Here is a 144,179-nt window from a genome sequence, read left to right as displayed (position 1 = left end):
ATAGATATTTATACGAAATATATATTTTGATATTCCTGTAATAAATTTCTATAACCAAATGATAAACTGTATTTATTGTAGTTAACACCCTTTGCCTGCCTTACCTGTGCTACGTTCTTTTTTTCTTTTCAGCTGGTGATTTCTCTAAGCAGCTCAGAACTGCTGTCAGAATTGTTGAAACCTGACAGAATTTTTTTCTTCTTTTCTTCCCAAACACCTCCAGAGATGGGGAATTCTCCTCCTCTGCTGTATTCTGCTTTGAAGTACCTGTCTTTAATTACCCCATTTTGTGTTAGTTTAGATGTAAAGGTCCAATTTCTCTTATCTATCAAAGATGAGAAAAGCAGGGGAATTGAGGCTGTTATTATAAGAAAAACTGGCATTAACATAATAGACAGATTTCTTGAAGATGTTAGTCCTAAACAGTTGAAAGAAAGATGTTAGTCTATAAAAGAAAGTTACAAAACCAACCATTTTTTAAAGTCTTCATTTTAATCTCAAAAGATTCATAACAGTAAATCTATTAAAGTTACATATTTTTTGCTAATGGCTACTTGTCTGGGATTAGTCTCTAAAACTGTTGTTTTTCAACACTTGAACCTGCAAAGAAGACAAAAACCAATCGGCTTTAGTAGGCTTTATATTACATCCTTAGATGTAAATAGTTCAACATAATTTTATTTTATTGCTTGTTAGCACTCTCATGTTTTCGTGTCTTATGGTCGCTCAATGAGTGGTTCTTTTAAAAACCTTTCTCTTTATGTCACTATTTTCCATAAAGTAATATTAGACATGTAGAGATCCCTGATTGCCTTTTTCAAAATGCATGTCATGTACTTGGGGCATTTATTTGATATTGAATGGAACACAGCAGCACTACCTAGAAATCAAGGAGAAGAACTGAAAGACACCAATTTCTTCTGATGCTATAAGTAGCTTTTAGACAGATTACTCAAAGAGGAAGAAAAAAATTACCAAACTGAAACCCTCAGCACATGCCCATGCACAAATTAGGCAAAATTTGCTGTGACAGTTTCAGTATTGCCAAATGTTATTCAGGATTGCAGACTTATGTTTTATATTTTCCTTCACACACAGCATTTTTAATATTATGGGTCAGAATTTCACCATTCAGTGGCATCTTTTTGTCAGCAGTGATTCAGTAGACAAACAAGGCTTGATAAGCCGCCAGCGAGGGATCTCACATTTACACAAAATCACAATTGAAACCATCACTCTGAGACAGATTAAAACCTGTGAGGCTAAGCATAAGAAAAAGGATGCTGAAAACCTCCAGAATTTGTTTATTACAGTATGAATGGAAGTTTCAGGAGACTAGTCAGAGAGGATTACTCTAGAAAAGAAAATGTTTGTCTTGGAGACTTTTTTTATTGACCTGTGATATGCTTTTGGTTTGAAAGACATGTTAAACAAAGAGAGCTCCAGTCTTTCAAAACTCTCACAGCTCTATAAATAACTCCACATAAAATGTACAGTATGTATAAACAGCATGACAAAGATTTTCTGACAGTATTTTCTCTACAGTAAAAGTAAAGTCAAAACATCCCATTGATGGCAGCTATTTTGAAGAATTCCTAAGAATACGAGTGCTTATGAGCTGGCAAACTCTCCATGAGCGAGAGTGAGTATAAACAATGAACTTTTATGAGGTTGTAGCCATTCCATCACGATCCAAATGCAGCTTGGATGGACGGTAGCCAAGAAGTGGCTGCTCAGCATTTAGTAAAGCGTCAGCTAAGGGAACCGCAGAAAGAATCAGACTGTTCCAGCAGTAAAACTATCTGCCAGCAACATTTTTGAGAGTTCACCATCTGGGTCCTGCAGCCATCAATCAGACTCAATGTGTCACCCCAGCTGTCCTTCAAGGCTACTCGTAGTCAAGGTAGGGCAGTTGTGAGAAAATAAAACACAAAAATTGAGAGAGCACAGCTGTTGAAAGCACGAGTAAGTCAGCAGGCAAATCAAATCCCAAGTATTAAATGGCACATGATTGCTTCTCTAAATCTAAAGACTGACCACCTCCATGTCTGAAATTACCTGTTTTCTGTACTACACACTGATATTTTATTTGACTGTTCTGTTTTAGTGGATTTGGTGTTGTTTCATAAATACATCCATAAGTCTCTTTTACTTTTGTGGGAAATCGATCCACAAACCCAGGTCTGTAAGTTTATTTTCTATAGGTTAACATGTAAAGGCTTTATTCATTGGCTTTTACTGTGACCTCTACTTGTTAATATTAGATACTATTATTTGGCGTTTTGACTGGAGACAAATTCTGAAAAACTCTGCCATTGTGAATCTCCCACCTGACTGAGAATTAGGGCCTTTAAAATATGTGTGCATAGTTGGAAAGATTCCCTTGAAAGTGGAAATTAGTTAAGTAGCAGCTTGTACAAGAACTGAAACTGGAAAGTAGAGATGTAGGAATTTCAGAAGAAACCTAGAAAGGGTAGAAGCAGTTATTAAATTAGTAATTCAGTATCCATGAGCAAATAAAAAATAGGGGGAAGGCAAAACCATTGAGAGAAGAAGCTGATGGTTGAAAAAGCAAATCTGATATTCCAAATAGATTCAAGTGCACACTGTCAGGAATAAAAGCCAGAGATATAAGCAGGGCTGTGAAAATTTAGGGAGAAAATAAGTTTTTAATTTATTAAACTTGAGAAACAAAATAAAAATTTCAGTGATCAAAGTGCGAAGTCGAACAGACAAGGAAATAAATAGATTTCTACTGAATTTTTAAAATGGAATTATAGGGAAATAAAGTGGGGGTTCTGTCCAAACATGGTTGATTGCTTTTTTTATCTATGTTACATTGCAAAATACCTCCAATATTTCTTTCACACTTTAACGATGTTTCAAATGCCTGGCTACTGAAGGCAGTTTTGTTTGTTTATTTTTTTCAATAGTTGCCTTCACTTTATGAATGATTTTAATAAAAAATATATGCACTAGCATACAAGGTTTGTTCTAGTATACAATTTAGATGCAATCTTCTCCATATAATGTCTTTACTTAATGCCCATCTATAAAAGTCTAGGCCTGAAGCAGGTAAAGAATGTTCTGTAGAAATAAAAAAAAATTATTATGAGCACTAGCTTTTCTATTTTTATTTTTTAGTGTTTAGAAAGATTTATTGTATTATAGTTATTCAATATTTAATTTCTACAAAGCTGAGTTGCAGATGGTAAGACTGTGCATATGTGCATAATAGTAACAAATTCTCTATTTCAGATTTTTCAAACAAATGTTTCTGTTTCAGAATTTTAAAGTAAGTGAATAAAAATCACATAATCACTGACTCATTTGTCTTGCAAGGGACCACATGGTATCACCTACTCTAACTACTACACAAGACTGTGCCATTTTTGTGCTGTTCTACATGTTCCAAAACAAACTCAGGGATGCTCAGATGTTTCAGAAGATCTAAACTAAGGTGGAGAATGAGAAATGTCAAAAGAGAAATGCAGAAGAGGAGGATGAAAAAGAGCCCAGTGACCCATTGTTGCAGGTAGATGCCTCCTAACCTGCCATAGCATTTCCATTGCAAACTTTCACAAAACCTTCAGAGGCCTGGGCACACTGAGGACATCAGCTTATATCTTGTGCCAAATGAGATTCTTATAGGTGGAGTTTCCTAGCATTCATCTGAGTTTTCAAGGGACACCTAACAAGAACATAGGAAGTTATGATTTTAAAAATGTTTTTGGTAGTATACAGTAAAACAACTAAAGTGCGTATGGCTTTAAAAAAATCACCAGACCAAATTACATTAAAACTTGTCAGAAAAAGGATGTACTGCAAAACCCCACGTGACATTTCAAGTGAATTTGCTATTTTCATGAAGCTATGATTCAATCTATCATCACTGTTAACTGGTGTCTCACCTAGGTGCTTACTGAAGTGCAGAGGGATTCAATATCATTTAAAAGATTGTTTAGAACAGCAATAACTTTCGCACACACATCATTTAGCATCAGCCAAGAGATTTTGTAATGTCCTTCCTACATCTTTGTAGTTTTTAGAATAAAAATGGAAAATGCTTTTAGCAAAACAAGCAATAAAAAACCTCCCTTGCTAGAAGCAAATAAACAGAAAAGGACACATACCTACTACTGCTTTTCAAACAAGTAGCATAGCTTTTGCCCACTAGAAAGCTTGCATGACTTGTGTTTTGATATCACAAATATTGACATCCTGATCAAAGTAATTGGACTGTATTCTGCCCGGTTGTGGTTGTTATCAGAGAGCAAAGCCTACTTTTCATTGATTCCTGCTGATTTCATGCCAATATGAAGGCATGACAGAAATAATGACAATGCAGCGTATTTTTATTTTGAAAAGAACAATCTGTCCACTCTTGTTCCCTCTGGGCTGAAATAGCAACCAGCACATCCAAATAGAGGGGAGAAGATGGCACCAAATGAGTTTACGTGTTAAATGGCATTTTATTTTGTCAGATTCCTCCATAAGTCATTAACTATTGTATTCTCTCTCACAGCTAATAGCCTGGTCCCTGCAAAGAAATTACTTACCTATTCTGTGCAGGAAAATGAAGGCTGAGTTACACATATATTCAAAAATTGCATGAAATATTTATTTTCCATATTTTATATAAAACATAGAGAGCACTGTGGGTGATTGTACTACACATGAACACAGAAGTTAGAAGAATTATTGTAGCTAAATCCCAAATCAGACCTAATTCTTTTAAATACTGCTCTTCCTTTTAATTCTTTAAAATACTTCTCTTTCCTTTTAATTTAATTAAATGCAAGCTTTATCACTCCCCTAGGAGTCAAAATAATTAAAGAAAGACCCATATTTGTCAGTGAATCTCAGAAATGTTCTAATGCGTGAATAAGAATAATTTGTAATTAATATGCTAATTTCTTGTATGCAAATGGCCTGTTGTTCAAGTGGTTTAAAAAGTGCTTGAAAAACAGTTTGTTTGCCTTTCCTCTTAAGCAGACTAAACATTCCCACTTGCAGTCTTATTTACATTATTAATTTGCTTAGCAAATATTTTTTTAATAGCTAGTGCCAATAGAAGGAGTGGAAGCCTTGTTTGGAGAGCTCTTGTGAAGAGTGCTATTTTCTCCAGTTCAAGCAGATGAGCAGGCTGAAATGTGAGGTTTTCAGGCACATAATAGACCCTTGGCTTATCAAAGCCTCTTATCTGATTGGAAAAAAAAATCAAAGGTAAACTTCACAGCTCATGGAATTAAAAGACAAATGAGATGTCATAATTATCAAAGTGGCTAATTTAGAAAATTAAGCCATTCACATAGGTGACATAATTGCTTGTCACAATCACTCTTTTTCTCATTAGCCCTCTCTTCAGTACCTACCATACAGTAGAACATTCTTTAGTCTTGGAAAATATTGCCTATACTGTAATCCTTTAATAGCATAGCCCCTTAAATTATTGCAAAAATATACTTAATAGCTTCATTGATGTGATATATTTGTGTGATTCTCTGTTTGATTGTGTATCACATTGTAAAATCTGGTATTTTGAATTTTGAGTATTTTATTGGGTTTTCTTTCTACCTTCTCTAGAAATTATACAATTTAAAAATAATCATGTAATTATGATGGAGGACTTAATATGCCAAAATATCATATGCAAATTCTTTTTACAGGATTACATTTCCATCTCATAAAGCAGCTTTAACCTGTAAGTATTATAAGGTATTTAACTGTTGTGTCTAGAAGATTAAATTGTCCTCCTAAATTGTGGCTCTATAGGAAAAATACTTTATTCTCTATTGAGTAATGCATCTTTCTAACATTTTATGTTGCTTTCAGTCAGTTTAAAATAATTCCCAAAATCATATTCTTCATAAAAACATAATTTTCAGAAAATAGGTGCACTTTCCTGACAATCATATTGTTTATGAGTCAGCAAGTACAGAAATTATTAATGACAATTTCTAAGAAAGGAAATGAGTCTGGTTTGCTATGCGAGTTTCAAGGCATGACATTGTAAATGGGCAAGGTTAAACATTTTGGATTAAAAACATGACTGTGAGATTGATTAGGGTCCTACAGTCTTGTAAAGTTGGTAGAACATAGCTGACATGACTTATAGTTTGCTGAATTCAGAGAGATTACATTGATGTCATTCATTTGAAGAGATGGTTCATCCCGGATGCATACAGTGAAGCTGTCATCTGTGCATTTCACAAATATTCATGTGACTAACATGTTTTGATTAGACTAACACTGAACCACACCATTGAATGGGTCATGTATCTGAAGCACTGTGACAATGTCAAAATGTGCGTTAAAAAACACAGAACAAAAACTGGAAATAAAATAAAGCAAAAAAACCCAACGTAATCTTGTAAAGTTTTCTGTGTACCACTTCTCTGAATATTTGGCATACTTGACATATGGAGTACTGAAGCTCATATCTTATACCAAGCAATTAGGCTTGTGACTATAATAAAAGAAAGTTAATATATCATTAGCTCAATTATAAACAGTATTGACTTTGGTCTGTATGAACAGACTCCTATACAGTTTGCATGAATGTGCTTATTTAGAAATAAGGTCCATCCTGCCCTTTATTCTCCACCCATGGCTGCACAGGATTGCAACCCAGTATTCCCAGAAGAGAATTTGCTTCAGCTGACAGTTCCTCAAAAGTGAATGGAAAGCAAGAGGTTCTATTTCCAAAAAAAAATTACTTTCTTCAATGGACTGCAGCAGTCTTCAGAACATCCCCTTGTTTTAGAAAATTATATCAGGACGGATTATTCTGGGTTTATTTGGCCTGACAACACTCCAGTTATGCTTCCTTGGCTCATTGCAGGGTTAGTCACTCCATTTAAGCCCTCCTGCCCAGAAGGCATAGGAGGTGTTCCAGTCCCATTTCTTCCACAAAAAATTGTTCACATCAATCCTTTTTCCCAATCTTCTCTATAGTTTCCTACCTTCTCACTAGGATTGTTTTTTCCTGAGTCCTTCAGTTTGTTCACAACAAAGAAGGCAAGCATTCTAAACCAACATTTTAAACACATTCCCACTGTTCATATGCAAAGAGAGCTATTTACAGGTCCATACAAAAGTAGCAAAAAACACTTGCGCATAAAAGCATTTGGTTTCATTTCCTCTCCACTATAGAAGTGCTCTGACTTTCCCGCCCTTTTTTTGTCCTGAATCCTTTTGATCCCCACGGTATCATCTCCTCCCTAACTTCAGGTTCTCTTTTCATGCCCAGGGCACTCCTTCCTTAGTTTAGACCCCTTGGCCTGGAGAGCCAAGAGACCACTCTCACTTTAAACAGCTCTATTTAAAGTCCTTTTTCTTCTGTTTTCCTGCTTTACGCTGTTGCTCTCATTGATGCCTAGAGAGGCTACATGGAATAGAGGCTAGACAGTGTTAAAGGAATAAAGCAGGTATTTATCAAAAAGGCCTTCAAAGGATACACCTTGGGCAGCACAAGAGCCCAGCTGTGGCTACACCCAAGATGGACATGGGTCATGAATTTTCACACTTTTATAGCTTTTGGTCCATTTACATATTTGGGTTAATTATCCACTTACAGCTTCAGGTTATGAAGTCCCATCCTCTCAGATTGCTTTCCTCAAAAAAATGTTGTTTACACTTTTTGGGCCTGAAGCTGCAATGATGTCCTTGGTTCTTGGGCTGGAAAAGGACTTGTCTAACTAAACTCTGAAGATAATTTGCCAACACTTTATATGAAGTTCAGAGTTATGTACTAACACTGTTAGTACAGAATCTGGAAAATATGAAAGCAAAAACTTAAGGCATCACATCCAGCTGACAGACTAGCTCTGCTCTCAATCCCAAGGCCAGGTATGACATGTTAAATCTCATATCAGTTAATATCCACAGCTATCTCTGAACCATGACTTACTCAGTCTTTTGTCATGTTTGTTGTTTTCCAAGGCACTTATCCCACACTAACAACTTTTTCTCTTGTCCTCTGTCTGCCTCTAGTTAACATATGTGAGAGGCGACACAGATCCTGTCAGAAATTCTTAACATTCATGGTTATAGTTACATGAAACGTTCATAAAGATGGAACTTGTAAGTTATGCATAAATTTCCTCACTGTCTCAGGGCAGAATAAATATTAAGTATCTACTGTTTTTCTAGAAGACATTTTATTACAGTAAATATTTTCCATATTAATATTTCCATAAGTATCTGTCTGGTTTGAGGGAGAAGGAAAAGAGGTTGAAGATGTTCTATAATTCTTCCATCACCTGTCATGAGGAGGGTCAGGTTCTGATCTCATTTATTGCATTGGAAACTCCTGAGACAATTTTTTGAAGCAGTTCAGCCTCTACTGATTTAACAGGTTGTGGACACTGGTCAGCTATTTTAGGTTTGAAGATATCAACACTGACCTTCAGAAGTGTCACTTCATTCAATGGACAGGCACCAAATGGTGATGTGACAGACACAAGTGGCAGTCAGCCACTATAGGAAGCAAAAAACATCTAAACATTTTTCTTTGACATAGCTTTCAGTACTGGGAACAACCTTCCTTATTCAGCTTAAAAAGCAAAGCTGACTTGAAACATCTGCAAATGTCTTACAAAGCAATCAGGCCTAAATAATCAGTAACAGCACCCTTTGTGATTTGGTGACTTGTTTTGATTCCATTCCCACAATAATTTTGAATCAAAAAATTTCATTTAGATGACACTGAGGTTATGACTTCAGTAGAAGATTGATATGCACCTTCATAAGAGTGCATGTAAACTGAAGATTAAACAAGTAAATTGTTATATCTGTCTTTTTAGGGTAACAACATAAATGTATTTTACAGGGAATGCAGAACTACCACCTAAGAAAACAAAGACTAATTTAAAACAACTGCAAATGGTGATTGATGATCATTATGCTAATACTAGTAAGTATTGTTCCCAAATATACATTGCTGTCTCTCAGAGGCCATGTTTAATGCTGAATAGCCTCCAGTTTATTAACAAGTTAATTCAGAAACTAATATTGAGATTTCAAGAACTAGACTACCTCCATATGTACCTGTCAGATAGTTTACATGGTGATAATATCAAAACAAAAGAATAAGCTGTCTCATGCTGGCTGGTGAGGAAAAAAAATATTAATCTTAGGTGTCTCTGATTTGGCTAACTCATGCTTGCAGTTCTATATTCCATGCCGAATCATTCATGTTCAATATTTCTTGAAATGCTTTTGAAATAGAACTGCCAACAACCAAAAGCAAACCTTTGCCCCTTTTCCTTTGTTCACCAAACTTCCCTATCAAAATATTTAGGGTGTTTGAAAGTTATGCCATGCACCTGACTCAGTAGCTGGCCTTTCAGGGCTCTCTCTGCTACCTTCTCCCTTCTCATAACAAGTATTTTTAAATCACTGAGCTAAGTCTACTAACATTTATTGTAGCATATATCTGAACTAACTTTACAATGCTCTGCACTGGTTTGATGTCTTTGACTTACTGAAATTATTGAACACAAGCATAGCAACAGTATTTGGAGGGAATGATTACTTAGCCCACAGCAGTAAATTTCATAAAAAAATATGACAAAAGCACATTCCATGAAATTTTTGCATGCAATCACCTAGGAAAATCACAAAATAGGAATGAAAGATGGATTTACGTGAGTAATAGGAGAAAGGTGGAAAATAGAGGGTCCGTGTAATCCATTTGATGATATTGAAGGTTTGTGCATACTCATTAGTGTTGTGATTACAATGACTGAAATGGTCCTAAGGCTAGACAGAATTTGGAGGTAATTCATATTTCTCAAGGGACTGGAGTTTCAGATAAGGGTGAGGAGCTCAAATGTCACATATTTCCCAGTGAAGGTTCACCCAATAGGTCAGAGTGATGAATAGACCTTATCTCTAAGTGAATCAAAGTAAACAAGGGACAGATTTTAGTACAGACTGTGCAATAGCACAAGGAGTAATGATTTTAAACAAAGAGTATAAATTTAAATTAGATTAGAAGAATTTATTTTATGATGAGGGTGGTAGAACACTGGAACAGATTGCCCAGACTAGAGGTGGATGCCACATCCCTGAAAACATTCACTGTCAGCTTGGATGGGGCTCTGAGCAACCTGATCTAGTTGAAGATGTCCCTGCTCATTGCAGGAGTGCTGGATTAGATGATCCTTGGAGGACCTTTCCAACTCAAACTGTTCTCGGGTTCTGTGATAATCAAACTGCACAGAAGGAGAAGCTGGATAACCACATAGCTCCTAAAAAGTTGTAGGTGCATAAGGCAACTGGAAGAAACAAAGGCAAGGAGGGCTGCTATATATTTGACTCCTCTGCTGTTTTTCAGCTTTTTACTGGCTACCACTAAATTGTTCAGGATATTTTGACTTTTCTTACTAGGTAAGTTTCCTTTGCCTATAATTTTTATACCCTATTTGTTCATTATAGGTAAAGTACAACACTCGTGGTGTCTCTACCATTAAAGTGATTCAGAGTAGTAACAATCAAATTTCCCACAGGCTGCTGATCTAGATCTTCTGTCTTTTGATATTCTATTCTCTGTTGGCAAAATGTCTCAAACATCTCAGCAGTCAGCAAGAATCTGGAAGCAGGTGTCGATTTTCACCTCTTCTAGTGTCAGAAATTATCGTCTAGATGGCATGTTGTCTGCAGAGCTGAAGTTAAATCAAACTGAGAGTTGGCATTTTTCTCTTCCACTAGACCTGCAGCGAGACAAGGTCAGTTGGAGGAATACTTACACCACACGTGCTGATTCTGGGTGAAGAAGCTTGGCTTCACAGGCAGAACTGCTTAAAGACCCAAAAAGGGAAAAGTAGCTATAGTTCACAGTCCTGTGCTTAAGGCAGGGAGGGAGGGAGGCTCACTGAATGCTGAGTGAGACAGACATGAAAAGTACCTCTGGAGACACAGAAGCAGCTAAAAAGCTAACTAAAAGTACAGTGCCTCATCTTCATAATTTCCCAGAGTCCAGAAGAGGGCACTGGACAAACTTCTTGATGAATAGGACCGCTTTTGGAACAGTGCAGAAATGTGTCCTTGGCACTGCATAAATGAGACAGACATGTCTTCTGTGTAAATACTGTTCTCCAGTCTTTATTTTGACATTTACTCCAGTTTAATCAACTAGGTTTTAAAGCACATTTGCTTTGATTAAAACTGGGATTGGCCTTGCAATAAAGATAGTCTCTCTAGTGGCTCATTTTGGAAATCCCCTGAACAGTGATCAGATATATTTATGATGCCCTTTAGCTGCATGTTTGACATAAAAAGAGGGGGAGGGGGAAAAAAAGGAAAAGCTGCTGACTCTTTAAAGGTTTCTGAGGTTGTTATTGCTGGCCTGCAGCCACACATTACATGGTGGATCAAAGACACCAACACTGTAAGGGTTCATCAGTACAACACAAGCACTACTTAAACATATTGCTCAAAATATTCCTTTTTGTTTCTTTAAAAGGTCACATTCTGAAAACAGTTCATGTTATTACTTAAATGAAATATTCTCTGACACATTGCATTTTTTTTGCGCTAGGGAAAAAAAAGCCAGCTTTGATCGCATCCTAACCATTAGCTAATAAAATAGTTACATACCTAATGTTTTATTAAATGCCTGTTGTAGTTGCACAAAAGTATTTTTTTATTCCCTTGTTCATTTTCAATGTTACGGTGTGGAAAGCTGGAAACCAGAAAGAGTTAAATCATAGTCTATGCTGAGTCCTTATTTAGAAGGAAAAGGTAGTTGTTTTGATGTAGGTCTCTTAGCAACTAGAAATTTAGCTCTTTGTTTATTATAGAACACTTCAATTTTGAAGGAAAAAATTTACATTTCTCATTTAGTTGCTCTCCTTGTCTTGTCCATCTGCCTTGATGTAGTCTAAAACAAAATTTTAAAAAGTTGCTTCCAAATATGAGTTCCAATATTCTCGAATGACAAGAAAATCTCAATACTTACTATTCAGAGAGGGTTATTTAAGGGAACACCGCCTCCCATGTCTAGCATTTTCAAAAAGATCACAAAACCCAAAAAGCATAACTTTTGTTGCTAAATAAATTTTACAGTTTTGTTGTGGCTTAGTTTTAGTATAAGATACTATTTTTAAAGGATGATTGATAAAAATAACAAAAGCAAAGCATCTTAGTGCACAGAAATATACAGTTAAGACAGTAAACAAATTATTTTCTTCTGAGCCTTCAAACAGGTTAGAGTATTAGCATATTAAACAATTGATGGAATTTTGTCAGAAATGGAATCCTGTGTCAGAGGTAAACTATCATCTTGATGCTGTAAAGACTGTCTGTGCTTGAATGCAATGTTTTGATAGAAAATTAATATTTAATTTTGTAGGAAAAAACCCACGTATCAATTGAACAGTAAACCCCAGAATCTAAGTTATACTTCCATTTATTTGAGATGACCTAACAATTTTTCCAGCAGCAGAAAGAAAAGTATAATTTTGTGTGAATGAAGATAGTTTATGAAACAAACCACAAAATATGGGCCAAAATTTCACAGTCTTCATCAGTGTTTTCTGAGGATCCAGATAGGACCAGGGGTCTTAACAGAAGAGGGGGACAGGTGTTATACTCTGGAAATAACTGGTCCCAAATACACTCAAATGGTGGGGACACCGAGGAAAGGAAGGTCATGTGCAGGCATTCATTACCTTGTCTGCAATACAAGTTGTCATTTGTACAGAGAAGGGCGTCTGGATACCTGCTTCATGGGCTTTAAGCAACAAAACTTATCTGTTCAATCTATTCAATTTGTGCCTGGGGCCAAAGAAAAGCATTCTGCTGCAGCCTTACCAAGAGGATAGCTTAGTCAGAAGTGAGGGCCATGGCTTGAATTTATATTCTACCTTTTTCTAGGCTGACAAAACAGAAGGAATACTCCAGCTGACCATATGGCAATTTTTTGAATTAGACAAGTCAAATATTTATGCACAATATAACTTGGGTGTTTGCATTTTAATACTGAAAAAAATTATATTCTAGGCTTAATAAACTTATGATAAAAATAAAAATATGTAACTCCCCCTGGTCATATTTATGGTGTCTGCAGGCTTGATCAAGTAAACATTTACCTGTGTGACCACAGTTAGGCCCAGTGGTTCATTAATTTCATACCCTTGGAGACAAAAAAATGGCACATGTAGAGTTTTAGGAATGGGGTGTCTTGTTGATGTTCATACTGACCTGCTGCTGTTCAGAAATATTAGGGCACAAACATGGTTAGTGGGCTGGAGCACCTTTCTTATGAGGAAAGGCTGAGACAGCTGGGGTTGTATAGCATGAGAAGAGCTCCAAGGAGATTTACAGCACCTTCCAGTGCCTTAAGTGAGCTTATAGAAAAAGGAGGAAGAATGACTTTGCATATGGGCAGATAGTGACAGGACAAGAGGCAATGGTTTTAAACTGGAAAAAGGTAAGTTTAGATTAGCTGCAAGGAAGAAATTCAGAGGGTGCTGAAGTACTAGGAATGTTGCATAGAGAGGTGTATTCCCATCCCTGGAATTATTCAAGGTTAGGTCAAATGGGGCTCTGAGCAACCCAATCAAGTACAAGATATGTTCTTGTCTATGGTAGGGGAGGCAGTACTACATGATTTTTGGATGGCCTTCCAACCCAAAATATTCTATGATTCTAAGCATAGGCCAATAAGAAGAATAATACGTGGACATATTACTGGAGTTTTTATTGTTACAGTATCTGCTCTTTTTTATTACAAGATATTCTGACTATATTGTTGGATTTTTGTATTAATGAACAGATTTAAGTGGTTTAAGACTTTATTGGGATTAGAAAAGGAACACTTAGTTGTAATAGCACTCCTGAAATTTTCATATTATCTTTCTAGAAAACTTATTTCATAAGATTAAAGCAAAATTGAAATAGGTTGAAGTATTTGAAGAATTACATGATATTACAGAAATCAATAGATGCCATAATGAAAGTGCACACTGCATTCCTCTCAACACACATTTTCAGAATGAGCTTGTGAAGATGCATTTCTTCCATTTTGGCATTCATTCAGTCATTTGCATGAAAAATCAAGGCCTTCTAGAGTTTCCATCTTCCTTAAATTTTATTTTTTTGTGTATATATCAAAGATATTGGCTCTGGGTTATACTCCTGAAAGAAGAAACATCTAATGGTAGCTTATTTTCCTAATGATATACCTTAATGAGATCAGGACAATATGAGTTGAGTTTGAACAGTACAGGAAAGGCTGAAATTCCTAATAAAAAGTGAAAATCAAAACAGGATTTTTCTTATGTCATGATATTTTCTGCTCCAGTTGAAAGATTGCTTGTGGAATGTGGCAATATTCAGGCAATGTCTCCAAGTTTGAAAAGTCAGGCTGTCAACACACAGGTGTAGTTGTGTTCACAGCCATTGATTTCCTTTGCAACGGAATCCTAACACTTCATATTTCATAAGGATTAGTCTACCCCAAGGCAAGAAAGCAAAATCTGGCTTTCCCAATTGTTGTGGTTTAGGAATGGTACTCTGCAAATTCATGATCCCACTGAGACTCTCCAAACCACACTGCTGCTCTCTTGATCTCCCATTTTCCCTTCCCTTCCCCCTGCAGTGGGCTGGGGGGGAGAATTGAAGACACAGAAGGTAAAGATCACAGGTTGAAATAAGAATAATTTACTGGAAACAGCAATGAGCTAAGAGAACAAACAGTAGCAGCCACAATATTAATAAGAATGTATACAAAAGAGAGAGGCATTCACATGCACCTAGGTTTCTGTTACTGAAACGTGATTTGAGGCATCTTAGCATACAGAAAACAGTCTAGGAAACCTCACTCCAAATAGTACTGTGTTGGACTACACTTAGAATTAACTAACTGGAAATTTGAAAACCCAAAGCACTCTTACAATGCTAAATTTCATGTAATGATTCTTCCTGATCACCAAGCATCAATTGATTTCAGTGGATTCCTAGGACAAAAGGGGTTCTCAGAGTTCTAATACTTCACCTAAATAATGGAAATTTAGCGAATACTATAAAAACAGGAGTTTCAGGTTGACTTTTGGATGCAGCATCAGTATGCTCTTTTGTTTCCTCAGGAGAAGAGCTGTAAAATACAGCTGTCATATTTGTAAAGCTCCTTTCTTCCTGATAATAGACTAAATTACTAGGGCTATGTGGCTGAAACCTGGGGCATCCCTGCACCTTCCTATGTCTTTGTTGGTTAATTTTACAAGGAAACACATTCAGTGTCTGATTAACTGGTCGTTTATCATTGATGAGTGTGAAACTCATTCTTCTAGTAGTGCATTGCCTCCCCTATTTCATGTGTAATAATAATATCCTAAATCCTGACACAACTGAAGTAAAGACAATTTGTATATGTCCATGCAAGTAGAGATACACACGCTAAAGACAAGCTTGTTATGTGGTAGAACTAGCAATGAGTTATGGCTCCTAAGAAACAGAATGTCATGTTTCTTTCTCCAAAGAATGGGACTGGCACAGACCTTTGTACTACAGGAACCTATTTCTCATGAAATGAAAATGGATAATTTACAGCATTCCTAATCACACAGAAAATGCCTTGTGTGAAATGCCCCGTATGTGTTAAGAGATTATAGATTTGATAGTGTCAATCTATGAACAGGCACAAATAATATAGTGACTCGGTTCAAGGGCTTTACACAGAGAGAGAAAATAATAAAAAAAAAAAGCACAAGTGCTGTAAGATAAAACCTTGCTATATGCCCGATTTGGAGTGAATAGGGTTTTACATGACAGAAGCTTAAAAAGGTTTTCATTTAGAAATTCATGAGAGGTTTCAAGAAAAGACTAAAATATAATTTAGTATTAATGTACTAAATTGAAGTTGGAATTTAAGTAAAATTATGGGATTATGTTATTTCCATTTTGATTTGCCTTACTAAATGGCAGACTTCCTCTTACAGGGATGAAAGACTTCCCAGCATTTGGTTCTGAGTAAAGATTTAATATTCAGCATAAAGACTGAGAGACTTTCTGACTATTTCTAGTTCAACATCCACACTTCACTCATTTCAACTGGGATTTTTTTTTTTTTTTGCCTGATTTGAGGTTCACTCAAATTGTAACCTCTGTGAAAACAGGAATGGGAAATATTTCATTCAGGCTAAAATAGATGTGGACATAAGCTCACACAAGACACAAGATCTCCCAAAGAAACCATGCCAGTTCTAAGCCAAACATTGTTCTGACATTATGATAAATTCTGAAGTTATTTTGTTGTACCCAGAATTTCCAAGTTAATAAGAAATATTTTTTTTCAAACCACCCACAGTGGCTTTATACAGCCCTATTCACTGTGGGTAGGTCTCATAGCACAAACAAAAATGGGTAGATTCAGAGACCATTTATGCTTTGAAAATCTCAATCAGTGCATTTGATTCATTTCATGAAGCCTTTTGTTTTACTGCCCTCCACCTCAGAAAACAGCTGTGAAGCCAGTCAGCTGTGAATGGGTTAGCTATTAGCAAAAGCCTTCTAAAGGTAAGCATTAATATTGTACATAGTAATATTGGTACAAACATCGAGTAGAAAAGGAAGGAGAGGGGAAATAAATTAACTGACATCAAGATCAACTGGTTTTGATCTTGATGAGTTTATGAAATGAATTACAATTCTTCATTTGCAAGATTGTTTAAGATCAATCTTTCTGGACATAATTACCATGTGATTAATATGAATAAACTAACTAGAAAAACAGACATGATAATTTCCTTTCATTCTATTACATGGATGATCATTGTTTCAATGTCAAACAAAATTAAGCTTTGGCCTTAAAAAACTACATAGCAATCTTGGGATTCATTTAGGATGATAATTTTATGGGATTTGTTTGGCTGATGGTTCATTTTAAATACTGTCATGTGCATCTTTAATATCTTCTGAAAACCTTGATGACAAATATCAACACTAGGCCGTGCTTTAATACTGTCAGATTTTTAATTTCAGAAAGTGTAAACATTGCCAAGTTTTGAAGGTCTGAACCAAGGATACTGACATAATTTTCAAAGGCATTCGTAATACCTCAGCACCTCCCTTTAACATAAAACCCAGAGGTCTGACACAAGCAAACCTCTCTATGATCCACTTCATGCATAACATTTCTGTCCCACATCCTTCCTGATTATTTCTGAATCCACACACTGAGTGGTGTTTTGCATATGAGGTTCAGGTGATGTATTTTATTGCTGATACTGTTTCACCTGTATTTAGTTCCAGTGACATGGAAAACACTGCAGCCAATTGTCCTTATTACAGTCCCTGTGTATTTCTCCCCAGTGCACTTGCACAGGGGAAAGATGTGAGCATGGAGTGTACTTAACTGCCAGGCTGAATGGCTCTGTAATGTAGCTTCAGCATGGCATAAATTAAGCTGTCATTTTTTTGGCAGCAAGTGCAGAGAGGCGATTTTCCTGTACTGTAACATTTGAAACAACAATTTTCTGGCTCCAGTAGTAACTGACAGTTCTGTGTGATACATGCTCAACATTTGTGCTTCAGGGGCTGCAGCTGGAAAAAACCTTTGGGGTAAGGTATTGTCTTTATTAGCAAATCGAGCTTGCTGTCACAGAACACTAATATTTCCTAACTCTTTTCAACAACCCTGTCACACCCTAAAAAAATGTACCAAAATTTACTAGATTACATCAAGGTATTTAACTGTGTTGCTTATGTGCAAAACACTATTTTTGATAATTACTTCAGACCTATTTTCATTAGGAAGATTGCTTACCCAGAAGGAGCTGGCCACTGGCATTTCACTGGCAACCTGTACCAAGATGATGGCTTGAAGGACAGCCAGGTTTGGAAATTATCTTGAAATGCTTGGCCAGATTCAGGCTGGTGAAGAAGGAGGATGCTGACAGTACCGGGGGAGGAGGGAAGCAGCCCTTTTCCAGCTCACCACTAACACAGACTCTGAGCATGCCCTGCCACAAGCAGTGGGGGAAGACTCCTTTAGCTGGCAAGATGTAAGGGTATGTAGAGCTATTTCACAGAGGTGAAAGAGACCAGGAAATTAAGAACTCACCTGCATTAGTGAAAAGATGCCTTATTGAGGGTGTGAATTTTGCAGTGCTGTTTCAGAAGTGTGGTCAATTGTGACATAATTTTTTAAAGGTTCCAGAGAAACTTTCTGCTTTTCTGGTACAATGGTGAAATCAAGTGAATTACAGTAGATTTGCAGTTGTATAAGTTGAGGTAGGAATCAGCTTAGTATAGCATATGTCACATATTGCTAAAAAATTGTTGCAGTGCTCCTTAAACATTCTGATATTTTGACAGCTGTGTATTCCTTCACTACTTGGAAACTGAATTATGTCTGTGGCTGCTGGCAGGGGTCCTGGCAGCCCCTGGGAGCAGACTTCACCACATCCTGCTAGTCACTCATTGTTGTCCATTTCAAATCTTTTACCCATGAAACTCACACTTTTAAGTAATTTCTTCAATATCTAAGTTCATGCTGGTGTTGATTTTGAGATCTGTCTCTTTAAAGCACTATTGAGTCTAGAGATAAAAACTGCATAAAAATCCACATGCTTTCTTTGTCCTTCCTGTTCTCACTTTGTTTCCACACTTCAGTGATTTTCCCAAAACTATGAGATTTTAATGGCCAGTTCCCACAGGAATAAACAGCATTTTAGTGATGCTTTGGAAAGGATAGGCTTCAGCACCTCTATGCACAGAAGTATTTGATCATGGCCTGTTCGGGTCAAAAGAGGAGGAAAAAGGAGAAAATATTTTTTTATATTTTTTAAACAATCAGTGAGCTCAATTTATGGGATTGTTGTGTCAAGAAAGAGAAATTACCTCCACTGATTTTTAAGTGAAATTTAATACAGTGCTGCCTCGTCATGATTGCTGTGGTTCACTTTTGTGTTTGTGTGGTTTAAGGTGTAGTAATATGAATTGGCACCTGACTTATCGTATATGCATTTAGTTTTATTGACATAATTAGGAGTTATGTCAATAAAACTGAATCACAGACCCAAATTTTAGAAGTTTAAAACTCATCCATAGAAATAATTTTGGTTAAGGCATTGCAGTCACGTTGGTTTAAAAATCCTATGTTTTCCTTTGTTCCCCAAAACCCAAATTTTGCTTTATCATATGCATTCTATATCCAGTAAATTATGTGAGTGGTACAAAATTAAGCAGGGAGCACCTCTGCTTTTTGAAGCCTGGAGAAGGCTCGTGTTGCTTAAACTTACAAAAGTCTTAGTGAATTAAGGCAGTATGATGCACCCACCAGCATTCCATTTTTCATGTATGGAAAGTACTGTTTTTCAGGAGACAGTCTGATTTGGGATCTATGGGTCTCTAAATTCTGATAAATTCTGATTCTGTCTATGAATGGTTGTGTATTCTTTACCTCAAATTATGAAAAATATATTTTTCCATCAGGTGTAAGTACCATAATACTTCCAAATTTGAGGTTCTGGAATGAGCTGCACAAATAACAATAGTGGGATTCAAAAATTAACTGGGTTTTAGGTTGATCAAATAGTCTTGAACTGGAATAATTTAATGAACAAGAGGTGCTTTTCTCTAAATGTACCAAGGGAATAGACAAGTATGTACATTCTACACATACACATAACTCTCTTCCAAAAGAAAAGTATGGATGATGCCCACAGAAATAACATTAACGTGGGAACTTAGACTCCAGCAATATAAGCTTTACATTCTAATGCATTCATTGTAGCTTTACTTAAAGTTATTGCACTAATTCATATTTGTTCTTGCCTCTGAAATATGAACAAAATCTATTTGCCCAATCTAGAATATCAGATTATGCTGCAGCTGCTTTTATGGGAAGTTTTAATATATAAATCTGATTACTGAACAACCTTTGTTCCTATAGCTCTGATTCTCTAGAATAATATTTCCAAAATTCCTGTTGTGCATTCATGTTATTATTCCATTTTCTTTTAACTGGTGTCTCTAACCTGGGAGACAAAGTGTGCTGGTTTAAGCTGAATAGCCAAGTATCTGCTATTTTCCCCCATATGATCAGCACTGCTGGGCTCTAGTATTACCATGCTTTGTCAATGTTAATGTAACAGCAAATGACGAAGATGCCCTTTGGCAGGAAACATTGCTAGCCCTTAATAATAAACAATTTTTGCACCTCAAATGGCTTCTATACATAAACAAGTTTAGTCAATCCCTGAAGAGAACCTGTACCTTCTCATTACAGGGCAGCAGTAGTGAGAAAGCAATTCACCAAGCTGTAGGGTTTGCAATCACCCATATTTTCTGCTATGAGTAAATAACCCCAATTGATTTAATCATAAAAGAATAACAGGAAAACTACATTGATTTCCAAATCCCTAATGTGAACATCAGAATATATTGACTAAGTAGCATGTAAAAAGGTTTTATCCATTTGTATGAACTGAAGAAATATCAATATTTGATCATTACTCTAACAAAAAATTACGACAATTTGCAGTCATCGCAAAATGGACTGAAGTTGCATTATGCAGTGCTGTTGTTCTGTCCACAGGGTGAAAGTGATAATGCTTCATTGTATTCATAAGCCAAGAAGAGATAAATCCTTATTTCAGGCAAATGCACCTCCTATTTATTGTTATAGGCTACTTACATAAACCTATAGAACAGGTAAATAATATAGAATTGTTTTCATTAAAAAACCAGCTAGCAATATAAGATGTTAGTCCTATAACAGTGCTCACCACAACAAATGATCAGTGCTACTCAAACCAACCTATGTCAAAATAGCAAAATAAGAATATAAATGTTTTAAAAAAATACAATGCTTTCTTTGTGGAGATGCCAAAAATATTCTGGCTCAAATAATAACCTTAAAGTGATCGTAATTTGCAGTGAAAAACTAAGGACCAAAATTTGTTTAAAAGTTCTAATAAAGTGATACTACCTTGACAAAGCTAACCAGTCCACTTATTTTTTTCTGTTGGCTTTTTTTGGTTTTGGTTTTACATTTAGGGTGGACGTCAGGGTTATAGTGCTCTTTAGTGCAGGTGGTCACCCGAAGTGAAAGCAGAAAGAGCTCTGTGGCCAGCCAGTTCTTTGCAAACAACTGCTAGAGAAGTTCCTAAACAACTGCTAAAGTTCCTATATCCTAAACTGCGCAGACAGTGATATCCTATCCCATTGTAATTTTCTTTATGCTGTCAAAGACAAGTTTCACATGGACTGAAAATCCTACAATTAAGCACCTTTTTTTTCCTGGAAGTTCTAGTCACAGTGAGCTGGTGGAGGATCTCTTTGCTGGAAATTTGCTTTGTATCTACAGGAATCTGGTGATACTTGTTTGAATGTGCCACTAAAGATTTCTCTCTTGGCGGAAGTGGGGGTTGAAGTCTCACACATGGGCACCATGCAGAAGAACCTCCCTGAGAGGCAGAGCCAGTGTCCTCCAGCAGCAAGCACTGTACACAGGCACAGAGCATGCTTGGGACCAGTGGCCAAAGCAAACATCATTGCCAGTAAAACTATGAGAAGTCACAAGATCCTAGATTCAAAGTGCTTCTGGCAAATCAAACTCCTTCCCTCCATGCACTTCACCAGTTAGTAGTGTAGGCATTCCTACATCCCGTCCTCATGGTCAGTTGCAGCCTCACCAGGGAATTTTGAAGATCACTTAAGAGCCCAAGAAGGTTCAAGAAGATTCAGGTGTAGCTAGAACAAGCAAAAAGCACATTTGAGGACACAAAATAGCAGAATTTACATCCATTAGGAATGTGTTCTTCTACTACCAGAATAAGCAGCTTGCTCAGCAAGACAAAATCTGCTGAAATTAGACAAATTTCAGGAGCAGATTGACAAAACAGCTAATCTAAGATGAAAACCCCTTGGAAGGAGCTTGTGAAATAGGAAAAAAACAAATGGGGAAAATAGTCATTCAACCTATTTGGCACATCAAAAAAAAAACAGGAGAGGTAAGAACAAAAACTGAGAAACGAAACGAGCAAAGTCCTGTGAAGTGGCTGAATATGTGCAAGAGTTAAACACCTGGAAAATCGCAGACTTAGAATTTAGATTTGAAGCCCTTAAAGTTATGGGAAAGATTATAATTATATTAATTGACTTCGAATTAATTTTAAAAACCTCTGTTCAAGAGAAAAAGCATTTCAGCATTAATTAGGAACTTCAGGAGTGAACATGTTTGGTACCTTTTACCTGGACCATTGAAAGAACCTGTCATATCCTCAGTTATTTTTAAAGCAGTTGAGAGGCATTGTTTTTCACAGTGATGTGCAAAATATCAGAACTTTATAAACTTTTTCAAGTATAAGGCTATAGGTCTATTTAGGAATAGGAAAAGGTTTTTATTATGCCTCTGTTAGGAGAAAAAAATTAACATTACTTCAGTCAGCAGTATTCAGTTTTATGAAGTTTTGTTTGTGATGTGACTGCACGTGCTATGGGCTAGGAAAAGGTCAACTGATTACACTTTAATTTTGAGCAACTTTTAGTTCAGTAGACACTTGAGCTGCAAAGTCAAGAAATCTCTGTTATTCTGTGTAGGTAAGAAAAAATCTTGTTTTGGTGCTGTTTAATAATCTAAATGTAGTTAATCTAGACCAATACATAATTATTATATTAATATTTGATGGCAAAATAGTAGCTTGAAAGAAACACTGTATATGCTAACCTGTCATCTTTAGATATCGTAACTAAATAGAGTATATAATTGATGGTTGATATGTATTGAAAGTTAAATAATAACAGCCTTAATAATTCTTTGTCATTTGGCTATACAGATTTTAGCAAGCCAAAGTCTTTGCTGTTTTACTAATTGCTTGAGAGGAAGCATTCATGCCATATCCAGTTGTGGTTTTTCATCCCTGAAATTCACCTCAGTTTGGAGCAGAGTCTTATGATGGGCAAGTCATGACAATTCTCCATTGCTCACTTGAGAAGTAACAGCTTTCTGTGCTTCTTTCTCTGTGACTTCAAATATAGCTTTGTTTACTATGGGTTCAGATGGTTACATGCTCAATTGCATGTAGAAAGCAAAGATTACAGAATTTAATTCCTACAGACAGTATAAATTTCAGGTCTCATTTAAATATTTTTTCTTAAAAGGATAATAAACCCAGATTTCTGAAAGGTATGGAATAAAGAAAACTTTTTAATCTCCAGTTGGGAAACTAAAAACCTGTATATTGGAGATTGCGGTGGTGTGTTTTTCTTTCATTTGATATTTGTTTAATATCTGTTTCCCCCCCCCCCCATCTCCAAGTGGTCAATCCTCCCTTTCCCTGCCCCTTTCCCTAGAACCTTCCCTGTCATTCATTCTAGCCCCCTCCTCAGCTTCCAGATGTTAGTTCTGCCCTAAACTCCTCCCCTGCTATTCCCTCATTGGTTACTGTTCCTACACCCCTCCTCCTGAGTTCTGTATAAAACCTTTGCCCCCCCGCCCGCCGGGGTCTTGGGGCTCATGGAATAAAACCATCTCGTTCCCCCCCAAGTCCCGTGTCACCTTCGTCTGTCCCTGCGCCACGAACTGAGACTGCAGAGCTTGCAGGGGAAAGCGGCCGCCCGTTCTCTTCCCTCACCGCCCAGCACGGCACGGCTCGGAGTGCCGCGGCGAGGAGCGCATGCCGCGCCACAACATATGGTAGCGAGAGGATGGTTCCCTCCTTCGTCTTTAAAAAAAAACGGGCAGATTCGTGGGGGCGCCTGCCTCACAGAAGAAGAAGGAGGGAAGAGGAACATCTACGGCCGTAAAAGCTCTGCCTGATGCTAAGAGGAGCTGAGCGCCGAGCGAAAAACTGACGCTCCGGGACCCTCTTTGTTCTCGCCATCTTCCCGCCCTGGAGCAGCCGCGCTGCACGGGCAGCCGGGCTGCAGAGCTTTTTGGTGGGCAGACTTACCCGAGGACACAGAGGGCGGTTTTGGCAGCGGCTCGGGGGAGCCTGAAGAAGGGCTGACCGAGAAGAGGTTCGTTCCTCGGTCAGCATCTGCAGCGAGACCACCGGAGGCTGATAGTGGCCGAAACCAAGGCTTCGGGGACGAGTCTTGGTTTAACGGGAACACCCAGGCTTCCGGAAGGGCCAAAACCGGGAAGGAACATCCCCAGTTTTTAGCGCGACTTTTCCATCGAGTCGAGGAGAAGATTCAAGCCATCTCCGTCCGAGCCTGCAAGGTAAGGTGGGCTACACGGGGTGGGGGTCGCCCCGACGGGCGGCTGGGTCTGCCACCTTTTTTTTTCTTGCGTTTTGACCCCCGTCTGCGCCCAGACTGGGGCTGTAGCCGTGCATGTCCCTGGCAAGCGGGTGGGTTTTCTTTTTCTGGGGGAAGCTAGCACTGAGTGCTATCCTTCGCCTAGTCTTCTGTGGGGACCTAGATTAGATCGCTTTTTCTTCTCCTCGAAAAAGTTGTCTTCTCTATCCTCCCCTCCCCATTCTGGGCTGGACGGAGGGGGTAGAAAAGACACCAGTAGGGATCAGCTAAGAAGACGACACGTTAGCTATAAGAGCGTTGTTAAAAGGGGCCCTTTACACCCACGCATTGCGCCGACATCCAGCTGCGTCGGGCGACCCCCCCCCCCCTCCTATAAATTTCCCCTTTTTGCTTCTGTGAAGCTCCCTATATCCCCATCCCCTCGGACTTTCCTAAAACCCTTTCCTATCCTCCCTTGGGGATTGCTGTGGCCGAGCCGCCCCAAGTGCCCTGCCGGACACTGCTCAGGCCAAGTGCAGTGTATCTGGCACCCCTCCCAAGATGGCGCTGGCCACGCCGCTCGGGACCCATTTCCCGCCTTGACCCTTCTTTTCCGCCCCTGGCTTCCCGCCAGTCCCATTTCTCTCCCAATAGCCCTGCACCGTCCCTGCACGAGGCTAGTCCCTATTGTGGGGAGGCGGGGTTGGATATTCCCCCATCCTTCTTCGGGCTCGTCCTCCGGGGGGAGGGTCGGGAGGGATCTTCTCCCGAGGAAATGGAGCCGAAACCCGGGACTGGGGATCCGTCATTTTGTCTTCCCCCTGAAATGGCGGCGCCCCGGTCCACCCCTTACCAATACCCCCTGTTAATCATGGCAATCACTAATTAAGTGATTGTCTGATTCCCCTATCCTATTCCTTAATGTACCCTACCCAATATTCCTTTTTATTTAACTACAAATTCCTCTTTTTGCTTTTGATTATTTTTGAATAATCTGTTTGTTGAGTTATATTTTATAGAAAGAAATACCATCCCAGTTAATTAATACTCAAGATATTATGCCCACCTCTCAAACGAACATTCAAATTGAACAAACCACATCACTATCCGCTGACTCTGCTTTGCCGTTATCCGCTGACTCTGCTTTAAAAATTTAAGAAGCTGAACATCGCAAGCGCCGCGACGAAGCAAATTCTAAATCGGATGAAGTCACAAATCCTACTGTGCTTTGTACCCTTAATTTAGACTTTGATTTAGGACAATTTTATATATTCCAGATAAAGTTTTTATATGTTTCATATGTTATAATCACAATTAGTTTATCATTTTTTAATGTCTTTCAATTTATGTTTTTTTTTTAATAATATGTAATGTTACAATTTGATTTTATATTAAGTTGTTTTGTTGTAATTATAATTAATTCAGTCTTTTCTGATATTTTTTAACTTAAAGGCTGTGTTTAACCATTATTGCTACAAGAATCACTCAGCTACTATATCGCTTCAGGCTTGCTGCATTGCTGCGAAATTTAAAAATTTATTAGTTATATTTAGTTGATTTTTTATTATATTTAATTCCAATAATTCCATTTAATTATTTTATTTAAATTAGATAATCATTCTAATTAAATTTTAAAATTTAATTTCTGTCAATTATTTCAATTCTATTTCAATTATTTCAATTATTTACATTATTTTAAATTGTTACCCAGAGCAGCAAAACAGCAAGTTTTGTGCAGTCTTATGTCTAATTTAAGATATTACTACTCTTCCTGCCCTATAAATGCAATAATGTGTCTTTCATGTCCTTTAAGTAATTTACAATGTTATCACATGATTTTATATTATTTACATGTTTTATTAATTTGCTTAAACCACAAAATTCTCCTTCTTTTTGTAAAGGAAAAGAGGGAGATGCGGTGGTGTGTTTTTCTTTCATTTGATATTTGTTTAATATCTGTTTCCCCCCCCCCCCATCTCCAAGTGGTCAATCCTCCCTTTCCCTGCCCCTTTCCCTAGAACCTTCCCTGTCATTCATTCTAGCCCCCTCCTCAGCTTCCAGATGTTAGTTCTGCCCTAAACTCCTCCCCTGCTATTCCCTCATTGGTTACTGTTCCTACACCCGTCCTCCTGAGTTCTGTATAAAACCTTTGCCCCGCCGCCCGCCGGGGTCTTGGGGCTCATGGAATAAAACCATCTCGTTCCCCCCCAAGTCCCGTGTCGCCTTCGTCTGTCCCCGCGCGCCACGAACTGAAACTGCAGAGCTTGCGGGGGAAAGCGGCCGCCCGTTCTCTTCCCTCACCGCCCAGCACGGCACCGCTCGGAGTGCCGCGGCGAGGAGCACATGCCGCGCCACAACAGGAGATACTTTCTGAGTTATCTGTAGTGAATCAAGTGGCAGAGATGCAGAATTCAGAGTGAAAAAGACCTGTTGACCAATTATTTCTTGTCTTGAAAGTAGGCCTCCCCAAAAGAGCAACAAAGTGCTTTATCCCCAGCTGGGATCCACACTGGGATGAGGCAAAAAAATTACAGATTAAGTTGGTACAGTTAACAGCTGTGTCGTATTTTTGAGGACCACAGTAGCTATAGCATGACCCTAATGTGATTGTGCTGTTGAACTATTTGGAGATGATTGTGCAGTTCCTTACTCTCCATATTTCCTAATGTACTTCTGCCTGGAAATACATTAGCTTCTCTGCATGCATCACTGCAGTAAGAACAGCAGCCCAGCTGAAATCACTTAGGGTGATTTCAGAGTGATTCACAGCAGATGGTTTTCACAGCCAGCCTAAGGACTGAACATTGGGCCCATAAGAACAAATCATGGATGGTTCCATGGTCAATGCCATAGTGAGAAAGAATGCCATTTCAGATGCACAGTGACAAAAAACATATGAAGTCACACTGTAGATCAGTCATCCACTGAAGGGGCAAATATTCTCCATTGAAGCAGAAATATTTTTTTCTTTTCAAATCCTTTGCAAAGAAACCCAGTAATAAGCAAACAAAAAAAAAAAAATTCTGATGTCATCTCTGATCTCCACCACTGGACCTCCACTGATTTAATACTAGAGTCTTCCTTGAAAAAAAAGAAGCATTGAGATAGAATTTATCATTGCCCTTTTTTAACTGGTCCATCATATCAACTGATATGTATCAACTGGTATATTATCACATATGAACTTCTGGAAGTTGTGTCTTTGTAGCTCAGTTTCTAATCTAATGAATACTAGGTAACAGGTACTCTGTAATTCTTTGAGATTTGTATATTAAAAATCCTTGGCAATGAAGTTTGATTGATCCGTTACCAAATCCAAATTAAAATTCTTGGGAAAAAGTCCCTACTTAGGTACATTTAGGTGTTACAAAGCTATTATACTTTTTGTTAAATAAGAGTAATAAGGCATGCTAAAAGACCCTTACACTAATTTTGGTACATTTAGATGTTACAAAGCTATTATACTTTTTGTTAAATAAGAGTAATAAAGCATGCTAAAAGACTCTTACACTAATTTCCATGTTTGCTACACTGTTTTAATACTGTCATAAGCCTGTTATAGCTTTAGCAGAAATACAATCTGCTGCAGCATATTTTATTTCCAGTGTTAAAATAGAAAAGGCAAAACAGAAAGAACAGGATAAGTCTTCGGTTTTCTTCTCATCAGGTATTCTGAAATATCTGATCATTAATGCATTTCACATTTTCTTTTTTTTTTTTCAGAAACTCTTTTGGCAGCTGGGACACCTCACATTTATTCTTGGACTCTGGGTATGGGAGCTAGAGCAGCAGACTGCTGACAGGACTCATTGCTGTGTCTGAGCCAGTCTTTCCCACATCCTGATGTTTGCCTTTTTCCAAATGAGAATTTGCTTTTTAATTAACAGGCAAACAAACAAAGAAGGAGTTTGTTTTTTTCTACAGGAGAGGGAGCACCTGTTTGTCAGCATCCTAGGACATCTGGTGCAAGGTGGAGAAGAAAGAATTTAAGATGGAATTGAGTTTGCTTGCAGATGCTGATCTCATGGGGAGACCCTCGGCAGAGCCTGTGGTCTGGCCTGGGGGAGCCTTTGCCTTACAGGCTTTGGGCAGCATTTCCCACAGTGATGTGGAAGCTCTGCAGGGCAGGACACTTTCCTTCTGCCCTGCTACAGAGCAGCATCTTCCCTGCTGAAGTGACCCCAGCAGGCTCTGTGTCAGCACCATCCACAGCAGCTATTTGCAATGCAGTTTGAGAGCAGCAGAACTTCTTGGAAGACTGTCAGTGGACATAATTCTGCAGGTGGTTACTGATCCACATGAGACCTGTGGCACTGAAGCAACGTGAGCCCCCCATCCAGGAACTGCAATATGCAAAAATGAACAAAACAGTGTAGTTAAACTACCTCTCCCATCAGCTGATTACAAAAATCCTCTAGGGATGTGCCAATAGCAGAAATCTTCCCAGGATAATTACACTGCCTTATACCGTGCCAGCAGAAAATTGTGATTTCCATCCAATTCAGAATTTCAGTATTCTGGCCTGTCAGCAAAAAATTCACTCTAGGACCTCCACCTTCACATTAGGATTTTTCCTCTGAAGCATTTAGGTGTGGCTCAAGGTCTCTTTTGGAAGGGGCCGTTTATGTGGAGTAAAATACCAGTTTACCTGAACACCCCATACTTTAATTACATTTGAACATGACTCACTACGCACAAGTATGAAACAGTTAAACTGACTAATAGTTATCCTGAGTATTTATTCCTCAGTGCAATCTTTTGCTTCTGTTGCCTCTCTGAGAACATTATATTGCCCAGAAAACTGAGGTGTAATTTTCACCAAATCTGTTTAACAGCACGCAGGTGATAAATGGGCCATGTGTTCTAGAGGAGCACATCAGCTATGAGGCAGCACATCACCAATCTGATGCAGTGACAAAATACTCACTAAGAATGCACCAGTTCAGACTGGAAAGGACTATACAGGGTTTTTTTCAGCTCTGACCCCCTCTTACCTCCATCACAGCCATGTCAGCAGAGGTGATGTCAATGTAACCTCAGAGGTTTAAAATTTTAAGCACAGTGTCACACTAACATTTATAATGTTACATATTAAGTGCTAAAGCTAAAGCGCTTACATTGCCATAAAAAACCTCTCAGTCTAGAATAAATACTCCCAAGTGTCAAATAAACTAAACCAGTACAAAATATCTTGCCTCTAGCATAACTGCATTTGTTATAAAACTTCCAAACAAATTGTTTATGTTGGCACAATTTCCCACACCTTATTTTTCTTGAATTCATGACTTTGAGGGCAAGATGGTCTTTATAAAACTGCAATGCACTGAAAAAAAAAGCAAGTTCAAGACAGCAGAGTGGAGACAAATAAACAAAAAATGTGCATGTTTCTTCCATAAGCGGTAGCAGTCTGAAGAATCAATCTTTAGCAGACTTATTATTAGCTAGTACACTGTTGAATAGCATCCCCTTATGCAAGCCATTTCAATGACACTTTAAGTGAAAAACCTAAAAAAGAGTGAAGAACCCTCATTTTACAAGGCTTCTAAGGGCAGATTTTCACTTTACTAGTCATAATCATATGTAACTGTAAATTCAAGAAAATTCATACAAATTATCTTCCTTTGGGAAAAAAAAGTGCTGGTCTGAGTAAATGCATTTCAAAATGTTTTCCCTCACTTTTCTTCTAGCCTGCATTCTATCCTGATATAGGCAATACAACATAAAATCTTGTCTAGTAGTGTTATTTATTTTAAAATAACTCAGATCAAACAGTATCTCTTTAATTTGAGAGACAAGTGACAGGATCCCTTGTTGTTTACTTGATGTGTGCTGCTTTTCCTCCTACCTGCTGTTTTCACTGGTTGTAAAAATTCATTCACAGCAGGGAAGCTATTGGCCTTACCTGTCTTTAATTTATGCAGCATTTCAAATTGTGCCATCATTGCAGGTGTGGTCAGGCTTTGTTGAGGCTTCTTTAAAAAAAAAAAATTTAAAATTCTGAGCTACCTGCTTGAGTCTGCCAAGAGCCCATTTGTATGCATGCAGCTAATGTGCTAGAAATAAAAGGCACAACCTGTCAAATAAACTCCTGCACCTGTATGAAGCAGTTAAATTGTTCCATCTACCATTATTCTCAGAGATCAAAGGGCCCTCACTGTGAGGGGCTCTGAAGAAATAAAGAAAATGATAGACCTACTTGTCCTTGAGCTAAAAAAGAAGGGGTGGGGGAAAGAAAGAAAAGTGGACCAGTTCAACTACCTGAAGGAGCTTTTGTTTGGCATGGGCACAACATGAACGCATTCTTTCACATTAAGACCCAAGAGGAAGAAATTCATTCACCCTTATTATAGTGACGTAGCTCTGGCATTGATGTGTTTTTAACCTTGAATAATTGTTGTCTCTAAAGCTCCAAACAAGTTTTATCCTGTCCACAGGTCAGTTTTGTTACAAAGGCCAATTAGTGGTGCTACCTTAGCCTGCAGCAAAAAGCCAAGTAATGGTGGGGCATGCCCCATCCAGAGGTGATGAATAGCCTGTAGAGCTATAATTTGAGAAGGGGAGGGGGGGCTTTGAAGCATTTACCTTACATGGAACTCCATTGTCACTGCAGGCTGTTTGATCTTTAAATAATTTACTTAATGATCTCACCATGGGAGCAATTGGCAGAGCAAGATTAGGTTGTAAGGGCCTAATGGACATGGGAAAACTTAAAATTACTAGAAGAGAGGTATGTACAGAATAGATTTTTTTTTTTCTGTGTGGATTCATGATTTATAAGGGGGGTAAGCTATAAATTATAGTATTTGCTTGATGTGTTCTGGCAGAGGAAACAAGAAGAAATTCTGTGTTTGGTGAATGTTTCAGGGAGTTTTAATCCTTATTCTTTTAATCTTTGTGGTTTTATTTTGCTTCTCCTTAAAAAAAAAGGCAACCCAGGGAAATTATTGTTTTATAATAGGTTAATAGGTCAGCAATAAAAACCTTTGGCCACTGTGAATAGGCTGTTGTTAAAAGGTCATGGTTAGCATAATATTTCATTTTTGATAAATAAAGGGTTGGAAAGTCTGGGTCCAGAGCTTGTGAATGGGAAAAGTGTAGCATGACCCCTTTTACACAGTAAATATTGTAAAATATGAATTATTAACTCACTTTGTGATCACACTTGGAAAGTTTGCACCATTTTGTGGATACAGGATTTGGGATCTTCTACAGTATCCTGAAAATAAACCACTAGTCACCAAGGCCCACTTTAATTATGTGAATTACAGATAACAATTGTTGCATTCCTGTGATATTCCACCCATTTACACATGGAATGCTAAAAATATGAAAGGAAAGTGAATTAGTCCTGCGGAAGAATTGTGGAAATTTTTATATAGATTGCTGTTTAATCATTTAAAATCTGCCTTTGTAGATGGATTGCTTTATGTGAAACTAAAAATAGCCTTATAAAGTGTTTGAGACATACTTGCCTATTATATGCAATTTCTAAGCCTCTCTATTTCAGGTAATCAAGAGCAAGCATTTAAAATGTCTGTATAAATGCAACAAAAATATCTATACAAATGCAAATAAAAAGGGCAACATTCTTATCTTAATGGTACATATTAGAATCTTCTTGAATACTTCTTACAAGATGAGCAGCTCCTGACCCTGAGTCAGGAAGCAAATGACAGTGTCTCTCATTGGCTTGGATTTATGTGTGACCTTATTACTAAAGCTGATTCCACATCCTTTGAGAAATTTTGAATCTTCATTTCTTCAAAGTTCCTTCACTTTCAAGTGTTTTTTCTCTCTCTTTTTTTTAAACCTCTCCCCTTCCAAGCCATACACTGAAAATATAGAGGATTATGGCTCAGTAAATTTCACCGGAGTACATGGAAAAAAGGTAACCTGTGAGGAGGGTTGAAAATAGAAAAACTCATCACCTTGAAGTTTTACAAAAATATTTCAAAGAAGCAACATTGTCTGCAATAAGTTCTGCAATGAAAGAGTTATTTTGGGACAGAGTTAGAGTGTTTAAAGCTGTTGTCTGATGCAATTCACTGAGTGCCTTCATTGAAGATCTATGCTCTGCTCTTAGCAGTGTTTGATTAAAATTGGGATCTTTGTGGCTGTAACTCTGGAACCATGTTATTGAAAAATGTTAAGGCCTCAAGGTGTCAGATGCCAATGACAACTGTGAAAGTCCCTGTCCATCTGCTTCTAAAATGAGAGCTTTGACCTTATGGACTTTTTGTAGGTTGTCTTGTAGGTTGATCCTTCCTTTTTGTTCAATTTTGGATGAAGCAGATGAAGAACAATCTGACAAAGATTTTGATGCTGTTGAGAACACCTTGATGACAGTAAAAGTACAGGAACTAGAAGAGGTCCTGAAACAGGTCTGTCAGTATAGTCCTGCCCCCAGATTTGACACATTCCAGGCAGGTTTGGAAGAAAAGAAACATCTGAATTGGTGCAGTACTACAGATTACTTAAAAAAGAAGGAATTACAACACTGGTTGAAATGTAGTGTAGAATGTTGACTTCACTCATTAACATTTGAAAACAATTATTATTTAGGTTTGAAAGGTTTATTTTTTTTTTTTCATTGCAGACACAGTTTTTAATATAAACGTGTCAGATTTACAGTCTCCTCTTCTATTTAATTCATTGCCTATTTGATAAATGATACATCCCAGCCTAGGGCCAAAACATCAGGGGAGATTTAGTTTGAATATCAGAAAAATATTCTTCACCCAGAGGGTGGCTGAGCACTGGAACAGGCTCCCCAGGGAAGTGGTCACAGCACCAACCTGACAGAATCCAAGTAGTGCTTGGACAACACTGTCAGGTACCTGGTGTGATTCTGGGGATGTCCTGTGCAGGGACAGGAGCTGAACTTGGTGATCCTTTTGGGTTCCTTTCAATTCAGGTTATGCTATAATTCCATTAAAAATAAAGCAATAATTTAAAAGTATTTTAAAGTAATATTTCATGGTTAGTATTAGGGAGTTGTTCTAAAGCTGGAACTATGTGTTTAGCAAGTACAAGAATGTATTTTTAGACTTTTTATATACATTTCTAACATATTTTAATTATGTATGGTGTTATGTCCTACTCTCCCTTGTACACTACCAAACTTTTTCCTGTCAAATGGACTAAATAAATATGAAATAATTGTGAATTTTTTTGAGCAGTAATGGGTATGTGCCCTGAGTTGAAATCAGTTGTGAGGGAGAAAAAAGGATCTATAGCTTAAAAAAAGGTAATGAGGTAATGGACTGAGAAACAATATTCCTGCCTCATAAGACGGCATGAGAATGTTAATAATAGTTTGTATTGGCTGAAAGTGATTAAGATATTACCATTTAGTGCTTTAGGCATAAATATAAAGTCATGAATACAAACCCAATATGTTCTTGCATTACCAGAAATAAAAGCAGAAAGGATAAAAAGGAGAGAGTACATGGATAACATGCCCAAAGCACAGCCAAACACTGAGCAAGAATGGGTAAGGACAGTAGAGAAGGATGGAGGCCAACTGCTGTGTTTGTAAGAGGGAGAAGGCTACACACAGCAAAGCAAATACCCAGCTCTCAAAGCTGGCACAGTTCACCTGCAGATTTATACCCTGGAAACAGCTGGAGCGAACAGAAATCTGCTCCTAACAGACTCTTCTTTTTGTTGCCTGACTAATAAAACATAGCAGTTGCTTGAGAAGAACAGGTTCCTTCCAGCAGAGTGCACCACAGAATTGTCCATAGAGTATCCCAGCTTGGGGAAGATATCCAAAAGCAAGATACATCAGACAACACCTACATCTGAAGTTCTCTGTGCTTCACTGGCAACATGACTGATTTCTGATGGTAAGTCTCTCCCTGAAATCTTCCCTGGAAAAGGCAGAAAAGGCAAGTAAGCATGGCTTAAACAGCACCTCTGATGTCTCTTGTCTCTGTTAGTCTGGCATCTTTCCATCTGGTTATTTCAGTTACTTTATGACATTAATGGAGGGGGGAAAAAACGAGTAAAAGGATGAGAATCTAAAATATTCTTTTCAAAAATATGCTTTTTAGCTATTCATTCACTGACATACCAAGAATTTCCAATTAATATGTGCAGAGACAGAATTTTGGTTTTTTTCCTCCAAGAAGAAATATTGAATGTACTGATATTATATATCTACATATATAAAATATATATACACATCCTGGAATGTACCAATGAAAGACTGAAGGATTACAATATAAGGGAGCTCTGGGTAAACACAAATACTTGTTGATACAAGACTGGGACACAAACTTGGACATGCATAAACTGATAAATTCTCTTTGAAGCAAGTGGAGTTTTGCAAACTTCTGTAGCTGCCAAGCTTTGTATAGCAGCAGGTGACATTTTTTTCAGTTGAGCTAATTAAATGTTTGCCCATGTGCAAAAAATATATTCATGACAACTTTAAATAGTTGTGTGGTTTTAGTAATAATGAGAACTATCACCAGGCATCCTTCATGACAGATATCCTCTGGGTTTGGAAAAAAGGCAGTCTGGTAAGTTTAAAAAACACTAACAAACCATGACAGCACACCTGAGGTGGAAGATTTCCTCCAGGGGCAAAAAGGGTAGATCAGACTCAATAGATCAGCCAACATTTGGCCTCTTCACTGAATCTGCCAATTAGTGCAGAGCATTATGGCATGTTTGTGTTGTGGCAGCTAGAGAAAGAGACCTGCCAAACTCATTCTATACAGAACCCCAAACATCCATTAGATGCAAGATGCTTTTCATCCTGATGAGTTGGCTTCAGTTCAAACTAATGGCCAACTGATGAGAAAGTTCATTAACTCTGAAGCATTCAGTCCCTCAGGAGGTGTAAACTAAAAAGTGGGGTCCTACAGATATGCACAACATAACAAAAATTGTGTTAAAATATTGAAATTACAAAGTCAAACACTTTAATGGTCGGGAATAGGAGAATTAAATTCACTCCTCAAATTTTCATGTTGTCTGCTTTTGCACGTGCATTAATGCAGTCTTTAATTACAGTCTGTCATTTCTATTTTTTCCCATGTGTATTGGAAGTCCACAAATCTTCAGTAACAACCTCTTCCATTGAATGTGATAAATGAATGAGATGTTGCTTTCAAGACCCATGTTCTTTCATTGCTGCATATCTGGCTTATGATATCAGTCCAATAGACACTGTATGAAAGCTGAAGATGTGGAGATAACAGTGTGGCTCCACTAAAGCTAACATTTACTGAAGGCATTCACACAGAGAAAAAGACCATTATGTTTTTCTCTTTCCCTCCACATCTTCTAGCTGTATATTTTCAGATACTGAGAAGTTAAGTCCACTAGCTTTTCAACTGTATTTCTCCAGAGCTGTATGTTCACTTACTTTGTATAATAGCAGAGCTGTATGTTCACTTACTTTGTATAATAGCTATTAGATGGGTTCAATAAAGTATAGGGAAACCAGAATCCTAAAAACAACCATGTCTTTTAGAAAACCTTTTCTTTAACTGCTATGTGTCTTAAGGTATTGCTAGTCAAGAGTCTAAAACTCATGGATATTACTGTCTTGCACATGGAGTCTAGTGGAGATTAAAAGATCTCTGAAGTTACTTCCATAGCCAACAGAACTAAAGCACTAATGGTGGGAACTTGTGGAAATTAATTTATTGGGAGACACAGAGGTACAGAAATAAACATTTGACTATTATAGAAAAAAAGAATGATCAACAATTTGTCATTGTTATTTACATTTTTTCTTCACCTTAGAAGTGCATTTGTGTGATCAAAGTTGTGCATATATAGGGATGTGCAGGAGTAAAATGTAGAGCAAGATGGCACTACATAAAGATAACATAACCCATGGAAACTCATGGCAGCTGAAAGAGCAACATGCTGTTTCTTCTTAAACTGTCAGAAGTAACATGGCACACATGGAATTACCCATCCATAGTTGCTATGTGTAATGTAGCAACAAGATCGTGAATAAACCAGTCTTTACACACAGCAGACTGTGATTCTGTGCCTAACCTCACTTGCCTTATCAGGGGTTTGAAGATTTGAATAAAGCATCACAGAGCTAGGAAAATCTCTTTGGCCAACACATGCTACCCAGCCTTAATGAACTGATCCTTTAGTGATAAATAAATCCTTCCTACTTGGATGTGGATGTAGGTGTCAAGTGCTGCTTATCCATAATACAAAGGCACAGGCAACACAGCAGACAGCATCCCTACATTCAACCCACAGGAAAAGACAGAACAAAAGGGGATGGAGATGAAAAAAAGAGGAGCAGATGATCAATACTTGGCCATAACAGGCCACCCTGTAACTCCTATGCCAGGTTAAGCTCATCCCACCAGATCACTCCTCTGTCTGACGCAATGCAAACTGTGTATGCATTTCTAAACTCCTAAATGTAACTGAAATACAGATTTGACTGCTCACTTCATAAACCTTTTCTGCCAGGCAAATCTGTCATTCCTTGATCATTCAGTTCTCTTCATCTCTATTTTCATATGTATATATTTTTTGCCTTATCAGTGAACCATATTTTCCTGTTATTTTACTGAACTGAAAAGTCATCAGACACAAGACACCTTTGCCTGTAAGCTTCAAGGGATGTTTGTAAAGTTTAAAAAAGAAAGCTAAAATTTATTAGAAATCAAAGACAAATGCCTTTTTCTGTTGCAAAAGTTTAGCAAAACATAAGGATTTACCCAGAGTGAAATAAAGTGGTTTTAAATTCAGGCTTATTTATTTTTTCCAACTGTCTACCAGCTAGTTAGTAATTTCTGGAGTTAGGTTCCCAAAATCTTTTTTTTTTTTTAATATTTAAAAATAAATTCTAAATATATTCTTGCTAGGTTACATCTATAAGACAAATATTCAGTGATACATGTGCTTGTGGATGGACACTATTAGGCATAACAGGGTCCTGACTTGTAGAAAATATGTTGACGATGATGATGATGTTCTGTTTTATTCTTTTCATTCTCGTCCAGTTTGTCCATTTGAGTATAATTTTGTGGAGCTTAGTGCTTTTTTATATTTTCCTGTCTTTTTCTTGTCTCTAGAAACTCCATATAATTTTTTTCCTTTTTTCTTGTTCAGTGTAAGAGAAAGCATCTAAAGTGTGACCAGTTTTGCACCACATTCATTGAATGTTTAAACTGAATTTTTATCCTGACCTAAGAAGTATCACAGTATGGGATGTACCCTCTTGTGGGCAAAGAGAATTTTACAGTCATCCCTGTCTTGTGCAGACTCCAACTTGGCTTCATTTGGGCTGGCTTCATGATAACAGCATCACATCTATATTCAGGGCTTAAGACAGCATTTTCAAATTGTGGTTTCTAAAACAGCTTCAACTGAGCAACACTGAAGGAATACATACAAGACCATAAGAGCCATAATGCACCTCAGTGCAAGAGCTTATGGATCTACCAGGTTACTGGCCAAAAGCTTTTAGAGAGCTCTTTTATGGGGTAGTGAGTATATTATATATGTAACTGTATAGTATAGTAGGGGGTGTTTTGTTGGGCATTAGCCAGAGACATGAAGATGCTGAGGGATCTTCATCTTCCTTGATAGTCCTTTCTTCCAACTGCAATGCCCAGCTTAGACTCTAGCTCCACATCCCATCATTGCACAGAGCTTCAACCTCCCTGTGTAGAGCCCCCACCCCTTTCATGGAGCCCTAATCCCACCAGGTAATACTGAGCAGGAAGGTGCTTTTTGTCCTGTGATCCAGCACTGCAAGATGCTCCCCTGTCCCTCAGTGGGTGGGAGGTGATGCAGTTCCCAGGTGGGTCTATGGGATCTCTGCCATCACCTGGACAGGGAGAGTCCTTCTGTACCATACCTGTTAATACAGATGTCTGCCTTGAACTACAGAATCTTCACTTATTGTGCATTATGCTCCAATATATACTTACTGTAAGATATATTGTATTATAAGTAATTTGCATTTTTAATTCTTCTGTGTTACAAAAAAGAGGTAATTGGAACATAGGTAGTTAAATTTTCAAAATTCTAATAATCTGCTTCCCTAGATTAAATAATGCAATTCATGCTATTTCCATAAATCTTCTTTAATTTATGCTGCAACTGCTTATAATTTTATTTTTAAGCTGCTAAATTTCACAATCTTAAATGAGTCATCTCTCCTTCATTGAAGGCACCTTTTAAAATATGAAAATATTTAGATTCATTTCACAATATCTGTACTAAATCTAAGAAAAATAGATATGGACCATTAATCAAGTTTGATTAAACATAGCTATATATTTTTTCTTTAATTTAAATTTATGCTAACACTATCTTGATTGAACTGAAACATCCGAGTAAATAAAAAAGACTCCAGTCTAAGATTCTGAATGAATTTGAGATAAGCAAAAATATGATCTGTATTATTAGCTCCTTTCTTATAAATGTTTTCAGCTGACCTAGCTAAAATCTCACAGAAACCCAAAATCATGGAGTAGATGAGGCTGGAAGGCCTCCGGGGATTGTCTAGTCCAGTCCCCTACTCAGAGTAGGGTCAGCCAAAGAACATTATCCAGGATCTTGACCAGTTGGGTTTTGGATATCACATTTGAAGGATGAAAAATGCACAACTTGTCTGGGAAACCTCTTTCAGGGTTCAACCATACTAGCAGTGAAAAATTTTTGTCTTGTTGTTAAATGTAATACTAATTAGTTTTACTTGCAAACAATGGAAATAGGATCTGAACATCAATTTTAGAAAGTGTTGACAATACCCAAATATTAATGTGTTAGGAAATACATGCACTTAAATAATGCAGACTTTTCCAAAATTATGAAGTAAGATAAAATTTAAGTAAGTAAGAAAAGTACTTAAGTAAGTAAGATAAGTTAAAAACCATACAATGGGGATCTCTAGATTGAGCTCTTAATATCAGATCCTTTATCCTGCATAAATACCTATTTCTCATTTGTAACAGAGAAAATGTTAATTTGCCTCACAGGAGATCTGAGATAAATTCAATGTTTCTTGTGATGCATTCAAATATTGCAGTGAGGAGTACAACAAAAAGAGAAAAACAAGAGAGTATTAAGAGTTTGGTATTCAGAACAAGGAATACAATCATAAAGGCACATGCTGAATAGAGATAAAATTTAATGCTGAATAGAGAGGAAATATAATGCTGAATAGTGCTTTGTTGTGAGCATTGTCCATCTCGAGTCTTGAAAGAGGCAGAAATTTGGTGACAGATACACTATATGATCATATAAATAATGATTTGTGTTTTTAGCAGAAATATTAAAATTATCCAAAAAAAGGATTCCATGGGAACTGCCTAACTTCAAATGTTTAAGTTGATGGTTTTAACATATAGACAATTATTTATTCTGTGTACATTAGTGCATTTAGGTGTAACATAATTCTCAAAAAGACTACCATTAATAAAAAAACCCATAACAGGATCCTGTTAATAAACCCTAATCTCTCTATGTGTCTGTGATTTTTAGGAAATGTTAGGTTTGGAGGCGTTTTATTTTCTGCTCTACATTGTGAATCTGATGTCATTTAAATACATCAGAGTCCTATTGTTCTGTCATTTATGCCCTGTGCACTTCTGCTTTTAGCATGATTAAATAAAAGAGATGCATACCAAAGCTTTCTCATTTGAATAATGCAACATCAATATTTTACATCTTGGGCTGCATTTCAATTTTTTCCTCAGCAAGGTGAACACTTGAAAAGGAAGACACCATTGCTTGCAAAAGTGTAAATTAAGTTACATTCTCCTCGTTTCCAAAAGAGATTTGTGTCTCAAAAAATACTCATTATTGAGTAGCTGTCATTCTGTTGTAAACCAGTTCTCCAACTGATGAGCTTTTATTCTCCAGTAGCACAAGGAAAGCAATAATGTATCTACATAGCAATTCCATTCTTAACATTTCCAGTATGTTTTTTCAATGGTCAGATTCTTCTTCCACCTGCAGTAAGTAGAAGCAACATTTACACACCTGAGTGGACCTGGTGCACTGCACAACATAGGGAGTGGAGGAGTTCAGATCCATCTTGTGCAAATCACAGATATTCATGTTAGGGTTGGATTCAGCTGTGGAGATTATCAGTTTTGGTTCTTCAGCCTACAGGAGTTAACACTTTGGATCTTCAATTACAGCAACATTTGGGTACCTTCTTTTGGGATTGGCTCCTCTGTATGAAGTGTTTTATTGCAAAGATACATCCTACAGTCATTTCACTAAGTGAAATGCCCTGCTCTTTAGCAGGAGATATCTTCTTCTGAGATGCACACAGCCCCACTTTGCACTGTTACAAGCTTTTGGAGGAGCTGCTTCCATGAATTTGTCTGGCTTTCCCCAGAGAAAACACCTCCAGCTGTGTCTGTAGCTGCAACTTCACCATTCCCATGAGGTGCATGCTTCCATAACACCTTCTCTGCCCCCAGACATAGTGTTGAGAGCTGCATGTTTTTGTTTTGCATTGCAATTAATCCATTGTTATATTCAAACTCATGGGTTTGTGGATATTTACCAAAAAGCCAAAAGGGAGAACAGACATGCTGAGATATACTTCCCAAATACTGGGCCAATCTCAAGCATGCAATGAGACGCAATTGGTTTCCTTTTGAGAAATTCCATTAATTCCCATCACATACATAATTTTATGCATGCATAACAGTACCTGACAAGACAAGCCCTATAATATAACAACATTCTACCACTGTTTTGCCTCAAAAGCCTGCAAACCCACAGATTAAGGTGCTCACACATTAGGTGATTTCTCACATTTTTGCAGTTTGACTTGAAAATAAGTATTTGCTTTGTTAAGTTTCCCCTCCATCAGCATAACATTTTTACATGACAATTTTATGGCTCTTTTCCACAATAATGAATTAATGCTTGTTCTACATGTTCATTTCTTAAAATTACTTTAGCACTTTTTGGAGAAAGTTCATCGTGTTTTCTAATACTGTCTGAAAAGTACAGGCTATGACAGGCCACCTGAGTGATAAGTTGGTGCTTGTTTGTCCAAGCTGAAAAATAATAAAACAAAGGTGAAAAATTCCAATATATTTTATAGGGACAAAAACTGGATATGATCTAACTTTGTAATAAGCAATTTAGTACATTTCATTAATAACATGGTATTTGCAATGACTCATTCTTACCTTTGTCATAAAGCAGCTAAAATGTTGGAACTCGCCAGGCTCATTATGCAGTATCTAATATTTCATACTTAGAATCCAATCTTTAATATTTAATTTTGGGTTTGTTATTCAGGCACATTTGTTCTTTGTGCTGGAGATGATAAAACTGATTTCTGATATATATATATATATAAAACAATTCTCATTTACTTCAGCAGAGTTTGCTTTTACAAGTATCCTTGGGCATAATCTAGTGAAAGTTACAAAGAATCCAAAAGAAAAATAAATCACATTACACACTTTTTACACATGCATTTCAGTTTATCTCAGGACCATTCAGCTGTGTTGTAGGGTTATAGAATACATATGATGACTTCTTAGGTTCATGGAATATTATCAAGACCCATGAAATTCCTTTTCATTGTCCAGGGTCAGAGTTTTTTTATTTTCTCCCTCTCACCTTTTTCTTACTGTTGAGCAGTTAACAGTAAAACAAAAACAAATACTTAATATATATGTAACTATAACTTGTCAAATATGGCTGTATCTTACTGCCTAGCTGTCACAAGGCATTATGTATATATACTAGAGACTGTACTTCATTTTTGTTAGTTCTATTGTCAATCTTTCACATTACACAGCCAGAAATCCTTGAAGTTAAATGTCCGGTCTTTTGAAACACAGAATAAAAGATGTTTAAATACTTTGCCTTTTATTGAAGTGTTTTAACACCTCTCATATTACTCAGAGAAATTGCTTGGGAATGAGGTTAATGCTCTACAAAACCTGCTTTTTAAAACCCTATAAGACAGGTCAAAGACCAGGAAATGCTCTCACTATAATTCTCATTTTCAGCTGAATTGGCCATGGCAACTGCACTAAGAATGCAAGTTTGAATTTCATTATGTTCCAGAAACCTGTAACTTTGCATTAGAATGATTCATGCAATAACAGAAGGGAATTGCGAGCATTTTTGATGCAGCATACATTAATTTATAATTTAATAAATTAGTATTTTAAGTTAAGTAGCTACTTTCAAGTACAACAAAAAAAAATGTTCATTTGATAGCTACTAAATGCATCCCTTTGCATTTTGCCTGTAAAATTCTCTGTGTTTGGTGACAGGTTAAATATCTATTATACAATATACACAGGGAGCCAACGTGTGTCTTTGTAATACCACAGCAGCCATAGCAATTTTAGCAGCTTTCTTATTATTTTAAGTCATTCCCATTGTCTTCTAAAGAACAAAAATAGAAGCTGAAAACTTAAAGCAACCCAACTCAATAAGCTGTCATTATAAACAAAATATTGTATTGTTGTTAAACAAGTGACCATGTCCCCCAACATGATAATGACTTGTTCCTTAATTATGTCTTTGGAGATCCAACATTAAGTCATTTCTCAACCAAAACTTCCATTAATTGCAATGGAAGTTTCCTGGAATGATGTTACAGCATTGGCCTTTTAGGTATTTCCTTTTGTTTAACCATAACAATTCTCTAAATAAGCAAGTAATTTTTTATTATGAGAACTTTTGATAATACACTTGATTTTTTGAGAAATGACAAGGGTACACACCTTTAGTTAACATTGTTGCCGTACAAGCAGCTTAAGGAACTCACTGCAAAGTAGTAAGGCAATGCTCAGGAGTGGGACGATAAGAATAACAAGATACCTTACAATTTTGGGAAGCAAAATTACGTAGTTCTGCAATGCTTGAGATGCTGATCCTTCTAAAGCACATCCGTAGTATTGCTAGTATTATGAGTGGATCCATTTGCACAGATACTTCAAGCAAAATTGTGGTTTAACATTCCTCACAACTTTCTGAGTACACTGCAGGGAGTTTCAAAGGCTGAGATTTTATCCTGAGAAAGCTGAGAAATCATTGCCACACAGCTGCTCCTCTGCCTGCAAGCTTGGAATAGCCTTCCATTTTATCCAGCTCAGTGTGATGTTCAGAAGACTTCCTCCTGCTGGAAAACACCCAGGTTTTTGATGCTGGTCTGCAGCAACCTATTATCTCAGCCAGACAAATGACAGTGAGAGAAACAGAAAGAACAAAATATCACCTGGAAATTCTGCAAACAAGTTATATGTTTACTAAGGTTAACTGGGATTTGTAGCAGTTGTATTGTGCAACCACTAGAAAGCAGCTTGGGTTGGATCTGCAGTGGTCACATGAGATGTAGAGATATGTCAAACCATGATCTCCATCCCATATGCCCAGGAGAGATTTTAGTCTCCAGCCACATCACCACCAGTCACAAGTTTTGCTGAGAACATATATCCTATTAAAACTTGTCCCCTCAAGTATTCTGTTCCCAGATTAATGTTATAGCAACTGTTTCCATGGCCAAGCTGGTCGCAAATGTGATTTCCCTGTCAAAGTTGGCCTCTATCAGGGACACACCAGGTAAAAGTGGCAAATTTGTCTGGGTCTAACACCCCTGGCCAAATGCTCTCTGTTAGGTACCCACTGTTCCCTCTAAGAGATGTGGGGTCAGAACAATTCCTGATGCTAAGTAGCAAAAATGGCCCATTTAAACAGGACATGTGCAGCTTGTTCTGGTGAGAGCCAGTGAGATGTATAGGCAAAAGGCAGATCAGACATGCAGTATCCTTAATCTCCTATGTATAAATAGCACACACTACCTGATGATAATAAAGAGCCAACCTTGCTGCTTCTTTTGGAAGTTGTTAAAATAGACTGGAGTACATGATTGGAGCCACTGAAGTGCCTCCAGAAGCAGACAGAGGTAAAGATAAGTATGGATTGTGGCAGAAATATTTTCTTTCAGGGAGCCTAGTTTCTACAATTTATGGCTGCTTAGCAGAAATTATATCTAGGGAATCAAGTGGTCTGAAACCAACCTTCTCTCTCCCCAAGGGGCATTTTATGCAGTCCAAGAGGTGTTTCCTTGGGAGAGATGATTTCATGCTAAATACTCTTCAGAAGAGACTCACATCACTGGAATAGGCTTCTGCTGTGACAAAGCACTTTCTCTCTTGTGTTCAAGGTACACTGGCAGCAGCATTTATTTGTTAACTTCTGAGGCCATTAGCCTAATGGCCAACCCAGGGAAAAAGTTATTTGTATAAAGAATAGTGTCTGTTATGGAGAATTAGCCAAACTTTCTATGTGGTCTGGTAATGCTGAAAATGAGTTAGTGCTTCAGAGATTTTAAATGGTATTTTTATTAGGATAAATTAAGGGTATATATATCAATATTATTTAAAATTGTATTAACACAGCATACCAATTCTTAGAGATTTGTAGAAAAATAAGGCAATTTGAGCCAATCTAAGACAATCTGGTTCTCATTTACGGAAACACATTCAACTCCCGTGCTTTCAATTTCTCATTGTGATGATTTTGCAGAAGATTGAACAATATCTTCTCTTCTATTTTCCTTTCAGACTACTTTATTCCTTGGAAACAGAACAGAAAGGGAAGTAGTAACACTGATGTTAGTGTTTTTCTCTTTCACCTGATCTCTGTAAAAGTCAGAAAGGAGAATAAGGAATTATGAATACACATGAAACATTGAGAGGCCCCAAGCATGGTGTCAGCATTTTCCATGGAAACTCTGAGCAGATGTATCTAGTGGTTTTCTGATTTGCAGCCATCCTCAGCTCTTGTTGTGTTTGATAAGTGGTGGGGGAAAAAATAGCTGAAAAATCAAAGGCAGAAAGATATTCTGTAAAGAGGCAATATCTAAAAGCCTGATGTTGTAAATGTTCCGTTTGGAGCATCCTTTGAAGTGGCATGGAATGCACAGGATACCTGCCTATTCATTTAGCCACTGATAAGGACCTAATTAGCACAGCACTCAGAATCTCCCATATAGTGGAGCATAGAAATAACTATGGCTTTTACTTCCTTCCTTTGCAGCTGTAAGTGAAACAGCTTTTAAAGGTTTTGCTTTTTACGAATGTGTGCATGTGGTGTAAATACCGCACTAAGTGAAAAAAAAAATAAATAGATCAACAGTCACAGAAGGAAAACCTGCTTTTATTGTTGGGAAGTAGTGGATTCAGCACTCATCTGAGTCATGCAAGGGAATTTCTGTGGGTTTAGGTCAAGCTTCACTTACAAACTCTGGCCTGCAGGCTAACACTCTCTTCAGCTCAGTGCAACACAGCTGGCAGTGAGTAATAGATGTTTCTCTGTCCAGGACTGGGCCATCAGACCCTTAAATCCTAAGTTTATTCCAATGGAAATGTTCCAGTGCACTGAAGTGCCTCCTGAAAGCAAAACTGCAGGATCAGGCCCTTCAATTTTAAAAAATGACATTTAATATGGACAGACAAAGGCAACGGAGAAGAACACAGTGACTCTCTGTATACCTGGAGGAGGGATAGTAGTACAAAACAAGCTTTTCTTTAACCACCACAGCAATCTTCTAACAGCAGCACCCACTCAAAAGCATAGAACTCAGAGGCTGATAATCATCTTTCAGTTCAGGTTATTGCATGCAATTTTTCACATTCATTCAGTTTTCTTCATACAGCTCTTAGTAAAGTAACTCCCTTAACAATAAAAGCTTTTATGGCAGCCCATTACACAGGAGAACTAACCACTCCTAGTTTTTTTTATTGGCTTCTTGGAATATTTATAGCAGTCTTTGTTCTCTTTGCAAGCTTATGCATTTGGGTGTGTATGAAGATTTTTCTTTTCTATTTTTTTACTTTGCCAATTGGTTTTGACAGCAAAGTACATATATTTTTACATCTGTAAGGTTTTAAAGCTTTATATTTGTTTTCCTTTATATATTATTATTGGCATCAAAGCCAACATTCAGTCTGCACCTCACTGTTTAACACTTGAACATTCACTACTGTAGAATTTTCAAATTGCCATCATGCTATCTTTTCTTGATTAACTGGTTACACTCTGCACACAAAGAAATTATGAAATTTGACTCCATACTAACAAATCAAAGAATTTATTTAGTGTCTAAAGGGACAGATTAAATTTATACTTCAATAATTTGAGAGAAAAACCTCAAATTAAAACAAAAGATTTGCATTCTTGAAGGAATCACCTCAGTAATTGAAACTACCACTTGACTTATTTCTGTATGGCATTTTGGACTCAGGATGATCCCAAAACTTTCAATAAAGCTTACATTGAACTAAAAATGGTCTCAAATAGAATTTGGCTTTGAATACCTCTATCCTGGTTTTCAGAGTTTTTTAAATTTAATTTTATATTCTTTCTTTAATGAACAACAATATTTTATTGTTGACACCACTTCACAAAAATAATATATGTATAAAATATATAAAAATATAAATAATATAAATAATATAAATATAACTATAAAGAAATAAATATATATGTGGCTTTTCTTTATTTTCCAATATAATGAAAGAAGAAATTGTACTAACCAGACTGATGGAACTGTTGAAATTAGTAGGAGAATTATTTTCTCATTTGCCATTTCCAGCTCAGCAAATAATCATTGTAAAAGCTAAAGCAATGCAAATAATAAATAGTAATATTAATCATCTAGTAAATACCTTCTTGAATTTATTATACACATATTTATTGAATGAATAATAAATAATCTAAGAATACATTTATTTTTGACCACAAAATTATTAAAGAAATTATTATTAAAGAAAAATAAAGATTCAAATCACTGATATGAAGTGAGGCTTTTGTATTGTTCTTAATAAATACAAGAATGTTGTAATAAACATATTTTGCATGGTATCTTTCACAGAGACTTATTTCCCTGGAGCTTTACTGCTGCTGGAATGCTACTAGGTAGGTGGAATCTTAATTTTCTTATTATTATCTTGTTATTAGCTTATATCTAATAATACCAAACAAATTATTTGGACCTTGCTAATGTATAAACTATATTCTGCTGTGTTGACTTTGAGAACTTTCTTTTAATGGCTTTATTAGGTGGGTATATCCCCCCAGCTCTGGAGCTACGAAAATATCACATTCCACTGTAGAGACTGGTGGGGTTTTTATGGGGGTATAGTGATTGTGCTGTTATCCCTAAATTCAGATTTGGGACTCAGGGCAGTCCTCATCCTTTCTACAGGTGAAGGTTACAAGCCATTTCTTGAGCTCCTCCTCTCTCTCATTCCCTGTTCCCTGGGAAGGGACATCAGGCTATTAAGTGACAGTCTGCATCTCCTAGAAGCCCAGAGAGAGCCCTGGCTCAGCAGGCTCATGGATCAGGTCCAGCGGCTGCTTCCTGCCGCAGGGCTGAGTCTGGGGAAAGACCTCATGTGACCCCTGAGCTAGTCCTACTACTTGCCAAGAGATGGAGTCCAAAGAAAACAGAGTCAGCAAGGACTAACCATCGTGGCCTATTTCACCTCCCAGGAGGTGACAGCTCCTGTGGAAAGTTTTTTGTCTGTGTTTTGAGAAACATCTCTCAGACTTCAACCAAAACACAGTCATCACAAGACAGAAACTGCCCCTCAGCTGTAGGAAAGGGTGCAGAATGATGTTGGTGACTTCTGTGGTGACCTACCTCATCCCCTCAGATTTTTCTTGCAAACCACTATTGGCTTCTGTCTTCAAGGCCATTGGAGTACCTGACACACTACTTCTGTTTCACCACATGGAAATGGAGAGAAAAAGTGCAATATGTGAAAAAACCCTGAAAATCCCATGGGAACCTTTTCTATAGGTGTGAATCTTGTCCCTGCCCTGCTCCAGTGAACGTGGGAGACCACACACCATTGTACAGAGAGGTGACAGACCTCACTGACAGCAATCTGCCACTTAGGTGTGACAGGAGTCTCATAATGAGACACACCGTGTGTGAGGAGTCAGCACGCTTGTGAACAAATAGGAAAGGCGACAAATCGGCAAGATCTGGCTGATCCTGGGGAAAACAGAGAGTATGGCAAGTAGTTTCTTCTCTGCATAGAATGTCAGGTCCTTCATCCTATGGTTTAAAGTCTTTAAGGAGCCAGTACCCAGTTGTGTTTATCCAGGACAATGTAGCTCAGAACGCAGAGATGGAGCCATTTTGCAACACTACAGGACAACCTGTTGCAAGTTACAGTGTGGCTTTTGGTGAAAATGAAATAGTGGAGAGTTTCTACCACAGCTGAAATGGGGAGTGATAGCGAAAAACAAAATGAAAAATAAATGTCTTCTTCAGGTTTTCCTATTAGCAGAACTCTGTGATAATGACCTTTGTGAAGGACTCATAGGGACTCGATGAAGTGCCTCAGCGTCACTCATTTTATGATGCAGTTTATGCAAAAAGTATTTGTATCCTATGATAATAATAGTTGTAAAGAATAGCTGTGATACCCACGCCAGACAGCAGATCAGAAAAATTGGCTTTGGAAGGAATAATCAGCATCCCTTAACTCAACATACCTTTCAGCAGTCTGAAAGAAGCGTATAAACAAAACCTTAGCTTGGATATCAGTATACAGATTAACCACAGGCATTTTCATTCTGTCATTGCACTACACTTTATGTATTCAGCCAAACATTTCTAAAAGGATTGTAACTCCTCCTTGTTTGAATTCAAATCCCAAGAAATTCAAACTGCTAATGCAGGGTAAAATTCAATAAGCTTTGCAAACTGCTTAACATTATACTATAAATATTATTTAGACATATTTATAGGTTTATGCATGATAAGTCTATGAAAACAATAGCAAAACACTATTTTTATTCCTTCAAACATTTTTAATTTTCATCATGCTATTACATTTTTTCAATTGAAGTGAAACATAAAGACGTTAAAAGAAAGCATAATTGGGCTTGTTTGAAATTATTTCTCTGAGACTTGAAAGAAAGAAAAGCCAAAAAATGCATTAGAAGTCAGAGTTAGAAAGAAATCAGGGAATTCATAACGTTTCAAGATTTTTAAAATGTAAGGCATAAATAATGTTTGTTTCTTTGTAAATAGCAATCATATGCATAAAATGGGAATGAGCTGTAGAAAGAAATAAATCGGAGAAAGTCTATTCAACTGGAATCCTAGGAACGTTAATGTTGTGGAACACTGTTGGACTGCTACAGTTTTGCAAGTGCTTTATCTCAGCTGAAAGGTGAAATTAGCAGCTTTCTCAAAACCCTGGGAAGCTATTGTGTCAGTGCTACACACTGGAGACCACTGTTTGATGCCAGTGCCACTAGTTTAGATGAGCATTGCAATCAGGAGTATTAGAAGTGAGTTGGTGAATTGCATTGCATGAAGCAATGGAGCTGCTTGCAGACAAAAGAGCTGAATGGGGTTTTATACATGTATATACATGAATATAATGAAGTCAAACCTACCAAACACACAGCTGAATTCAGAAATATTAAAGTAACCAACTAGAAAAGAAGTTGGAGAGAGAGGTGAGATAAGGAGAGGACATCTAACTAAAAGAATTAGTTAATAAAATTAACTGTAAGTTCAGACACAGCTGGACCACTCCCTGAAATATTAATATGGTGAGGAATGATGCATCAAATGTGTCTCTCAGAAGCTACTGCTCATAGTTTTCTGAACTTAAAGAGGTCCCATAATTTGTGCACTTTAGTTTCAGGAGGACATTACCTCATTATACCAGCAATTTACCCAGTAAGTTTCTTTCTTTCTTTCCTTCTTTCTTTCTTTCTTTTCTTTCTTTCTTTCTTTCTTTCTTTCTTTCTTTCTTTCTTTCTTTCTTTCTTTCTTTCTTTCTTTCTTTCTTTCTTTCCTTCTTTCCTTCTTTCCTTCTTTCCTTCTTTCCTTCTTTCCTTCTTTCCTTCTTTTCTTTCTTTCTTTCTTTCTTTCTTTCTTTCTTTCTTTCTTTCTTTCTTTCTTTCTTTCTTTCTTTCTTTCTTTCTCTCTCTTTCTTTCTTTCTTTCTTTCTTTCTTTCTTTCTTTCTTTCTTTCTTTCTTTTTCTTTCTTTCTTTTTCTCTCCTCATATCTCTTTCTCTTTCTCTTTCTCTTTCTCTTTCTCTTTCTCTTTCTCTTTCTCTTTCTCTTTCTCTTTCTCTTTCTCCCTTTCTCTTTCTCCCTTTCTCTTTCTCCCTTTCTCTCTTTCTCTTTCCATCTCCTTCCTTCCTTCCTTCCTTCCTTCCTTCCTTTTCCATTTTTTTCCATGGATGTAGAACAACTACAAACATTCAGTGAAAACTGCTGAAAAACCTGTATATATTTACTCATGTAGGAAAGCACAGGGGTATTATATTCTAAAGATCATCATCATAAATGATGAGAAATAAAACAATATTTCTGTTATTTGATGAGGTTTATGAGAATATCCCTAGACAATTCATTAGTTTTAGCTGACATGAAAATCAATTAATTTTAATAGGGAATAACAGATTATGTGTTTAAAAATTCATCTAATTTCATGAGGCAAAATGAATTAGACAATGCAATGTAAATCTAATAGCAATTGTAATCACATAATTTGACTGTTTGTCAAGAGCAAAGCATAGTGAAATGATCAAGAATTACACAGAGTGAAAAACATTAATTGTCTGTAAACTGAGTGACAGTTTCTTGTAACCCTGAAAGCCTGTGAGTTCAGTGTAATTATTTCTATTAGATCTTTCCCTAAAATCATTCTGTATCATTAATTATGTATTCATATTAAGCAGGCAAATTAATAAATAATACAAAATAATGTTTCCATGAATTTTTTCAATTCAGAGTTGCTATGCAATTGATGGAGATTTTAAAGACCGAAACTACGTGAAAATTGTTTTATAGTTTGCATTAATTAATCAATAATGGCCCTGAGAGCTGGCATTTCTGCTTTTTAATGACCAGCTGAAAGACTTGAGGACCCAACGTCGAGCAGGGGCCCTTAACCCATGCGGTCATTCACACTGGAGAAATGCCCGACCCCCAGGTCACTCTTGCTGTTAATCGAAGCCATAATAATTGTTATGGTTATTTTTCCATGCACACAGAGCAGTCACGTGCTTTCCATCTGAGTGGTATTTATTTCAGGTTAAGGAGAAAAACAAAACAGGAAAGAACAAATGTGAGGCCTTGACATGCAAAATGGCAGCTCTGGGTGGCTGTGCGCAACAGACGGAGCGTGCAGCACCCGCAGGGAGATCATGGCCATCTCAGCTGATGTGTCACAAGACACACGATTATGTTGAAGCACAAATATTTTATAAAGGGGTTGTCCTTTCATATGTTTGAAAATATGCATGTTGAAAAATACATGTTGCCATGGATACAGGTCTGCGTTCAGAGCAATAGTCTCTCTTGGTAGTGACACTGTAGTAACCTATAGAATCAAGGAACATCACACCTCCTTGTGTTAATATAAGAAAAAAATATTAAAAACACTTTAGGAACACTCAAAGTGATTTTCTCTTAACAACAAAATATGAAGGAATCAATGCCAAAGGAATGGGATTTGAGCAAACTGTTCTAGTGGAAGGTGTCCTTGCTTATGGCAGGAGGGCTGGATCTACATGGTCTTTAAGGTTCCTTCCAACCCAAACCATTCTATGATTCTATGAATCACAAAATCGTGGGTGAATTTTCTTGTTTATACTCTGAAGAAAAAGTCTGTTGAGTGTATAATTGTTGAGTATAATTCAAGCTATAAAATGTGGTCTGGCCTATAGCACATGAGTTCCCATCCCTCTCTCCTTTACCAGCAGTTGGGATTTGAGGTACACAGGCCAGCACAGGAGATGAAGAAGCTGACAGGGCAGGGTGTGAAAATCCACTAGCCATCTATGCCAAAGGGATAGAAGATACTGATTCTCCACACATTCTACCAAAAACAGAAGAACCTCGCCTCCCCTTTGAAGATCAAGCAGCAGTTTTGGCACATGGAACACGAAGATGGAAGAAGCAGGTTCTGGACATCATTCTGGAACTTCAGATCTGGACAGGAGAGAGCAGTATTCACCTTTCATGCTGAAAGGACTTCCTAGCAGTGCTTGTCACCATAGTTTGTGAGTATTCTCCTCTATACCCACTTTTGTCATCCAAGCAACCACTGCCTGCTGTGTGTGAAGGAAAGAAAGAAATTTACAGTGTAGTTGGCTCTTGGACATGCAGTCACAAAACTTTACTTTTATACCTTGAATTAAGGTAATAAAAGAGAACCTTAAATTCCCAGCCTTCTTTTTATTCCTTCAAATTTGGAGAAAGGAGAGAAGAAGAAAAAAAAAAGAAGAGCTTCCTCTCCTTGGCTGCACAATTGTAACAGTATGTTCTTTTTGGGGTCTCAACTCTATTTCAACTCCATTTGTACAGGAGGAAGCACAACAGAAAATAGGAAGACAGAGATACATACATAGGCTGAACAAAGATGAAAACAGATATCACAAAAAGAAAAAAAATTATTGTCAAATTGCATAATGCATTGGTCTTCTCTCACGTACCTTCCTGTTTTCCATCCATCTGCCAAAAAGCCTAAAGGAACTGAGTGCTTCTCAATTCATTCAAGGCTCATCAACATATGTGTGCAAATTAGGTGTAGTTTCTTGTTTGCTACTGCTTAAAACAGTGCTCATAGGTGCAGTAACCTAAAGCTGGTCAGAGAATTCCCATGAGAATTGTAATAAAATCTAAGTTTCACCAATTTTTTTGTATCTGGGTGTTAAAAAGCAGCTTGATATTCCTGGCACACCATTACCTCTCATATGCTTACCAACCAACTGATGCTTTGGGTTCAAGAAAGTCCTTTCCCTCTATGATCACAACCATGAAAACTTTCAGATTTTGTAGGACCTTCGCCATAACTATGAATTCTGGGAAATTTCAATAAAAATTAGCATTAGCAAAAAAATCACAGGCATACGTGTTATTAAAAAACTTTCTCTGTCTAATCACTCCTACTGTTTTTGAAAATAAATGCTGTATACTGATCTGTCATGTAATGCAGTGAGTTAACCAAAAATACCGACTGTGCCTTGAACTGTCTCAGAAACAATCTTTCTTAGCCAACTGAATGCACCTAAGCAACTTAATTGTTAAATGCTTGGCATCTGCATGTTTAAAGTATGCTTTCCCATGTTTTTTATAAAAACAAAAATTTGCTAAAAAGAAAATTGATAATATTTAGGATGACAGTGTTAAAAGCAGACATAGGAAATATGAAAAATATAAATACTTTGCATTTCAAGAAGCAATAAATTCAAGCACAAATATTTTCATTAAAATGGCCAGAAATTTGGTAACTAGTATTATGATTCAGTCTTTGCAGCTCTTACACCTTTAACAGTTGTAAAACCTGGCACTAGAGTACACACAGAAAATCTGAGCAAATTGTCTGAAAGTCCTTAAGGAATTTAAAATAAATGCTTAAATGAATCTTTCACTACTGGCATTCAACAAATGCCCAGATGTATTCATAGTGATGCGCCCAATTAAGTTTAGAAGAATTGCATGAGTTCAGTTTCAGCAGATTCCTATTGATTCTCCTAGTTAATAAACAGTTAAAGGATGAAGTGAGTTTTTAAAAAATATAAGTGCTTTAAAGGTGCTAGAGAGGAAAAGCATAGTACTAAGTGGTCATGTGGCTAGTGCCATTCATCTTGGTAGTGACTATCTGTCAAAAGTGGCAAGAGCCCTGTTAACAGCCATGACCTGTGCTGTAATGAAGGGAGAGTGCACAGCAAAGTGTCCATTATCAGGCAGTTGGGAGCAGTAAATTGGTGCAGTTTGCCTCAATCTTGCAGCAAGTTGAGATGTAAGATAGGTGGGGATCAGCAAGCAGCAATTTTATCCTATGATCATTTTTGTCAGATCGCATCAGAGTAGGAACTTACTCAGATTCATTATTTCAATTAAATAAGTTCCCTCATTAAGTGACCACTGCCATGAACATCATCTGCGGTGCTGTATTTATAATTGCATAAACACACCTGCTAATATTTGGACAGGGAGCAGTGATGGAGAAGCAGTAAGGTAAACGACACATTAAGATGATAGTCAGGTACAATCAAACAAATCTTGTACCCTCTCTACAGGGCTAACAGCTTGCAATAAAATAGGCAACCTCTGTTACCTATACACTAACCTAAGGTGCTTACATCCAATTCTAACCATGAAAATTCATTTCAGACTCTTTGCAAAACAGCAAAGCACTCAAGTAAAATTCCACCTTTGTTCAATCCCATGCAAATGAATTGATGCTATTAACACTTTCCTGGGGAATAAGCCCAAAACTCCAGGTGACAACCAATATCTGCTCTCGGATACATGGAGATGAAGAATTCTGAATGAACTCTTAAAATATCAGGCAGACTTAACCCTTAGGGACCCTCCAGGAAACTAAACAAGCAAACAGAAGACAAATGTACTTGTCACCACCACTCATTCACCACTTTGCATCAGCAAAAGCCTTTTAGATCAGCCCATCATTCAGGCACTGGATGTATTCCTTAATCACATGTTGTCCCTATTCCTACCCCATAACCTTAATGAGGAATACTAAAACTTCTGTAGTTCTGTAATTCCTGTAATTCTGTCAACCACTTAATTTCATGTTTCTGTCAAATTCTTCCCCTATTGTGAGAGACTTGTGCTTTCCCTGCCAGCTCCCAGCCACACAGGTAGTTTGGATGGTGGGCAGAGAGGTAAAGCTCATGTCCAAACAGCATTATATTGCAAATGGTCACAGCTTTACTCTGTTCCCCAAAGACCCCACACCAGCACCATCCACATGTGGGCCAGTGTTATAAAACTGAATAGCAAATGTGGGTTTTTTCTTTCCATATCTGTATTAAATCAACAGATGGATACATTTTTCTTTCTCTTAGTCTATGTCAGCAGTGCAACATCCAACTCTAAAGGAAGGACTCAGCTTCTGTTACATGTTAATAGAGACCCACAGCAAAAAAAAAAGCTTTCACAACCTTTAAGAAGTTGCATTTTTATCTTGCCTACCTCAGCAGATTTTTAAATTGGATAAGGGACCAGGGAAAATGTGCCTTGACTCTCCTTTTGTTGACAGTTTTATATTTTTCATTTCAATGCCAGAGGAAGATTTCAGAGATGAAAAGAAGTGGAATATTTTGGCCCTTTGAAGTCCTCACCATCAAGTGAACTGTGAAGACCAGCTTCAAGGATGGGCAAGCTGCAGCCACCTGAGCTGGTAAATGCAGGGATGAGTTTGAGTAATGGCAACAAATAGAGATGATGGCAATAAATTAAAAATGTGCTGCTGAGATAAAGTAGAGGTTGAGGAACATTGTAGAATGTGGATCTCTCCTGTAGCCCTGAAATGTGCTTCCCAGCTCTCCCTTGAACTCAGGGCACAAGTTAAAAAGACTGCTGATAGCCCTAAAACAAATAGGGGATATGTAGTAATCAATTCAGAAGAGGCTTAATAATATTAACAGTTCTCTGGATATTTTGATAGATTTCAGTATACCTGTTAGAAACATGGCCTGTTTATCCATTTTTGACCTTTACCTCAAGTTAAGGAAAAGAATACTAAAAAAAGAACAAAAAACCCTAACAAAACAAGGAGGGTCAGTGACAGTGCTAAACTACTCCAGGGGACAATACAGGTTCAATCAGATAACAATATGAAAAAAATAGACTGAAATGCAGATCTAATCTGTCCAAATGTAGGGTGAAAAATAATTTCCTCTCACATATTAGCACAAGCCTAACTATGCACTGAACTCATGTTGATGCTGGGATCCAAACCTGCAGGCATGCTGAACTTTCTTCTTTATTTTTACCTTTCTGCAAAGCTGTAAGCATTTCTCACACAACTTCCATGTGCTACCCAAGCAATAACCAGGATTTTTATGTTATAAGTATTGGGGTTGTATAAGGCCTGCAGAAGAGGAGTTTTTGCTTGTCAAGTGGGGCTGGTCGTTCTCACAGGTCACAGTGTACTACCAGAAACACGGAGCTGGAGACACAATGGAGAATCACAAGTGATGAGATCACCACTGTTCACATAGCAAGTAAAAATTCATTTTGGAGGGGCTGGAACCATCTGTTACTACCTGTATAATGGCACTTCTTACAACTTGGCAGCAAAAACCAGGCTGTAAAGAGGGAATAGAACTGCAACTTTCTCCCTGTGTTTTTTCAGGGTGGTGGGAAGTGAAGGGAAATAAAATTGTCCACATTAGTTGATACACAGGCAAAACTGTAATTTTGGAGGGAGGGGGATTGTTTACCTTAAAAGCTGTGTAAATCAGCTTGAAACTGAATTAAACAGGTGGCTGACCACCTGTACATAATTATTAACTATGCTTACAAAATAATTTATGTGAAAATACTGTCAAATCCTGATAACATCACATCTGCTACTACTGTACTATTCTGCAGAATGTTTGTATTTATTATTTCTTTGAAAAAAACAGTTAGGTGTTGCTGACCTTTCTTCCCTGTTTTTATTTTTTGAGGTAAAGTATTTGTACCAGAAAGTTTAATATTCTTTCTACTATTATAAATTTTGAAGTATCATATTTGTGCATATTTAGCATTTGAACAAAAATTATGTGAATTTAAGTATTGAAAAGTACCTGAATTAGTCTGATAAATCATTACATTTTTAACACTAAAATTGTTATTGAACATTTTACTACATATAAGGTATTTAAAATTGCTGCTCTGCTTATATTTAGGCATGCTGGAGTTTTCTTTACCTTTGAGAAGATTATTAACAACATGCTTTGGTCTTTATTCAAATTTTAATTTTTGCAAGTAGAATCATATTCTTGCCAGACACTATTTTTTAGCAAGGAGTACCTTCAGTTCTGGTAATTTACAATGTCAGAAGCAAAATCAGAATGTGACTGCATGGCATGTGTTCTCATTGAAGGAAGTCAAATCTGCATGTGAAAGTCCAGTGTTAACTCAGCACTGGTGAATTTTGGCTGATGCCATCACCACACCACTCATCCATCCAACCACTCAAGTGAAAGACTATGAAAGAGCTCCAGAGACCATGCACGTCTACAAAGGAGAAGGTGAAATTTGTATCAGTTTATTATATATAGATATATATAGAGAGAGAGAGCTGAAGACAAATGATTTAGGACTTGCTTCATGAGCTTTTCATCCAGTCCTCTTTTGAAAAGACTTCAGTTCCCTCAATGGCCATTCCCAGCTTATTGTCCAGTTGTACCCAACCTCCATCACAGTGAGAGAATTCAAGTTTGGTGACTTTCTTACATTGAACATTTCAGTTGCTGCACAATTGGAGGTACCGTAAAATGTTTGGGAATGGCAAATCAGATTCAATGGATTAGAAAAAATACTAACCATACATTTTTTAAAAGCATTTAATATTATTCCATTTATATCACAGCAGCATGTTCAATTCATTGTACCTTTACATGTCTGAAGGAAATCAGTCCAGGAGTTTTCAAATTCTTCATTAGTTATCTTAAATTCAAACCCTGAAGGTACGTACAAAACTGCTTTTTGCTTACTTCATGTCTTCATTTTAATAAGAAAAAAAATCTCCAATTGCAACCACATTTCTTTTCCTAGAAAAGTATAAAAGAGAGTAATAATGTTCTTCCACTATACCAAAAAGAATTATGTATTTTTCCTAAATTATTCCTAGTAACTAATATTAGAATGCCAACAGACAGATTCTCATCTGCCTGTACCCCTAGAAAGACCTCTCAAGGCAATGACAAAAGGAAATTTAAGGCTTCTGAGAATGCTGCTTGTAAACTCTAGGTTATCAGAACAGGCCCAGGATTCCCCTTGACACCAGCATCCACAAAAAGAGGACCCATATGCACCACTTCACCAGGAACTTCTCACAGAGTTGCCCGCTTGCCACTGTGCCTCTCCTGTTATCCACAGCTCCTGTTTCTGTGTCGCTGGTTCTCTGCATTCACAGTAGAACAAATAGCATAACTATCAGTTAGGAGAGCTTCAAACACCAATTGCAGTGGCAACATTTCTAGTACGATTAAAATTCTAGCCTAACTCACATTTGATTTGGGGAGTCACTACTTCTTAACAGGATAAATGGAAGAATCCATTGAAAAAATACATAACATGTATTTTCTGTCTCCAGCTGAGTCTATATAGTCAGTTGGCCTCTGGACCCTTGGATTTTATATCTATCCCATCACTTTCCAAGCTATAATTCACTCCTTGTCTTTCAGCACTATGCTAACATGAACAGGCTTTTTTTTACCACACAAAATCCTCTGACAAATACATTTGATGACTCATAATTGTTCTGCTTTGTTTCTTGCAGGGATGCCAAGAGCATTATGTCCGTTGCACAGGAGTTGACTGAATTTATTAACACTTACCATTATTATTAACCATATCCTTCCATAAAAAATAAAAATCACCACCACCATTGTAAGGGATTTCTTTTTTATAAAAATATAGAACAGATGTAAATCTAAAATAAACCACTCAAATATGTGTTCAGAAAAGATTAGAGTGGGAGGTCTATCACCCTTAGTAAAAGCCCGGTTTGAACCCCATGTTTGCCCAAAATCACAGCTCTGCCCCTTCTTTTTTTGGATGCCTCCACATGTTCAAATTTTGGAGGAATATTCCCTGAGCATGGACTGCAGGTTAAGTCTCTTCTGAGGTAATTTCTTTCTGTTACACAAAAGGTAGAAAAGGTCCTGCTACCCTAGCACTGTTGTTGTTTCTAATTCATACACATTGCATGAATTTTGCTCTTCCCATATTTGAGGAAGAGGTTAATATCTGCAGCACCCTTATCACACTTATGCCCTGTTCTCCCATTGAGACCCCCCTTTTCTCTTGAAACTAGCATGCCAAATCATTAATGGGCTGCAAGGCAAAAAGTACAGCAAAAAATGGGCTGGTTGTATAGCAGCTCTGCTTGGATTGAAAAGTATTCCTTTCATTTAAATCTCCCCAACTCTAGTACAATGTCTTTTATTAAAAAAAGGTTCTTTTAATTTCCTCTGTTTCTGTGTGGTTATTGCCCCATTTGATGTCAGACGTCATGCCAACAGGGAATATTGGCAATTCTGCTTTTAGGTAATACAGACATGTCTTTATTGATATATAAAGAAGTATTTGTAGTGCTTGTTTTGGCAATGTAACTAATAACAAACACTCAAAAGCTGCAATAATTTGAAGCAGGAGAGAGCCCAGGACACAGAGGTAGGAATCACTTTCTTCCACTTTGCAAAGCTGTCTGTATGTACAACTGTGTGTGCTCTGGGAGGCATTCATCTCACCATTTCTGTCCTGGCCATGATCTGCAGAAACATAAATAAAATCAGAGTTTACTTCAGATTTTGACCAGGATTCCCTTTTTTAAACAGTTTTGTTACCTCTGTTTGTATTTTGATTTTTTAAAAAGAATCTGGGATCATCCCCATCCACATTTTGTGTTCGCCATAAGGGCTGGTGCAGAGAAGACAAACACACTGGTATAGCTGCTTCATGCATGATCCTTTTCCCAGCTGTCTTTGGTTCTGAATCAAAGTACACAGTGATTCAAATACAAATACAAATAATACAATACAAATATGAAGACCTAGGGTTTTTGTTCTGGTTCCTAGTGATTTTTTTCCAGACACCACCAGGTCCCCAAAGTAGTACATTGTGTAGTAACCTCAGCTGGTATTGGGACAAATATTTCTCTCACAAGCTAAGATTCATCTCATCTGACTGTAGATGTCTCAGAGACAGATGCTGAAGTCTACACCAATTGTTCCTGGTTTCCTCTAAAGCTAAAGAGGAGCAGTGTTCACAGAAGGGATTTATTTCACACACATTTTAAATATTTTCATTAAGGTGGAGCAAATCCCCATTGGAATCACTTTTTATTTCTGCTTAACTGTAGAAAGGGCCAAGGGTGACAAGGGCAGACTTAGATACCTGGCTTTGGAGATGCCAAAGAGAGAAAAATAAATCCCCAATCCAGACTCATAGTCCTAAAGATTACAGAGAAATTCTAGGAAACTGCTGAATGATGGAAAGTTGGAGGCAAGACACAAATCAGTCTATCATGCTTCAGTCATCTTCATGAGCCTTGGAGGTCTTATGAAGAATTTATTTGGAAATATATTAAAAGAGAGGTCTAGAATGAAGACTGGTATGAACAGCCAGTAGTATCTGACAGCTAGGGGAATTACTGTGCCTTTCACTGGATACTTTCCGGTAATTGCTCATTTTAAATCGGAGCAATTTCTTGATAACACACATAAAGATTATTTTTCTAAAATGACCTCTTTAGCTAATGACTTAGATGAGACATTTGTTTGCATTTGCTGCACTCATTTTCTTTCATATTCAGTGACTAAGTTCCTGCTGCCAGCATGTGAGTTCCTATGTGCATATCCCTAACAAAGAGATTTGGCAACAGATGCAGTTTTGATCAGATTTTTTCAATTCTGCCTTTAGCATACAGTCACTCAATATTTAAAATTAGGCAATGAATGATGTTAAAATATAACAGCACTTTTTTTCTGGACCTTCATATATAAAAATTTTGGGACCATCTGCCTCACAAGCTTCTTGAATCAAAGACATTCATCTTTACGTTTTTTGTTACTAAGTTCCGGTGAGCACTGGATTTATGAAATCAGTGAGAAACTGAAAATGTTACAATATATTGGTTAGGACAGACATGAAATCCTTGAATCTGTGACGCTTTATATTTTGATCAAGTTCTGCATTTATAAAAATATTTTTTATTTCATTTTTCTGTATGGAATAGTTCTTGGTGTTGTATGGTGAAGCTGACAGACTGGAGAACAACATTGCCATAACATGGTTTGCTTCTGGTAGTCTTACCAGGGTCACTCAGTTAGTTATTCTACATTTTGTGCCTGTTATTCCTGATTTGGATTCAGCTGCCTAAGGCAACACTGACTAACAAGGAGATGGTCCTGAGGATCTTTCCCATTACTCTATACTTTATTTACAATAAATGGCTATATGCATGCTGAATATATCCACTTCATACCACCTTCAGTCACCCTAAACAGGAGGTTATTGCCACACACTCCTTTGATGTGAATATTAGACTTCAGCTAATGCCACTTGAATCCACCAGCATTGCCAACAAGACATAACTTCAAAGAAAATAGTTGATGCAGACATCATACCTCCCTTTACAAATGCTTCCTTTGCATACTCAAACCAATGTTATTTTCTACATGGTCTTTTAAGCAGAAGTTCTGTCCTTTGTGTGCTAAGTAGGATTGATTCTTGCAACCACATTTGCTCTGAGGAGAGACATCTCATTTGTGCTCTCCTTCTTCCTTTGTAATAAACAGGACAACAAATTAGCACTATGGATTTCTCACCTATATTTTTTAGCATCTTTAACATGGGAATATAAACAAACAGGCAGTGATCACCCATGTATTTTATATGGGAAAGAATACTTGTCCAGCTAAATACTGGCTACAGGGGATATTGTCCTGAAAAAGTTACTCTGTTTTGTGAAAAATCATTGGTTTGTGACAGTGTAGTCACAAATCATTTGACCTTATGCTTTAACTATTTGAAAGACTAGCAATAGGAAGGTGCTCATTAATGCATTAAATATCTAAGAGTCTGCTTTGTTGTCTCATAATTTCGCCTCATAGAAGGTTTTAATTGTATTAGGGATATCAAGGTCCCATATTTTCAGAAGATGAGTTTTTAAAACATTTCTTAGGAGGCTGGCTTCAGCCTTCCCATTTTGAACACCAAGCTCACAGATAGGTCTTTTTCGGGCTTTTGGTTAAAAGATGCATGATTTTAGAGTATGGGGGGAAGGTCTGCCCTATGCAAGTATGTGTGGTGCACAGATCCCCATGAAAGCACTGGCCAGGCTATCTCAAGCCTAGAAGGCTGTTTGTGCAGACCTGTGCTTGGAGTCAGTGAGCTCTGTTGTAGGCAGGTTTTAGTAAATCAAGTGATTGAGCACAGACAAGTCAAGCAGTTAATTGTTACATTGAGAATAACTCTGCTGCCTACTCGACTTATGCCAGAGACAAAAACAAACCAAGTTGGCTGATGCTTCTGAGAAAGACATCAAAGATGTGCTTCATCCTTGCAGCCTCCCTCTCTCCTGCCATGCTTCCTTCCTCCAGAAGCAGCAGCAGCAGCAGTTTCCCATTATTCAGAGCTCTCCTCTTCCCAGGCCAGGAGCAGTCTGGCTCCCAGCCCCTGGCAGCCCCTGTGCTGATGAAATGATCTGAGCCAGCCTTTCCAGAGTGACTATCTCCACACAGCGTTACTCTGAGCCATGTGCATGGCACACATCTGTCTGGAAGAAACTTTACTGTGCAATGTAGAGAAGTGCCCTCAAAGACACAAAGAGTTAACACAGTGTAATTTTCCAAATAAAACTAAAGGCAGTACATCATTTTTTTTTTATAAGCTATGGCAGGCTGTGTGACACTATGTAATTTTTGAGGAATTTTATACTTTGTAAGAAAACAATAGCCTGTGTCTTTTTAAGACTGGTTTTTTTTTTCTGCCAAAAGCACCTGTTTGCTTTGTTCTGATTGCAGTATAAATATTGTGGAGAAGGCATTTAATGATGGCTATAAAGATTCTTTTATTTTACCTTGTGAAGGGACATTTCAGAAGTTTACCAGGCATATTAATCTCACTTGAATGAAAAATATTATGCACACTAGATTGCTGAAGTAGACCCTACAGGAATAAATGCAACAGTAAAACATTAGTGATAATTAAGACATGCAAAGTATCCCAAATCCTTCTATGGCCTGTTTGGTAAATCAGTAACAGTGTGGCAGAGATAGACAAAGGTAGGAACTCTTAATTCTACAAATAAGGGATGGTATGAACAGCTGAAGCTCCGGCTCTCCCTTGCTGGCTGGCTGCATGTGTTGAGAACCACAAGCAACACCACTGAGTCTGATACAGGAGAGACACCTGCCTTACAGACACTCAGGACAGGGTTCCCTCCAAAGAAATCCTGTATCTGCTTGGAAGTACAATCCCCCTTTGACCTCCCAGCTGGAATAATCTGCTTATGCTTCTGCACTTGCACAGTCACAGGTAAAATTTGTCCCAGTATGATTAAAAGACAAACCCAGGACTGAAATGCATGATGATTGGCCAAAACCAGCTTCTCTTCAGATTCTCTCTTGCAAATAGAACATAACTCAGTCCCTGCTGCTTAGGTCAGGAAAGTTAAAACAAATTACCTTTTTAGAAAGTCAGTTTTCCTTATTTGGTTTAAATAAGAAAAATGATCCCAGGTGTAGGGTCCCCTCTAGCAGTGAGAGGACTAGGAATAATGTCCCCCGATCCCAGGGACTAGGGCCTGATCATTGCTTTAGGCTAAATGCTGCAGCTTATTCTCTAACCATGGTTTCTCCACATGCTAGGAATGACTTATCTGCAGATTCACTGTGTGGCCACCTCCCCCTCTGAAGGACCACCACAGCCCTGTTGCTCTGTAGCCCTCAGACAATCTTCCTATGAGGGGACAACATCTTACTCCAGTTTATTTTCAGCTCAGCATCTCATTAATCATTCTAAATTTTTCTATCAAACTTATTTATTTTTTACAATACTGTCTCAAAAGCATACACCTATTTTCTGTCTTTGTGTAACTGATTTAAATGCTTACTTTTCTGAAGCATCCTACACCAATTTAGTGAAATTCTTGGCTACTGCATCTGCTAGTTATTGTTATTGCTACATTGTACTTAACTAGATTTTTAAGCTATTTTCTTATTGATGGCTATTTCAACCCATTCTTTCACATCTATAAAGGAGGCAGTCAATTGTGATAGTAGTAATGTAAGATAAATTTCATCTTTTTGAAGAACAAGATAAGAAAGCACATTGCAATATATGCTCAGATTTTGAAATTACAGAATATAAAAATTGAAGTCTCATGAACTTTAATATTACTAACAGAAAGTCTACTTGGTTTTTAATGTCATATTTTTCAAGGTGGTATTGAAAGGGCAGTAAGCAGAAGGCATAGCCAGTGCTAGACACTTGGGAGCAATGTGTAAGTGTACACAAAGATGCTTTGAAGGTTAAACAGAGATGTATGTTGCATGTGATTTAAAAAAAAAAATCTGAAGTAGATTTTGGTGGCACTGAGTCATGTCTATAGATCCCAGCGGGTACCTAATAGCATCTTTAAGCATCTAAAGACGTTTATCCAGCTATGATGGAGGAGTCCTGTTAAATGGCAACAGAGAACTTTCAAGCCCCTGCTCACCCTTTTCTGAGAGACACCAAAGGGCTGAACTAATAATGGAGAGTTTGAAATGACATAGAAAAAATGTAGGCATACAAAAAAGATGAGGAATTCATGCTTGTGTACATGTATGTATGTATATCAATGCCCAGACACATTTAGACCTAAATTTGGGGCAGTATTTAAGTTTGTATGAAACCAGAACAGGAATAGGAGGTGTTTTATCTGACTGCATGCTTGACTGCCAGAATTATTATAAATGAACCCTCAGGAGCACACAGCTGACAGGATGATCCATTTGCTACTTGCCATGTTATCTCTGCTAAGAGGTGTAAATGAATATGAAATTCACTTCTACATGACTCCTGAAAATGACAAAGAATTTCTTATCCAACCATGGAATAAGAAAGACGATCCAGAGTTACTAATGGTACTGATGTGCAATCTTGTCTGACATTCCTCCTACAAGTATTTATTAGTAATTTGCTGAAGAGAGGACATATGACTAACGGGGGTCAGTTAGTCATTGAGTTTGGCTGAATTTCGTATTTGGACTCTGTAAAAGGCTGATCTCTATCTTTGAAGCATTTAAATACAAAGTAATCACCAATGGCAACATAGAGGAAGAACCAGCTCTTGTTTATCACATTTATTTCCTTGTGTGCATAAGCACTGCTTCAGCCCAACCCCAAAATGATTAACTTGTTTTCAAAACTTCTTTCAAACTTGTGCTATAGTTTGTTTTTTTGGTGGGTTTTGTTTTTTTTTTTTTTGAGGAGGAGGAGGAGGGGAGGGGGTGGAAGACAGGGGGAATGATGAGTGATGTAGAAGTTTACCATCCATTTCCTTTTCCCCTTTTTTAATTTCATATTAATTATCAGAGAGAGAGAGAAAAAAAAGCACATTTACCTCTTGGTCTCCTAAAAGCACAAAGATTAAATAGATACTAAGCATTTTTCAAAAAAAAATCCTCTGAATAAATAGGATTTGGAACACTACACTATCTCTAAGCTTTCTCATCCACTGAGGTGACAACTATAGTGGTGGGAAAAGTAGAAAGACTACCAACAAGGACTTTAACTCAATTCCTGTTCTGGTTCTTTGCAGCAGCACAAAGAGGAGATGCAAGAAATTATTGTAATATGAATCAACTTAACTCATTCCTTCTTGGAGATAGTGCCTGTGAGCTGTACCCACCATGATGAGTGTGGGAGTAAGAGTGGCTACTTGGAGTGAAGCAGTTGGTGCAGAAGATGTGAAGATCTCCTTATTCATAATTTAGGGTTTTTCCCACCTCTAACACGCTCTAGTCTGATCCCATGGTCTGTGTGCTCTCTCCGAAGGCATTTGCTGTGGAGAGACTAGGAAGTAAAGGCTCACTTAATGAAGACAACGAGGAAATCTGCTGTAGAAGCACAAACCCCAGCTGAAGTGTTGATGTAACACACCTCAACTGCACAGCCTTGGAAAGTGCTCATGCTTATCACCCTAATTCAGAGACCTTTTATAGTGAGGGGCATTTGAAACACTAGGATATTTTCCTTTGTTGGTCTTGCATCCCTCAGGAGCTGAAACTTAAACATTGGCATTACATGTCTGAAGTCTCTTCTGAAGTGGATGTACAAAACCTTAAATGTTTTTCTGGTGTTGGTGTTGGTTTTATTTTTAGGATTTGGGTTGAGGTTTAAGTTTTTTGTGTTTTTCTAATGAGTTTCAGTGTAAATTAAGGCACGTTCTTCTAGGACAGAGGGCATGTTGAAGATGTTCAATGGGAATTATCATCTTCCATTACTTTTTGCATGGTACTTAAAAGGGTAGTTATTGTGGGCTCATAATGAATGTTGACTCACAGCACCCATCAAAAAATTTCAAGTTCTTTCAGATTATCTGCTTCCCTATTCTCAACTGGTTGCAGGAAGTCAGCAGGATCTATTCAGGTCCCCTCTAGATGGATGGATGAATTTATGCTGAATTTATGTTACACTTTGTGAGGAGAGGAGTTAACAGTGTTGAAGTGTAGAATGCAAGTTTTAGGTAGTCTTAAAGTGTTTAAGCAGCTTTCTAAATAATCTTAGAAGAATCTCCCGTTCCTATTGGAAAGAAGATTTCTAGAAAAAATGGGGAAAATTTAGGAATTGTGCTAGAATTTAATATACTTTTGTCACAGATGGGATCTCTGAGATACAGAGTAGCTAATGAGTAGCCTGATGTCATAAAGCAGCTGAGGGGATGGTTCTGGAAACCTGCTACCCTTATGCTCAGAATTGCTATTTTGTCTTCCTAAAGAGCCTGCTGGAGCTGCCTCTGCTCTGAGCAGGAGATTGGCACAGATGATCTTCAGAGAGCTCTTCCAACATCAACTACTTCATGATTCTCTCACAGTTCCACCATTTTTCTGTTTCATTCACCAGCTTTAAAGTTTTGAAAGAAAATGTGATAAAAGTCTAACAATACTTTATTTGGTGTTTTTTAAAGTTAAAAATACCATGCAACACTTCTCAGTGATACACTGAGGCTATAGCCTTAGGCTCTTGAAAGTCACACACAAAGAATTCATCTTCCTGTGGGTCCTCATAGAGCCCAGATTCAGTGCCCTATAGGAAATGTGTGTGCTTATGAACACACTTAAATGCTGCAGGGCCAAGACATCCTTCCTGATCTGCCAAGATCTGAGATCTGAGACCTGCCTCAACTGACATGGATGAAGAGACCAGATGTTAAAACAGGCAGGAGAAATAGAGGTTTGGCTTAAATATGTCACCATCCTGTACCCAGACCTCATGTGATAAGGTCAAAAGGAAGTGAGAAAGCTTTATGACTGCTAAAGGATATCCATGAGGCACAGACTGTAGTGTACATTCAGGTACTAGCTTGGTTTCTTCAAAGATTATATTTATTTTATATAGTATCTCTATTTTGATTCAGAGAGCAATCTATTTAAATTGTGCCTAGAAGGAAAGCATGCAAAAGGAATTTTTTTGGTCTACATTTTATTACTTCATAATCTGATTTAAATCTACTATGACTTATTAATATCTGTTACATCCTATATGTTACTGACAATTAGTACAATCTAATTGATGCAACTTCTCAATGATTTAAGAAACTTCTGAGTTACCATTTACATGATGAGGTAGCTCATGTTTTCTAGTCTGCATAATCTTTTTTTTTTTTTTTTAGTATTTTAATTATTATTACAATAAAAAAACTATACCTAGTTGAAAGAAAAATGAGTCCCTTCAACTAATAAAGAGAAACTGAATAAATCAGAAATTAAGCAAAAACTTGTGACAATGCTGTATTCATGTTCCTTCCTTTTAATTTGAAAGAATGCCCTTTTTGTGTTGATACTGAGGTTTACAACCAACATAATTAAATGTTTCATTAACATGAGACTAACCCACTATATAAACGCTACCTTAGTAGGAGGTTTTTGCAGGGTTAATCAGTTCTGTGGTATTCCTTCTAACTCTGTTTTTCCTTTTCATATCAGTTATTGCATGCTTTCACATATTTATCCATTACAGATTAAAAAGAGAAAATACAATTTTTGGATTGCATTGTCTAATTGTGTCTCAATTACACACAGGTTTTTTAATTGGCATCAGTACCTCTGCCATGTTTTTCAAAATATGTAGTCTAACTAATTCTTGTTGGAAAATAATTGCATCTTATTTTTCATAAGCAAGGAGCTAAAGGAGAAATACCTAATACCCCTCTACTGCTTTTTGCTATATCACTGCATAACAGTGGAAAACACATAGAGAAGGAGCGTCAGGATCACTGCTGTGTTCTTTGAATCTTTTTGAGACTGAAAAAATACTTTACATTTTTTCATGTAAGAGAACTTTGAGAGAAAGAAAATTAATTTTCTCACCAAAATAATAAGACAACACAAAAAAAAAATAGAAATTGCACCTGGAGCATTTGCAAGGCAATGACTAGATGGAACTCCATATGATGGAGCCACAAATGGCCCTTGGGAAGGTCAAACTGAGAGCTGAACTGCATGACTTGTGATCTACCTGTCCTTCCACATAAGAATCACTACAGAAATTCAAGACTAAATGAAATAACTGTACTAGTGTCTCAATCAAATGAGTTTTCAATGCTCTTGATCTTGGAATACTTAAGAGATAATGATCATTAGACATGGTAAAAAATGCCTATTACAACAGCAAGGCACTCAAACTTAATTTTCCTCTTAGGAGTTTGTTGCCTAAATAAATTCAGACAATGTAATCCAGCAAGATTATAAAGAATTGTAGTGTTTCTAGAAAACCAAGATCCCAAACTCTAGAAACAGAAAACACAGAGTGAAAGACACACTTGTTTATGTTAGGGAACTGCATTCAGGGCATGCTTGCACTTAACCTTTCTGAAATTCTCCCTAATGAGCATCTAAACACCTTTGGCTGCACTCTCTGAAGCAAGACATCACCCTACAGTGTGACAGATCTACAGCTCAAAAAGTTTTAAGTCAAATATTGTGGGTTTTTCTAAAATAAGATCCTATTCCCTCAGTCTTCTTGTGTTCAAAAATAAAATGTCTTTCATATTTTTTAATTTAAAAGAAGCAATCTCAAATCTCAGTATTCTCTAAATATCACATATTTGTCTTACTATTAATATAGTACAGAATATTTGGATTCTTCTTTTATTTAGTATATAACATTTTTACAAATAAGAATCATAGTTAACCATTGAAGAAGAGTAGACCACTATTCTAGCTCCAGTTTGCAGAGCAGTGAGTTAAAAAATAAAGCACAGCCTCAGTCTTAAATTTCATAGATATGCTGGCTTTGTGGAAGTCAATTAAAATTTTGTCATTGATTTCCAATGGTAAGAGTGTTCCACAATACATGTCTGGACTGTAAAAGTAATCAATACTATTTTGAGACATTTACTGGCTGAATCCTGTTTATTTTTAGTTCCCTTGATTCCTTCATGTAGACCAAGAGAAATTAATTCCAAGGTCTTTGCAGACTGATAGATTAATGAATATGATTAAGCTATCAGTCCACAAACTAGTGGCAACAGCCTAAATCATATGACATTACTTTTAGTTTTCAAACTTCCCTTTTATTATCAAGGTGGGGTTTAACATAGCCAAATGAAAAATTGACACACAAGTCAAGGAATATCAAAAAAAGATAAAACACATAACCCAAATACTTTGTTGATAATGATCTGATTTGGTGTAACCACATAGTGTACAGATATACTTTAGATAAAGCTGCCCTCTCCATCGTCTGAAAATGAGCAAAAGTGAGTAATTTTAAAAGAATTTTCAAGAAATTGTAGCAGAGATAATCAGCTTGCAAGCTGAGCCATTACTTGCCCAGTTTTTGCCTAGAATAATTTTCTCCAACAAAGTTAATCATGCCTGAAAATATTAGTTTAAGGGATGCATTGAAATAATGTAGCTGTATCTGTACTTTACTAAGTTGGTATGAAATGGAGCTTGTATTTTTACTTTACTGTGTTCTTATTTTCTGATTTACAATGTACTTTAAAAAAGCATAGCAATTTTACGCCTAGTTTCAATTAAAGGAGATTATTTAGTTCACAATATCTTTGCAGCAAGAAGGTTGGGTAAATTCACACACGGCATTTGATATGATATGATTGCTTAAGCTGCTGTATGTCAATATGGATATATGGATATATGAGATATAATTTTATAAAATTAAAAGGAAGGCATTTTTAAAATTTGGAGATATTCCTTTTATAGTTTTTCTTTTTAAGTTCTTGGAAAGCAGTTTGGGTCTTTTCATATTTTATAGAGTGAAAATGTGTTTATCAGTATTAAATGCAGTGCAATATACTCTACATAGTGACATACAGAATAGGCATGTGTGTATTGCATGTTAGATAATATCGTTTCATAATTCATCTACATGGTGTATACAATTTTCCTCAGAGAGAGAATATACCCGATGTGTTCATGAGATTCATGCACTCCTTCTGAGATGTTAAGGGAGTTACCTCATGAGACAGATCACACGCTCTTGTTTCTGTGCAAAAATTAGGTGGTACCTAATTAATGCTGAATTGCAGCGGAATTCCATGTGAGCACTTAAAACACAAGGCTACAGAATGAGTTAATTATGATCAGTGTTATTACAGTGAATACCAAATGAATTAATAATGCTGGCACACTTAAAATGAAGTGTTAGCCAGGACTGCGGCAGAACGCGTAAGGTTAAACAGTATGTGATGAAAGGCATTACGTGCTCAGCGGGAGGAAGCAAAGTCGGTCTCTGCAGCTCTACACTCCCAAGCACAGTGCCTGCCAGCATCACACACACTTCATATTTGTCCAAGTCAAATGCACACTTTCCTGCAGGGACAAGTGTTCAGCAATACTAGGCAGAGTTAAAATTTCCAGAGGGAAAAAACACATCCAGTAGCGAAGAAGCATTTTGTAGCAGCATTCTGAAGGTATCCTTCTCCTATAGACAAAATTTTTCTAGGTATATCTATAACATCTATAACATTAAAAGAGTTCACTTAAATGAAACTGAACACAGAATACCTGAATCTGTGTGTGCTGCTGTCTTGAGTTGTACTGTCACTTAGCAGACACTTTGTGCTCTATCTGGAATGAAACTGTGAAAAACCATGGCCTTACCATACCTAATAAATTATTGCTTTATAACCTTCTGAACATAATCTGCCTGGAAGTCATAATGAAATTTTTGTTTAGATATAATATATTGCAACAATTCATATCTACTATACATTTAAAAGGTGTGAAAGCATAAATTTATTTAATCAGATGTAATTATTTTTATGCCTAGTACTCAAAAATATGCAGAAATGAATTTATGGTAATTTGGCAGCCAGTGGGAATTGTGTTTATAAATGTTGAAACAGCTGTTGGCAAATGTAAGTGTTGAAGCAAGGAAAACAGCTTTTAACTTCCAGGCATCAGGTTTGCGCGAAAGGAATCCTCTCTCCTTGTGAGAGCTGGGCTCTGATTGACACACACTTCCAGCTGCTTCCCTCAATTCATCCCACACACATAGGCACAGAAAAGAGATAAGAACTTGCCCTCTAAACTCTGACTGGTTCTTCACTGGGTCTCCTACTGTCTGTAATTACAAGCACATGTTACACAGTGATTCTCGGGAGGGGGGTTACTATAGGAGGGATGGATAACATGAGGACCTACTGCACTTCTCTCTGCTTTAACTTTTAGCATCTTCCCTCTAGCTGGAAATGCCTGTACTGCCCCACCTTTACACATATGAGATCACATGCTTGAAGGTTTGTTAAAAAGAAACATGCAACTTCATAAAGCTGTGTCAGTGCTTAACTCCTGTGCTCTCCCAATTGCTTTCCCAATTTTAGTTCTTGGGTTTTATGCAGAAAGTCTACTTTATAGAAATACATTCATGCTACTAATTTTGTTCCGTATCTTTATTGCTTTATTTCTATGCATTCTAGATAGACTGGCTAAAATTACTTAGTTTCCTCTAACAAAATTGCCCTTCAGGTTTTAATCCTAAATGCAATTATTTTATTTGAAAATAAGTGAACAACAGAACTAAATGTGGTCAGTAAAGTCAACAGCACAAGGTAGGCTGGTGTCAGGAAAGTAACCTATTTATGAACTGGAAGAAATAACCTGTATGAACAGCAGTGGGGACTGACCTGTCAACACATATGATATTCAAAGTCATCATTTTTAAACAAACAGCAAGGGTAAAACACATCATTTCTGCATTACTGAGTAAGTACACTTTTGACTCAGTATGTTACAACTTTTCACATAGTTTCCAATTTTGAAGATGTAACTAAGAGGTGGCTGTGTACATCACAGCCTTAATCCTAGTATCTGACTTTATCAAATGATGGGGTTCTTTTTCAGTCCTGTACTCTATGTTATTGTGGAAATCAGTAGCATTTCCAATAAATTATAGATTGACCAGTACTAAAGGCTCTTTGAAAACCACACTGAGTCATCTCCTACTGAACCTTTTTAAGCTTCTATTAGGCTCCTTTGAAAACCATAGAGTGCCCTCTGTTGACCAAAATATATTTCTTTAAAATACTAAATATTTCATACAGAAGATGTGACACTTTCATCTTTTCTAAATGTTTCACTTAAAAAAATGCTAATTTTGCAAAAGTGAATGAATCCCCTTAATGACTGCTATTAGAATGCAGAAGTATAAAAACCCCCAAAACTACAATTGACTTCATTACTAAATATTTACACGGTAGTGATGATTGGAAAGATACATACCTGGCAACACTAGCTGAGAGCAATTTCCTTCCCTGTGTATGCACAGGTATGCACGTCTGTTCATTGGTGCCTACTGTCCTGAACATGCACCTTTCTATTAATACAATGAAAAGAAAATAGACTTAGTAGACAAATAAACACAGATGCTGCATGACAGAGCGCACAGTGAGCAACAGAAAATGTGTGGTAAATGGTGATTGCTTAATCACACCATGTTCTCCCAAAAAGCAAAACAGCTGAGTGCAGATTTCAGCTCACATATGACACAGAAAAATTGATGGCTTGGCTTGCTGGTGACTTTGAAATAAGTTCCAGCAAGCCTTGATAAAGCAGTAAATTTTATTGCAATTTCTGAGCAGGAATTCATAGGAGGATGAGAATAGTTCTGGGATTTTTCCCATCATTTTTCCTTTCTCGTCTGTCGGCTGAATGAAATCATTGTTATACTTAGGACAATTTCACATGTTAATTCATCGACGATGTCGACACTGAAAGTGATTGACTTGCATTAAAATATCTTCTAAAATAACATATAAAACAACATCTGATATACTTTATTTAAATGTTAATAAAAGACTCACATTTCATGATGAACATTGAGATAAGTATTAGTTTATATTTAATTTAACCAGTTAATGAAAGAGTTCCATTTATACTGCATCATACAGATAATGACTCATTTTTGAAGTGATTGTTCTGTGATATTTTATAATAAAGGAAGAACAATTTCCATTATTTTGTGTCCATTTGAATGTGTAGGTAAAAGAAATAAATGGTTGTGTAGTTAGATTTCTCTTACAGTATAAGGATTTTTGTTTCAACTGTCGAAGAAATGGATCCTTGCGCTGAATGTCTGCGTATTGAGAAATATGCTGGCAGCTATAAAAACACATGGACAATTCACCTGTTGGATCATGTTAAATCACTAGTAAATAGAGTAAATTAACACTTACTTCCTAATGTAAAACATACAGACTTAAACCAGGTGTCTGGACATTAAAGAGGAAACATACAGAAACACAGTTCTTCACTGATCTTGGCTCTTTCTTGCACTGTATTTTTCTGAAAATTTGTCTTTTTCCCTAATCCTATAAATAAACCATACATTCATGAAATCAAGGTTTTATTAAGTTGAGAATATGGCTATATAATTTTTAAAAGTGCATTCATCATTATAATTTTTTCATAAGATCTACATTTTGCCAGGCCCGGCAAGTTAAATTCAGTTGTGCAATGAAATATAGCCAATACATTTTTGTGGAGAGGAAAAAAAAAAGTAAATGTCAAAAAGAAAAAAGTGTTTGGAAAACACAAGAGTGTTTTGCAAAATTTGCGATATAGTTAACTAAGTGTATAAAATAAAAATTAGTAGCATGCAGAAATAAGGGAGAGAAAAAAAAAAAAAAAAAAAAAAAAAAGCAAGAGTAACTAGACTAATGCGCCTTGCATTTTTTTAAAGGAAATTCTGACAGCCTTGAGAAATAATATAGCATAGAACTGCCGAAGTGGAAGGCAGTAAAGCACTTTGGATCGTGTGCATTCAAAATGAGTTCTCCTGGACTTATGCGAACAGCTTTTACAAATTCCCTTAAAAATGATGGAATTAGGAAGCGGAAATGCGTTCCCGTGCAGAAGGCCCCAGTTGCAGAACATTCCCATGGGAACCCAAAGGCCGGTCCCGCGCGGGTCCCGCCTGGGCCCGCGCCACACGAGGGCGCTCTGCCGCTGTTCGTAGCGCGCTCCAGCCGCTCCGGGGCTCGGGGTCTGCCCTCGTACAGACACTTCTGTCTTTTTTGGTCTTTTTGTCTTTTGTCTTTATCTGTTTGTCTCTTTTGTCATCCCATTTCAAACATCGTACATTTTACCTCTTTATATAACGAGGTGATGAAATGATGGAGCCAAAAATCCTTGATGTGTCACTACACTTCTACAGCCACTGGCTCAAGTTACGTCTCTGTATTGCCATTGCGCTGCTCCAGCACTCACAAACTGTTTTGTTCTGTTGAGTACATGGGATACACCCAAAGCCACCACTAAAGAGATTTGTTTCATGGACAGATTGAACTCTTGGGCAGCGTTAAAGAGAAGCAGAACTCACCCTTCTGAGTCACAGCAGAAGTGGGTGCAGAGCTCCTATAGTACCTGAGAAGAGGGACTACACCAAAGGAACATGGTTTGGGTCTAAACACGCCTCCATGAAATCTGTTTTTTCAGCTGTGCATGAATGCAACAAATTATAGAGCCAGCAGATAGTTGTAAGTTGTACTCCTTGTACTCGACCCTGAAATATCTACTTATTTTAAATGTGATACACAGCAGCATGGAGACAGAATTTTTTTCAATATTTCTTTTCTGTTGGAATAAATAATATTTTCTGCTGTGCAGAATAAGTAAGGAACATTAACAAAAGTTTACAGGTATATTTATAAATTAGACACAGAAGACTACCTTGTTATTTTCAGTACCCTAGACCATATATAGCTTTAGACCACGCAAGACTAATCTTCTAAGTAGATTTCCAAGTAAGCTCTCCAAGAAGAAAGCTGTCCAGGAAAGGCATAGGACAGTCCATTTTGTGCCCATGCATCACTCCTTTTTAGAAGCACAGGGTGCTTTTCCTTGACATCTGCATCACAACGAGGGGAGGGATCTTTTCCAGTTTTTTAGACTCGTGACAGTCCATGTCCATCTGGAAGGCTTTTCTCTGCACATCATCATTAACAAACCACAAGCAAGCTTGGTCCCTTTAGATGGGCCTTTTTCAGGCCCATCCTGGGTGTTGGTATACAGTGACACCAGAAGGATGGATAAAATTCATTCTGTAGATGTGGATTGTCTGTGGCATGTTTTAAAAATTAACCACCTTTCCACATTCAATTTTTAGTCCTCTTTCCTTCACCTTTACCACAAAAAACACAACAAGTGGGGGGAAGCTTGATTTCCTTCACTGCAATTTTCATGCCCTGCACTCTTTGAACGAAGAGGAATTTTCCCTGCATTACTGCCACTGCATGTTTTTGTATAATTGCGCATTTTTGATAAAATCATCAGGAAAGGGCACACTCTCAGCAACAGCTACTGCCTTGGTGGCAACTGCTGGAAGTATGCTGAATTAGAGGTGCCAATCTGTTATTCTCACAGATAAATCTTTTCTCTTGTTTGAAACTGGAAAACACACAGCTGAATATTGCTCCTGGCTCTAAGTAATGAAAACACAATATATTCTCTTCATGCTGAATCCATCACAAGGTAAAAGTATATTAAGTCTCAAGTCAAATGACTGCCCAATTAGCCAGCCAGGTTTGTATCCATGAAAAATGCAAATTACAGATGAGTGATGAGATCTTGTATGCGTTACTATTTTGCAGTCTCAGACTTTTTAGCTGGAACGGTAGTAATAAATAATGTTTCTGACTGCTCATGCTGTGAAATTGCTTACTGTTGTGAATACATCTCTTCACTACCTGCAGGTGCAACAGTGAAAGTATAGGCATTTTTAATCACCCTCAAAGCAATGAAAAGGAAAAAAGTAAAGATCTTTCCTGATAATGTCTTTCATGTGAATCCAATGAATCTAGATAATATGTTCTCTTCAGGAACTCAGCAGTGCACCTGGTTAGAGGATGGATTTGTCAGATATCCTCTCCTCTGTTCTAATCCCTTCCCTCTCCTCCTGCCTCTTAGAAAGGTCTTTATTTCATACAGGAAAGAGGTCTGACCATTTTTAGAGTGAGCAGGCAAAGATGTTATCACGTAGTCCATGAAGGTCCATGAAAGGACCAGCCCTGCAAGCTCCAGACAGCCCTTCCCTGCAGGCAGATGCTGTTGGTGGCCACTACCTGGCTCAGTAGTAATTCCTTTCCTCAAGGGTGCTGAAATGGGAGCCTTGAAATGTAAGGCAGTTTACTCTCCCCTTCAAGGTGAGGGTATCATGCAGAAGTTAGAGTTAATACAATTTTTGTTGCAGATATTTCTTGTGCAGCACATGAAATATTGTAAATATATCGCGTGTATTACAGAGAAAAGTTTTACATAAAAAATGTCCATCTTTAATCCCTTCTGATGATGATCTGTAGCTGACTCTCCAGTTAATTTTATGCCATTGTCTAAACCATGCCCTCCTACCTTGTTCCTGCTCTTAAGGGTTTCAAATGGAATGTTGTACTATGTCAGATAAATGGGAGCAAAAACATTTGGCATTTTTGTAAAGGGACAATACAACTTATAAAATGTCTGAGAGTGGCAACCTGAACATTTCCCTCTCTATTTTACAGTTTTTCAAGGAAAACTTGTGTATTCTCTGCACAACTGAGGAAACTGCCTTATAAATACAGAATAGTGGGTAAAATACACAATTAGTTGAAACAGATGTTGGTCCTTCTGGGTTTCATGTGTTCTACTTGGTAGCTTTTTTCATAGTTTCCCTAGCTGTAACACAGGAGTGAAAATATTATGAGCTTAACACATTGGTCTGATGAGTTTTATTTCAGTTAGTCTTGCAAACAGCTTTAAGAACCTAGTTAATGTCAGCAAAAGACAAGAGCAGCTTTTTGTCCCCTATCTTTCACTTTTATTGTACCTGGAAATCATAGTGTTGCAAAAAAAATTATATTCATGTTTTCTTTGAAAATAAAGAAAGAGATGGAGTATTTTGCAATTAAGATCCTTTCCATTTGTGAAATTCACCAGCAATCAATCCTCACACAGAGAAGAAAAATCATGTGATGTATCTATGACAGTTACACAAAGAAAAATAATTTAATTTATCTTGCACATAGTTATTGTTCTCCATTTGAAACACTTCTGTCAGCTGTATGTGATAACATCTCCTGTCTGTGTATATTGTGATAAAACAAAAACCAGACTAGAACATCTACATTTCTATTATCTCAATAAAAAGCTGATTTTTTTCCATTTTTCCATTAAAAAGAATAGGTCTGACTTAGCTGAAGGATTAGGTAGTGCCATCAAAACACTCATTGCTGCAGTAGCAGATGTTCTGCTGTGCACTGCATGCTCTTTCCTTTCCTATTTTTCAAGTAGTACCATGATAGTGCTACCCAGATTATGTACTTGAGGTACATTTTTTTGGTAAAACTGCAGAACTGAAATATTAGCATCACTTCTTGGCATTCATAAACAGCTAGAGAATTCCTAAAATTTTAAAAATGCATTAAGCACTAGAAGTATATGAAAATGGAAGTGGAATAGACAAATATTTGTAAGGAAGCATGAAGCCACTAACAGGTTGCAGTTACCTCCAAAAGCAGAAATGTTAAATCTTACCAAGAAATCATCAAATTCAGTTATTGATAGTTCAGTTTAAAAGAAATACAAGCTCATTGAATTAGGAGATATGAGATTGAAGCACCCAAGTGACCTGGGGTCTGCTCTGCTGTGGCTTTTAGATGAAGACTTAATAGCCTGGAAAATGTTGTCTGCTGCTATTTCTGCCAGATCACATCTATATTGCTATATTAAGACTTTTCGCTTCATGAAAAACAGTCTCATGACCACAGCCACTCTATTTTCAAAGGTGTATTTTCAGAACTGGAGGTATGTGGCCAGTAAAACTAAGTTACTGAGGAAAGCAAAGTTGAAAAGATGTTAAAAGCTATTTTCTTTTAGAGATATTTCTTTGGCTAATTTTAAAAATATCTGAGGAAAGTAAAAGTTGTTGTGCTGTGTTTTCTGTTTGTACTAGTTCTGTTATGGTTTGTCCCTTTGTCCCCATTTTTCCCCAATGGTTTCACCCCAAGTTTTCCCATCTCGTCCCTCAATGTCCATCACCCAAAAGTGCAAAGTCATCCCCCTGTCCCCTCCTCGGTACTTTGTCCATCACTCGGCTCCCCATCCCGCTCCTCCAGAACCTTCTACCCAGGGCATCAAGTGATTGGGCAAGAGACCTCCTCTGGATTCCCCCACTGGACTTTGTGTCTGTCTGTTCCCCCACCTTCCACTCCCCCAAATCCCCTCATGGTTGGTGGGTGATCCCTTACCATTGTTTACACCCCAGTTTATAAACAGTTGTGAGAGCCCAGAGCTCTCTTTCAGCTCTTGGATTCCCTGGTGTGTGGAGCTCCCAGAGCCCTGCAAGGTAAGAAACCTTGGACTGTTACCCCAGTCCTGAGCCAGCCTCCTCTTCTCCTCCTCGGATGTTGCCTCTCCTCGGTCCCAGGGTTGGTGACAACCCCAGCCGCTCCCTGAACCTCCTGAGGCACAGAGGAGTGTCCCCTGCATCCAACCGTGCCAGAGCTGGTCGGGTCAAGCCAAAGAAGACTTTAGGTGGGCACAGTGGCAGTAAAAGTGATTTATTTTTTGTGATTTATTTCTACAAAAATGTTTCCACACTTACAGAAACCATTTGGGAGCAAGAGGAATAGGACAGGAAATCTGCAAATAATGCCAGAATTCTGTTCTAAGGATGTTAAGAAATGAAAAGGAAATAATGATATCTTCTGTCAAATTATTTTTTTTAATATTATTTGCAAGTTTCACCACCATGAAGAAATTCAGGAGGTTTATCTCATTACCTATGTTTCAAAGATACAAAAGTCTTAGGAGGACATGTAAAAGAGAGGGTTCTGCCAGTTTTATCAGGAAGATGTGGAGGCTGAAAAGATGTGTGTTGCAGATGTGACTCCCTTTGATATATAAATCAAAGTCTTTTACTCAGATCTTTCATAATTTCTCTTCTTTGCAAGCAGGCAATGAAATATTGGTGGAAGAGAGAGCAGGGGAAGGAGGAATACAAGTAAAGGCTGGTAATTATCAGCCTAACTCCCTCTTTCCTCATAGGCTGTGTATAGGGTTTATACTACTTCAGATGGCTGCCTTCTGTATCTGCTGAGAAAGTAAGTCTCAGTCAACATTTGAATAAATTTTTTAAAATTATTTTATTTCATCTTGCTTAAGGCCTATCTGCATGGCAGGGTTAAGAAGAAACATGCAAGGTTTGGTTTTTCAACTGGAATATAGCAACTCTCATTTCTCAACTGCTTATAGCAACTCTCATTTGTCTTTGATTTTGTATTTTTCACAGGATTAAAAATATATTTCTCAGAACTAGGTCATGCTGAACTTTGAAATATCTGTGACGCTATATCAAAATTTTATCAAATGCAAGACACAAAATCTCACTGGTCACGCTCTAAACTGACCCAAAATCCAATGGCTGTGGTGAAGTAGTGTCAAATCAAAATGAATACAGCCTGTTGCTCTGCTCCACACAGGGGTACGACTGCAGGATGTTATGTTCAGACTCTGCATGCTCTGAATGAAGTCACACAGTCTCATTATTGAAAAGTAATCTGAAGGTTGTGAGTGGCAGCTGGATTAGATGATCATTAAAGGTCTCTTCCAATTGAAACCTTCTGATTTTCTTCTCTTCTCTTCTCTTCTCTTCTCTTCTCTTCTCTTCTCTTCTCTTCTCTTCTCTCTTCTCTCTCTTCTCTTCTCTCTTCTCTTCTCTTCTCTTCTCTTCTCTTCTCTTCTCTTCTCTTCTCTTCTCTTCTCTTCTCTTCTCTTCTCTTCTCTTCTCTTCTCTTCTCTTCTCTTCTTTCGTCTCAGTGGATTACCCAGAACAAACACCACATAACATATTCCTTTCTATCTTTAGATCACTCATTCTAAGATAGGGATTTTCTTTAGAATTGTTGACTCTTCAAATGTATAAACCATGACAAACATTACATTTCCAGAAACTGATTATGAAAATTCAGGTGTATAGTAAAACTAACAACTAAATGAACTGCAGTTCTTAATAAGGAAATTTAATTTCACTGAAATATCTGTCAACATTTTTTCCATGATTTAAAACATACGTTCAGTTTGTATGAAAGTCTAAGCATGATGGATTCTTATGTCTTCTAAGTTCCTGCTTTCTGGAGAGAAATAGATTCAAAATACTTGGATATGAGAAATACGCAGGAAACAAAACATGTGAACCAATCATGACAAAACCTGACACAGAGAAAAATTTGCTAACCAGATGCTTAAAAAAAAAAGATACATCCTTTCACATCTTGAAAATTGAAACATTAATTCATTAACCACTTATTGGAAATACAAATAAAGAAGTCTGAGTCTAACTTTCTAGCATCAATCTCTTCAGTTTACTTTTCTCCCTTTAAGTTTAGACCATATATTTCAATAAACTGATTCATACAAAAGCCATTTACACCACCAGTCTGAAGCTGGTATGATCCTTATACCACCACTGGCATGAGGTGAGTTGTATGAGGTTCAAGAAGGCCAAAGGATGGGTCACAACAACTCTACAGGCTGGGGGCAGAGTGGCTGGAAACCTGCCTGGTGGAAGAGAACCTGGGAGTGCTGGTCAACAGCAGCTGAACATGAGCCAGGAGAAGCCAAGGTGGCCAAGAAGGCCAACGCCTTCCTGGCTTGGAGCAAGAATATTGTGGCCAGCAGGACCAGGACAGTGATTGTTCCCCTGCACTCAGTACTGGTGAGTCTTCACCTTGAATCTTGTGTCTGGTTCTGGGCCTGTCACTGCAAGAAAGACATTGAGGCGCTGGAGCGCGTCCAGAGAATGGCAATGGAGCTGGGGAAGGGTCTGAATCACAGGCAGAGTGACTTACGGGGAGTGGCAGAGGGAGCTGGGGCTGCTTAACTGAAGAAAAGGAGGCTCAGGAGGGACCCTCTTGTTCCCTGCCTGAAAGGAGGGTGTAGCCAGGTGGGGGTCAGTCTCTTCTCCCAAGTAACAAGTAACAGTACAAGAGGAAATGGCCTCAAGTTATGCCAGGGAAGGTTTAGACTGGATATTAGGAAGAATTTCTTCACCGAGAGGGTTGCTAAGCACTGGCTGTCCAGAGAAGTGGTGGGGTCATCATCACCAGAAGTATTCAAGAGGCATGTAGATGTGACTCAGGCCCATGTTTTAACAGTGGACTTGTCCGTGTTGGGTCAACAGCTGGACTCCATGGCCTTAGAGGTCTTCTTCAGCCCTAACAATTCCATGATCCTATGAAAAGTCAACAAAATTCAAACTTTTTCCCGTTCCATTACAGAATGATTAGACAGTGATATCAGATACTGTATGTACATGGACATTTATTTAAATTATCATATATCTAACATGGTTGTTCTTATTCCCAAGTTTCATATTTTTTCCTCTTTACATAGTAAGAGATTATATAATTTTCATATGGCTTGAACCAACTGTGTTTGAATGAAAATTAGGTTTCATTTTAAAATGACCCAAAAAAGAACCTGAGATTGTTAAGTGAAGGTGTGCATATGCAAGAGGAGAGGAGAAAAAGTTCAGTACAACATATTGTTCTCTGATTTACCAAATGAAGCATCATGTAATTGAGAAATCCTTTTTTCAGTGTGTCCTTCAGGATTTCAATATTAGTATATTCTCTTTTATTAACTATCTGTAGGTAGAAAGAGGACAATGGCATTATTCCTGCTTGCTCTGTCAGATTTTCAGCTTTGCATGAAGTAGAAATTAAATAAATCAATCCAGTACAATATTCCCTCTGTTTCCCTGGGAGAAGCACTGTGGCTGTCCAAAGCCTGTTTGGTGTCTCAGCAGAGGTCCATGTGCTCACCCAAGGCCTCTGAGGGGGGCTGTTGTCATAAAACTCTGGGTCCCTGAATAACCTGAGAGACAAAAAGAGCTGTCACATACATAGTAATGTAAATGTCACTTACATAGCTACAATTCCCCATTAGCAAAGATTTTCCAGGAGCATAAATGCACAGTATCTGACAGCTACTTCTGCAATACTAGCTGAAAATGATCTTCCAGTAAATCTGAAGGAGATCCCAAAATCAGTTTCAGGACAGGGATTAACAAAATACAAAGAATTCCAGGGGACCCAAATGAGGTTTTACAATTTTAAAATCTCCCACAGCTTTCTTTCTAGAGTCAAAGATTTGTATTGCAATCTGTACAAGACATAAAATACTTAATACATGATCTGTTCATTTTTTAAATTATTTTTTTAAGGCAGCTCATAAATTTATTGCAGTCTTATGGCATACTATTCAGATTGATTTATGGGACACAGCTCAGATTTCTTATAGCTGAATTACCAAGTACAAATCAGGTACACCATCCCATTAAAAATGAATTTACTATGGGAACTGCACATTGAAAGTTAAATAATGGCTTGATTTTCAAGCTGAAACTGAAATATTTGCTTTTCTGCCAGCTAATCCAAAACAGCCTATGAATAATTGCATTACCTTTGCTTTCAAAATGTTGTTTATTTTCACTGAAGGTCATAGTCTTTGGGGAAAAATTTCAGAATAATGAGCATTGTTTTACATACTCTGACCTGTAGTGTCACCACTGTCACACCTGTGCGCTGAAGGGTATGTTTATCTTGGCAAAAAACTTAATTATACTGAAGGGTATTTTTACAGATATTTTATTTTTATTTTAAGGGAAATTTTGTGTACGTATACATACACGTAAACATCATTAATTCATAGGAACTGCAAAATCATGAATGAGTTCCAGATAACAAAATCTAGAGGAAAATATTCTTAATCCCAGAAACCATATCATTATAAGTTAACTCACATTTCTTAGGAAGTAATATTTAAGCTAATGTCCTAAAGTGTGAGGTTCTCCTTTTTACATTCTTTCTTCCACCAGTCTGATAATTACAGAATCTGTGATGTTAAGATAATGATTCAGTGTAGATATTTCCCAGTGTTTCCATTCTGCATTCTATAAGGGTAAAAGTGAAAATACAGGGTCCCAGCCTGAGCTGCAGACACACTCCTCATTTTCATGTCTAAAATTTTATGAATGTCAACGTTTTGATGTTCTTAGAATTGAAGAGAAGATTCACTTTGAAAAGAATTCCTCTACAGAATCTTCCATCAGATGGTATGGAAACCTTGCCTAACATATCAGAAGTGAAGAAATAAAAACCACCAGATTTTGATGTATAATGGCTCCTAAAATAAATTAAAACTAAAAAGAAAAAAGAGAAAGAAAAAAAAAAACAAACAAGAAAAAAGAGAAAAAGACAGAAAAGAAAATTTTTAAAAAATAAAAAAAAATAAGAAAGAAAAAGAATTTAAAAATTAAAAAGAGAACAAGACAGAGAGTAACAGAGAGTAAATGCAAATAATTTTCTCTCCTTGCCATTTGCAATTTTATTTGCCTGGGGAGCCATTTGAACTTGTAAGCAAGTTATGACAGTAACTAAGCATTTGAACTGTGGTCCATTTCATAATGAAATATCTTGTAAGCTGAAAGGATCTTTTCAGTCTCCACCCAGAACCTCATTTTGTTCATGCTCATGAAGGCTTGGGAGACCAGAGGAAATCATTATGTGGTTATATTTACACACAGGTAAGTCATGTTTAATTTTGGGTTTCCCTGTTAGACTAAGCCATTCATTTATGCACATGTGACCTGCAGTCCCCTCCCACATCCTCCTCCCTACACCAATTTCAAGCACCCAGTGCCCATTGGCAGGGCACTAAGTGGAGCAGGTGCTGACTGAAGGCAAAAAAAGAAGTTGCTTTCCCAGTTGGGCACAATAGAGCTGAACTGAAACACTGCAGAGCCCATAACAAGGAGAGTGACATCTTTACCTTTGCTGTGTGCTGCTGGCCTTTGGAGGAAGTGCTTGTGTGTCACTGAAGTACTTGTTTAATCCCACTTTTTCCCTATCTGGCATATACCCATGGAAGATTTAAGTTAACTGTTCAAGAATATGCTTTGTGCAGAGAGTAATCAGCACATTATAGGCAGAAAGAGCAATTCATTTATGTGGGATTTGCTTTATTTGTAAGAATCAAAAAAATGCAAAGTCAGCATTGCCTGATCAAGACATGGTTCCTTCATCCAGGTTTTCCTCACTACTGGTGTGGAGTGGTTTAGCTGTCCATTTGGAAAGCATCCCACATTACCCCATGTTTATGACAAATGTTCTGCAGTCCCATTGCCAAGCACTGTATATTGCCAGTAAAAAATTCACTCCAAACTTCCTAATGCAGGGCATGGAATATAATTTATGTTAGGCAACCCACATATTGTATTGAAAGGAGACCATGGGAAAAAGGGCCAAAAGCTGAGAGATTTTTGTGATAAAAGACTAGGACTAAGGCAGCTACTAGAAAATGAACTGCATAAAGAAGCACATCTGTATTTGTCTACAAGTTTTAGAGTGTACAAAAGAACATTCATAAAATGTGCAAGTGCGATGTGCATGCGGGTACTGAGTGCTTCTAACACATTGATTTATTATACCATTTGACAATAGTTTCCCAGGAATGGATCCTAACTGTTAGTGATGATTTTAGAATTCAATTAGAATGAAAACAGGCCTTTGTCTCTTTATTCTCTTTTGAGTTACACACCACATAAGAAGTAATCACCTGTACTGTGGTATTCTGCAACTGGCCAGTGGCATGGCATGTTCTACACAAAGAATGCACAGACCAAAGTTATTCCATACTCTCCAGCTTTCCAACTGGTTCAAAATTTTACATTTATGTGTACATATTCTTTTCAGAGGTACTAATGGCTTGATTTTTATTTCCTGAGAAATTAGTGCCAGGAAGTAAACACAAAACAAAAAAGCTTTATTCAGCCCATTTATAATTAATGACAGTTTAGGTAACTTTAAAAGTATTGCCCCACATTTTGTCTAGTTAAAAACTACTTCACACAGACAGAAGTTGCAAATGAGTCTTTCATAATGTTTAACAAAAGGCATCTGAGTCATCTACTCAGTGAATGGGGTGCAGTTCTTAGGAAATCTGGAGCTCTCAGACTCAGGTGTACTGAAGAGAATGTCAGTGAACCTCAAGCAAGTGATGCTGGAAAACCAGAGACAAAGGTCAGGAACCAATCGCTGTGGAAACAGAGGGTTAGTTCTATTTTCTCAATTTCTATTGCCAAGTCTTGCACAAATTCTGAGGAGGAAATCATAGAATCATGGACTTGTTAGTGTTGGAAAAGACCTATAAAATCATAAAGTCCAGTCATTAATCCAGCAGTGCCAAGCCTGACACTAAGTTATACACCTAAGCACCTTATATACACATCTTTTAAATACTTTCAGGGACAGTCACTTCACCTGTTCTCTAGACAGTCAATTCCACTACTTGGTGCACTTTCAGTGAAGAAATGTTTTCTAATATCCAGTTTAAACCTTCCCTGGTTCAACTCCTCTTATCTGGTCTCTTGTTACATGGTTACACTGACCCCCACCATGCCACAGCCTCCTCCCATGCAGCTGTAGAGAGCACAAGGTCTCCCCTAAGTGTCCTTTGTTCCAGGCTAAATCTCCCAGTTCCCTCAGCTGCTCCTCACAGGACTTTTGCTCCAGATCCTTCCCCAGTCTCCATTGCCCTTCTCTAGACTCATTCCAGCACCTCAATGTCTTTTTTGAAGTGAGGGGCCCAAACTGAACTCGGGATTCAAGTGTGGTCTCACCAGTGCCGAGTACAGGAGGTCAATTATTGTCCTAGACCTGCTGGCCATGCTATTGCTGATGCAGGCCAGACTAGCATTGGCCTTCTTGGCTACCTGGGCACACTGGGAACTCATATCCCTCAAAGAACTACTGATGGGAGTGAAGAGAGGATAATGTTTTCAGGAAAACTAGATTTTCTTGTATATATAAAGAAGGTAGTAAGGTCAAAAAGGGTAGAATTCTATATATAAATATTCACCCCAAAACTCAGTTTCACTGTCTACTTTCCATCATCAACATATAAAATTCATACTTTTAAAATATTCCTTACCATGAAAATAAAGATCAACTTAAGCAAAGTTGATGGCAGCAGAGATCAGCAGAAGAGGAGATGGGGCACAGTATACTGGACACAGAATTTTATTCAGAAAATGAGAAAATTTTCTGATTAATTAATTTGGGAATTAAAATGACACACACCAAATTGCAATAGAAAGAGAGCATCTCATCCACTCTCTTTCTTTCCTGGCATCATCTTGGTAGCTATTTTCTTAAATATGTCCAACTCTTTTTTTTTTTTTTTTTTTGCAGGCTTTAGCTCATTTTCAGAGTAGAAGGCAATGATTTCTTTCCAACTCAGTTTTACATCCACAGTCACCAGAATGTGAGAAAATGCTCATCTGTCTTGGGATATGCTAGGTATTAGTTCTTCTAGTTACATTACTTTGTTGAATAAAGAAATGTGCTAAAGTGAAAGTCTCCCATATGGTGTGCAGGGGTGAACATTAGTACATTATGCCCAAATCTCTGCTCACTTCCTCAATCAGAAAGAGAGGGTGACCTTCTTTTCTTTGTTAAACTGTCCAATTGTAGTTTGAACTCCCATTTCTTACTTTTGCAGAGCAGATCCACTGCTTTGTCTGCTCTCATTTGTTTCAGTTGCTTTAGCTAGTTTTCCTTATGCGTAATTCATATCTCATAAAGCATTTTTTTTGTGGCGAGAGAACCCGTTCCCAAGCGCTAATGTACAGCTGATTAGAAATGAGCCGTATGCTCCCCTCAATCAATAATTCTGCTTACTAATGAGAAAAGCAGAAACAGCGTTGAGGACTCTGGGTGAAAGCCTCATACTTTCTGCTATGGTCTATTTAGAAGTCAGAGCAATGGTCTTGTTCCAGGCCCCTGCCCCAGCCAGCCAGCAGCGCGGCCGAGCCGTCTGTCCAGGACCCTGGAGAGTGCCACCCCCATCCCTGCGGGACCGCCCGCTGCTCCCAGGGCTTGGGGAGAAAGATTTCAACACACGTCTTTTCAGAGGAAGGGAAAAGTCTCTGGGTTTGGCTATCCATCCTGTTAAGCGAGAGTCAAGGCAGGTATGTGTGCTGGTGATTTATGGGAGAAATTTCCCTCAGGGAATGTTTTTTTTTTATCACTGTACATTCCACACTTCCTGTCTGTTCTTTGCCTGTAATGGGAAAATAGTTTGTTTAAGGAGATTTTGTATAGACAGTCCTTATTTTTTAGGTTTTTTTAGAGTTGTATCCCAAAATAGGATAGCACAGAAATGTCTCTGAGTCCTTCCTTCCACCCTCTGAGGACTGCATAGAGACACTTTACCTGTCACTTACATTTGCCTGCATTATTTACATCCCTCAACCATGGTCACACAACTATCTCGTGACAACAGCTGCACACACGGGCAGAGTTTTACAGAAAGTACAAGTGTTTTTACCTGGCAGCTGCACTGGAGAACGCTTCTCTCCGAGGATTGTTTGCAACACTTTGCAGATAACAGGGTGAAAACTTTGAAACAGCAGTACAGTTTGAGTATAATTGTCTCTGAAATTGGACTCTACAGCCTATTCTGGTTTTGGAGTTTCTTTCCCCAAATAATTTTCCTGATACGGATTTTACTAAAAATCTCATAATTGAAATGACTTGATAGAATCCTAAAAATAGGTGATTGAGTGGATGTTAGCATACATGTTTGGAAATATGTGCTCAGTTTTAAATTGAAAAGTATAATTCAGATCATTTTTCATCTCACAGTTTCATTGTGATGATCAGCTGGGAGAACTGAAGTGTCTCCTGGTTTTTAATGACTTAGGAGAATAAACTGTGCAGAGAAAAGAATGCACAATGGGATTCCTTTTATTATTTAATCAGAAAACAAACCCACACTATTCCTTACCAGAGGTGTTATTCTTCACCAACACAAAGTGCAGAAATTGCTTTAGGCATTCTCATAAAAGCAATTTCAGTTATAAAGAGAAACACAAGGTAAGGAGGAAATGTTCAAGAGCTGATGTTTTCTCTCATTTAACTGACAGGTTTCTTGAATACTTGGCTGGGTTTTTATTTCGTATCTGTCAGAAAAATTACATTTCAGCAGGTAAGATTTCTGAACAAAATGAACTTTGAGCAGAATATTTGTTTATTAATTAGATACCAAATGGTTGACTACTTATTCTTGCACGTGGATAACATGAAAACACACATATTATACATATCAGTAAGCTTGTGGGTGGAGGATGAGATGATCATTTTACATTAGTTCCAACATTCCTTTTTGGTGACTCTGTCTGTGAGAGTGCACACATCCATGCATAAAACTCTCATGTCGATGAAGGATAGGACACGACAGGCATTTAGTTACAGGTTATTAGTGATTTGAAAGAGTAGGTGTAAAATGGGGCTCTAAGAACAGCTGCAGAAAAGATTTTTTATTTTTGTAGAGAAAAAAGAGAATACTTCATAGTACTAGAAAACAACAGATTTGAAAAAGGTCCAAAAGAATATCTGAAATTCCAGATCCTTTCTAAGACCTTGAGCAAAACCCTCTTTGTGGTTGCTGGCATTAAAGACATGCTATACAGCTTGAGCAAACCTAATGCTTCTATTCAAGACTGTCTCAAAGGAATGAAGCCAACTAAAAGATTAGATGGAATCTGAGTTTTAGACCAGAGATTCATTTGTAACAGGATTCCCTTTAATAGCAAATGCTATTTAATATTATTGATGTGGGCGTTACGGTCCCCAGAAGCATGTCATCTCCTTGAAGAGCTCTGTAATTCCTTTGGTAAGATGACTGTACAGAAGTCCCCTTCCCTTTTGATAACTGACCCAGAGGGCATTTACTGAGTTCAAAGAGAAGGCATATTTTTTTTTTTTTTGCCTTGCAAAGGCAATCTATATAGAAGAGAGAGCACAAAGGATTTCACTATTTTCCCATTCTATAGACACTTTATTTAATATGTATATTCATTAATAATGTTTATTTTTATAAACTGTTGACTCATCTTTTCTTAGGTGCATATTATCATACAGCATTCTGAGCAAGTGATGGCATAACCTTATTGTTACATAGGCTTAGCCCAAATAACATTCTTTTTGAGTCAACTGCCCCAGAGACCAAAAATAATGGCATAATAAAAGATACAGATGACATGGGTGCTGACTTGCAGGTACAAAATAACTGTACAAGTTAATACAACAGTGCATGGACCTCAGTACAGACATGTTTTGTGATTCTATGATTTTAGCCCCAAGAAAAACATAAGACTAAACCCTTGAAATTCGGAATGAATCTATGATTCTTTTTTTCTTTTTTTGATTCCTGAATATTGGTTAAATCTCTGATATGTTCATATGTCTGGCTTTCCACAGGGATATGGCTCATTTTCTTCCTAATAGCTGGTACAGTGCTGTGTTTTGGATTTAGGATGAGAATAGTGTTGATAAAAAATTGATGTTTAGCTCTTTCTCAGCAGTTCTCATACTTCTTCAAGGACTTTTCCGTTTCCAATGCTCTCTCTGAGAGCAGGGGCAAAAGAAGCTGGGAGGGAACACAGTCAGGACAGCTGGCCCAAACTGGCTGAAGGGATATTCCACACCATGCCTGGGATATAAACTGGGCAGGAGCTGGGCTGGAGGGTCTAATGAATGCTTAGGGCTGGGTTGGGCAGCAGTCAGCTGCAGTGGTGAGCAATTGTATAGTGCATAATTTCTCTTCCCTGAGTTTTATTACTGTGTCTTTTGTTGTTGTCTTCTTTTTTGATTGCAACAATTATTAATATTATATTTTACTTTATTTCAAATATTACACTGTTTAAAAACCTGTATTTAATTCAAATTTTAAAAATAACTTAAAATTAATTTAAAGTATATTGTGATTATTTCTTTTTAAAGGGAAATCTAAACTTTATTCCTTGGTTATAATCTCCCCATACCAAAAGTTTTTACAGCAAATCTAACATTGTGTGGCAAGAACTGCAGCATGTGTTAATCCATTTATTTTTTCTTAATGCTGTCCTGTGGCACATTCATCACATATGCAAGCAGAATTTGAATGGAATTAATGAAATTTAAAGCTACAAACTTTCTACTTACAATTCAAGAACAGTACTCAATTTCAGGTAATTAAGCTTATATTTCAGGTTTTCATGTTTAAATTTCCACAGACCTCATTCCAGATTTATGCCAGAGATTAAATGCAAAAAGGCAGCATAAGTAATTTTCAGTTATTATTAATATATTTTGTTTCTTATCCTCTTCATAAATACTATATTAAACATATGTAACCCATGAAAGTATACAGGCTATAAATTTTCCTGTGGCAAAGTGCATTAAAACTCTTCCTGTATATCTTTTTTTGACAGGCAAATTAATAAGACTTTTTACTACTAGACTCAAATAGTGCCACAAAGACTAAAGCCACTTCAGGAAAGAAGACATTATTTCAAAAGGTCATATTTTCCATTTTGCTAAATACTATAGATTTTATGAAGCTTTTATTGCAATTTACCATTCGTCTGCTTTAAGGGTAAAATTCTCAGCTGAGAGGTCTTGACTGCCACTGTGGCTGTGTCAGATTTAATGGAAACAGGTGGTATTCATCACCATCCTGGGGGAAGAGTTGTAGAGAACAAAACACAAATCACTGCATTTCTCTATAAACTCTGTAACCTCACTGGGTTTTGAATCAGATCGCACATAATCTAAGGCAGGAAAACATTTCAATTACCTTTAAAAGGTAGGTTTTAAACAAACAACCAAGCAAAAAGGCCACAGTAGTCTCAGTTGCTAAAAGGAGTCTGACACCCAGTTCCTGATCTGTGCTTAAGCACCTCCTGAAATAGATCAGTGTGTTCCTAGTACAGAATTTCCTGGAGTAAAATAATCACCTTCTAGAGGTGCTAATTTAGTCTGTACAGGTCTATAGCTGCACCTTCCCTAGTGCATACAGAAACATCAAGTACCAAAGACCAGACAGCTGTACAGTTAACAGCTACTTATCACCTGTCTATCCATAGGTGGAGACATAGATCTTCCAGGGATCTCTACGACTTTGCTGCTGTAACTTGATTTTTGTAAAGCAGAAGTAACACACACCCTCAGTAAAGTTCATCTTCTCCCCTGATGGTCCTTTCCCTGTAGCAATGACAGATCAGGTAAAATGGGTAGCACTGACCACTTCCCCTTTTCTAGAAAAGGGGAAGATTTTCTAGAAAAGAAAAAGGCAATAGATTTTTATCATATACCTATCATATCTTCTTCACCTTTGCAAGCCTTTCTGTGGTTTCCCCAGCTTTAATACATGCTCCTACTCCTTTTCTGCTCCCACGCAGTCAGGGGTTCACAGCTCACCTTGACATAAGCAAAGTATTTTTTCAGCAAGATGATGATATTTACTTCAATATTGGAGGTAAATGCCTTAATAACACATTAAGCAGTAAGAGTAAAGTTAAAGATGCATGCTGAAGACACAGAAAAATTTAGATGACTAAACTGAAGCTAATGCTTCAGTTAATATGCGTGGTTAATTAGTGATATGCCCTCTCAGACTAGGGGGGAGAGGTGTTGGAAAGAGCTGTCATTCTCTCCTGCTATAGCCTGAAATAAACCAGCTCATTCTTCTGCCTTCAGAGCCTGATAATGACTGATAGGTTGCAGAAAAAGGAAAGAGTTTGGGATTCAATCAGGAAACCAATAGTTTATATTTCCCCAATTTTACAGTCAAATGTAGACTCTTTGATCTAGGCTACTAGAAGACTAACACTTTGAAGAAGACATTAGAAATTTATAAAGTATCTCAGAGATTTGATGTCAAATAACAGGTAGCATTTATGCAGCAATTTTAAAACAAATAATCTTTCATTTCCTTACAAGCTTCCTATAGAAATTAGCCCCATTGCTACTAAATTTTAAAGCCCATTTGAGTAGCTTGTGTACCTTCTCGTACATCTATCTTTTCACATGTTAGTCAAATTAAATATTTAGGATAAATGTTTATCATATAGTAAATACTAACAAAAAAAGGCCCAACTAACCTTTCAGTTTTATATATCTTGTTTCTTATCCTCATCATAAATACTATATTCAACCTTTTAGCTTTAAATATGCTTGTGCTGTGCTAAGGTTAGCACAGACATGAGGCTTATAAAAACCATCCTTATAATAAATTGAAACCAAGTTTGCTTTGTTAAGATGAAAATAATGATGGTAACTGTTAAAAAGAAAATTTTTCAAAGAAAGATCATTATTTGTCTAGCTTGAATAAATGTAAATTATTTTTGCATTTTGAAGGGTAAAAATTGAGATAAAACCTAGTTAAATTTATGCAGTGGTGTCTGTGGCAGACTGACAGGTGTAACACAGCATGAAAACTGAGATATTTAATAATTCTAATCAATTTAGAATAAAATTCTTGCAATGTTTATGCTGCTAACACACATGAAAAATACAGAAAAATTGCAAGATTGCTTATGCAGAAGGAACAAATTGTTGCAGTAATGTTATGAATCATCTTTCATGTATACATCACCTTTTCGTGACATCTAGTTTTCCAGGTTACACCCATTTTAAAATATATATTTATGAAGACCAAATGATTTGTGTTCTGCCATGAACTCTTTAGCTCCTTTTTCAGCTGAGACAATTTGTTGCAAAATTTGATTGGGAAGGAGTTGTTTTCATCTGTGGCCTCATGGTGCCTGTGACCATGGAAATTCCAAAGTTTCTGATATTCTATGCTACCAAATGGTTAAAGAAGAATAATGTATTGTTTACCTGTTTTCAATATATTTTCCTCATCTGCCTGGAATTTCCTGCAGAAGACATCTGTTTTATTTCTCTGAAATAGATGGGAATGCTAAGGCACATCCTTCCAAGGGGATGCTGTTCTGGTTCTAGGTACTTAAAGAGGTAGGTTTAGGTTTTCTTTCACAGAAACAGTGAATCACATAATGGGAAAGGTTGGAAGAGTCATCCTAGAGCACACTGCACAGAATTGCATCCAGACAGTGCTTAAATATCTCCAGTGAGGGAGACTCCACAACACCTCTGGGCAATCTGTTTCAGTGCTTAGTCACTATACAGTAAAGAAGTTCTTCCTTGTGTTCAGGTGAAATTTCCTGTTCAGCAGTTTCTGTTCAGCACCCCCGAGAACAGCCTGGCTCCATCCTCTTGGCTCTCTCCCTTCAGACACTGACAGACATTGGTGAGGTTCCCTCTCAATCATCTCTTCTCGAGGCTGAACAGGCCCAGCTCCCACAGCCTTTCCTCATAACAGAGATGCTCCAGTCCCTTAAAGATCTTTGCAGCCCTCAGCTGGACCTGCTCCAGGAACCCCATGTATCTCTTGTGCCAAGGACCTCAGAACTGAATACATTACCACAGATGCAGGGTCCCCAGGGCTGAGAAGAAGGGCAGGATCACCTCTCTCAACCTGCTGGAAATCCTGATGCCCCCAGGATTCCTTTGGGTTTCTGGGCCACAAGGGCATCCTGCTGTCCTTACAGTGGCAACAGATGCAGAGCTGTGGCTGAGGAAAGTCTGGACAGATCACCTTGCTGGAGGATAGCTGGAGAGCCCAAGGGCACACTGTGGTTACTAAGAGTTCTGTGATGCATTTTCATCAATGGCAGTTTTGCAGGGCCACATCACTATGTGCCTCATTATCTCCTGACCACTTCCTCGTCTTTCAGCTTCTGCCACCTCCATCTCCTCACTCAAGACTACAATTACAACAAATGACTATGACTTCTGATGCTCCTTTGCATCCGGCTTGAGCAGTATAGGCAGGTTATTAAAGGAAGCTCCAAAAAAGCTGTACACGCCTACTGACTATGAACAGGTTTTACCTATGCAGCAAATCAGAGCCTATTCCAGCATCCAGGCTCTGATCAGAACCAATTTAAGCCTAGGCTGCATTGGAGAGTATGTCTTAGCTTGAATAAAGCAGGGAAGCATGAAAAAATTAAAGAATTATTCTAAGTAAAAGTCTTCATATTTGCCTCATGCAAAGAGTACAATCTGAAACTAAACACAGCTCAAGCTTGTGGTTTTTTAACATGGTTAGCTCAATCTCTCTGTGATTGTTGCTTTTATAGCCCCTGAAGAAGTAACTGAAAGTGTTTTCGATATTCTCTAGAAGCATCTGCCACATAAAATTAAAACATAATGTTTCCAGAAAACATTGGTAAATTGGCTTTGCTATCTGTCATTAGAGAATAATCTATTGTGTTATTTGCAATCTGATATACTTGTAACTTTCTTCTTCATAATAATAATTGTTCTTTTTTCCACCTGAGTAAGCTAACAGAAGGATCTGGGGTTTGAGCTTGTCATTCTCTCTTCATTCACTCTTCCTTTCAACCAGGCACACAGAAAAATAGCTCTTGTTCAACACCAAAGTACTGGATCCTATCTTTTCATTGCTGAAAAGAAAAACCACTGACTTTTTTTCTTTTAAAAAGTCACACTTGTCATTCCTCCTGTTCAAGCCTAATCACAGATATTTAAGGTGTCTGACAGCCACAAGTGACATTGCTTACAGTCTCTTGAAACATGCACTTCTTAGCTTTAATATCTTTTCATATAACTGTTACTTGTTGCTTCCATTTAAAAGAGAAAAGTGCTCATTTTTCAACAGTACTTCATTAATGCAAAACAATCTTTTTGGATTTGGACAAGATATCTGTTTGTAAACCTAGCCCCTTCTTGTGTCTTCTGTGCAATTGGCAGGGAAGCTAGCTGGAAGGGTCAGAGCAGGTCACCTTTCCATAGGCAAGAGCCCAGATGAGACTCAGATGATGCTTTGTTTCATTTATTTTCTACATCAGTTGGAAAGGACCTACAAAGATCATCCAGTTCAACTGCCTGACCACTTCAGGGTTGACCAAAACTTAGAGTATATCATTAATGGCATTGTTCAAATGCCTCATAAATGCTGACAGGAACGGGTGATCCACCATGACCTACCACCTCCCTAGGAGGCAATTAGAGAAGAGAAGAGAAGAGAAGAGAAGAGAAGAGAAGAGAAGAGAAGAGAAGAGAAGAGAAGAGAAGAGAAGAGAAGATGTTTGTGTTGGAAAGGGACCTAAAGGATCATGTAATTCCAACCACTCTTCCATGGGCAGGAACACCTTTCATCAGACCAGATTGCTCAATGCTCCATCCAACCTGGCCTTAAACATTTCCAAAGATGGGGCCTCCTTAACTACTTCTTAACACGTTCCCATGTCTCATCACCCTCACAGGAAAGATTTTTTTTCTCATTTCTAATCTAAACCTACTCCCTTTCAGTTTGAATCCATTCCCAATTGTCCTGTCACAATATGTTTTTGTAAATGATTCCTCTCCATCTCTCTTGTCTGTTCCCTTCAGGTACTAGGAGGCTGTAATTAGGTCACTGTGAAACCTCTTTTCCAGGCTGAATGAAGCAGAACTTTGGCTCTGCTTTAGCTTGTTTTCATGTCTTTACTGATGTATACTTAACATTTACCACTGCCTGAAGTTACAAACACCTTTTCATTCTGAGCAGTGATGAGAGGCTAGTTTGGGAGGAGATGAAGGAGCTGCTGTTTCTAGCACATGGGTTGGAAGGAACAAAACACATCATTTTACATGGAATGGAAGCTAAAGATACTGAAAAACATCTCTGCTTTCTTGCAATTTCAATTTCCCAGTTGCTCCAAACACCAGCTATGTAATTAGCTCAGTATTATCCAGGGGCTAGGGATACAACCTGGTAGGGGCTCACTGTGGTTCGAACACTACTCTTTGAATAGGTAGTGAGACCGATAGAAGACTTGCTTATCTTCAAAACTTTGTTAGGCTGCTGTGAAGATGCTGTTAGTTGTGTACATTAACAGAATCTCAGAGAGCTAAAAATCACTTCTGTTAGGAAATGTGGGACAGCCTCATTAAAAAAAAAAAAGAAAAGGCATTGCTTGTTGTAAAAAAACTCATCATTAGAAAATCCCCAGCTAAATAATTTCAGAATAAAGCTGATCAAACAATTTATGATACTTCTTATTGGCTAATTCAGTACTATATTAAATGCCATATCAACACAATGCCTTCATTATTAACAACCATTGCCATGGTCGTTATTCCACTGGGAGTCACACAGAAGCTACAGTCCCTCTAGGGGTTTCCCTATCTGTCTTCACAATAATTGACCTAGCAAAAAAACCCTTTCCTTTTTCACTAAATGAACTAGAAGTTACATTAAACAGGGTGAGCTGATGAAACCACTCCTCACCATGAAAAAGGGAAAAAACACTCCTTGTGTTTCCCCTCCTCTCTGTCCCCTAGCTCCTGCTCCCACCATTGTAGGTAGCACTTGGCTCCTCCTTGTGACCTATTCATCTCAGTAATACAGCACACAAGCACATCAAAAGTGAACATTTTCTATGAGCAGTGAGCTTCCTGAGCAGTGAGCTCAATTGGCTTGGGGAGGGGGCTGATGAATATTAGAGCAAGTAGAGAAGGAGAAAGAACTCTGTAGGAGCCAACAGTGCTTGCAACTAGGCCCTGTGAACACAGGAGGAGCAAAACCTCCCCTTCTCGAGGGACAGCAAAATGTTAGAAAAAGGGATTATGGAAATACATCTCAGAAAATTTTACCCTCTGTTTCTTTCTCAAATGTGTGAGTGTTTACTTCTGTGAGTCTTATCAGGAATACTAGTCAAGGAAAGGAAGAAAAATGAAATGCAGTGGAAACAGATTGTTATTTGTAAAATCACTGGAACGGTATTACCCAATAATATGGGTCTTTAACTCTAGCATTTATAACTAGTTTCCAGTCATTCAATCAAATACTCTGAACATACTGAAGAGAATAATTATAACACATATAAATAGCACATTTATACAGACTGTAGAAGAAAATATTGTGAACAGAAAATACCTTACTCATGGAACCGGTAAAATCACTTGAATACTCATTTTTCAATATACAGTGCATTATATAAAATCAGTTTTATTAATAAAATGTCAAAATAAAAATTGAAAGTTGAATTAAAATATATGAAAATATAAAAATGTGCGAAAATATAAAAAGTTAATTAAGTGAAACTATATTCTAGAAAGTAAGACTAGTCAGACTAGGTCATGCACAGACCTAGTCCAGTTCTGTTACCAGTGATACTTAAAACTCCCAGAATAAGGCAGGTCATTATAAAGTATATTCTGTCTATGCCACCTGTTGAGAATTCACCTTCTTTCCTTCCTTTAGGCTCATCTCCTATATCAAGCATAGGAGATTAGAGGTCTCACCAAGAATTTATTTCACATCAGGGCAAATTCCTTTGGAAAATATTGGTTCCTCATTTTATGCACTTCAATTTAAAATTTGCTTTCTTAGCCATAAAAATTACATGCAGGTCCACTAATAATATCTCAACCAAACTGGCTTCATATAAAGTAGTGCTACACAATTTATAGACATGGTTACACTCATAAATGACTTAAACACTAAGAAGTAATTTACCATCAATACACCAAAACAAGTCTATTACACACATACAGCATCTTATTTCTTCACATTTAAGACATAAGCTAAAAATTGATTATTTTATATTTTTTTCCATGCTATACATTCTAAGTAGGTGCACAGCTGTCAGCACACTGGCTTTCTAAGTAACAAGATCTTGTTCTAGAGCAATGCTAAGTTAATCTATGGAGTACCTCCTTTATTTTTCCAGAGGAATGACTATTCTCTACTGACTTCAATCCTTTAGGGCTTCAGTATAACCCAGTATTCCTTAGTTTAAGCTTGTTTTTCATGTAATGGATAAAGTTTTTTTCCCAAAACATTAAAACATTACAGCTTTCATTTTCCTTGCCCATAAAAGCCATCATGTGCATCAGCAGTTATTTTATATCCTTTCTGCCCTCCTATGACCTACATTCAAAACTTTCCTTAGAAGAAAATCTTCCCACTCAACAAGGTACTCTAAACCTAGCTTTAAAGAGCTCTTTAATGCAATCTTAGTGAGACAGTAAAGTCCAGTAGTAAGGAAGATCCTCCTGGATTTGGCAAATGTAAGTTCAATGCTTGCTCCACAAAAGATTTTCTTAGCACTCTAGGCAGGTCATCTAGTGGGATCCATGATCTTAAATAACCTTTTTGAGTACAGACTTTAACATCTCTGTGCTTTGATATCCCAGCTGTAGTGGGAGAAATAAAACTCCCTGTTTTTACCTGAGTGCTGTAAACATAAGAATGTAAAAATTAGAGGGCTCTTACACATCCTGGAATAAATATTTAGTGATAAGATCATCTTTATGAGCCTTGCAGGGATCTCATAGATGACAGAATTGAGCAATTTTTCAGAATGCGTGTATACCAGAATGTATTCATTTTTTACAAACAACAGGAAGATCTTGATTAAATTCTGGTGCAAAATGTAAACTACACAAAAAAAAAAAAAAAAAGCTACACAAAAATACACTCTTGCATTATTAATTAAGAAGTAGAAGTAATAATTAAATTAAATAGAAAAATTAATACTACTACAATCAGTGCACTTTGTACTATTAAATTATTAAATACCATAAATAGTTCAAGATTTCCTTAGTGTTCCAATTAAGTTTCAACTGCATATTACTCCATTATCAGTGAGATACCTGCAGCAAAGGCAGGCTTGAAGAACATTACCTTCCAGTCTTTGCCTTCATTAGTAATTTTAGCAACATTGTTAACCAGAGTTTATAGAACCTTATTAGTTAGTATTTCCACTGTCATTAGTTGCAAGACAGACTGTTCATCTTTGAGGGATTGTTCCACAGCTCTAGGAAGCTGACTCAACACCCCTCCACAGCTGATGTACACTGCTACCTGCCCTTCCCACCCTTCCTTTCTGCCCCAGCACTGACCACTCACTCCTGATGCTTGCACCATGCCAGCTCCACAGCTAATGAGTTCTTTTTGGGAACCACATTCAGTCAGCAGTGGATCAGGTCAATTCACAACAAAGCCTGTTATAACCTGAACGAGAAAGGATGGGTGCTTGAGGAGACAAGAACACAAAGATCAGGAAGGATGGGAGCAAGAGCATAGGGAGCAAGGATTTCTTGGCCACTGAGATAATTTATAGTCACTTCTGACTCTTGCCTTTAATGTGTTCCTTCACTAACAGTAAAATAGGCTGAAAAGTTCAGTAGGCAGGGCAGGTTCATTCATACTAAAGCGATACTTTCAGTGCTTCTTTTCTGGAGTGCATTTGGTGTCTGCTGAACAGTCACATCCCAGGAACATTCTTCAGATGTTTGGGTCTTCTTCTGCTGAAATTAGAAGATCAGACACTTGGGCTAAAACCAACAGGTTCTTCACAAACTATGGCACAGCACACATCTATTGGTATAAGCACCCTCTCCTCAAAAGCCAAATAGCAGAATTGGCAACAATGGTCATTAACTTGTGACTGGAAGGTACTGGGCTTGTCAAGAAACTTTTTATTTTTGAAAAAAAAGTAAAAAAATGCCTGAAATAAAGAATATTTTTTTTTAATGATGATATAATTTAGACTTGAAATTCTTTAAAAATATGAAATGACCAGCCAAGGAGATTCTACAAATTATAGAGTACTGTGAGACTTGTAAACCCAGTGAAATGGTAGTGCCTGATTACTCAGTTCAGCTTTTGGCTTAAGACAAATGTCTAGGAGAAAGGCCAAAGAGGATACTAGTCCAACCTGCCTCACATGCTATAGTAGCTCTCCAGAGAGTGTTAATGTATGGCACCAGTTAAAGCAGTAGTACACCCTCTTTGTAAATATCTGCATCAGCAACATGATAGACAGGGGATCAACTTTCACAAATGCTTTGAGAATGGCAACTGTTTCATCCTTCCTGCATATTTTCAGGCTCATTCACATATTCTATGAAACTTTAATTATATGCTTTAAAATCGCTATGAGGCCACCACATGTCCTGATGCTGCTCATATACCATGTCTCATGCTGAGTCCTTGTGAGACATTTCTCATTCTCGGGCTTATTCCTTCACTTATTATAAGTGAAGTCCCTTATAACTTAAGCTATCTCCGTACTGTGCATCCCAAGGTCAAACTAATTTCTCATGTTTGCATTTCTGTTGAGGTTTTCCCTCCTAGTACATCAGTCAACTTGTCCCTGTACACAGGTTAAAGTTAAAAACTAGTGTGGATAATTGTAGAATCTGGGCTTGAAACCTGAGCTAAGTAACAGCTATAAGGTGTTCATGTGGATCATGCTGCCAGCAAAGGCAGCTCAGGAGTCCAAACATCATGCCTCTCTTTCCAGCTATGAAACAAGCACAGCCTCACAGCATTGCTGAGCCTCTTACAAAGGAGAGAAAGAAGAAGGGGCCTCATGAAAGCAAAGAGAATAGGTGTAGAGGTGTTTTGCTACCCCACAGTGAAGAAAACGTGTCACAACTCTTGTATCTGACATCCACTGCTGCTGAAAGGGTGCAATTCTAGTTTGTGCCTGGCCACATCTTCTCAGCTTCCCTTGGTGTTGGGGCTGTGCTGCTTCATCACCACAGTCAGCTGAAACAGCTCAGCTGAGAAAATATCTTTTGTGTGACTGTTTTTTTCCAGTTGGGTTAAGTGAATTTCTCTGAGTTTCTGCATGGCCACACTGGTACAACCACAAGGAAATCAATGGTGATGCACATCTGGGCAAGAAAAAGAAGAATCATTCTTTTTGGAAGTGTACCTTCTCAAATTGGCTAAAGACAGTTGTGAAGCCACACAGCTGCATATGAACCCACCACATGTAAGTACCTTGCTGTGAATCAGCACATAAAACTAATTGCCAAACCCAGAAGACTTTAATTAGTTAGTGTAACACTGCACTTGCTAATGGCTAATGCTGCAATGACCAGTGAGATCAGTATAGACCACCATAATTTGAAAGATCATGGCTTTTCTGAGACAAGCACTGTCAAGAACAAGCAAACTGAGAAAAAGCACAGATGTTAAATGTTTCTGAAGTCTTTCTGCAATTAAAAGTAGGAGATTACAAACTCTGTCAAAACAAAAATATTTTTTTAAATAAAAGTCGAAAATAAAGAATCCACAATATGTCCTCTGATACAGAATAGCAGAAGGGATCAAACTGGCATAAGCTCCAGCGTTCCAGTTTTTTTGCTTCTAGAGCTGCTATCTGCTTTACTGTGCCAGCTATCTCAGCTTTACACAGAGACTGCAGGAACTTTGCACAAGGTTTCCAAACTTTGCACTGATCGCATGAAATAGAAGGTGTCAGGTTTGACTTTGGTTATCCCAGTTGATCCCCTTCTCACTCTGTTTGAAGCATGAAAAAATAGCTAGTGTCAGCCTTTGGGTGTGGACCAGGGAATTCTACTTAGAATAAAATTTATTGCTAAACTGACAAAATAGTTTAGCTGTTCATAGCCAAATATTTCACCTGCACCACTGTGTAGTTTCAGCAGCCACTGTCTGGCTGTTTTCACTGTCTGGCTGTTTTCTCTCCCTAGTGATTGAATGCATATCTTCCCAAACAGGGAGACTTAATGGTACTCAAAGAGTTTGGCACTTCATTCATTCATTCATTCATTCTCTTTAGTCATCTCAGTTAAGCAACAATGCAGAGCTTACTCAAGAACTGTGAGGTGCTCTTGTGAAGCTTCAGAACAGATGTTACTTCAGTGAGAATATCTTCTGTTTTTTAATATGTAAAATATACAAATTAAACCAGAAATCTCTCTCTTTCTCTCTCTCTTAATTATGTTTTAGTTATTATTTTTCAGGTAAGTAAAGAGAGAAGCAATTTTCATATTATATTTTAATTTGACCTTTAGTCATTTGTTTGGAAAGTTTAGTGTTTCATTGTAGGAAAAAAAAAAAAACAACAAAAAAATCAAAAAACCCAGACGGTATCTTTCATTATCTAGCAACTGAATTTAGCAGCCCTCATACATTTGTCATTGTCAGTATGTATTTCATCAGGAAACCACATGAGATGAATTCGATTTCCTGTTCAGCTTAGAGAGCAGCAGAAGGCATCTAGCCAGTGCACACTTGTTATCCACTGTTACAAGAGACATAGTTCTGACATTACAACTTTTTAGTAACTCTTTATGTGGAGACTAACATGAATGGGCTGCCTGATGTCACACTGGTTCTGTCCACTTCTGTGAGCTGCTTGTTTCAACATACAATAAATTCCCCGCCTAGAAAAGTTGTCTTTCATGCCAGACAACTGTGTCTGTGCTCAAAAATATAAATTTAAATATACAGCTATAAATGAAGGTGTTCTTCTAAGGCAGATGGAGAGCTGTTCATGGCCTCATTCTTCTGATAAGAAGAAAAACTTGAACTCTGCAAATTCTTAGCAACAGCTTCTATGAGCATCACATAATTCCAAAGAGTATCCAAAAGCAGCTCTCTTTTTTTTTTTTTTTCCTCATTTTATAACTGAAACTTGATGAAAAGAGAAGAATTTTGTTATGATTTAGAATGTGACTTTTAATTCTTTGGAAGTTAATCTTGGCAATCTACATGAAGATCCTTACAAAAAAAGAAATCACTTCTTCTATTTCTATAATAATTTAACTCAAAACCAAGGTAAACAGAAAGCCACCAAAGAAAACATAAAAGTATGACCAATGTAAAATGGCACTTCTTCACTGTTTTCTGATATTTTCTCCTTATAAGAGAAGAAGGAACAATTTGCAGTAATCACCTCCCACAACTCATAGCATCAAATATATATATTTAAAAGGCCAACAGCAAATCAGTGCTCTCCTCCAGAGAGGTTTAAATTTCACTAACAAAAATCAGTTACAATTGAAAGGTTATAACTATTTGGTGGAAGATGGGTGGTTTTTGTTGGTTTGTCTTATTACTATCTGGAGTGCTATCTGTGGCAGAACAGCTATTCAGTTGAGTGATAAAGCTGACTTGCACACCCACAAAGATGCTCAGAGAGACAGTGGAAGGATGGGGAACCCAAATCATATCCTGTTAAGCTACCCTCAGACCCATCAAAGAAGCCATCAGACCACTGAGGATCAATCTCCGCAAGTCCAGAGGAGTACAGGGAAGGCAGAGTAGCAGGCAGGAAACTAGAATCATACAATCAAAGAATCATTTACATTGGAAAAGACATGTAAAATCATTGAGTCCAATTGTTAATCCAGCACTGACAAGTCCACCACTAAACAATGTCCTTAAGTGTCACATCTACATGTCTTTTAAATGCCTCCACAGATGGTGATCCACCACTTGCTTGGGCAGCTTGTTTAAAGTCTTGGCAACTCTTACAGAAAAGAATTTTTTCTTCCTATTCAATCTAAACCTTCCCTGGTGCAATTTGAGGCCTTTTCATCATGTCCTATCCCAGATTATCTGGGAAAAGAGGCTGAACTCCACCTGGCTACAGCCTCCCTTCAGGCAGGTGTAAAGAGCAGTAAAGTTCCTCCTGAGGCTCCTTTTTTCCAGGATAAACAACCCCAGCTCCCACACAGGACATGCACTCCAGACCCTTTCCCAGCTCTCTTGCCCTTCCCTGGACACTCTCCAGCACCTCAGTGTCTTTCTTGTACTGAGGGGCCCAAAACTGAACACTGGGTTCAAGGTGTGGCCTCACCAGTGCAGAGTACAAGGGGACACTCACTGCCCTGGTCCTGCTGACTACAGCACAACCTGAACAACGGACTACCAAGAAACAAATACTTTATTCAGGCCCCTCCCTGAGTCCAGGTGGAAAAGCCATCACTATGAGGTACTGCAAGCAAGCACCTCTCTAGATCCCCTTTCAGACCAAGAAAAGGTGCTGCCTAGGGCTGGGGTACATCATTCAGTGCAGGAGAAAAGCCGTTTCAAGTTGTACAGGATTTACTACATAATGTTTAGGGGAGGATCCAGAGGCAGGAAAAGGGAGATGTTTAGGTGATTTGGGGAGGAGCAAGAGTGGGAAAACTGAAAGGTAAGGGGATAAAAATGGACAGTTGTGTGTAAATATAGTGTATTTCAATATTTATATGTCTCACTATCTCCATTCTTTTTTTGTTCACATTTTAATTCTTTTCCCACTGAATTATTTCAAAGAAGCAATTTGGCAACCAGTAATTTATTATAACGTAGTTTGGATAGAGAAAATTAGTAAGTATCTATCTTCTTCCAATAAGCTTCAGCAATATTTAGAAGGAAAAGTCTATTAAAGCTACATAGAATACTAATAAAGTAGTTATATAACTTTCCTTCTGAAAAGTTATTTTACTTTATTTTGTCTTGTACATTTTGTATTTAAAAGTGTTTACTTAATTTTCCCCTTTTGAAGCAACTGTCAAATATTAATATTGAGAACAGAGACAATTTTTATGTTCACACAGTATATAATATTTACCGCAGATATTTTCTGTGAAGTGGTCCTAGAATTAAAACATTTATAACACTGCATTGCCATCACTGTTTTCAAGAAGTCTTGAACAACAGGTAGTCTGAACAGGGGAGAATAAAATGCCATCTTCATAAAGGAAAAATCAGCAGTCAACATCATTTCAACATCAAGAACAATAATCTAATAAATTATTAAATTGACACTTTTAAAGCACCTGGAGGGTCAGTGAAAAAGAAACAGGCAGGAAAATTTTTTGAAAAAAAAGTTTGATAAACTGCTGTGTTTTCTTTCTTTAACAGATTATCTGGCTCATAGCAGACAAGGCAGCAGAAGAGATGTGTATTAACTTACAGGAATTACTGGGCACTATCTTACTTGACATTCTCATTAACAGGGTACAGAAACATTTTGTCCTGGGCTAACTTGCTACACACATTATGTGCACAATTGCTTGTAGAAAATACTCCTAGACTTATTTTATTTTGCTTTCAAATAGAAAGGATACATAAGGATATATTCTGTAGAATATATCCTATATTCTATATTTTATATAATTCTGCTAGGGTCTGGCCAAAATCTGATCCAATGCAAAATTTTCACTTATGACTTGGTTGATAGAGTGCAAAGCACACTCAAAAAAAATGCCAAAGAAAAGGGGTGCAAGGGAGCGGAAGGATTAGAATTCAAAATGAATTTGATAAATGGGAGAAGTGGTCTGTAATCAATAATATGAAACTCAATAAATACAAGGACCAAGTACTATACTGAGGCTCGAAGAAAATCAAATGCATAAATACAAAATTGAGAAAATCAACAGCTTTGTAGAAAGAAACCTGGCTGTTACAATAAACCACATATGTAATAGAATCAATGATACCACGCTCATGGAAAACCAGAAAAATTCATCCTGGGACATTCTAATAGATATGTAATATGTAAGGAAGGATTAGTAATTGCTTTTCTTAACTTACCTTTCAGAAGCCTCTGTTTGGGGTATTCTAATACCTTTACTTTAAAAATACTTTTTAAATGGTTTTAAATATGGAAAATTATTGGAAAAGGGAGAGGTAATATTTGCTCTAAAAATAAAGGCTGGTGGCAGGTGTGGAGGTGATATCTCAACCCTCCAATATGTAGAGAATTCTGAAAAGCAGAGATCCCTCTTCATGATTGTGCTTCATGACACTGAAGGCATGCCAGAACCTTGCTGGCTTTAATTGCAGCTGGAAAAGTTTAGGATAAAACAGGGAAAATTCTGACTCTAAGGATAGCTACAGACAGAAATAGGTCACCAAAAAGCTGAGGTATAATCACCATTCAACTTTCTAAGAAGAGGTTGGAAAAATACTCCTCAGAGTTTCTTCATTCCTTTGAGGAAGAGGCAAACAGTGGATCCTGGTGGATTTTCATTCTTGCTACTTTTGCTACAGTCTCAAAGAAACAGAAAGTTGTACCTTAAATTAGCTATTATTTTTTAGTACTAAATATTTTCATGACAGTTTCTGACAGCCTTCCAGAAATTCATGCCCTAGTGGTCTGCTAGTTTTAAACAGTAACATCTGCAGAGGTTAGATCTCTTGCTGTCTTTGATCCATTCTCTCAAGACAGCTTAATGTATCTCTTGATGCCTGCAGGTCTTTGATTCCAAATATTTATCTTTTTCGGATTTATTTCTGACCACTTGAATTTTACATTTCCTCACAGAACCTCTCTGACACATTTATCAGCTACAGAATGCAGATGACACTGTTCTTGATGCTTCCCCCGGCATCATAGGGGCTGCTTTTAACTCTTTATAGGCTTATTTATTACTCAAATAAACTAGCTAATGCAGTATGTTTGTTCTTTTAATCATTATACTATAGTGTAGTTAAATATTTACCAGGTTGATTTTAAGGTTTTTATTTTCTAAAATACTTTGCCTTTGATTTCATGGTTTTATGCCTCTGGACACTCATTCTACAGTTAAGATTACTACACTAATCTTCACTATCTTGCAGCTACTGTGACAGAGAGAGTCAGCTATAATTACTTCTTAAATCAGATCTCATTTGTTACTTAGGACTAAATCTCTTGTGCACCAGCAAAGCTACCTACTGCTTAAAGCAGTCCTTTGTGATAACAAGAATTTGCTACTCTTACCTATATCCTTCAGTGGTATTTCAGCCATTAATCCTGGGTACTTGAAATTATCTATTACTACAAGTATACTTCTATCTGGACCCTTGTTAGGGCACTTCTTTTGCAAGGGTTATTCTTCTACAATAAAATCCACTGAGACTTGGAGCTAGGTAAAAATTCAGTCTATGGCTCAGGTTTTTGGTTCCCTCTCCTCAAAAATGTAATGAAAGTAAAACTGTATCCTATTAAAGAACCAAGGTTAGAAAATATATTTGAGACTGTAGAATGTGCTTGTTTCATCTGTTTTCTTTTCTATTAGAGTTCAAGGAGGAAAAAAAATCTCCCTCCCATTCCCTTCTCCATCTACTGTACCTGCAGACTTTAATTTCCAGGTACATTAATTGATTTTCTCAAACAAGAACCAACATTGTAATTGGCATGTCCCTCATGCAGCTTTCATCTACATTTACTAATACAAGACCTGTGCAGAACTGGGTCACCAGTGCCATGTACAAAATTTGGATTACAAATTGCAAATAACACAGAACATAGGGTGTCCTGCTTATGCCTATACATATTACAGGCATGTTAATTAGTATCCTGGTTGAGCTTCATCCCACTTTCCCACCCTGGTACTTTGTAAACTCCCAGCCTGGATTCAATGCAAGTGAGAGAAGACATGAATCCACGAGTTGGACTCTATGATCCTGATGGGTCTCTTCTAACTCAGCATAGACCATGATTCTGTCTATGAACTGTTTAAATTGAACAACTTTAAACAACTAATATAAAATGTCTTGGACCTATCACCACATCTGCCATCACGGTGTCTCCATTTTTGGAAAATGAACTGAGCAAAAAGCATGTATGTGGGCAGAGCAGCAGTGCTTTCGGTGGCAGCACAGATGCAGGCAGACTTCCTGAGCCAGAAGAGTTTCCTGTACACAATGGGCCACATAAAATAAGACTGCAAAGCTGGTTACATCAGACACCACTTTCTGTGTAGTCATATATTGCCAATGATGACAAAGACAGGATCCATTAGAGCATCACATCTGGCTTCATGAGAAGAGTTCTGCAAATACAGGTGGGGGGCAGCTCAGCAGCAAAAAGAGAGTTCTAGAATGAGAAGTACAATGTTAATGATAGTAAGTTCAGCCTTTTTTTTTTTTTTTGTGAGAAGACTAGTGTGTGAGCATGTTGTTGAGCAAGTAGAGGAAATAACTAGTGATACAGAGACCCAGAACACAGTTCCCCTATCTCAGTGCCCTGGCAGCGTTTTGGGACTGGAAAATCAACAGCAAGTGAGGTTATTTAGGAAATGTAAACAATCATTTTAGTAGGAAGTGGTAGTAGACTTGGATACATACTCAGCTGCACTGATGGGGAAAAAGTTCTCTCCACTATTGTGGCTGCTGCTGAGATAGAGTTAATTTTTTTTCCTAGTAGCTGGTACAGTACTGTAGGGTATGAGAACAATGTTGATAACACACTGATATTTTAGGTGCTACTGAGAAATAATTACTCTAAATCAAGGACTTTCAGGTTTCCCAAGCTTTGCTAGTGAACAGGTACACAAGAAGCAAGAAAGAAGCACAGGCAGGACAGCTGACCAAACTAGACAAGGGGATATTCCATACCACAGGATACCATCCCCAGTACATAAATGGATGGAGTTGACAGGAGGAGACAATTGCTGCCCAGGCTCGGACTGAATGTTGGTTAACAGATGGTGAGCAATTGTATTGTGCTTCATTTGTCTTTCTTGGGTTTAATGTTTATTTCTCTGTCTTTGTTGCCAACCTTTTAATTATTACTATTATTAGTAGTATTATATTCTATTTTATGTTTGATGTCTAGTGTTTCAGGTTTTATTTTAATTTTTAAACTGTTCTTATAAACCCAGAAGTTTCTCCCCACCATCCCACCGGGGCCAGCGGGCCGTGAGTAAGTAGCTGAGTGTTATTTGCTGGCTGGGTTTAAACCACCACATCCACCAGTTCAGATCCCCAGGCTCTAGATCAAAAGGAAGGAGTCACTGTGTTGCAAGCTTTGGTAACAACCATGGAAGATAACACTAGGGTTAGGTGATACGTGGAGGTACCTTGTATCTAGGGTGTCCCATGGCTCTGTCTTGGACATGCTGACACAAGAAGACAATGGTCCCTCAAGCTCCCAGCACACTGAGATCAACAGACTGACCCATTAGGGCCACTGAGGACCATGCCTACACCCTGGCAGTCAAGGTCATGAGCTCATCCATTGGCAATCTTCACTAAGACCTTTTCAATTAATTATTTAATTATTTTCAAGTGGTCACTATGTATTGTTGTCTACCTCAGAAAAGTCCTTGATTTTCTGTCAGACTTTATTCTACTCATAGCTTTCATACATTTTTTGTTACATATTTAAGGGTATCTATCTCCTCATCAGAAGGTATTGTTTCTCAAGGCATTTCCTTCCCTGCTTAATCTAGGACTGATGATGGTAGGATATGTCACACACTTAGCCAACAGGTACTCTCTGGCTTTGGAGAAAGGAGAAGGCAAGATGTCTGCAGAGACTTACACTTGCCGGAAGCTTGGGATAAGAGGAGAAAAGCCAAAAATATTTCATAGCAATGACAAGTAGAATCAAGTAACTCCCTGAGTTCAAACACACTTCAGGCAAGGCTTGATTTCAGTTTTCGAACTTGTGATAGATTGGGCATACAAAAGAATATAGAAGACAATTACCAGTCCCTTAAGGTATGCAGATCATCTCTGTGCTGGATGGCATGAATCTGGGTGTTGGAAAAACACATTTTTGACCTAGTAGGGGAAGCTCCTCAGTGAATGTCCTGAAGACAATTTCCACACTGTGTCTTTGGATATGCTGAAGTCCTGGATTGCAGCTATCACCTGTTACTGTGACAAGAAACAAAGTCTGATGTCTTGAGTAATGTCAGGTGTATTTCACTTTCCCTTCCTAAACTAAAAGCTCACTTTCCCAATGTCTGATACAATGTCATCCAATAGTCAGAGCTGATACAGTAGCAGGGTGCAGAGTGCATGGGCCCTGTCTACAGCCACATGAATCCTGTTCAGAATAAGTGTTTGATTCAGTGCCTGAGACATAGCTGCTTTCTCATAGTAACTGCAACACAGCAATGACATGAAAAAATGCTAGAAAATCAGGTGAGTGAGAAGCAGGTACAACTGAATGCAGTACAAGGAAGGGGAGCTTTGTGTTTCAGGCCTGGAGAAGTTAGGGCCATGGCAATCAGAACTGAAGCATTCATTTTTACCACTCGTCTTCCTGAAGGCAGGATTATTAATCCTGTGCTGTCTGAGGTCCCCCAGGCTGATACATTTGCAAAGAGAGGATGCTACCACAAAAAAAAAAAAAAAAAAAAAAAAAAAAAAGAAGAAAAATAATCATTCCTGAAGTTCCATGGTGTTGTCAATATATATTTTCCACAGAATCCAAATAGATCAAATACCTCTTGCTTGGTTCACTTGGGATCACTTGTTTGGTTCACTTGTGCTTGCTAAGCACACAATTTCCACTGTGGCTCTGGTCTAGTCTCTGTCTGATCAGTAATGCTACACCATCACCAAAGTATAAGAGTGAATATGCACCCAAACCTGCATATATTTATTGTGAAACATTTGAGTTCCATGGCAAAGTAGCACCAAGAGCACAAAGGGAACACGAAAGAGCTTGCAAAGGAGCCTTTGGGCTGGGAAATTGGCTTCATTCAGAAATATGGTTTCCTGATTCTTGATCTTACACAATTCTGGCAGAAAAAAAATCACTCTTTCATATATTTATATAAATATTCTCACCACCACCCCCAGCTTCAGTCAGTGTGGTCTTATAGTAGTTCAGTACCTTGTGTCTAAGGGCTGCAGCATTTTTAATCTAGTACAAGCTATTCTACAACTGAACTTACAGTTTTGTGAAGCCACCATGTCATTACTGTCCCTGCTGTTTGCAGCTGCTGGCCTCTTGTCTCTCTCTGTCCAAACGCAACCTATGTAAGTGCTGGCAGAGAGCACAGAAGGGAACCAATGAAACTGGAGCACGCAGACAGCTGTCTTGCCCTCCCCCTTCACGCCCCCTCTTTTTTTTTTTTTTTCCCTTTGTAAAGATATTTGATGTTGTTTTGTTCAGCATTACAAGCCCCACCATGCTCTAGAGAGTCATGCCTAAATAGGTGCAAAAATATCAGTCAGTGTGTTAGGTCAAAAAAATCAATGAATGCTAAAGAAAGTTAAAGAGAAAGAAGTAATAAAGAAGAGAGTTTTGGAGCTTAAAAAGGGGGAGAAAAAAATAATATTAAAAATATAAATATAATATATTATATATTATAATATATATATTTATAATATATAAAATATAAAGAAAGAATGCAACATACAGATGGGGATTTGGGGTGAAAGAATATTTTTGAGGTGGAGAAATGGGTGGCTATTAGAACAAGGAAAGAAAGTAGCAAAAATAATGGGAAAAGGAAGACCCAGGGAATTCAATTCACACAGGAAAAAGTAAAGAAAATGAAAATATTAGGAAAACAGAAACAAGACACAGAAGAACTGACAAGCAAGAGAGACAGAAAACTGCACATATGGATAGAGAGAAAGGATAATTAAAGTATCAAAAACAAGGAGCTAAGCTATTTGTAGTTAAAATATATACACGCTGTGAGAGAGACAAAGCAATAGAGACTCAGCATTAAGTGGATTTTCTTAGTTTGGGCTGTTGTGCTAACCAGCCACCCGCATGTGATACTATGCCTGAGCTACATCTTGCCAGGAACCTCGTATTTCAGTGGGTCTCTGCTCACCCACACATTTCCATGTTGTGCTCTTTTCCTGGGTGACAACAGGCTTCTAATGTTCTGAAAGAAAGTGGTAATGAAAGCCTTTTACTTATTTTTTTCCTGTTTCTGATGTTTTACTTTCATAGATTCCCATTAGCAGTTGGAACTCCTGTACCAACAGACATTCATCCTCAGACCTTATCTTTCTTTCATATAACTCAACAGGTGACTGCTGCTGACTTCAATCAAAGACCACAGAGAACAACCATGTCAGGGTGCAAAGGGAAGGTACTGGTTCATGTGGGAACAATGCTGAAAGGGGCAGACTCAGAAAGCTTAAACTGGCAGAAAGAATTTAAGCAAGAGTGACATTTGGAATTTGGGAAAGAGTAGGTGGTATAGGAGTAACTATGGATGGTAAAAATAAAAAATGAAAATCATGGTGCCCCTACTGAAACCACCTACACCACCACCACCATATTTTATCCATCACTTCAATCACTTGCTGAGTTGAGACAGATTTTACTCTTTGCACCCTAGAGCAAATTTTTCAAAAGCACTGTACCTACAGCCTCAGATGGAAATCCAATAAAAGTTTAAAAGATTATATAGGACTTAAAACCTCAATCTCCCACAAAAAAAAAAAAAAAGAAAAAAAAAAAAAAAAAAGAAAAAAGAGTGATCTTGATAGCACATTTGCCTGTTCTTCATACATCCCCCTCCTTCAGGAGGTGCCCCATACTCTGCTTCCCAGAGCTGAGTGCACAGGAAAGCTCTGATGCTCTGAACAGCCTGACCATACACTCCCACACACTGTCCAGGGGCTGGAGCTCTCATGGAGCTCAGCCCCAGGACTGAGCCCTGCGAGCTGGAGGTGGCCCTGTCTCTGGCCCTGTGCTGGAGGTGGCCCAGTCTCCTGCTCATCTGATGACCACTGGATCACCAGCAGGTCCTGTCACTACCTCAAACCTGCTGGGATGTGAAGGGTGGTGTCCTGACCAGGAGAGCTTTGCCCTGCCTTGGCGGTGGACTCTCTAAGGAGGAAGCCCTAGTCTTGCTGCTCTCTGGCACTGACTAGGAGGCACTGGGATTTGGCTGAGCTTTGAACTGTGAGCTACCACCACTTGCTTGTCTGAACACAAATAATTCAGCAATTGTCATGATCCCTTTCCAACTGTTGTTGCTGTGAAACAAAAGAAAACAATTGCCACAAAGATGGAGCAGGAATCCAAGCAGTTTTGGGGAATTTACAGATGAAAGAATGAAGCTTTAATTACATTTTTTAAAAGCACAATAGTGGGATGTCCTTAGAATCCCAATTCACAACAACTGGGCTGGACAGTTTGGGGGAGCAAGAAGTGAAGATACACTTACACTGTAGAAAACAAAGAAGAAACAATCTTAACTATGTTATGTGTGATACTTTTTCTTTATACCTTTCTTTGGTATGTTATTAGGAAATGGGCCAATTTCAGGAACGTAGTTTTTAATTTTCACTACTACAGTGGGAAAGCTTTGAAAAAGTATGGAGCAATGCTCTAGGGATAAAACCACACCACAGTGACTGACACAAGAAAATAGCCTCTTTAGAAAATAGAAACCTTTAGAACTACAGAATTGTGACAGAATTCAGAAAATTACTCTGTGTAACCCTGCACTGAGGTGGAATCAAATACTCCCAGAGCAGCCTGGTACATGCACATTCTAACTCCCAAAAACTTCCTGTGAAGGAAGTTCCTCTGGCCCAACAGCTGGTCTGTTTTTGGTGTCTCGCCACTACAATACAACATAACGGAGCAGAGATTCAGAGCATGGCTATGTTATGTTCATAGTAGGGAACAAACATCATTCATTCACTGCTATGACAATGTAACACTTGAGTCAGATTCAATGATCCTTGTGGGTCCCTCCAACCCAGACTATTCTGTCCTGTAATTTTCTACTTGTGCCCCGTGTTTTCTGTCTGTACAATGTCTGAAAACAGCCTGTATCATGCTTATGTCTATCACTTTCTTACTCTACAATGATATTTCTACATTTTCTCTCTTCCAAAGGGTTTATTGGAAGTCTGGAGTAGGGATTGAAGGGAGGGTGGCCTCCTCCCTTTTAAGAATGAAACTGTTGAACAGCTGGTAAAGAACTGCTCTGGCACTTTCGTCTTTGACTTAGCACGAAATCATAGAATGGCCTGCATAGGGAAGGAACTTAAAGATAATCTAGTTCCAACCCTTCTACCGTGCAAGATTCATTCCACTAGGCCAGGTTGTTCAGAACTCCATCCAGCCTAGCCTTGAACACTTTCAGGGATGGAGCATCCACAACTCCTCTGGGCAGCCTGTTCCAGTGTCCCACCCCCTCCACAGTAAAGAATTTTTTCCTAGTATCTAATCTAAACCTACTCTGAGACTGAAGCCATAACCCCATTGTCCTACAAATACTTCTTCTTGCAGATAGTCTCTCTCCATCTTTCTTGTAGGCTCCCTTTGGGTACTGGAAGACTGCAAAAAGGTTAACCCTTAAGCTTTCATTTTTTCCAGGCTGAAAACCCCCAAATCTCTCAGCTTTCCTTTGTAGGAGAGGTCTCTGTGCCACCAATCATTACAGAGGCTGGTAATTTTGCACTTGACAAGTAATTTGGGCATATAGTATAAAAAATTTGAACGGAAAAAATTTGCACAGATCCACCAGTTTTTTTTCCAAATCTGAATAAGGCTAACAGGCTTTGCCATGGAGGTGGTTATTGTAGATCTACCATAGCTGCCACGACCGGCTTCGGCTTGCCCAGCTATCGCTCCGAACCAGTCAGGCAGAGCGGGGCCGAAGCCGCAGGGAACAACGGCACAAGCATCGCGGGAAAACAACAGCAGCAGGGTGATTTATCTGGTTTTAATCCAACAGCAACCAGTTTAGTGCAGCACAGCGTGCCGGGCACCGACTCCGGCTCGGTGAATCTGCAGCGAGGCTGAGCCCCGCCGCCTCAGGGCTGGCCCGCCCCGAACCGCGCCGGAGGCACCTGCCGGAACGGGCGCCACGCATGCGCGCTCTTCGCCACGGCCTCCCAGAACTACACATCCCGGCGTGCCGCGCGAGCCCGCCGCTGCGGCCGAGCCAATGGCGAGGGAGGAAGCAGTTCCCGCCTCCACGCAGCAGGTGTGGACGCAACCCCCGAGCCGCCCTTCCCCCGCCCGCGGGCGGAGGGCTGGCGCGGGAGGCTGTCACAAAGGAGCACAGGGGCGGCAGAGCGAACGGGCCCCGGCTGCCGTGCGGAAGCCGCAGGGGCGTCTCCTCCCCGCTCCCTGCGCAGCCGGGGAAGCGGGCGCGGGGGCCGCGCCTCAGGGGAAGCGGCGGCGCGGGGGCTTCCCGCGCGCTGTCAGTTACGAGCGCGCGAGGCGGGCGGGCACCACCGGGTTGGCCGGCGGCCGCGCGCGGCCCCGCCCGCCCCCTCGCCGGATTCGCTGGCGACCGGGGCGCGCGCGCCGTCCATCCTCGGCCCGAGCCGCGGCGGGACCCGGGGCCGAGGGCTCGGCCGGGCCCCGCCCCGCCCCGCCCGAGGCTCCGCCCCACGCCCGCCCCTCCGCCCGGCGCTGTCAAGCGAGCGGCGCGAGCGCGGAACCCGGGTCGCCCGCACGCCCCCGCCCCCGCGGAGCGCGCGCGCCTCGGCGGCCACGCCCCCTCCCGCGCGGCGCGGACGGGCCGAGGACCGGGAGGAGGAGGAGGAGGCCGAGGGCCCCGGGCTGCGGCCCGCCTCCGGCCCGCCCCCTGTGCCTGCGGCGTGGGGAGCCGGGCTGAGGCGGAGCGGGGCGACCGAGGGGCCGGCGGCTGGGCTCGGTTTCCTGCTCAGTGGGCGTCGTTGGGGCCCCGGCGGGCCCCGCCCCCGCGCCGCCCACCCCGGGCCCCAGCTGTCACTCAAGGCGGCGGGCTGAGGCCGGCGGCGGCGGCGGGCGGAGAGAGAGGCAGCTACGCCACAGCCCAGCGGCGGCCATTCGTGGAAAAATAGGCCGTCCCGCTCCTCCCAGCTCCGGCTGCGACCGGCCTTCTCCCCGCTACCCCCACCCCACCCTCCGCCTCCTCCTCCTCCTTCTCCTCCCCCCTAGAGCGGCGCCTCAGCGGGGCATTAATGCGGGATGAGCGGTATGTAACCCCCTCCCTCTCTCCCTCCTGTGCACACCCCTCCCTCCCTCTGCTCCTCCCTCCACCCTTCATCCCCCCTCTATCCCGCCCTCCCGGGTTCCCCCTTTTCTTCCCTCTGTTCTCCCCCTTCTTACCCCGCTCTTCTCTCGCTGCCCCTCCGCCCATCCGTGCTGCTTCCTCTTATGCCCCCTTTCTTCTCCTCCTCTCCTGCCTGCCCCTCCGGCTTGCCTCCTCCGTACCTCCCTCCTCCATTCCCCCTTTCTTCGCTAACCCTCCCTCCTGTGCACATCCTTCCCTCCTTCATTCCTCTTTTCCTCCCTCTTTCCCTCCCATGCACAACCCTCCTCCTGCCCCCTAAAGCATCGGCGGCCACTCAGTGGCCGTCGATGCTTTAGGGGGCAGGAGGAGGAGGAGGGTTGTGGGTGGTTTTTTCCTGCTGTCTCTGGGAGAGGAAACCAAACCTCCCCTTTCTGGGTGTTAACTCTCCAGCCCCCATGGGTTGGGTTTCAAACCACGTTTCTTAGGACTCGTTCTTTTGTAATAATGATTTGTACTGTTGTTTTTATAAAGAGGCAAAAGCGACAAGCTGGGAATCGAAAAGGATATGCTCGCAGGTTTTGTTATTGTATAAATGAAGGTGAATAATTAACCTGTTACACTTGATATTTTTGCAGATCAAAAGAAGGAGGAAACTATGCCCACGGAGGGAGAGAAATCTCCCGAGGCAGAGAATAACAACAATAATAATAAAAAAGGGAAAACTGGAGGCTCACAGGTAAAGAACACACACCCGAATAGGGAAGTGCCCAAACTATTAGCATTTAAAATGAAATGTTCAACTAACATTATTTCCTGCTCAGGGCATCTTTCTTTGGGTTGGATGAAACACAGTTGGTTGGGTGCAGTGTTTTTACTGCCTGGACATGTTTGTTTGGTTGCATTTTGCAGTGATCAGCTGCTTTCCATGTAATAGAAACATTTTAATTTTTTTTCTTTATTTTGAGGGGAAAAAAAGACTGAATTGATGATGCAGTTGAGGTCTTTGCTGTCACATAATCATTGATAATTAGAGACTTTTGAGAGCACTATGTTTAAAGATTATTTACAGCAATTCATAATTCCTTATTCGGAGCTGTATCATTGGTCTCTAAAGCACCTTTTTTTTTTTTTTGGGCTTCCTGTGCTGACTAATTAATGCTGACTTCTGGTGCTTCATACTTGCACTCTTGTCCTGAATCCTTTTTGTTTTCTCTTTTTATGGATAGGATTCTCAGCCTTCACCTCTTGCTTTGCTAGCAGCCACTTGCAGCAAAATAGGAACTCCTGGTGAGAATCAAGGAACTGGACAGCAGCAGATTATTATAGACCCAAATCAAGGTTTGGTGCAGCTTCAGAATCAGCCACAGCAGTTGGAATTGGTAACAACTCAGCTTGCTGGAAATGCTTGGCAGCTCGTTGCCGCTGCTCCTTCTGCTTCAAAAGAAAATAATGTTGCTCAGCAAGGATCTTCTGTTGCCTCAAGCGCAGCAAGTCCCTCCAGCAGTAACAATGGAAGTACATCTCCTTCAAAAACCAAATCGGGCAATTCTTCTACAACGACCCCTGGACAATTCCAAGTCATTCAAGTACAGAATCCAAGTGGTAGTGTCCAGTACCAAGTGATTCCACAGGTTCAGACAACGGAAGGTCAAATCAATCCATCCAACGCTACTGGTCTACAAGACATACAGGGTCAAATTCAGCTTATTCCTGCAGGGAATAATCAAGCTATCCTCACAACTGCAAACAGGACAGCTTCAGGAAATGTTATTGCTCAAAACCTGGCAAATCAGACAGTTCCAGTCCAAATTAGGCCCGGTGTTTCCATACCACTGCAACTGCAAACTATTCCTGGTACTCAGGCACAAGTTGTAACAACGCTGCCTATAAACATTGGTGGGGTAACCCTGGCTTTGCCTGTGATTAACAACGTTGCCACTGGAGGAAATTCGGGGCAAGTTGGCCAGTCTACTGAGAGTGGAGTTTCCAATGGAAATCAGCTGGCGTCTACACCTGTCACTTCTGCCTCTGGCAGTACCATGCCAGAGTCTCCTTCCTCATCTTCAACTGCTACAACCACTGCCTCAACATCTCTGACTAGCAGTGACACACTGGTAAGCTCTGCAGAAACAGGGCAGTTCACAAGCACAGCAGGCAGCAGTGCAGAGCAGGCGACTGAAGAACCTCAGACAACTGCTACAGACTCCGAAGCCCAGAGCTCCAGTCAGCTTCAGTCCAATGGACTACAGAATGTCCAGGATCAGTCAGGTTCCCTTCAACAGGTCCAGATTGTAGGTCAGCCTATTCTGCAGCAGATACAGATCCAGCAGCCTCAACAGCAGATTATTCAGGCCATTCCTCCACAGTCCTTTCAGCTCCAGTCAGGGCAGACTATACAGACCATCCAGCAACAGCCTTTGCAGAATGTTCAGCTACAGGCAGTGAGCCCAACTCAGGTGCTCATCAGGGCTCCAACTTTAACACCGTCAGGACAGATCAGCTGGCAAACTGTGCAGGTTCAGAATCTGCAAAGCCTTTCAAATCTGCAAGTTCAAAACGCTGGGTTACCCCAACAATTAACCATTACTCCTGTGTCTTCAAGTGGTGGCACAACCATTGCCCAGATTGCTCCAGTGGCTGTTGCTGGTACCCCCATCACTCTGAATGCTGCCCAGCTTGCTTCAGTACCTAATCTTCAAACAGTAAGTGTTGCCAACCTGAGTGCTGCAGGTGTTCAAGTTCAAGGAGTTCCTGTTACCATTACCAGCGTTGCGGGTGAGTGGTCTGACAATGTTTTGGGATTTTGCTTGTTTGTATGGTTGCTTTGTTTTGTTTGTGGTGGTTGCTTGTGTCTTTGGTTTGTTTTTTTTTTTTACTATTATAAGAATACCAGATGATTTTAGATTAGCACTCTTCCTTCAGTTTTCTGTAATGAATGTTAAATCCTTGATTATGAGGAAATATTTACCACTAAATTTATCACTAAAATTCGGATTTTAAAAGAGCTGACATTTTTTGCTAAACATTGAATTAATTTTACCAGTGGTGTCAGTTGAAATGGAACTGTTTGTGTTTGATAAACTATACTTAAATATTTCTGTCCTACGTCTTACTAAAGACTTGTAGGCTCCAGAAGTGAACATGAGACTTTACTGTTAGAGCTTTGATATGTTTAAATCAGCACAAAAAAGCTTTTTCCAACCAGGCAGTATTCCTAATCTTCTTTTGGGGATGTAGAATGAGAAGTGACAATATATGAGCTGGGATACCTTGTGTCCTGGCATGCATTCATATGGAACTACTCATTGCATTCTGCACTAGCTCATAAAGCTGTTCCCTTAAAAGTTTAAGTTCTGCAAACAGATTGAATGGAATAAGGTGCGCTTGCACATAGTTTCTGTGGCTTACTTTAAAATAAAAAAGATAAAACCAACTGGTGACTGTACTTCAGTACTTGCTGTTGAAGTTTTGATATGTACTATGAAATGCCTGTTTGGTTATACTGGTCTAATAGTTGGGAAAGGATCTATTAAAAGGTTCTAGGCTGGATAACTGAGCTTAGTTTTATGGTAAACTGTGCAAAGTCTCTGCAGTGTCCCACAAGGACACCTCTTTATGTAAAATTTGCTGACTTTTAATGTTACAGATAAAACTTGATTTGGGCAGGAGTTGTCTTTGTCAGCTTGATAACTACTTACCTAAACTTGGGTTTATGTCATAGAAGTAAAAGTTTTCTACTGTAGTAGTTACAATAAGCTCTTCTCCACAACAGCCTGATTATAGGCCCATTTTTTACTATAAAACTTAGGAAAAACACATCATGTTTAACTGCTGTCAAGTCTGCATAAGCAAACATTGGTATCATATTGACTCTTTAAATTGGCATCATATGCTAAAATGACAAATGTTTAACTGGGTACAGAATTATTCTTTTTGCTTGAAATGTTTTTGAGGAGAAATAACTACTAACGTAGTTTAGTAGTAAGAAATTTGGTATTGGGAGAATTTTGACTGCTGTGGTACTTCTTAGCATGGCATGTTGAAATACTAAGAGTTAGATTAACTAAACCTGGCTTGTTTAAGGAGTGTCATACAAGCATTAATTGTATGGGTAATCAGAATTAAAATCTTGACCTTGTGTTTAGCTGGAATGCTTTAGGGAGAAATTTGGTTATTTGTAGCTGAGCAGCTGCAGTCCTGTTTACCTTGGAACACTTTTTTTCTTGATAGGAAGGTGCTAGTTGATGGTCTTCTTAGGCAGAAGCCTCTACTTTGGTAGGGGACTCCATAGGAAGCCTGCTCTGGGAACAGCCTAGATTTGGAGGTGCTGGAAAAAACTTTCTGCATGTAGGTTTTTTCTCTGGTTGTGTACTACAATTCAGTACACACTAGCAGGTATTAGAGCAAGATATTCTGAATATCATCTTTGTTGGTTATACTGACCCTACCTGTGCTTGCATATGATGTCTTTTGGAAAATAATGGGATTGAGATTAGTAATTTGAGGATGAAAAAAGGGCAATGAATCAGAAGTATGGTCCTGGAGAAGCCAAGCCTTAGTCATACAGTGTTCGTATGCTAACTAGACTACATTTCGTGACCACTGAATTCCTCTTCATTGTGCCTACTCTCTCCTGCCCCGCTCCCAGTAGGCCTTATGGCTGTTTCCATAATTTCTTGGCAGCAGTGAATCATAGAAACATAGAATAGTTTGGATTAACAGGGATCTTTAAAGGTCATGTAGTTCAACCCCTCTGCAATGATCAGAGACATCAACTAGATCAGGTTGCTCAGAGCCCCATTCAACCTGGCCTTAAATGTTTCTAGGGATGGGCATCCACCACCTCCCTGGGCAAAAACCCTCTTTCTTATGTCTAATTTACACCTACCTTCTTTCATATTAGGGCCATTCCTCATTGTCCTGTCACTACCTGCCCTTGTAGAAAATTCCTCTTCAAGTCTCCTGTAGCTCCTTTAGGTATTGGAAGGTGCTATAAGGTCTCCTCAGAGCTGCCTTCTCTTCAGACTGAACAACCCCATTTCTGTCAGCCTTACCCCATAGAAGAGGTGCTCCACCCCTATAAATATTCTGTCATTTTTTCCTTTCCTTTGTCAATAAGGTACTCTTTCTCCCCCAGGACTTGATGTTATGGAGAAGGAACAAGCTTTTTGAATGCAAGAGATTAGTTATCATGTCCTTCCCTTACTTATCTTTGCTTCTGTCCTATGAAACTTCCTATTCTACATCCTTGGAATGGGAGACGTGATAGAATGGAAAGGAAAATTAAAAACATTATGTGCAGTCCTTAATGCTGTATTAAGATTCCAAGGAAAGAATGGTTATGAAATAGAAAATTGCAAACATGCTAAGATCTAAATTTTGCTTGCCACCTAAATAGAATAAGCTGACTTGATCAGGGCTGTTATCTTCCTTGGTTTTGCTGGTTTTTATTTGATGATTTTTTTTTTTGTTGTTATTCCCAGGCATCATTACAGGAAACCTTTTGAAAAACAAACAGCTCAGCTACCTCAATATCTGCAGACTGGTATTTTTTTTCTGCAGTACCTGAGCTTGCCAGTGTGAAGTGTCTTGAAAATAAGCTGAACTTTCCACAAGTAGATCATTTGCCACAAATGAGCAGTAGAAGTAGATGTTAGAAATGAGCTGTGTGGAGGATGTCCAGAAAATTTTAAGGAGAAGGCTGAGTGAAGAACTCATCCCATACATTCATTCAGGTGCTCTAACTTTGTTAGGGAAAAGAAGTTACATTGTCCTTCAATCAAGCCCCTTCAATCAAGCCAGTTGAGTTTCTAGGGGAAAAAAACTTTTAAAATAACAATAAAAAACTGTTTTTGTATTTGTGTCATATTTGTGTTCCATGAGCAGTGGTTTTCCTAGTTATTTCCACAGTGACATATTTAAGCACGTTTTTTCCTTTAGTTTTTCAGTAGTTAATAAAATAGTAAAGCAGGAAAATACTTAATTTAAAATTATAACAGAATTGTTGATTTTTAGAAAATTTTGAGAAATGCGGGGGGAGTTGTGTTTTTTGTTGTTGTTTTGTCAAATCAATTCTAAATTCCAATAGAGAAAAATTTCACATTGGGAAGAAAAACCTTAAGATCTTCTGGTAAATACTGTATTTTGGTCTACCTTTCATAACCTTTGTAACTGAAAGTCTACTGTAAACCTAGCAAGATGTATAAGTGTGTTTTTGGGGTTTCTTGTTGTATTTTTCAGTTAAAAGTTCAAAAACTGATCCTAGTAAGTATCCAGGGTACTTACATATAACCCATAGGGTTATATGTTGCATGTGGTCAAAAAAGCAGGGCAAAGCAGAGAAGTTCTCACAATCTTTCACTTTCTGGCCTGAGGGAAGACTTCAGTGTCGGTGATGAAAATTATTTTTTTACTGTGAGGGCTACTGAGTACTGACACATGTTGTTGATAGAAGTTGCAGACTCTTCGTCTTCAGAGATACTCAGAAACTGTCTGGGCATGGTCCTGGACAACTTTCTGCAGGTGGCCCTGCCTCAGCTGGGTGATGGAACCAGATGCTCTCCAGTGGTCCCTCCAAGTCTACACCAATCTGTGATTCCATAAAATTTTATTAAGGTGTACAAAGTGTCAGAGGTATAATTAAATGTACAGAAGAAAGTTTTATTCTTGTCCAGTTAAATTTCTTAGCATTAAAACCAGATCTTTAATCAGTTGTTTAGTTAAGGGGAAGACAATCAACAGGCTACATAAAAACCACTGTGGTTGCTTGAACATTCAGGGATTTACTAATACCTGCCTTGCTATGAGATCAGTACCTGTCTTAGCCTTTTACCAAGCTCTGCACTAAGTATTTCTCTCTGCTCTATCAATTGTTGTTTGCACATGGTTCCCTGTGGAGAGGGATAGCCTGGAATCTTAGAGGTGGCAACTTCTTGAATTTAGCCCCAATGGTCTTGGGGAAAAGTAGATACTGAGAATACCCTTGCCTTTTTTGAAAGGCTTCTGCTGTGAGAGTTGCAGATGCAAGTTCAAAGGATTCCTGTCCCCAGCTCCTTTTTAAAATAAGGTAGATTTGTCTAGGTGTGTTGACAGTATAAGAGACTATGTGAAAGGAACTGATTTTAGTATTAGTTGATTCTAAGAAAAAGATACCGTTTGTAAAATTGTTTTGTTTTGTTTGGATGGTTCATTTTGCTGTTTTGTTTTTTGGTATTTTTTTTAATGGGTTTTTTGTGGAGTTTTCTGGTTGGGTTTTTTTGGTGTTTTTTTGTTTGTTTGGTTTTTTTCTTTTTTTTTGTTTTTTTTTTTTTTTTTTTTTTTTTGTTTTTGTTTTTGTCCCTGAGAAAAAATTCCCTCTTTCTTTTGAGAAAAAAAAGTAGTAGCTCAAACTTATATCTACCTTAATGATACATCTTACAGTTCAAGCCTTTTTCTTGAAGATGAGTGGTGACATGGCCTGAATTATGGGGAATTTGGAGTTCATCCACCCAAAATAACCTGGAGCAATGACTTTTGTTCAGTGGAAAAGTCAGTTGTCTGGCAATAGTAAAGTTGGAGAGTTTTAAATCTTTTGTAGGGGTGTGTGATGGGCTCCAAAATAGTTCTTAATGACAATAAAATCCAATGCCATGTGTTCTTATTGGGATAGTTAAAAATATATAATGAGCCTTGCCATTCTGTTTCATACTCTGTAGTGATGTGAGCTACTAAGGCATTTCCCTCTTTGTCCTCTTTGTGATACTTTCACATCACTGTGACTAGTAGTTATGCAATTTGTCAGTACCTTGAGGTCTCCTGATTTCTTGTGCATTTTCCCATTTGTCTGCATCCAGCTTCAGCCTATCTTCAAGGCTTTCTCCTCTCTTTCCCTCTTTATTAAGTCTTCATGTGTGACAGTCACTAGTTTTAGGATTTGCAGTTCCAAGACTCAGTATATTGTTTAGACATGATTGTCATTATAAGTCAAAGCTTGATAAGGACTTTGAAGCATTCTATCCAATTCTTTAAACAGGAAAAAAATGAATTAGATTAACAGTATGCCACTCAGTGACTGGAAAAAGGGAAACATCACACCAATGTTTAAAAAGGTAGTAAGTAGGTCCTGAGAACTACTAACCAGTCTTATCTCTGTCCTCATCTCTGTCCATCCATGGTATGATCATGGAACACACCTTCTGCCAGCTATGTCCAGGCATATGGGTACAGAGATGGATAGAGACAGCCAACATGTTGTCCCAAATGTACACCAAACATGGCTTCACAGAGGGAAAATCATGCCTGACTAATCCAGTGGCCTTCTGTGCTGAAGTGACTTTATCAGTAGGTAAAGGAAAAACTGCTGATAATAATCTACTTCATCTGCCATGTCTTTTTGTAAGGGTTTTTGACATAGTCCCTCAGAGTAGCCTTGGAAAGATGCAGATTTTATGGATGATCTGGAAGTTGCTGGATGGCCACATTGAGAGTTGCCATCAATGATTCAATCTCCAAATGCAGATCAGTAATCATTGATGTCCCTCACGGGTCTGTACTGGGACCAGTGCTATCAGTATCTTTACTAATGATATTGTGGGATTCTGTGCATCCTTGGTAAATTCTCAGATGGCACGAAAATGAGCAGTGCAGTTGATGTGCTTGAGGGAAAGGATGCCATGCAGAGGGGTCTTGTCAGGCTTGAGATGTGGGCCAATATGAACGTCATTGCACTTCAGCAAGGCCGAGTGAAAGGTCCCCCACCTGTGATGGTGGAGTAATCTCAGTATAGATTGTGTGATGAAGTAATGGATTGAGAGCAGCTCTGTGGAGAAAGACTTGGGGATATTAGTAGATGAAAAATGGGATATGTGTGGTAATGTACATTTGCAGCCCAGGAAGCCTACTGTATCCTGGGCTACATAAAAACAAACAAGACCAGCTGTTCAAGGGATGTGATTCTCTCTCTCTTTGCCATTATTGTGAGACCCCATCCATAGTAGTGTGCTGTGATCCCCACTAGAAGACAGACATGGATCTGTTACAGCTGGTCTAGAAGAGAGCCATGAAAATTATTAGAGAGCTAAAATACTTCTTATATGAAGATGGGCTGCGACAGTTGGGGTTGTTCAAACTGATGAAGAGAAGGCTCTGGGAGCCTTTCAGATATACAACAGGATGTTGTCAGAAAGAAAGACTTTTTACCAACACCTGTCGGCAGTAACAGCACGAGGGGCAGCAGTTTTAAAATGAAAAAGAGTAGGTTTAGATGGTACATAATGAAGAAATACTTTACTCTGAGGGTGGTGAGATACTGGAATAGGTTTTCCAAAGAAGTTGTAGGTACCCCATCCCTGGAAGTCTTCAAGGTGAGGTTGGGTAGGTCTTTGAGCAACATGATCTAGCTGAAGATGTTCCTGCCCATGGCAGGGGGATCAGAACTACATGATCTTTAAAGGTGCCTTGTGACCTAAAACATTCTATGATTCTGTGAATATAAGAATCAAGTTTCTGACCCTGTCTCATACTGACTGCAGGCGATGCATACAAAGAGCAGTGCTCAGATTCTCTTCCCTCATTCCTGCATATTCCTGAGCCAAAGTGAGATTTTTTAAAAACAAGTTTAATAGTTCTTGATTTTTTTTTTCCTCTGAATTTGTCTTTTCTGAGTCTATGCATTCCATATTTGTCTGCAATATATTGTGTTTTAATTATTGCATAAGACATGTTTTATTTAAAGTTCTTAAGTTCATCTATTATGAAAACTTAAAATACCTGATTCATCTTCATACCATTCACAGTCTTCTATTATTCCCTCTAATGTGTGCTAGATTTTGAGGAAGGGGAAGGTGTTTAGTCTGAAGTCCTAGAATATTATATTTACATTGTTGAATGAACAAAAATGCATTTTTGTGACAGTATATCCTGTGGGGCTCCTCTCGTGTAAATGTGATAGTATGTCTAGAAACAGAACTCAGTGAGTGGTATAGCTAAACAAGAAGGGATTCCTGTAGGTGATAAGAACTTGTAAAGGGTTTAAAATAGCCACATTACATACAGTAAAACTGGCAAATATAGAAACCAAAGGTGGAAATCAAAGGAGCTGAAGGATAGGGGTTGCATGATTTTTTTTTTTTAAGTAACACGCAGTGTTTTCCTGTATGTTCATTGACAAGCAAGATGCAGCAAGTATCTTGAAAGAAACAAGCTGCAAGCTGTGGAATCTGTAGTAAAAAGATAAATGCAAAATATTGAGCTGTCTTAAAACAAATAAGCAAGCAAAAAAGGAGTATGTCTTAGTTTTTTACTTCATAGTATGTGACTTGGCATTCTGAGAGTGTATGGGAGGAGTATAGAAATGTAGCATACTTTTTCCCAAGTTATGAAAGGTCACAACTGTTCTCAGGCTGCCTTGAGGTGAGAATTGTTGCAGAGCCACAGTGTTCTAAATATTATAGTGCTGGCATCCTTTTGAAATATTCCAAAGTAATTACAGGAGAAGCATTTAGTCTTCTAATGACAAAATTGCTTTGGTTATGGGGTTTTCTTAAACTGAAATTCAATACAGTGGCAGAAACAGTTTGACAACAAACAGCAGTTGAAAACAAACATTAGCTTCCATGATGTTAGCGCAAAAATAAAAGTGTCAATATAGTGGTTCTGAACTTGATGCCTAAGGAATGTGCAATCTGCCTGTTCAGATAAATTGCCAATGGAGAATAACCTGGTAAATGTGCCTCAGTAAAACTTGCTTTTTCTGCCTGGCCTGTGAGTAGGAAGGCATGACCTTATCATTAATTCTAAAATAAGGTGGGAAGGGGAAGCATTTAAACTACCAACTTTTCTCATAATTGTGAGGTAAAATAGGTTTATAATGAGCTATTTTTATTGCTATAAACTTCAAGAACAAAATGTAAGCCTTAAATGTAAGCTCTGTCTTGAGAATGTTGGGTTTTACTATCTCCTCTCTCAATCCCCGTTGTCAGAATCTGAAGCATATAGAACAGGAAAAGAAGTGGCTAGCTTTCTTGTTCATAAAATGCCAAGCAAGTGAATTGAGTGATACAGCACATCTTCAACAGTTTGATAGTATTTTTATTTTGTTAAAGCATACTTAGATCTGCACTAAACCAACGTTCTTGTTCTTCCATTGCTACCTGCGAGGAAAAGACAAGAAGCATATTCAAAATTTCCTTTCAACAGCTCCTTCATTGTAACTTAAATTCTGGAGTTCTAAGTCTTGTATGATTTTGGAGCTTGTAGATGAAATAAATAATTTCTTACTGTTTTACTGTATTAAAAAACATTTTAATAGCAGTGATGATTACTGAAAAAAACTAACTGTATATGCAATGGGATGTTGTGTTCTAAGAGGAATATTAATTTTAAGTAAAACAGCGTTATTATTGGGGGTTGCCTTGTGGAGAGCAAGGAGCTGGACTTGATGCTTGTGGGTTCCTTCCAACTTAAGATGTTCTATGATTATTGAAAAACAACTCTATTTTTTTAGTTGTCAATGATTTTAATGGATAATTTAGTTAATAAAAGTAACGTGATGTATATGCTACAGCATGATAGCTTTGGAAGTAGTCAGGACTGCATAATGGAGTATAATTTTTAAAATTAATATTTTATCTGGTTATTACACATACCAAAACAGCCGCTCTGGACATCTGTAGTCTCTTGAGAAAGGTAGCATCAGAACACATGCTTAGTTTAATTTGGAGTATGGTTATACAGTTATATTGATTTCTGTATGCATCCGTTCCTAACAGTGGAGTTTCCTCTGGTGTTTAATGCTGCTGAGAGCTGATAACAGTCATGCACCTTGATCAGTTGGTATCACCCCTACATGCATATTTAATCTTCATAGATTGGCAGACTAGTATTATTTTGTTGTAAAGAGAGAATTATCAGTTAATATCTTCCTGCCGAAAAAACCCCTTGGGATACACATTAAGTACAAGCCTGAGTTTCCTTAATTATAGTTTCAAGTGATGATGTGACCGCTTTTCCCTTGAGAAAAATACTGAAGTTTAAGAAAAATGGGCCTTGATTTTCTTGTTTCTTTGATCATCTGGAAGTAACTGGCAAAAATGTGAAGCTTTTCAGTTTGTTCTGATCCAAAAAACAAGACCAGGTAAATAGTTTTGAGGGGTTAACATTGTTACAGAAAATGTCAGAACTTTTATGGGTTTGGATCTTACAGATTTATGTGGCCCTTCTTTTGTAATTCTATAATATGTGATTTTGTTGGTCCTTGCCTGATGAAAGATATAATAAAGTTTCAGTTTTTACATCTTTAATAAATGAGTTAATTTTAATATTGGTCAGCCTATTAATCCATTGGCTGTTAATAAAACCAAAGCTTGTGGCTCATGTTTAGTCTTTCTGTATAAGATCTTTAAGAATGTTCTATGAATCTTGTGTTTTTTCCTGATAATATCCTTAAATTCCTTTTATTCTCTATGCTTTTTTTATATATATTTACTTTTATCTTGATCAACATAATATTTAATACAGCCAAAATACTTACTTCAAGGAAATTCATGAACCTTCTAGTCAAGTGTAAAATATATAAGACAGCTAAAGCATAGACAAAATCCCGTAATATCCACCCAGAAAACCTCCCAGCCTACCTCTCAAAATCCAAATAGAGTACTGGAACCTTAGCTTATATTTTTTCGTGTTAGCCTACTTCTGTCCTTTCAAGATACATTTATTATTACTTCATGGCAATACTCATAAATTGAATGGAAATGCAGAAAATGGCACTTTCTGAGTGTGTGTTTTTGTTGCCATATGGCAGAAGTGTGTAAGATATCGTTTGATTTTTGTTTTGTTTTGTGATTTTTTTTTTTGTTTTTTTCCGTTTGTCATTTATTGAACTCCACAGGCAGACTGTGGAGACAGACAGTCTACAGGCTTCTTTCTAGTCTTACCCCTGTTTAAGAGTTAGGGGGAAGAGCTGAAGGAAAGAACTTGGCCACATTCTGTTGTGGCTATAAATTGTAGAATAATCTGAGAATTGGGGCAAAGGGGTGGGGGAGAGGTGGATGTTGCATAAAAGTAAATCTAAGAATCTCAATTTCTTACATCTGCTGCTAATTTCCATGCAGTGTGTCTGGTACTTTGCAGCACAGCTGGTGCTTGGGTTTTCTGCTGTTGCTCTAAGTTTCAGCATGCAGGAAAGTACTTGTGTTCATCTGCAAGAGGTGTTCTTGGACACGCCCTCTAAATATACTTTTTTGGCTATTTATTCAATAATGATGAAAATCAAGGTTTTTTTGGAAGGGTCTCTTTTCATTAGTAAAACAAGTTACTTTTCTGATTCTCTCTCTTTCTTTAGAATACTTAATAAATTGACAATATTTTCTTTTAATTTGAAGTCACAGTATCCAAAACAACCAGAGATATTGCCTTGCTTTAACTGAAACTACAAGTTGGTTGTTCAAGACTAAATTTTGTGAAATTGTAGCTCTTGTTCTATGTTTGATTTTTATATTGGTTTTGTATGGGTCTTTCTGTATTTCTGGTAGCTCTTTCCTTTTTTTAATAAAGTAATAAAAAGTACACTTGCTTTCAGTTTAATGAAAGGTCTTACCAGCTGGGAAAACTTATTTTCTGGCTCAAAGTACTGAAGTGCCCTCAGGTTGTCCTAAAGCACTTGCGTAAAGCCTTAACATTTTTCAAAAATTATTAAAATAACTTGGTGAAATTTTTGGGGCATTGCTTTGATTTTGTTTTAGTTACCAGTGTGATTATTGCACTAAAGGAAAAAAAAAACAAAAACACTTCATATTTTAAAAAATACTTAAGCCCCTTTAACTTTATTGCTTTAAACTTCACTCTAGAAGTGGTACTTTCTACAGAAGTTAAGCATAGTTATTATACGGTTCAGTAATTTTTCAACACACTGAGACTTAAAAACGTCTGGAAAATGAGTATAACAAGTTCTTACAAATCTTGACAAAGTTAGCCATGGACAAAAGATAGAAATTTGCTGCAGTGCCCCTCTAGGAGGTAAAAAAGACTGATGTCTATTTGATGCTGCAGTTTGCACAGGAAACATTCTGCTTGTAGTAGCATCTGGATACAATGCTGTGATTTGTGATGACCCTTGGAGTAGCTGGGTGAATCCAGTTCCTCTCCTTTCTCCAAACTGATCTTCTCTACAGAATGTGTGGGTCCCTTGTATCAGTGCTTGCAGTTTCTGTTCTGGGGAATTCTTCTTTCATCACGTATTGTTTCTTCAAAAATCTTTATTAACCACTGCTTAGAAGACGGAGCAGAATTATTAGCATACTGCATCATCTTCTTTGTAAATATTTAAATTCAGTGTTGTCTTTACATGTATGTCATTTTTAAATGTGATTTGTGCTTCTTTTTTCAGCATGCAACCTCCTTCATAGTAGTTTTTTTTTTAAAAAAATTGAGGATCTCTAGCTCTATTGACTCATATTTTTAAACAATATTTAAAACTTGGCTCTACCTTAATCAAAGCATTATATTCTATCTATAGATATAATAATATTATTATAATATTCTATATATATAGACATGTTATTATAAGTATATTGTACTATAAATAAATATATAAAGTATATAGATATTACCTTAGTGTAAATTGCATATATATCTTTATGGAAAAAGAATATTAAAGGATGTTTTCAAGCTTACAGTACCTGGTGTATGCAGGGCAAGGGAAGAGGAGAAAATTTTTTCCCATTGCTTCCTATCAGTGAGTTGTTAATGGGTGAGTTGCTGCATCAGCTCTGATGCCTGTAGAGCTTTGGAACTCTGCAGGCTGTCTTGTAGTAATATGCATTGAATTATGGATTCCAACTGCAGCATTTTCTTTGCTTTTTAGAATACACAGTTGAACAAATTTTCTTCTTTGCAGCATTAGCCACTGTAGTTCTAGGTACATTTTGCCAAGTGTTTCTCAGATTTTGCAGTAAGGTGCACCCTACTGAGATGACTGTCATTGATGCTCTCATCTTTTGGCTGCTAAACATTGGTTGCACAATAGCAACAGGAAATATAATTTTTTTTTCTGAGGAACTATGTACCAGAATGTAGAAGTATCCTTTTCTTAGTCTTAAATTTCTCTTCTTTCCAGGATCCAATTTTCTAATGCTTTACTCTCATGATTTCTGTAGATCAATAAGTTAAGTCCTTTCCTTTCCCTTCTGCCCTACTTGCCTCAGAGAGTCATCTGAGTTTTGTGCCTGCTACTTCAGATGAACAAGAGTAGGAAAGAAGATGTAGTGTGTGGTAAAAGGAAGATTGGTTTGCTTGTAATGGATGGCCAAGCCTAATAACCAGTGGTCAATCACTCTGTAGAAAAGCTCTTTCTTAGATACCATGCATTAGCTTTCTTAAATCATTCAAGTACTGTTATAGTTTTACAAATTAATTTTTAACAGAAAATGTGATATGTCTGTGTATTATTTGGTTTCATAGTAATTGCTTAAAGTTGTTAAATTTTCTTGCATGAATGTGTTACAAACTCATGTATTGGAAAGTATATGTGAGTTTTTACCTGCTAAGATGCAATTTTACTGCAAAATTGGAAAGCTGAGCAAGTGATGCTGAAGAATAAAGGATGTGCAATCATTTATCTTGATAATCCTGTATCTCATGTTAATAAATAATGCAGTTACTTAATGGCTTAAATGGGAAAGATTAGTGATTAAGATCATGCAGGTTCTTTTATTTGGAAGCTTAAAAAAATTCTATTCAGTCATAATCATATTTGTAATACTGCAATAAGTGAGACTTCTGTTGCACTGGATTTGTAACATAAGTACTATAACAGGTTTCCTTGCTGTATGCATTTTTTCCTATGGTCAAATAAATAGTTACTTTTCAATAGCAAGAGAGAACTTAGGCCTGAGAGCAAATGAAATGCAATTTAGTATCAATGTTATTTAGTATCAATGTTATTTTGTAACATTTGGTTGTAATTTACCTTTCTATCCTGATAGTATGTATAATAAAGCTCAGACATTTGCAAGTTCAGCAATAATTTTTTAAATCAAGATACTTCACAATTTAGGGAATAATTCTGAAAGAAATAATGGGAACTTGAGAAAATTTTCTCTGTTCCAAAAGCAGGTGTCAGTGACTGCTTTCACAGCTCATACATGAACTGAAGTGTGACTTTGATCCCTCACAGAGTGATTTGTTTAGGCCTCTTTCTGAAACATGTGCTGAAACATGAGAGCTGTTGTTACTGAAGGGTTTGATTATGAATGGTGAAGTGTAGTGATATCAGGTCTTGTGGTTTGGAATATGTCAGGAAGAAGCAATTTCAAGTGATCTCCTGATTGTAGCAGCATTTCTGGAAGGCTTTAAATAGCATTTAATGCCTCTAGTAAGACATTGAAAGTAATGTTTTTAATAAGCCTTTTTTCCTCCACCTAGAAAGTGTCAAGAGATCATTCTCTTCCTGTATGAATAACATTATCTCAACCACCTGTTTTAGAGTGAGCAGGTTTGTTTGTTGGGTTTGGTTTGGTTTTTTTTTTTCAAATAAGAAGCCAGTTTAGACCTAGATCCCTTCAAATGAAAAATCCTCTCTGTTTTTAACTTCTAGAAGTTGCTCTCATTTAATTTAGTAGGCTGCTGATAAACTCATATCAATGTTAAGTTGTCTCAGTATCTTTTCTTTGGAAGAGGTGATTTAAGATATAATTAAATTCTCTTATCTTCCCTTTATATTCTTTTTGTTTTTCTTTAAGTGCAAGTGATGTACAAGTTAAATCCCCTAGTGCTCCGTAGAATTCTAGTATATAATTTAAAAAAAACATCCCATACAACTCAAGACTATAGCAGACTCACTTTGAGATTTTGGGCATGTTCTGTTAGTTGTTTTGTGAAAATTTTCTGGTTTTTCTTCAGGAGAAAAGATATTTCAGCTGGTCTAAAATACACTCCTATTATTCTCAAAGAACAAAGACTATTACGTTTAACAGCTTTAAAATGGGAATAGATACATTTGTACCCTGTGTATTACTAGTGTGCTAGCTTGTTGGGGTGCTCTCTCAGGAGTTCAAAACAAAAATTAAAGTCCAGTAATTACATTACTGAACTTCCCAGTCTTTTTTCTCATAGCTGTGTAAAGCGCTGATGAAGAATATTTATCTTGTGTGTGTTCTTTCTTCAGTTACTCTTTTACCTATAACTAGATTTGCTTATTGAATGTTGTGGCTTGGTTCTTCAAATAAGGCAATTTGCATGGTATTTTGAGAACTTCAGAATCTTCTGTTCTGAATTTAGTAAGTGGAATTCAAGGGAAGTTTAAAATAATTTAAAAGAGTTTAAAATAGTGACTCCATGAGATTAACTTAAAGAAGAAAAATCGATATGCATACTAGAAAATGTTATAAATAGTTAATCCTAGCTAAAGAGCAGTCATCTTATTACTGTTTAACTGAAGCCATATGGGGAGTGTAATTGTCTGCCTGAGCAACCTTACTTGGCATTGTCCTCTTTGTATTTTTATTGTAATTTTTCTGGTTATTGTGAATAATTTCTACTCAAATGTTTCACTGTATTATGTTTAATAAATAGATTAAGGTTGTAGCTCAGTAGTGTGTATCCTGTATTCCAAGATATGGCCTGTATTTACATGGGGGAAGGAAAGTTCAAAAAGATAAAGTGTGTGCCAGCAGTGGTACTTGATACTCTGAAGAAGTGGCAGAAGACCCTTGTGTAAAGTTGGTTGTCTCAGTACATGGACAGTGAAAGTTGGTTCATATGGAATCAGCAAAATATATTGGATTTTTAGAAATGCTTCTCTATAAATGTTGATTTGTCATATCCTAGAATTACATCTTGAATATTAACCAGCAATCATGGGATGAGAAAAGGAGTCATCCTCCTCAGGGTTCAAATGTCTCAATTCACATCTTATTTGAAAAGCCTTGGTTTGACAGCTGTCCTGGTTTAGGGTGAACTTAGGGTGGAAGCTTTTGAAGGGGTCTCTTTAGAAAGTAGATTCAAGTGGTCTCTCCCCAAGCCGGTTCAGGAGGTAAGTTTTCTTTGAGAGAAGTGGGAAAGGGAAAAACTGTTTCATTTAATGAGCAAAATACAAACATGAAAAAAATGAATAATATTAAACAATAAAACCTCTCTGCTCTGAAGAGATGGTAGATTCAGAGTCTAAAGTTTTTTTTTGTAGGCATAGTTTTTTTTGGGTTAGGAGCTGGCAAGGCAGTGTCCTGGTCGGGGAAGGATGTGGGCCTCTCCATGCTGGGGTTTGCTGGCATGGGTCCTTAGTATTGGTCTTCTAGACCAGAGCAGCAGAGTTGAACAGTTCCTCTGAAGAAGCCACAGTCAAGAGAAAAACTTGTTGTCTCAGCTAATGAACTAGAAGCTAGTTTAAAAGTAAAGAAAGACTCTTGGTGTTCTCTTCCCAGCTACACAGCTGTGAAGTCCAAGAGCACTCTGAGAGCCTTACCTTTCTCTTGCTGTCTGTGCTAGGCAGCACAGTCTGTGAGAAAAGAAATTTTGCAGGAGTAAAAATGAAGTGTCTGCCAATAAATCATGTGTATCTTCTCCCTCTCTCCTTCGTTGTCTCTGGCCCTAGTTTAGCTACAGGGCCCTTTCTGAGCAAACTGCAGACAATGGGGGTACCAGGATACCACATCATAAAGTCACCTCAGGACAGTAGCCCAGGGAAAAGTTGCATCGGAACTTTAATATTAATTCAAGAAAATCAGAGAGAAAGAGATAATTATCCTCTTCAACTGAGTTCTGACCACAGACTGATTAGGTCTCAGGACTTCTTTGCTCCAATAGGACTTTGTGGCATAAATGGAGTCATCCTTCTAACAGACTGTAATAAAGAAGTATAATTCTTAACAATGTATCAAAAATGTGATTGACAATGAAAATAGAATAGGATGCTGCAATAAGTCACAATATCTGTTATACCTTTAACTTTTGTAGTGACCATTCACAGATGCTTAATTCATGGTGCTGTTTGTGAATTAAAGGAGGTTGCACCTTAGGTATGCTTAACAGATGGGGAGTGGATTGTGCTCTGTGAAAGACTGCACATTGAGCCAATTATTCCTTTTCATTTACTTTTGGCTCACTAAAAAGTGCAACTGGTTTTTATCACAAGCAATCACGTTATCGTATTAGGATAATCATTAGATATAAAAAAAAATGATTAGCCTTTTTTTGACTCTGGCTGTTTATAGCACTCAGTGTTCCCACAGCTTAACAGCCTGACAAGGAGTTGCTCCAGGATCAGCACTTTCTTTGGAAGCTCTAGTATCCTCTTCAGCCACTGTTAGACCAAAGTACTTGATACTACTATTTACATTTATATAATGATGATTTCTTACCCTATCATTTTCTCCCTCAAAGAGCATCGTGAGTGCTTTTCTTTCCTATTAAAGTATGGGAAATAAATATATTTCCAGTATATTGCTATTCTGAAAATAAAGACTTGGTTCTATCCTAAATATATGGGGACTCTGCACTAAGGGTTAAACCTGTAATTTTTTTTCTTTGTTGCTGATACCAGAATCCTTTTAGATTTTTTGTTTGTTTGTTTTAACTATCTGTCCAATAGCAAGTGGGGTTAAAATGCTATCTCTTATAGACTTGTCCTTGTTCTTTTCAGAGAACTGAAACGCTCAGTGTCTGGCACTATTTGTGGCCTTCTTAAGAAGACAAGGAATTCATGTTTATTCATATCTAGGCAGATCAGATGCAACTTCCACCCATAAACTAAGGGAAATAACTGGGAAAATTTGGTCAGTTCTTCAGGTGAAAATAACCTGGTACTGACCTAGGCAGAAACCAGCTGTAGCCAGCAATGGCCTTTAGATGACAAATCAAGTAACTTTGGGAGGTTCTCTGCATATCATGTTCTTCATGTTCTTCTGTATATCGTGTGCATGTATGTATGTGGTGGTGTTAGGTGGTGTGTGTTAGATTTTGTTTTTGGCTGGTAGCATAGTGTTACACAAGATAGTCTGTGCAAGCATCTGTTCCCCTCAGCAATCATGTGAACGAAGTAGTCATTGTCCCACACAGGGTTATGTGTCAACTCACTCAGTAGCTGGGCACTTTAGGCTTCAGTGAGAGTGTTCTTCTTATCCCCTTTGGTGGTGTCTGTTATGGGTGCTATACAAGTCATTAAAACCCATTTAGATATCTCAGAATCATGTTATCCGTGAGGAATTTCTAATTTTTACATGAATGCTTCAATACTGAGGACTTTCATGCATTAAATGTTGTATTCTGCTCTAAAGAATTCTGCTTGCCTGTTACACTCTCTAAATAAGGAGATAGTATTCCCTTTAATTTCAGAGTTGTATGAAGGCAGTGGATTTTTGAAAATGGCAGCATCTAATTATATTTTGTCCCATTTCTGTTACTAAGAGGGCTGGCATATTGGCATATTGTGACTGGAAGTCATTTCTGTGTCAGATTTAGTTTATTATATGTATTTTCTAAGTCTGTGTAATACTAACTTTTAAAACAAACATAATATTAGGTTGTTGTTGTTCAAGTACTCTTCTTACCTATATTGGAATAGTTTATTTTGCTTTAATATCAAGCCAGTAATCCACATTTCCGTAGATCAAGAAAGCCAATGAGATAATGGACTTATGCAATGAAGCTGAATTCTTCATTCATCAAATCAGTCTTGATCCCATCCCTGGGGAGGCTGTTCTGGTGATTGACCACCCTCTCAGTGAAGAGCCTTTTCTTAATGTCCCACCTTAATGTTCCCTGGTTCATATTCATGCCGTTCCCTCATGTCCTATCACTAGGCACCAGAAAGAGGAGAGAGGAGTTCAGCATCTCTCCCTCCACTGCCTCGAGGAAAGTGCAGACTTTGTGGATTTCACCCCTCAGCCTTCTCTTCTCCCAGCTGAACAAACCAAGTGACCTCAGGTGCTCCTTCTACATCTTGCCCGTGAGACCTTTCATCATCTTGGTCCCCTCCTCTGGACACACTCTAACAGTTTGTGCTTCTTGCACTAAGGCACCCAAACCAGCACAGAGTGCTCGAGGTGAGGCTGCAGCAGTGCAGAGCAGGACAGTCCCATCCCAGTCACTTCCCTCACTTGGCTCACTGCACTCTGCTGGATGCACCCCAGGGTACAGATGGCCCTTTCGGCTGCCAGGGCACACTGTTGACTCATCTTCAGCTTCCCATCAGCCCAAACACCAGATCTCTTTCCCCAGGGCTGGTCTTGCTCCTTGTCCCCCCATTTATACATCTAACCAGTGTTACCCGATCCTGAGTAATCCTGCAAAACAACAGCCTCAAAAAAGCTTTGGTATGTTAGCTTGTTCAAGTCTAGTTCTAAATTTCTTTTTCATTCAAAAGTTCCTTTCTGGCTCAGTGTTAATTCAAGACAGATTGTAAGATAAGTGACAACTCTGTAAGTACCATAAAACAACTTGTTAATTAGCTAATTGTAGTTTTCTGAATGCAGATATAGTTCAAAGGTTATTAGAGAGATATTAATTGGCAATTGACTGAACTATATTTCTGTGTAAGATTTTGCCTATCTCAGCTTCTAAGAAAAAGAATACATTTTTTAAACTAGTTAATTTTTCTCAGTATCAGCAATTTTCAGTCTTGTGCTGTTTTAATAACAAATTACATTAAACTAGCAGGTAGGTAATACTTCAGGAAAATGGCTGGATATTTTGTTTGTCTTCCCTTAACATTAAGTGGATATTTTTCTTCCTAATGTAAACATGTAATGTTTATTTGTGCATTTCACTTATTGAAATGACTAATAAAAGGTACAAACAATTTTTATTTTACAGGTCAACAGCAAGGACAGGATGGAGTAAAAGTACAGCAAGCCACAATAGCTCCTGTAACGGTAGCAGTAGGTGGCATTGCTAATGCAGCAATTGGTGCTGTTAGTCCTGATCAGATAACACAAGTGCAGCTTCAACAAGCTCAACAAGCTTCTGACCAGGAAGTGCAACCCGGTAAGAGACTGAGAAGAGTTGCCTGCTCATGTCCTAATTGCAGAGAGGGAGAAGGAAGGTAAGTATAACTTTTATCAGTATATATTTAAGCATCTTATCATAGCTTGCCTCATTTGGGAACAAGATTGTCCTGTCTTGCCTAGATTTTGAATGCTTTCTATTAGAAAGTACATTTGTGTGGGCTTTTTTAGACAGGGATTATAATTGCCTCTATTAGCATGAAATGTTTCTCCTAATAGCTGGTAATGTTTTAGAATAGAACTACTTAGCTGTTTAAATACAATCTTTTTAGAGGCAGCAATGAGCCAGGAAAAAAGAAACAGCATATCTGCCATATTGAAGGATGTGGAAAAGTTTATGGCAAGACATCTCATCTTCGTGCACATCTGCGCTGGCATACTGGTGAAAGACCATTTGTCTGCAACTGGATTTTTTGTGGCAAGAGATTCACAAGGAGTGATGAGTTACAAAGGCACAGAAGAACCCACACAGGTTGGTCATCCCTTTCTGTAGCCATAGTACAGCAAGTCTGAATTGTAGTGTCCATAGTTAAACCATGGGATCAAGGTTCTCACTAAGTTAGCTGAAAATTACCCTTACATTTGAATAAAGTAACTTGAAAAGAAGGAAGTGGTAGATTCCAGTTTTCATTAATTTAAGATGACTATGAAATCATATAAATAAAAAGGGATCTATTCCAACTGGTTTTTTGTATGTAGGCTAGAAAGAGATGGCCATTTCATCATAGATAGCTGATGTACGTTAGCTGGTGCCTGATCTAAATGTAACAAATTTAGGTCAGGTATGTAGGATTAGCCATGGACCAAGGTTATTGTTTCCTCACTTGGATTAGCATAGTCCTTAAGACATAGTCTATACACTAGATTTAGTCTTCTTGGGAAATTTTCTAGAAGACTTTCAAGTGGGAACTGATAAAGCAAAGTCTCTTAACAGTTCAGAATGGAAGAGTTGGGCTCTTAAAAGCTGAAAAATTTTATCAGCCTTCATATTTATAGCCCCAGGAGAGTATCTCCTCCTCCCTGTCCCTTCTCCCCAACTTAGAACACCTGATGTCTAAGCACTAATTACATTTGATCAGTAACAGGACCTTTTGGTAAATTGAATTTGTCTCTCTCGGTGTAGATTTCGTCCATCTTCATGGAGCATTGGAATTCATGTTTCCAAATTTGTTTCCCATCACTGTCATCTCAATTTAAAAAGTGTTCTTAAAACATGCTACAAAGTTGTTCTTTGAGTGCTTTTACCTCCCTCGCTCTGGTAGGTTTACGGAAGTTTATGAATATTCTCTGGTGCCCTGAAATTCAAACTTTTTGTCAGATGATCACAGCATAGCAAATACTTGGTGAGAACATTTTAGTAGTAAAGAGTAGGTGGCCAGAAGCCTGTGACTGAACAGAGGACACCTGGAAATGAGACATATGGAAAAAGTGTCCTTTTAAAGAGACTTTGAGCGTTGAATAAAAGACGGTGAGATTCAGATGATCAAACAGTGTTCAGTGCTCTATTTCAGTAACATTTTGGTTTTCTTCTTCTTTTTAAAAAGGTGAAAAGAGATTTGAATGCCCAGAATGTTCTAAAAGATTTATGCGAAGTGACCATCTCTCAAAACATGTCAAAACTCATCAAAACAAGAAGGGTGGTGGAACAGCCCTTGCTATAGTTACCTCAGGAGAACTGGACTCTTCAGTTACTGAGGTTCTTGGTTCTCCAAGAATTGTCACAGTTGCTGCCATTTCTCAAGATTCAAACCCAGCAACCCCTAATGTTTCAACAAACATGGAAGAATTCTGAAAGGATCATTTATATGGACACCTAGTGCTGCACTTAAGTTTACATACCTTTCAGGATATGGAAGTGGGCTGGTAAAGTGGATTACAGAGCAGGAAATCTTTTTTTCAGTCATGACTTCTGTAAGTGTTCCAGTTTGGAGGGTCAGCATGGGAAGTGTACACCGGTGCAACAAGACAAAAATTTCAAAAATACAAACAACGCAAATTGATTACTGGATAAGCAGATAGAGGAATAATATTTCCATACTGTACTTTTTTAGTTATATATCTGTATATTCTGTAACAATTTTAAGTGAACTTTACCCCACTATTTTAGCACTGTATGTTAATGTGTTTATAAAATCTGATAGTATCAATGTAAAACTGGGTGGACCTTGACTAGGATTAATACCATTTGATGAAGGCACTTTGTTATTAACATAAATTTGTAATATTTTAATGAGAGCATCCTTTTCCCATAAGGCACAGCAAAACAGAACACAGGATGAACAACAGTGGACATATTTTGGGGTTTTGCTCAGTCCATACAACACATCAGTTAATTTTGGCCATCTTTTCTCAAATTTTGGAATTACTCAAACAGCAGCTGGAGGATACATGCTGCAAAGTGGTTCTGAGGTGGGCCTCAGATTAATTTTGACTACTACATTATAGTAGTGTGTATAAATGACAATCAGTGAGTTCTAATTCCTCTCTTCGTGTGGAGAGCTAGGCTATGTAGAATTAGTGTAAACAGTAGGAAAAATAAAACCATAGAAAGATACTAACATATGATTTACAAAAGTAATGGTATCTTTATGTAGAATGAAAAAAAAAATGTGTCAATTTTTGGTAATTAATTTCATTTTATATTCCTCTGCCCATGGTGAAGAGGTTGGAACTAGATGATCTTTAAGGTCCATTCCAACCCAAACCATTCTGTGGTTCTATGATTCTGTATTCTAAAACATCTGTGGCCCATTTCTAACTCATAGATAACCTGAATTTTAAAAACTCAACCTTAGGTGTTTGATTGTTTTAATTTTGTTAGAATTCATGGAAATCAATCAGACAACTGAGTGTTGTCCAGTATGTTCTCTCTGTAAATACTAGTTTATAATGTTGTGGTTAATGTGCCGACTTCTTTGTGCTCTGACTTAATAGCCAAAGAAAAAAATTAATTATCACATTTTCATAAGGAAATAAGTAAGTAAACATTTTCTCTTTCCCCTTAAATATTACCATCTCTTTTTTCTTCAAGGATAATGTGTAGGCTGGTGATAAATATCTGTTACCTATCAAGTCTTATGTTGACCCTCCAACCACAAAACAAACTGGGAAAAGAGAAATATTATTTTGGGACATGCCTTTTGATTTCAAACGTTCGGTTACAATTTCAGATGTGACAGTGAATATAGAGGAAATGTAAAAAAAAAATAAAATAAAAAAATTGCATTTTCTATGTGAAAATTAGTAGTAGGTACTAGGAGGAAAGATGGCCAAATATTTCATACTCAGGAGTTTTAATTACTTCCCCTAGGCATAAATATAACCTTTTACATCTACAGTCACTTGTTAATAAATTCTCATGACCAGTTTTTAAGGATATTTATACACCAAAATATTTTAATGTAACTGAAGGAAGTACAGTGCAAGAAGAATAAGATGTTTTTCTTTCCCCTACAAATTATGAAAGGAAGAATGTGTGTGGTAGCTGTTAGTTTGCAAGATGTAACAGGTACCCTGTGCATTCCCTAAAGAGCATATACTTCTCATCTGAAAAATTTATCAATCTTGTGGTGTTTTCTGTATTTTTGAAGCAAAAGACGTACCATTGTTTACACTGTGTACACTTTAGGCCAGGCCTTTGTAGCAAAATACTAAGCTGAGGGTATTTTATACTTTCAGTTTACATAAAAAGCTTTGAGATTAAAGAAAAACAATTTTACACTGTGGTTATAAATTTCAAGTTTCTTAAAGCTTTTTTAGACTTGTAACAGAGTCTTTAAATTTTAGTTGGGTTTTGTACATTATTTTGTATATTTTATTTAAAGTTCTCTTAACTGATGTATCTGGATTTAAAATGTCAGAATCAATTAGGTGTCACATTTAATACAGATGAACATTAGGTAGTACTAACTGTTAATTTTATTATAAAGGAAATGAAACGTCAAAGATATATTTTATCATTATGCTTCACAATCAGTGCTCTACATTACTTTATGCAAAGAACTTTCCTAATGTTAATATCATGTTTCCTAAAAGTTAACAGTTTTGTAAACTGAAGTTACAAGCATTCTGCACAACCATTTCATATGTAATTTTTTCATGCATACTTATGTATGCAGATAGGAAACTGAAGTAATTTTTAATCTGCAATGAATCCCTATTATAGATTTATCCAAATCTAAATCTGGTTGGCATCTCAAGTACATTAACTTGTGTTAGCAGGTGCACATTTTACCACTGGAATTAGAAATATTCTGCCAGTCTGTTCTGCATACCATTCTGAATCCACTTTTCTGTCTTAAAAGGATCGTAAATTTCAATGTCCTTTATTTGACTCAGTGGGATATAGCTGTTGTAAGTAATAGGGCACAGATGTGCAGTAGTATCTTGTTTAATGGCATTTCACTGTTCATTCCCTTTGCCACCATTAAAAATTTTGCTTTATTGTAATTATCAGTGCAAAGTGTATTTACCATGGTAGAACTCCAGTGTTAGAATAGTTTTTTTCTTACAATATACTTTCTTTGGTTAGATTTGTGTATGTGTTGCCGATTACATTAGCAATTGGTGTTAAGTCATTATTTATCACATTCTTTCACGAGAGCAGTAATAAAAGTGTGTAATCTAGGAGAAAAAGTTAATTTGTCAAAGTTAAGTAAGCATGATGTTTAGGTCCTATTTTTCAATTTTATAACTGTTTTATTGCAACAATATTTGTATTTAAGTCTTCATTTTAATGCCTTGTGGTGTTTTTTTATGCATGTCACTGAATTGTCATCCCGCAAGAATTGATGTGCAGCATAGGGTATTAAATCTACATAATGATTTTGAAACAGAAAAATAGTTGATGGTAAAAATGTAAATGTTTTGCAAAAATTCCTTATTAAAAAAAAAGTTTTGTAGTAATATTTCACTTGTAAATTTTTCTAAAAAAAAAATGGAAAAGGAAAAAAATGAGAGTAATGTTTCCCCACATCTAGAATTTAGAAATTAAATCTGCCAGCAAAGCCGTATGGCATTAATCTGACACTTTTACAATGCTGATTTGTATAATTTTTTGGTGAGTTTGGAACTAAAATCATGTACAAGTTGTTGCCTGCAATAACATTTTGCAAGTAACCTATTAAAATTCCCTTGAGATTAAAAGGTTTCTTCATTTAATTGCTTAAAATATAAAGCAGCAATAAATAATGTTTGTATGATAATCTGTTCATCAAGAACAACACTAGAAAACAAATGCTTCTCAATGGGGAAAGGTTGGCAGCAGCTTCTGGATTTGTGTAATTAAGACCTGTACTTGCTGGTCAGCGTTTCCCAACTGGCAGACTCCCAGCAGGGAATTAAACCAGCAGATTCTAGCTCAGCATGAATTCTGTGGGGTTTGTTCAGCTCTTACAAATGGAAGCTACTGTTGTTCCTGAACACACCAAAGGAATAACCAAAGGGAAAAATTTCCTAAGGTAAGGAATACGTGCACACACACACACACACAGACAGATAAAATACAAGTTTAGAAAATGAAAGAGAATTCAGTTTGATAGAGATAAATAATCAAAGTAGTGTACAAAATAATCACTGTAGTGTACACAGGGAATGTATAGAACAAATTGATGGAAACCTGAAAGCACTGACTTCAACTCTTAGAAAAGATACTGAGCTTTTCTCAGTGAAATGTCGACCGGCTCCTGCATTGTGTTATACTAAAATAACTTTCATGGTATGCCAAATTGCTAATGATAATGTTATACTATTTTTTTAAATGCTAGAAGTTTTTATGGTAGACTTTACCATACTTTCACTGCAAATAAGTAATGCTGTTTCACAAAGAAAGAAGTGCATAGAGAATCACAAGTTCATTTAGGTTGGAAAAGACTTTTAACGTTGTCGAGCTTAACTGAAAAGCTAACACTGCTTTAAATCCCACCACCGAAACATGTCCCTAACCACCACATATACACATAAGAAGGCCACTTCCTTCCATTTTCTAAAAGATGAATTTATACTTTGAGACTTCGAACCTTGTACTGCAAAACAGAATAATCTTTCCTGAGATGTAAAATACATTATCTTTATTATATGTTTGATTAAATACTTGTTGAATTCTCAGTGACCTCTATTTGAATGTCAAACTTCTGAAGCCAATCTATGTCATAATTCAAAGTAAATGGACATCTGACCAACTAATATGTCTTAATTGACCACTTTCTTAGTATTGTGGCAGTGGTGCATTTTGAAGCATATTCTACATTACTGGTGAGAGACTGGTCCTCTGCTTACACAGTTTCAAATATACAATATCAGAAAATAACAAATTCTTACATAAGGATGAATGTGCATGTTACATTTTGCCCTTTTCGTCCTTCAAATGTGATTGTTCTACTCTGGGAATCATGAAGTGTG

At 37.9% G+C, this 144,179-nt stretch overlaps 1 protein-coding gene and 2 long non-coding RNA genes across 3 annotated transcripts; 1 reads left to right on the top strand and 2 right to left on the bottom strand.

Moving 5' to 3' along the window:
- Positions 1 to 44,755: 44,755 nt before the first annotated feature.
- On the bottom strand, positions 44,756 to 52,222 carry LOC110474573 (uncharacterized). Its single transcript, XR_002466097.2, has 4 exons — positions 52,195 to 52,222; positions 47,840 to 47,917; positions 46,731 to 46,813; positions 44,756 to 44,768 (listed from the first exon to the last, which is right to left on the bottom strand). It is a non-coding gene; the product is annotated as an uncharacterized LOC110474573 (long non-coding RNA).
- A 29,213-nt stretch (positions 52,223 to 81,435) lies between these two features.
- LOC144247250 (uncharacterized) lies at positions 81,436 to 116,119 on the bottom strand. Its single transcript, XR_013340979.1, has 3 exons — positions 115,899 to 116,119; positions 110,764 to 110,855; positions 81,436 to 82,288 (listed from the first exon to the last, which is right to left on the bottom strand). It is a non-coding gene; the product is annotated as an uncharacterized LOC144247250 (long non-coding RNA).
- On the top strand, positions 115,528 to 142,685 carry SP4 (Sp4 transcription factor). Its single transcript, XM_021538262.2, has 6 exons — positions 115,528 to 115,764; positions 116,439 to 116,539; positions 117,030 to 118,578; positions 137,590 to 137,818; positions 138,053 to 138,252; positions 139,325 to 142,685. The coding sequence occupies exons 1-6, from the start codon at positions 115,758 to 115,760 to the stop codon at positions 139,570 to 139,572; spliced, it is 2,334 nt and encodes a 777-aa protein (XP_021393937.1). The 5' UTR covers positions 115,528 to 115,757; the 3' UTR covers positions 139,573 to 142,685.
- Positions 142,686 to 144,179: the final 1,494 nt, after the last annotated feature.

This window comes from Lonchura striata, chromosome 1 (assembly GCF_046129695.1).
Source record: "Lonchura striata isolate bLonStr1 chromosome 1, bLonStr1.mat, whole genome shotgun sequence".
Taxonomy (NCBI): Eukaryota; Metazoa; Chordata; class Aves; order Passeriformes; family Estrildidae; genus Lonchura; species Lonchura striata.
Note: the sequence above shows the minus strand (reverse complement) of the source record. Positions and strands in the feature narration are given on the sequence as shown.

What these genes read in the sequence shown, in the direction of transcription:
- SP4 (XM_021538262.2), top strand. An exon ending in GGAAAACTGGAGGCTCACAG is followed by an intron (nt 116,540 to 117,029) that starts GTAAAGAACACA and finishes TTTTATGGATAG; the next exon opens with GATTCTCAGCCTTCACCTCT. An exon ending in GCACAGAAGAACCCACACAG is followed by an intron (nt 138,253 to 139,324) that starts GTTGGTCATCCC and finishes CTTTTTAAAAAG; the next exon opens with GTGAAAAGAGATTTGAATGC.